The sequence below is a fragment of the Brachypodium distachyon genome, chromosome 4 (genome assembly GCF_000005505.3).
Source record: "Brachypodium distachyon strain Bd21 chromosome 4, Brachypodium_distachyon_v3.0, whole genome shotgun sequence".
NCBI classification, from domain to species: Eukaryota; Viridiplantae; Streptophyta; class Magnoliopsida; order Poales; family Poaceae; genus Brachypodium; species Brachypodium distachyon.
The window spans coordinates 12,089,193-12,229,666 of NC_016134.3; the positions used below are offsets into that span (position 1 = coordinate 12,089,193).

General features: G+C 46.6%; 7 protein-coding genes, 3 long non-coding RNA genes and 1 pseudogene across 16 annotated transcripts; 4 read left to right on the forward strand and 7 right to left on the reverse strand.

Annotated features, from left to right (window-relative positions):
* Window positions 1-22,628: 22,628 nt before the first annotated feature.
* On the forward strand, window positions 22,629-23,890 carry LOC104584919. Its single transcript, XM_014902202.2, has one exon. The coding sequence runs from the start codon at window positions 22,736-22,738 to the stop codon at window positions 23,450-23,452; it is 717 nt and encodes a 238-aa protein (XP_014757688.1). The 5' UTR covers window positions 22,629-22,735; the 3' UTR covers window positions 23,453-23,890.
* A 4,150-nt stretch (window positions 23,891-28,040) lies between these two features.
* On the reverse strand, window positions 28,041-37,584 carry LOC112268558 (annotated as a pseudogene).
* Window positions 37,585-49,955: 12,371 nt separating this feature from the next.
* Window positions 49,956-54,470, forward strand: LOC100842670 (UPF0481 protein At3g47200). 2 transcript variants are annotated; one of them, XM_003575732.4, is made up of 3 exons: window positions 49,956-50,090; window positions 52,297-52,368; window positions 52,779-54,470. In XM_003575732.4, exons 1-3 carry the CDS (start codon window positions 50,066-50,068, stop codon window positions 54,251-54,253), a joined length of 1,572 nt encoding a protein of 523 aa, XP_003575780.2. In that variant the 5' UTR covers window positions 49,956-50,065; the 3' UTR covers window positions 54,254-54,470. The 2 variants fall into 2 exon arrangements, with proteins under 2 accessions (XP_003575780.2, XP_024311091.1); XM_024455323.1 differs by having other exon boundaries at window positions 52,802-54,470.
* A 1,045-nt stretch (window positions 54,471-55,515) lies between these two features.
* On the forward strand, window positions 55,516-60,189 carry LOC106866828. The gene is made up of 2 exons (XR_001407767.2): window positions 55,516-55,916; window positions 59,817-60,189. It is a non-coding gene; the product is annotated as an uncharacterized LOC106866828 (long non-coding RNA).
* A 1,013-nt stretch (window positions 60,190-61,202) lies between these two features.
* On the reverse strand, window positions 61,203-62,552 carry LOC104584468 (aspartic proteinase nepenthesin-1). Its single transcript, XM_010239199.2, has one exon. The coding sequence runs from the start codon at window positions 62,550-62,552 to the stop codon at window positions 61,203-61,205; it is 1,350 nt and encodes a 449-aa protein (XP_010237501.2).
* Window positions 62,553-69,813: 7,261 nt separating this feature from the next.
* Window positions 69,814-72,777, reverse strand: LOC104584920. Its single transcript, XM_010240742.1, has 6 exons — window positions 72,292-72,777; window positions 72,064-72,201; window positions 71,913-71,921; window positions 71,311-71,599; window positions 70,658-70,742; window positions 69,814-70,030 (listed from the first exon to the last, which is right to left on the reverse strand). Exons 1-6 carry the CDS (start codon window positions 72,775-72,777, stop codon window positions 69,814-69,816), a joined length of 1,224 nt encoding a protein of 407 aa, XP_010239044.1.
* Window positions 72,778-96,486: 23,709 nt separating this feature from the next.
* LOC100842058 lies at window positions 96,487-102,513 on the reverse strand. Its single transcript, XR_002960531.1, has 6 exons — window positions 102,335-102,513; window positions 101,879-101,977; window positions 99,942-99,978; window positions 98,322-98,458; window positions 97,139-98,251; window positions 96,487-96,933 (listed from the first exon to the last, which is right to left on the reverse strand). It is a non-coding gene; the product is annotated as an uncharacterized LOC100842058 (long non-coding RNA).
* Window positions 102,514-110,911: 8,398 nt separating this feature from the next.
* Window positions 110,912-113,741, reverse strand: LOC104584469. Of its 3 annotated transcripts, none has more exons than XR_002965947.1 (3): window positions 113,095-113,741; window positions 112,570-112,654; window positions 110,912-111,315 (listed from the first exon to the last, which is right to left on the reverse strand). It is a non-coding gene; the product is annotated as an uncharacterized LOC104584469 (long non-coding RNA). The 3 variants fall into 3 exon arrangements; XR_002965948.1 differs by having other exon boundaries at window positions 110,912-111,321; XR_732176.2 differs by lacking the exon at window positions 110,912-111,315 and having other exon boundaries at window positions 111,830-112,654.
* A 1,945-nt stretch (window positions 113,742-115,686) lies between these two features.
* LOC100845933 (GTPase Der) lies at window positions 115,687-120,487 on the reverse strand. Of its 2 annotated transcripts, none has more exons than XM_010239200.3 (11): window positions 120,104-120,487; window positions 119,147-119,205; window positions 118,950-119,033; window positions 118,541-118,834; window positions 118,059-118,198; window positions 117,500-117,587; window positions 117,220-117,420; window positions 116,867-117,028; window positions 116,566-116,759; window positions 116,215-116,365; window positions 115,687-116,101 (listed from the first exon to the last, which is right to left on the reverse strand). In XM_010239200.3, the coding sequence occupies exons 1-11, from the start codon at window positions 120,456-120,458 to the stop codon at window positions 115,883-115,885; spliced, it is 1,947 nt and encodes a 648-aa protein (XP_010237502.1). In that variant the 5' UTR covers window positions 120,459-120,487; the 3' UTR covers window positions 115,687-115,882. The 2 variants fall into 2 exon arrangements, with proteins under 2 accessions (XP_010237502.1, XP_010237503.1); XM_010239201.3 differs by having other exon boundaries at window positions 117,220-117,411; window positions 120,104-120,484.
* A 1,788-nt stretch (window positions 120,488-122,275) lies between these two features.
* LOC100846237 (1-acyl-sn-glycerol-3-phosphate acyltransferase PLS1) lies at window positions 122,276-128,434 on the forward strand. Of its 2 annotated transcripts, none has more exons than XM_010239203.3 (11): window positions 122,276-122,633; window positions 123,177-123,299; window positions 123,968-124,007; window positions 124,117-124,190; window positions 124,334-124,393; window positions 125,203-125,280; window positions 125,359-125,517; window positions 126,347-126,472; window positions 126,817-126,909; window positions 127,016-127,099; window positions 127,231-127,721. In XM_010239203.3, exons 1-11 carry the CDS (start codon window positions 122,553-122,555, stop codon window positions 127,243-127,245), a joined length of 933 nt encoding a protein of 310 aa, XP_010237505.1. In that variant the 5' UTR covers window positions 122,276-122,552; the 3' UTR covers window positions 127,246-127,721. The 2 variants fall into 2 exon arrangements, with proteins under 2 accessions (XP_010237505.1, XP_003577308.1); XM_003577260.4 differs by lacking the exon at window positions 127,231-127,721 and adding an exon at window positions 127,830-128,434 and having other exon boundaries at window positions 122,280-122,633.
* A 1,678-nt stretch (window positions 128,435-130,112) lies between these two features.
* On the reverse strand, window positions 130,113-134,373 carry LOC100846541 (heterogeneous nuclear ribonucleoprotein 1). 2 transcript variants are annotated; one of them, XM_010239204.3, is made up of 4 exons: window positions 134,193-134,373; window positions 133,653-133,900; window positions 132,343-133,521; window positions 130,113-130,716 (listed from the first exon to the last, which is right to left on the reverse strand). In XM_010239204.3, exons 2-3 carry the CDS (start codon window positions 133,872-133,874, stop codon window positions 132,352-132,354), a joined length of 1,392 nt encoding a protein of 463 aa, XP_010237506.1. In that variant the 5' UTR covers window positions 133,875-133,900; window positions 134,193-134,373; the 3' UTR covers window positions 130,113-130,716; window positions 132,343-132,351. The 2 variants fall into 2 exon arrangements, with proteins under 2 accessions (XP_010237506.1, XP_003577309.1); XM_003577261.4 differs by having other exon boundaries at window positions 134,073-134,373.
* Window positions 134,374-140,474: the final 6,101 nt, after the last annotated feature.

Below are 140,474 nucleotides of genomic sequence, written 5' to 3' on the forward strand. Positions count from 1 at the left end.
GTCCGGACAAAATCATAATATGCAAATGGTTCCAAATAAAATACTTTGAACTTATATAAATCTCCCAACCATGTTGTATAATTTGGATAGTCATATTAATCCACTCTTTTATTGAATTTTCAAACACCATGTGGAAAAATTTAAATAAATCCTAAAAATTTCAAATCCTTCAGAAATTCACAACCAAAATAATTCCAAAGCCAATATTTTAATTAAAATAATTATTTTATTTAACATTCCAGAATTGGAAAATTCGAGGATGTTACAAATAGGTCTGGACCAAGCAAAGGGGCGTTGAAGAGAAGGGGGTCGGCGACGGCCATCCCATATTGCTTCACCGTATAAGCCTCCCTCATGTAGTGTACACACCACAGTCTTAATATGGCATTGTCGAGGCACTTGCGGTTGAAGAGGTGAAACAAGTCGAGGAAGTCAATGCCGAAGCTAACGTCATTTCCCTTCTGGATTTCCCCCGTATTGGAGTCGAAGAAGACATAATGCTTTGGCACTCGAACCCTGATTTCCAGATTTGTTAGGTCTGCGCCTGATGATGCCACATTCATGTATTTTTCTTGGAGCTCTTGCATCTCCCGTGGCAGGCGATACAGGTAATCCTGGGACACCATCGGTTGTCCGGGGTGGAACAACAAAAATTGGGAGAATTGCCTGTCCATGAAATAAGACCCATCAGGCAATCTATCTCCAACACGGGGGTGCGTGGGCATCTTCAGAATGTCTGATCGCTCTTCCCAAATCCCTTTTATCTGGGGCGCTCTCTTTGGTTGTCTTCCCGTAGAAGATGACTCTTTCCCCTCCTTGGAGGAGCCCTTGCTTGCCTTGCCGCCTGTCCCCCTTTTGTTTTTCCTGCGTCTCAGGAAATCGGAACTGTCCGGTTTCTGGGGGACCTGCACCCCAGCAGGGGCACTTGGACGGCGCTCCGATGGGGCGATTGTGCTGCGGCTCTCCGAGGGACGGGTCTTGGTGCGGATGGCTTCGGGGCTTCGGGTTTGGGCGGCTACAGTGGCACCCGGGGTACCACCGCTGCATGACGCGTGGGCCACCTCGCTTGCTCCCCGAAAGGATCGCACCCCGGGCAGCGCCGCACAAGCTGCCCGGCAAGTCACCAGCCTGGCCGGGCTAGCCGGGCTGCGGGGGTTGCCTTGTAGGGCAGCAAGAGAAATCCCGCCTGGGCGCTTTCCGGGAAGGTTACTTGCCGGGAAGGGCGTTCCTGGGTGCAGGTGTCCGTTACAGGAGCGGGAGCGACAGCGGCGCCACGTGGCCGCTCGGCGGGCACCCTATGTGCAGGGTCCGTCAGCACAAGGAGTGAAGCACACGCCAGCATTAAATGCCCTGACAGAAAGGGGATTCCTCGTCCAGTCAGCCTGCAGTGACTGGCTTGGTGTAAATTTTAGGCACCTAGGGCCCTAGTTGCAGGGCTACCCAACCTACATGCAAACCAACGCAGCGGGGCCGAGCTGCCCTAGCTCTTTGTTCGCCATGTGTCACCCATGCATCGAGGCACCTGTGCTATCCCCTTAGGTATAAAAGGAGGATCCCCGCCAACGGTCAAAGGGTTCGGTTCGGCCCGGCTTAGTTAGAGGATCGGGTTTCCAGTTCACTGCTAGTAGTAGTCAGAAGTAGCAACCTGTAAACCCTAGTTCACTGGCTAATAACAAACTCGGAGGCAGGACGTAGGGTTTCACACCTCAGTGTGGCCCGAACCTGGGTAAAAAGCGTTCTCATGTTCATTTTTCTCTTACGCCTCACATTGGCCTCGCCGGCGATCGCCGGAGCGATCCCCGTCACCCACTGCCGAACCTAAAAGGGGCTGCTCGCGCATCCCCGGTGTCTGAGCCCCGTGCTACGACAATGGCCATGCCCACATTTCTCATATCAACCGACACGATGGTCGGGATCACATGCATGTATCAATCTTTGCACCAAGAGCAGCAATAACAACAATATTTAAACAAGAGGCAGCAATATAAAGATTTAAACCCTAAATGAAACCATAAACAACAATATTAAACCCTGAACAACAAGATTTAAATCCTAAACAACAATATTAAACCCTAAACAACAATATTTAAACCATGAATAGCTAGGAAAACCCTAATTAACTACAACTATCCATAAACAGCAAGATTAAACCCTAATTGCATGCTAAGCAGCAAGATTCAACTTCGAAATTCAAAAATTCTACCCTAACCCTAACCTAACAGCAAGGGAGAGAGAGAAAGAGATAGCGTACCGGGGTCGGGGCCGGGGCCGCGACGGCGAGGGTTGTCGGGGCCAAGGCCGGGGTTGGGGTCGGGGCCGGGGTCGTGGACGGGGTTGGGGCGGAGGCGGCCGATGGAGGTGGCAGCGTCGAGGCAGCTCGGCCGCTCCCCCGGTGATGCGGCTGGGTGGCGGCAAGGCGGGGCCGCCGGATCCGGATCCGGCGGCAGGCGAGGGGGCCTGCGAGGCAAGGTGCTTCCCGCTCCTCGTCGTCCGTTGCGACCCCCCGGTCTTCTTGTTCTGCAACATGGCAGCGGCGGCGGGGAGGGGCTGCGGCGGCGGCGGAGTCGGGCACGGCTTCGCCGTAGGGTTTGAGGCGTGAGTGCTGCTGGTCTAGGAAAGACGCCCGTCTCGAATACGAAAATTTCGTATGAAGTCTCGGGGGAGGGTCTCCAGTGGCGGGTATTTCACGGATACCCGCTACTGGAGACCCTTCCTAGGGTTACTGGTACAGGAGACTACCGGTGGCAGGTATTTCCAGATACCCGCAATTGTTGACCCACCAGTGGCGGGTATATGAAAACCCCGGCACTGGTAATTGGAACAGGACTGAGGGTTAACCACATCCCTGTTCCACGCACCAGTGGCGGTGATATTGTATATACCCGCCACTGGTTAGTATTTTGGTTCTAGTATTATATCTATACCAATATATTAAATTGGAGTTGGTGGTGATGGTACGGTCGCGGCGGTACGTCACTTCACCGAAATTACGAATCTGCCACCGATGTCTCCACGTGTCTTTTAATCCCGGCTCCTACAGTCCTCAAGCGCAAAAAAAACACGTACCGCCCAAAAAAAAAACAACAGAGCCCTCCTCGCTCCTCCTCCTCTCCTATGAATCTCACCCCCACCCCCTGCTCGATCCGGATCTCCCCCACGCCCGCCGCCGCTCTTGTCCCCTCCACCAGCTCGTGCGCGTCGGCGGTGTCCGTGTGCGGAAGGCGGCTGCGGACCCGCGGCTCCGTCACGTGCTCTGACCGCCGCCTCCCCCGGCTGGTGTCGTTGGCTCCCCGCGGGACTTGGACGGCGATGGGATGAGCCTGAGGCCAGGATGCCGGTGGCCTTGCGCAAGGCAGCAGGGACCGCGTCGACGTGAGCCATCGGTGGCCCTCCGGACGGGCAGTGGCGCGTGGCGATCAGGGGCCGGATGCGATGTGTGGGCGGCACACAGGTGTACCTGGCGGCAAGTGGGAGCAGATGGCACGCAGGAGTGGACGGGTGGCCGGAATCTACAAGCGGGCGGCCGCGCATGGCAGCGTGATGTTCGGTGGCGGGATGAATCGGGACGGGGAGAGGAGGAGTTTGCACTCAGGGTGGAAGGAGAGGATAGTCAAAGGGAGAGCAAGAAATTGGGAGAAGAGATTTGAGAAATAATGTACGGAGTAGGAGTAACAGGAGAACAGGGCAAGGAGAAATATAGAAATAAGACATCTGAAAAAAAGAAAGAGACCAAAGTATAGCCCACGAAAATAAACATATCATAGACACATCAACATTTAATTTGACGTTTTGATACAATTTTCCGTTGTTCCGTAGCAACGCACGGGTTCTTTTGCTAGTTCTTATTATATTCTGTGTCTCTCTGAAAATTATGTCACCTGTACTTTCAAGTGTATAATAATTATTTCTTGTCTCACTAAAGATTTCAATGCTAAATACATTGCTGAAATTGAAATATTTATGCTTTTGTAGTGTTTACTGTGGTTAAAAATTGTTATAAATTATAAAATTGCTCAGAATGGTCTGATATTTGGCATGGAGGCTTCTCACACAACAATATGCCTGTATATGAAGTTTGGTGTCAAAATTCCAAATGAAGCCCATAAGAATACCATATTGGGATCATCTAGGTAGATATCTCTCATACCTTCTAAGCCAACATCCAAATTGTAACATTATAACAACTTTGGGCTCTATTTTTCCATGTGTTCATTAGACTGAGAGGTGTTCCCATGCCAAGTTTTAGCCCATTTTGATGAAAATTGAATTTTATGGAATTAAATTAGCACCAAAGCCACACATAATCACAGAAATTTGTATGAAATACTATGAATTAATATCTAAAACTTGTATTGGGAACAAACAATATTACTATACACCCAAAAGTACAACTGCTATATTTTTTTGGAACGCGTAGAATATAATAAGATTATAATAATGCATTATGAAATCATTACCAGTGACGCGTTTAAGGAAAATCACCGCCATTGGTGAGTTGGACAAGATTTGGGAAATCCCAAGTCCTGTAGCATTCACCAGTGGTGGGTTTCAGCGAAATCACCGCCACGGGTGCCAGCTTCCGGTGGCGGTTTTACCTGTAATCACCGCCACTAGTACCCCTTCTGCGGGCTGCCGCGCGAGGCCCACCTCGCTAGTTTACGAGTGGTTCGACCAGCATAAATAGCTTCCTCCCCCTCCCTTTGCAGATTCTGAATAAAATCAAATGCCGCTCTCTCCTCTACTCCCGTTCGCCTGGCGTGTGGGCCCGGTACCCTATGTGTGTACTGGTGGGCTCGGATTATAGCCCTGTGGGCCCGTGCTCTTCTGGCCTAGTAGGTAGTAGGCAGCTCCCGAGTTCTCGCCTGGCTGGGCCCGAACCCGAAACAGCCTAGTTGACCAGGCGGGCTAAAAAAACTTTTTTGCCTCCTTTTCTGGTAGCACGCAACAGTGGCGGGTTTCACGGAAATCACCGCCACTGGTGTTCCTTCCAGTGGCGGGTTTCCTTGTAATAGCCGCCACTGGTACCCCTTCCAGTGGCGGGTTCCAGGAAATCACCGCCACTGGTGTCCTTCTGTGGGCTCCGCGCGAGGCGAGGTGGGAGTTTAGTCCAACCTCGCTAGTTTACAAGCGATTCGACCAGCCTATAAGGCTTTCCTCCCTTCTCCCATCAGCTTCCGAATATTCCTCTCGCCTGTCTCCTATGCTCCTCGCCTGGCCCGTGGGCCCGATGCCTGTACTTTTTTTTGTGGGCTCGGATAACAGCCCCGTGGGCCCGGGTCCGCTCTGGCCTAGTAGGTAGTAGGCTGCTCTCGGGTTCGCCTGGCTGGGCCCGAACCCGAAACGCTCAGTTGACCCAGGCGGGCTTAAAAAAAAATTCTCCTTTATAATGAAACAAGCAAATAAAATATGCATTCACAGTAGAAAAATATTGCGAACAAATTTACGGCATTTGTTTTCAAATTTGAACAAGTTAAGATTCGAACCTCGTTAGAATTCAAATTACATTGAAAATCATCAACGAGCATAGCGAACAAATTTACGGCATTTGTTTTCAAATTTGAACAAGTTAAGATTCGAACCTCGTTAGAATTCAAATTACATTGAACATCATCAACGGGCATAATTGATCAAAATTACACAAATAGTGAACTATTGGACAATCTTGTCTTTCTTCTTTATTGTCTTCTCTTTCCTCTTATACGTTTGGACCTCATCGTGGCTGCTTCTGGCGTAGGCCCCATCTTGTGTGGATAATGTTGACTTCTTTCTTGTCTGGATCGTCTGTCTTGCCACCTCTTCTTCTTGCCTGGTCGTGGGATCGGGGACACCTTCATAGTCTTGTTGTGAAGTTACTCCGTCGACCCCAAAAATGCTCCTTTTACATCTCCTCATGACTACGCGGTTTTTCGCTATCGGGTCTTCTACGAAGAAGACTTGTTTGCATTTGGAAGAAAACTGCCATGGTTCAAGCGGTGCCGAGATTCTTTTGACGTTCACCTGATGACGGGGAACCTCTTTTGGCAGAATCATTGTTGTGAACCTATGATCTTCATGCCTGACATTGCGTGCTCATCTGATGCGAAACATGGCGATGGTTTTGAAGGTGTAGTCAAGCTCCCAGATCTCTTTGACCACGCCGTAGTACACTTCAGTCTGGCCTTCACTGTCGGTTCCCATCTCAGCTATGAGCACTATACCGCTGTTTTGGTACGTACTCTTACGGTCTTGAGCCTTGGTGTAGTACGTATACCCATTCATTGCGTACGGCTGGTATGTCACGATGTTGCGGTCAGGAAGCCGTGACAACTTCTGGACAATCTTCTCATCTTTATTCGCCGTAGCCCTCAGATACCAAAGATCCTTGAGCCACATGGCGAATGTAGAATTGTGTTTTCACTCGATCCAATCATCATTCCTGTTAGGGTTGAGGTTTCGAAGTTCTTCGATGTGCATGTCGATGAACGGCTCGACCTCTGGCGTGAGTTGCAGCACCATTGTGTGTGCTCTTATAAAGTCGTCCATTCTTTGGCGGGCATGCACATCAAGCTCCTTCCGGCCAAGCCCACCTTCACCTTCTAGCTTCCCCTTATGTCGTGATTCGGGGACCCCTATGGGTTTGCGATCCGCCAACCAATCAGTGCAGAACTCAATGCACTCTTCTGCATGATAGCCTTCCATGATGCTTCTGTTGGGAATATGCCCTAGAGGCAATCATGTATGATGTAATTCCCAATGTATTCATAAATATTATTAAGTTGTCCTTATTTGAACATCTGATATGTATCATTGAATATGTGATTTGATTGTGGAACTATGTATTCATGTTGTTCATACTAAATTGTCCTTAGTCATTGAGGTTGTGCTGGACACATAACCTAGACTAATGTGAAAGTTGGCTGATGACTCGGTTCCACTTGTCATGGGCATGGTGATGTCATTCCAGCTTACACGGACTCGGCTAAAGAGTTTAGCGAGTCGGACTGACCCATATTGAGATGCAACGAGTAGGTCGTCATTTGCATGTCTCAATCAATGTAATCCTTAGACCTGAGGTTATCGCACAATCCGAGTTGTGGATCACCAACTTAGGTTCTGTCAAACGTTGTTCCGTAACAGGGCAGTTATAAAGGCAGAGTTCGGGTTGACTGAGAATCAAGCTGTGTGATGTGGATAACCAAGATGGGATTTTGCCCCTCCGACTGGAGAGATATTCTCGGGCCCTCTCGAGTGATATGATTCGGGAAGCATGGCCATGCGCGACTTGGTTAACTGTTAACCGGGTCGATCGACTAAGAGTTAGTCGGATGAATCGTATATCACAGATCGAGAAGAGAGTTGAACTATTAAAGGGATGACGATTAATCGCCTATAGTTCGACAAGGTATATCGTGAGGCAAAAGGGACTAAGACGTATGTCATATTGGAAGGTACGTCGTCATGACTCGATGGTACTTGGGAGTCGGCACGTTCTGCTAGGAGCCGCTACCGATTGATCGATTGTGAGTCGGACTCCAATCGTGTCCAAGTCGCCATGAGCCTGCGGGGTCACACACTTAAGAGCGGGAGCAAGTATTTGGTCGGGTTGGACCCGAACTGGAATTGGGCTGACAATGCGAGTTGGACTCGCAAGGTGGATGGGCCACAAGGCTTGGAGCCCACTTCCACTCGGTATATAAGCAGGGGCGTGGGATGCCTAAGGGGCACGGTTTTTCCACTCTCATGCGTTGAGAACCCTAGCCCGATTCAGTTCAACCGTCGCACCGGACCTAGCAGTCCGCCGCCGGAGCTCCTCCTCGCACGTGTGGATACCGGCAGAGGTGCTGTATGTTCAGCACTTCGACGATCGCGGGATTGGATCGGCTGGATCGGATCGAGGGACTGCACTGCATCAAGGTGCCGCATCGATAATCCGCAACTGCGCGTCTAGTGGTAATCCTCGTGGCCTTCTACCTCGGCTAGATCTTGGGAGTTCGCGTAGGAAAAGTTTTTGTTTATCTCTACGCGCCCCTTCAGCTTCCTTCGGGACGCCCTCTGTTACGAACATATCGCTTCAGCACCTCGTTGTATCGTTCGGGCCCAAACATGTTGTGCAGGAACGATGGCCCTGACAACAAGATCTCAGCGGCGACCTGGACCATCAGATGAACCATAATGACGAAGAACGTTGGGGGAAAGAACATCTCACATTTGCACAATATCTGTGTCATGGCGTCCCTCAGTTGCAGGCAACGATCCACCGTGATGGACATCTGGCCGATTGTGTCGAAGAAGTCACGGAGCTTCATGACCGTCTCTCTCACCCATGGCTCCATGCAGCCTCTTATTGCAACTGGAAGTAGCTGCGTGAGAATCACGTGGCAGTCATGAGACTTCATGCCAACCAGCTTGTGGCTCTTCATGTCAACGAGTTTCTTGATGCTGGATGAGTAGTTCGATGGAACTTTGTCGCACCAATGGCACCCGGGGTACCACCGCTGCGCGACGCGTGGGCCCTGTCTCCGAGTTCCCGGGCAGCAGCCATGAGCAGCCCGGCAAGCTACCAGCCCGGAAGGGCTAGCGGGGCTTCGGGGAATATTCTCGCCTAGACACCTCCTGGGAAGCCGCTTCCCGGGAGGGGGGTTCCCGGGTGTGTTGGACCTGGGCGCTACCCGGGGAGCGACTTGCCGGGAGGAGCAGTTCCCGGGCGCAGGCTCCCGCCACAAGGGTGGGGCCCAGCGGACAGAGCAACAGCGCCACACAGGCGCGTGCGGGCGTCGGGTGCACGGTCTCGCCAGGGCGAGGAGTGAGGCGCACGGCGCATTAAATGAGCCGACAGGAGGGGCGTTACCCGTCCAAATCAGCTGAACAGTGGGTGTCCAATCCTACCTTTAGGGTTTTAGAGCCCTAGCAGCGGAGGTGGCGTCCATGCGTGCCACCAGCTCACCGAGGGGGAGTTGTATGCCTCCCTGTTCGACACTTGTAATGCATGTGCCGCGGCACCTGTGGTATCCCCTTGAGTATAAAAGGAGGACCAGCGCCAGCGGTCAAGGGTGAGGAGCATTCAGTCCGTTGAGTTCGATTCACGCTGGTTCCAGGGGCGCCGCAGAGACACGGTGGTGGTGCATGCCATCGGTGCTCCGCGCCGACGGGTGCACTGCCACCGTGCCCTTGCCGCGCCTCCTCAAGGATGCGGCTCTTGGGCGAGGGCTGTCGCGGAGGCACTGTGGTGGTGCATTCCATCGGCGCCCGGTGCCGACGGGTGCACTACCGCAGTGCCCCTGCCGCATCCCTCCAGAGGACACCTCCGCAAGGAGCAGGGGCTGCTGCGGAGACACTATGGTGGTGCATACCATCAGCGCCTCGCACCGACGGGTGCACCATCGTAGTGCCCCTGCCGCATCCCCTTAAGAGAGCCTCACTTTAGGCGCGGGTCGTTGCGAGGACGCTGTGATGGCGCCGGTGCCGGCGTTCGCCGCCCGTTCTGGCCCATCACCGCGTCCCTGCCACGACCCTCGAGCAGTTTTGCTCCCAGGTAGCGAGGGCTGCTGCGGGAACATCGTGGCATCCTTGCCCCCCGCTTTCAGCGGTGGTGGCGAGAAAGCCATGGTGTTCCTGCCGCGGTCCTCAGGCGGGTTGTTCCAAGCAACGAGGGTTGCCGCAGCGTCCCCGCTGCTTCCCTTTGTCAGGCACTTTGCAGGGATAACGAACCAGGAGTGCTCCCGCGGTGAACGCTTCGGGCGCAAGACTGAACGGAAAGCTAAGTACTGACATCTAAATGGCGAACCCACTAAGAACTGAACGTATTCGAGCGCTGACTCGCCGGGTGTGGCCCCGGATCCTGTGCGTAGCCGGAGAGTTAGGAGGACGCTTGCGGGGGGAGTACGCTCCCTGTGTGGCTTCCCGGGTCCGTCCCGGAAGGACACGGCTTGGAGTAGTTACCCCGCAAGTGGAGTGGCTCCCCGCTACCGCTTGACCCCAGGTCGGCACTGCGGATCCGTCCCGGGTCCCTGGTCTGGTCAAGGGTGAGGCGTGCGAGTCCCCGGTAACACAAGGTAAAACACGCAAAGGCCAGGGGGGTCGCCCCGCGAGGCAGCACCGGGAATAAAGAACAAGAATTTAAACAAGTTAAAGAGCTTGATTGTCTAAGTGTTGAACGATTACATAAGCTAATGGGAAAATAATTGTTCAAACGGCGCCAAGCGCCACACTTGCAGGGAAGAACAAACAAAAGAAGATACATCGTAAAGCAGCAGGGACGGCTGGGGGCTGCGGCAACTAGTTGCCGGCGTCCTCGGCCGGGGGCTCGACGGACGACTCGGGCTCCGGCTTCCGCTGCATCCGTTCGACCACCTCGTCGACGAACCCGCGCACCGCTTGGGTAGGCGTGGGCTCGTCCTCGCTGTCTGACCAAGTGTCCAACAGGGATTCGAAAACTCCGGGTCCCGGAGATGTATCCTCGGAAGGATTGTCCCGGCAACCTCTCGGGCGCAGTTGGCGACCTCGTTGGTGCCGTACTGGGCGATCCAGACGTCGAGCGCCCCAAGCTTCCCCACCAAGTCAGAGAAGAAGGGGATGAACGTCGAGACATCCGTGCCGTCCACCTCCACCGCCTGCAGCTCGAACTTGGGCAACAGATCGCGCAGCGCCTGGGCAATCTTGAGCAGCTTATCGGTCTCGATCTTCCGCTGCCCAATCAGCGTGCTGTGGTGAAGCCGAGCATTGACGGTAGCCTCCTTGGCCTTGCTAAGGCGGCCCGCCAGCTCCGCGAGCTCTGCGGCCTGGGCCGCGTTGTCCTCGCCGGCCTTGACAAGCTCTTCTCGGCCAGTGGCCAGCTCGGTCTCAAGCTTGGCCACCGTGTCCTCGGTGGCCTTGACTTGCACTTCCAGCTTGACGCGAAGGCCCTGAATCTCGCCGCGGTAATTGGCGATCAGGTCGCTCTTCTCATCCAGTCGTGCCTGGGCCGCCGCAAGCACCCCGGCGTGCTCCTTCCTGGTCGCCTCGAGGGTTTCCGCCATTGAGTCCAGCTCCCCCTGAAGCTTCGTGCGCTGGGCCTCCAGCTGCTGGTGGAGTTCGGCCTCCGGGACCACCGGCTCCTCAGCGTCCTCCAAGGCTTGCCGGGCGAGGCGGGCCTCCTCCCTGGCGAGGCGCGTCTCCTCGCGCAGCCGGGAGAGCTCTTGCCGTTCCCGCTCCACGGCTTCCCGCACCTCGCCAAGTTGGTTCTTGGCAACGGCGTGGTGCTCCCTCACCTCGTCAAAAGAGATGACGAAGGCTTGTTGTTGGTCCCTGACGGCGTCCAGGAACCGGTGCCCCCGCTCGAAGATGCTCGGATCCCAGGTGATGGGATTCCAAGCTAGCCCAGCAAGGGTGTCGAGGTCGTTGTTGGGAAGGGCAGTTGAGGACGATGAAGCCTCCGCTGTCGAGGTAGGGCTATGCGGGGGGGGGGGGGGGGGCGCCCGCCTGCTTCGGAAGATCCTGTTGTCCTACCCTGGCAGCTTCCCCTGCACCTGCGCCCGGGGACCCCGGGGCTGGAGAAGCCTCCCTACCCCCGGTAGGAGCCGTTCCCTGCTGGGCGGCAGGCGAGTCCGCGCCAGTCGCGTCCGCGGCTGCAGGCGCGTTGCCAAGCGCCCCCCCAGTGGTGATGGTGGCCGCCACTGCCGCTGTCGCCGGCGCGGCAGGGCTTGGTGCGAGAGCCGGTTCCGGCTCTTCCGCCGCCCCCGTGATCTCGACAACAGAGTCGAGATCAATCACGGTGGCGCCCGCTCCCGGTGTGGGCACACTCGTGCCTACAGCAATAAGAAGCCTGAGGATTGACGAGTAAGAGAGCGACCGGGAACGGACAAGGGTGGCCAGGGTGGTTACCTTGCACGGCAGATGGACTTGCGAGGGGGGCCTCCCCCGCCTCGCCTGTGCCGGCGGGACCCTCCGGAAGGCTTGCCGCGGGCGAGCTGCTGCTTGCTGACAAAGAAGGTACGTTTATGTGATTAACTAACAACTGAATAAATGGAGCAAAAGAGAAGCAAAGGAGCCGTACCAGTTGCCTGCCCCGCCCCCATAGGGGCTGGGTTGTCGGCGGGCACGATGACGGCACCCCTGACCCCTGTGCCGGTCGGGTCAGCGGCACCGCCGGCGTCCGCGCGCACCCTCTTGCTCGGCGTGGCGGGCGGGGAGTCGCTCCTCCCCCTTTTGCTGGCACACGCCGGCGAATTGGACTTTGGGGGGTTGCGTCGGAGCACGAAGCCCCAGAAGACCCCCCCGAGCGGGCGGCACCGTAGGTGCCCGCTGGGTCACCGCGTCCCGAGCCGTCGCGGGGGACGGTGGCGAAGCCACTGAGGGGTCAGGGGCGGACCCCGAGGACGTTGCCGGGTCGCTCATGGCCCCCGCCAAGGCGTCGGCGGGTGCTACCGGAGCAACGGCTGACGCGGTGCCGGCGGCCGCTGCTAGGGCGGATGTCGCTGTTGTGACTCCGGCGATCCCCACAAACGCGGACGCTGCCGAAGTACCGACGGGCGTCCCAGGAGCGGCTACCGCCGCGGGGTTGGCGGCCGCTGCCGGGGCGAATGTCGCCGCCGAGGAGGCAGCCGCGGCCGCTGCGAACGCCTTCGATCTCCGCACGATCAGGGGCGCGTTGTCACTGTCCTCGTCGTCGTCCACAGGGATGACTTCCGGGGACGCTGCAGCCTGGCCCGCCTCGTCATCCAACGACTGGAGGGATGGCCAGCTGGTCTCGGATTCGCCCCCGCTCTCCCGGAGCACCTGTTTCTCGCGGGGTGCCGGCAGGGGAGCGCGCGGGACCCAAATGGGGGTGTCGTCCATCAATCCATGCCGTCTTGCTGGAGGTGTGTCCTGTCTCCGGGACCCGTGTATATCCACGCAGGCCGGGAACGTAGTTGAAGCGGCGCTATACGCCGGTGGATGAAGGTGCACGCCGCGTCCACGTCAGTGAGCCCCGCTAGCCGCAGCGCCTTGATCTTCTCCACGAAGGGGAGGAGATCAGCGTCGCGGTGGTACCTGTCTTGCCAGCCGTTTTGGGGTTGCGGCAGCTCCGTGGGCGAGAGGATGAACTCCTGTGGGTCTTCCACTCGGACCCAACACCAATCGCCCCGCCACTCCTTTTCAATCTTCTTCCCCGACCAGACGATGAACTCGGACTTCATCTGGTCGTGGGCGCGGAACACCACCCCCAACGACATCGCCTTCGCGTTGTCAATACGGGGGTAGAAGTAGTGGCGGAAGAGCCCCACCGACAGCATCACCCCCAGGAATGCTTCGGAGAGGAATTGGAAGGTGGCGAGGAGAAATAGCGAGGTTGGGTGGAGCTGCGCCACCCGCAGCTGGTACGACTCCATCCGTGCATGGAGGAACAGCGAGAATGGAAGCACCAGACCGGTGAGGAGGAAGCGCGTGAACACCCGGAAGTCATTGTCCTGGTGCTCGGCGCCCGGCTGGAAAGATCAGCGTCTCCCCGTGCTCATTGAAATTGGAGGCGACGGCATGCCGGACCTTGTCCAGCGCCTCGCCGTTGTAACTAGGGCGGTAGAAGGCGAGCGTGGCCCGCATCTCCCATTTCTTCTGGTCTTTGGCGGCGGCTTCCTTGGTTGCCGCCTCGCTCTTGCTAGCCGCTGCTTTTTTCGAGACCTGCACCTCCTTTCCCTTCCTGGTAGTGGGGGGCGCCATGGGGGATGAAGGTGGAAGCTAGCAAGAACACTTGGGTGCTATGCGAAGGAGGGTGAAGACGAAGGCTGTGGGGGGCAGAGTGTTTTCCCCTTTTTGGCAACAGTAAGAACTTTATAACATCCGGCCATTTGGTAACGGCCATTTCCGGACCCTACGGGTGCGCGGGGATAACTCCTAATCATGAGGAGTAATGCGCGAAGTGTCCTTAACTTCCCTGTTTAAGGGGGGAGTTAGGGCGGAAATCATGCGCCCACTACTCCTTCTGTAGCGGCGTGGTACTAGGGACAACGAAGGCACGCGGGCCCGAGGCGAATCGGGACCCACGCGTCGGTTGCCGGGTGTTCCTGGGAAAGGCTCGTCCGGGAACAGGTGATGCCGGCCCACGCCCGGGGGCTACTGTCGCACCAGTGGCACCCGGGGTACCACCGCTGCGCGACACGTGGGCCCCGTCTCCGAGTTCCCGGGAGGATTTCATCCCAGGCAGCAGCCACGAGCAGCCCGGCAAGCTACCAGCCCGGAAGGGCTAGCGGGGCTTCGGGGAATATTCCCTCCTGGACACCTCTCGGGAAGCCGCTTCCCGGGAGGGGGGTTCCCGGATGTGTTGGACCTGGGCGCTACCTGGGGAGCGACTTGCCGAGAGGAGGAGTTCCCGGGCGCAAGCTCCCGCCACAAGGGTGGGGCCTAGCGGATAGAGCAACAGCGCCACGCGGGCGCGTGGCGGGCGTCGGGTGCGCGGTGTCGCCAGGGCGAGGAGTGGGGCGCACGGGGCATTAAATGAGCCGACAGGAGGGGCGTTACCCGTCCAAATCAGGTGAACAGTGGGTGTCCAATCCTACCTTTAGGGTTTGAGAGCCCTAGCAGCGGAGGTGGCGTCCATGCGTGCCACCAGCTCACCGAGGGGGAGTTGTATGCCTCCCTGTTCGACACTTGTAATGCATGCGCCACGACACCTGTGGTATCCCCTTGAGTATAAAAGGAGGACCAGCGCCAGCGGTCAAGGGTGAGGAGCATTCAGTCTGTTGAGTTTGATTCACACTGGTTCCAGCCCAAGGGTAGAAGGTAGTACTTGGCAAAACGTAGAGAACGGGAACCCTCCCCCGGCAACGTGTAAACACTTGATCTATTGTCAATATCAGTTCAGACAGGCAGGACGTAGGGTTTTGCACCTCCGGGTGGCCCGAACCTGGGTAAAAACGTGCGTGCATGCGTTCTTGGTTTGTGCGCACCTCGGGTATATCACTTCGCAGGTTACGTAGGTCCATCGGCCACGCCGGCGATCGCCGGAGCGATCCCCGACGCCCCTGCCGAACCTAAAAAGGGGGCGTGCGTGCGACGACAAACTTTGATGCCATGGAGACACTAGCACATTCTATGCAGCTCGGCTTTGCTCAGACTGTAACACGCAGTTTTGCATCGCGTATATATCATGCGTTCACCATCCTTGTTTTCCTACGGCGCCTCTTCCTCTATCGGCCACAGCTTCTCCCTTATCCCCATCCATTGCAGGTCCTTTCGTGCCTTTGGTCCATCTTTTGACTTGTCTGCGTGGTGCATCATCAAGCCCAACAGGCTGTCGCACACATTCTTCTCGACATGCATGACGTCTATGGTGTGACAGCTCTGTAAGAACCTCCAGTAAGGCAGGTCCCAGAACACGGACCTCCTCTTGTACGTAAGGCCGCCATCTGGACCTGCAGCTGGCTGTGCTTTCCCAGCCACGACTTCGAGGTCCCTGACAATTTCGTATACTTCGTGTCCAGTTAGTTCCCTCGGTTTGTGCCGCCTCTCTGCCCTCTCGTTGAAGTTTTTCTTATCATCCCTCCACGGGTCCTTCATCTCCAGCCACTTACGGTGTCCCATGTACACAATATTTTTTGATTCTGGCAGGAACAACCCTTCTGTCTCGTCCCCGCACTTTGTGCACGCTTTGTACCCATGTGTTGACTGGCATGATGAGTTCCCGTTCGCCGGGTAGTCATGCACACATGTCAGGAGAGCTGCTCGAAGGGTGAACTCCTCGTTCTTATGAGCGTCCCAAACCTTTCGACCCTTCTCCCAAAGCTCCTTGAGCTCATCCTTCAGCAGCTCTAGATACACGTTCAGATCAGCTGCAGGCTGCTTAGGGCCCTGTATGAGCATTGATAGGTGGATGTACTTCCTCTTCATGACCCCGGGACCAGAATTATACAATTTAGCCCCAAATTGCTAACCTTTGCATAATTCAAGCCTCAGGTTCTTAACCTGCAATAAACACCTCAATACATACACGCATTAATGTGTTCATCGCAGGATTTTGCAACATGAATATCATTTCCAAAACTCTACAGAAGAGAGTAATTACAAAGCTCATACAAGGAGCAGAATAACAATTATTATAAAGAGAGGACACATGTCCCAACATTACATCATTACATCAGCGGAAGTCGAATTATGCCCGAGTACGGACAAGAATACAGCATGGCCTGAAGAGGCTGGAAGCTGGAAGGAAACCCGCCACGAGTCTCAGAACCCTGATCTGGATGTCCTGGCTAAACATCAAATCCAACGTCGTGTTCCACGAAGAAGCTAGCGGCTCACCTGCTCTGTTAGAACCTCTGAAGAAAACAACGTTGCAAACCAACTGAGTACAAAGTACTCGCAAGACTTATGGGGAGATCTATGCTAGTATGCAACATGTCTCAAAGGAGGGTAAATATGGTGGGGCTATGCAGCAGCAAAAATATCTGGAGAGACACTCTAATAACAACGTCTAAGTAGAGGATGAGAAGCGTCTACTAACTGAGGTGATTAACCTATTTACTAAACACCAAACAACACAATCCTCATATCACCCCCTCAACACCCTGTGAGGAAGCAATCCAAAGGACACTCACACTTAAGCAGTTTTAAGCATATCCATGATTAAAGGCTAATTACTACTCAAGTTTAAGAGATTAAGTTAATTAAAATGATTGAGTTCTCTATGATCAAGTAATGACCAACCAAGTCGTCCATAACCGCGGACACGGCTTTCCGAAAGATTTATCCCTGCAGGGTGTGCCAATTTACCCGTACACGTTCATCCAACCCTTGTTGCCACTCGAGTAGGAAGACACAAGAATGTGTGTGGGCAGGATTGGGCGACACGACGTTTCCAAGCCCCACAACTAATCCAGGAGACCACCCAATTGAGTCTAATCCGAAACGAGAGCCCGGCCGAAGCGTCGTACGGACTAAAGAGTTGCGTGGACAGCTAGTAGTGGTTCCGTGTCCGCAGAATGACCAACTCTAGACTAGTGCCGCAATCCTATATGTATGCAAAGTACCAACAAATCTCCACAAATCTCTGTGTGCATGCAATGCAAATGCCAAATGGAACGCCCGAACTATGTGGCTCCTGGAAGAGCTATGAAACGAGTACTAAGCCGAGGGGGAACCCATATATTCTCCCACGAGCGGTTAGCGCGAACTTTCTTGGATCGGCGAAAACGAGAACTCAGTCCTTAGATCGGCGCAAATGGAACAAATCACCAATGCGTTAGAGCACGGCCTCCCATCGTTGCCTTGTTACAGTTTAATATCATATCACAGTTTAATAATTGCAATTTAAATACAGGAAGTAGCATGTGGATGTAGCAATTGTGGAACCACAGAATAAGGACACTAGACTCGCAACTAAGCATGACATCTAATGACCAAGATGTAGGGCATCAACAAACATGTGACATGGTAACAAGACAAGTAACAAGACATGGGGCAATAAGTAGAGATGACTAACAAGCTATGCAACCTAGAGGCATCGTGACAAGACTGAGATCGTAATTTAATGCAAGATTGAGGGAGAAGCAATAGGTATAATCAACATCGTCAAGGAATGGCTGCTTGCCTGGAGTACTCAATTGCCCGGAATTGAGTAAGAATCCTGGAACAAGAACACAAGCGTAGTCGTCGTCGTAGGAATCCAAGACTAGCAAGGAAGAAGCAAATACACCACATAAAAGGAAAGTATAAGCATACAAGATACATAAGGTAATTGATATGCGCAATCAAAGAATGATGCGTGACATATAGGGATGATGCATGTCATATTAAGGATTAATTTACCAAGTTAAATGGAGTCCGAAAATACTACACATAACATCTATACAACTCCATATGCAAGGAATAGAGTTTAATGGATTAACTACACTCAACATTATAGTTGTATTATCGTGCATGAGAATGACATGGATAGGTGCAATGCATGATTTAACAACAACACAAATAACCGACAAGATCGGAGTTGCAAACACCGATGGCAAGGAGGTACCTGCATCTATCGATACTATCGGTACATACACGGCATCTCATACAACACATGCATTTCATATATCGCAATCTACGAGTCTACACCACGGGACGGTCGCTCGTCTTGACGCGGAGCACTGGCAACACAGCAAGCGGCTGACAGACAGGGCCCACAAATAAGGGACACATTTTAAGGAAAACCAGAAGAGAGAAAGGAAAAAGGGCAACGGGCCTAGGCTTGGAGATGGGCTGCGGCCTGGTCTTGGGCAAGCGGGGCCTGCAGGCTGGAGAGGATGGGCCAGCAGGGGGCTCGGCTGGGCCTGGCGAGCAGCAAGCGGCAGCCAGAGGCGAGGCGAGCGGCGAGGCGCAGGTGCGGGTGGAGCAGAAGCAGCGCGCGAGGGAGGCAGTGACGAGGCGGCCGGAGCAGAGGGCGGACTCCGGCAAAGCTTGGGCCAGAGGAGACGCGCGGCGAGGTGGGGCGCACGTGGGGCTCGCGGCAGGGAGCAGCAGCCGGCGGGGGGGAAGTAGAGGCGGCAAGGATGCGCGTGGGGGCGGAGCAAGGGAGCGAGGGGGCGCTCGGGAAGGGGAGGTGCAGGCAGTAGGCGGCGCGGCCAGGACAGAGAGCGGCGCCGGGGAGGTGGAGAGGCGCGGGCGACGGCGTGGAGGCGAGCTCGGCGACGGGGGCGCGCGAGGAGAGACGCGCGGCGAGGCGGCCGGAGCAGAGGAGGGCGCACGAGGAGAGACGCGTGGCGAGGCGGCCGGATCAGAGGAGGGCGCGGGGAGCGGCGCGCGCGAGGGAGCTCGGGAGAGAGCGGCGCTGGGGAGCTTGGCCATGGAAGGAGCTTGGCCATGGAGGAGGAGGTGCCTAGGGATTTCTTCGGGAGGAAGAAGAAAGAAGGAAGAAGAAGAGCGGCGGCGGCCAGGGAAAATAGGGAGAAAAGAAAAGAAAGGAAGGGGCCAGCGTTTTATAGGCAAAGCAAAAGTTAGGATTTGGTTTAATGGGATTTTGGGTCAACAAAAGACTCAAACAAAAATACTGGTTTTACCAATTTATAATTTTGTAACAAATTAAGAGACGAGAGGTTAGGTCTAATTAAACCCGGAAGTAATTTACCAAACCCAAAATAGATTTTCTATAAAATAATTTTAGGCTTTTAAAAACACAACAAAAAGACAAGCACACGACAACACAAAAGATGTGACATTTCATGCAAACGAATAATTATTTCATGCGACATGATGCTAATGACATGGCAAAATAATTATGATGACATGAGCATGACAACATGATGACAATAATTAAATTACAAAACAGTCCAAAAGAGCTAAAAAGGAAAAGGGTTGCTCTCGGGCTGTTACATGTGTTTGCTGCTCAAGTTTCCGAACGGAGTGATCCTGTTCGTACTCATCCCGAACCTAATGTTCCTGGGCTCTGCGCCGAACTCGGGGAATTCGTCGTCCAGAGTCCTCCATTGAGCCGCATCTGCAGGGTGTCTGAGGACTCCATCATCATTGCAGTACACGCCCTCAGGATCGATATCCGCCTGAGTCGCGTCGTGGTAGATGAACCACCTGGCCTCCTTCTTGTTCTGGAACCAACGCTCTAGCCTGGTGCCACACGGGAGATACCAGACCGTCTTTGCCGCTGCACCACGCTTCAATTCTTCCTCCTCACCGCCGTCAGGATTGGGGTCTTTCTTCCTGTATCGGGATGTTTTGCATGCTGGACAGCTGTGCATGTCTTTGTAGTCGCCCTTATATAGGATGCAGTCCGGCGGACAAGCATGGTATCTGATGACCTCTAACCCGAGGGGGCATGTAACTTTTTTCGCCTCATATGTGCTCTTAGGCAACTTGTTGCCCGGAGGAAGTACCGTACGTAGGTAACTCAGAATCTCCGTGAATCCCGAGTCCACGATGTTGTATTTTGCTTTTATACGCAAAAGCTCGAGCGTTACTTCTAGCACACTGTTATCCACGCCGGCATTTTCATATAACGGTGTCTTGACATCCTTCCTCAGCTTCTCGAACTTACGGGACACCCTTTCATCCTCGGGGTCATCTAACTGATTCTGTAGATGCTGATCGTCCAGCATTTCAACCATCCTACCGGTTGGAACGTCTTATACTGGATCCTCGCCACGGTATGCTTCTTCACCAGGCTGGTCGTCAGACTCCATGTTTTTCATCTCAATGCCGTCATCGACTTCAATGTCACCCTCCCCGTGAGAAGTCCACCTTGAATAACCTGACACAAATACCCGCATGAGCAAACACATCTCGACATCCTCTGACTCGTACAACTTGCTGTTCCAACATCTCACACAGGGACAACACATCTTATCACCCCCTTTACTATGCATATCTTCCACGCCGGCATCGACAAAAGTCTTCAGCCGCTCTATCCACTCAACACGCAACCTGCCCTCGTACATCCAAGCACGGCCCATCGAGCTACAACACAATTTAAAAAAAAAACAAATCAGCTTGATCGACAAAAATGAAAAATTTCGGCATGACCTTTGCTAAAAAAATAGCATTTTGCACTAAGAAATTCAATGCATGCATCAAAAACAAATTACCCCCACCCACATCGGCATGACGGCCGGTATCACATCACATAAGAAATACACGGCATGAAGCCCGGTGTCAACACACATTTAATATGCTTAACATGCACGAACACCGGTCCCTTTTATGCAGGTCGGAACTCCTATAAACTAGCGAGGTGGGACTAAAGAGGGGAAACTGGTGGGAGAGCACCAGTGGCAGGCCTAATGTTACCCGCCACTGGTGATGCCTCTAGTGGCGGTTTATTTTTCTGCCCGCCGCTGGAGGTCGCCAGGGGCGGTTTATCCGTACACTCTGTGCTCAGTGCGTTTCCCGTTCCGGTTGAGTTCTAAACGAGTGATCGGGCGGTGCTTAAGGGGTTCAGGGAAGGACACTGAGACTGAGTAGTACCATCATTTATCGGGTGGTCTACCAGTGACGGGTCTTTTTTACGGCCGCCATTGGTGGTTGTTAGGGTTTCCATGGCCATTTCCAGTGGCGGTAACAAACACCGCCACTGGTGACGGACCACCAGTGGCGGTGACTTGTTTCGGGACAGTATTCACCGCCACTGGTGGTGGGGCAGCAGTGGCGGTGATTATCACCGCCACTGGTGGGGCTCGTGGATGCCTCGAGAGGCCTCCAGTGACGGTGTGTTTTTTGGTCCGTTTTAACCGCCACTGGAGGGGGTCACGGATGGGGTTTTCTGTAGTAGTGTTTAGGAAATGAAATTCTGGTTATTGTATTGTTGTTGTAATTCCAGATTATGAACTGACAATGTAATCCTGATCGTGACGGTGTGAATGATTCACAATACTATGTCTTGTTTGCACGCGACTACAAAAATGCATGATTTCTTCCTGCTATGCATGGGCCATACCATCAAAAATCTTATGGTTTCAGACCTGGAGCCTAGCAAGGCCAACCATTTCATTTTCAAAGCTAGGAGTCCTTTATGTGTACCTGTATGGCATTAAGTCTTTGTTCTTGAGATACGAACAAATTTGAAACTGGTCAGATGCAAATGGGAAACTGAAACAAGATATGGTTAATGAGGAATGCATGTGACGATAAACTGATGAAAGGAAAGGAGAGAAGCAGAAGTTTTCAGATTTCACCATTTGCCCTGATTGATTGAGTGAGAAAAATGACACAATTGAGTAGACCAAAGTAACCAACTTATTCTCCAGCAATTCAAGTAATTGTCCAGCAAAAAAAAAAAAAACATACCCATCGAGTGCATTGTAAGACCAAAGTGACAAAATATTTAGTACCACATACCGAACCTTTTCACCTATTGCCTAGCAAAAGAAGATAAACCATATTCCAAGACAAAGAGAGTACTGCATCTCTAAAGATCAGATGGTGCATTTTGCAGGGTAAAAAAGTAGTGTTTATATCTTCAGCATTGTTTTGACTCTGTGCACCATCCTCTCCAAAGAGAAGGTAATATGCACTCCCAGGTCCAGAATTGTATCTTCCCCTTGACCTTCCTTATCTTTCCCTGGTCCTGCCAGCATCAGCTCTTCCTCTTCCTCTTGTTGATCTGCCTGCAGCATTCTCATCAGTGCGTCTGCCTCTTGCTCTTCCTCTCCCCCTTGACATATCGTTGTAGTAACCCTGCTAGCTGGCATGCATGCTTTCTCTATTTTGAACAACAAACTGAGATTCCTCTGGCAGTGGCCGCTCTGATATCCTCACTGATCTTTCTTGTAGTAAGTGAAATTAGAGGCTTACACTTTACAGAGAGATAATCAGATCGTACAAGGATAAAATGAGACAATTTTAGGAATCTTCATGCACAACAGATAATTTCTCTGCTCAGATGGATCAGATTGTACACCATTGTATTTCGCTGCTCAGATGGATCAAGAGAAGGGTTCATATTTTGAGGCATATTACTTGCTGCAGTGCAATTATTCTGTCAAACAGATAAAATCAGTCCGGCCGTAACCGTCTAGAAAGAGAAAATAACCGTCTACACCGTGGGGCCCACAAAATCAGTCCGTAATCGACTCGCCGTTTCCAAGTTCAAATGCTCCCAGGTCCCAGCAGCTGAACCGTGGGTCCTCGCCAGAAGCATCGATCCCCACATGTCAGTGCGCCGATCTAACGTCGGTTCTTCTGTACACCCCCAGGGCAGAGAAATACGCTTGCCAGGCTGGCGCTCCCTGGCAACCACGCGGCCCTTCCAAGTATAGAGCGCGCGGCAGCGCAACGGCTGCAGTGAGCCAGAGGAGGCCAAAACGCGCGCGGCACGGCGAGGATGGAGATGGAGACGGAGTGGGTCGTTGTGGAGATGGAGAACCAGGCGGCGGAGGAGGAGGGGATGGGGATGAGCTGGAAGGCGCTCTTCCTGCGGCGGGTGGTGATGGCGGACGCCAACTGCCGCGCCGCCCACGGCCTCCTCGAGGACCTCGCGGCGGCCTTCGGCGAGCAGGGCCCGCTCAACACGGCCGCGGCCAGCGACGGCCCGGGGGAGGAGGAGACCCGCGGCGCCCTCGAGGCCGCCTCCGCGGAGCTCGGCCTCGCCGCCGCCCACATCGGGGCCGCCCGCCACCTCGCCCTCCGCTACCGCGCCCGCCCGATCCCCACGGATCCGGCGCCGCCGCTCTCCGCCTCCGCCCCCGCCAGCGCCGCCGCCGGAGATGAATACCTCCTCGCCGACCCCGAGGTGCGGCGCGCGCTGGGCCTGCTCCGGGACGCGGCGAGGCTCGTCCGCGCCGTGCACGACCTGGTGGAGAGCGCCCGCGGCCACCTGGGCGCCGCCGAGCACCTGCGGCTGGCGCTGGGCAAGGACTACGACGACGACGACCGCGACGTTGCTGCTGGTGCCGCTCCCTGCCCCTGGCTGCACGGCCCCTGCGCCAGCGAGCGGCTTGGCGGCGTCTTGGACGTCGCCCAGGCGTGGGCGCACGCCACGGAGCTCGCCGAGACCACCGGAGAGGCGCGCGACACGGCCTTCGCCTTCAGCGACGTCTGAGGAGGAGGCCTCGGTCGATCCATGGCTCCGTGCGCTCCGGTCTCCTAAATCTGCAGGGTTGAGTCCATTCGCTTGCTCGATTTCGTTTTGCTTTCCGCCGTAGCCACTCGCTTTGGTTCTCAACTTTTGAGCCATGTCTCCTGACCGCGTGGATGATCCGAGACTACAATTCAGTACGTACGTCGGTTAGTAGGTTGATTATCTTGCTCGAATCCTAGGATTGATAGATCGTCCAGTGCTGTTTTTGTTGATCAAATATCCATGTTGCTCTGTTGGTTGCTATATTCTCCCTTTTAGTCACTTGAGAGTTCAGGCTGCAAGTTTGCAGACCCGGGGCAGGAAATTATATGTAGCTGTAACTGCATCATTCTTCTAATCAGGTCATTGATCGAAAACTGCAGCGAATTGAGCGATCACTTGGGTTTGCCATATAGCTCAGCACTCTATTTTACTGATTGCAAATCAATTTATTCAGCGCATACATGTCTCTGCTTTGCCAGATAACCTCAGTTCAAGAAACACTGTCATCCACCCTGTATTCCTGTGTCGTAAAGTCCCCTTGTTTTATTTCAGCAGGATCTGTACAGTCCTCAGTTACCTCCTAGACTACATGCTTGTGGAAAATACAGTGCATTAAGCCACTAATAGAATCCGAGATGGACCCTGTGTTGTTTTTGTTCTCAAGTTCTGATCCTTGTCTTCTTACCGTGTTGATGATCTGAGACTATTCGTCCGTTAGTAGGTTGCGTATGTTGCTCGAATCATTGGAATGATAGATCATCTAATGCTGTTTTTTGTTGATAAAAAAATGATGGATTCCTTTGTTGATCAGTTGGTTTCTATTCTTTGTACAGCATGCATTCTCCCTTTTAATGACTTCAGAGTTCAGACTGCAGTTTGCAAACCCGTCAAATATAACAGCAACTTGCATTCTCTTTTTGTTTGTTGATGATCTCAGACTTATATGGTTGTAGAAAACACATTACTCTAGGCTTGGACATATCGATGGGTAAATTGTATATCTGACATATTTTACAGCCAACATATCACAACTAGTCGCTGGAAGCAATCTGCAGAGCAACAAACAGAGAATTAAGTCCAGGAGTATCTGCAAGCAGGATCGTGGTCCAATAATCCAATACAAACAGATGATACCCACAGGCCACAGCTATAGTACAACTGGTCACATAATTGACCTAATTAACATAATGTGAAAGAAAGGATAAGCTTAATCTGTGTGCTGTATGTCCTCCCTCCGTTCCTAATTCTTGTCGTTGTTTTAGTTCAAATTTGTACTAAAACAGCGACAAGAATTTAGAAACAGAGGTAGTAATTATTATTATCATGAAACCGATTAAGCCATAATTTCTCTCTTTCAGTACCATAGAGCTTGATTTGGAGGTACAATGTTAAACATAAACAAAAACTAGATTTTTGTAGAAGTCTTACTTCGTTAATGCATTAGAGTAACTGCATAGTCGTAGAAAGAAACAAAAAGACCACTGCGCATCATCCCTGCCCCTGTTGTCGGGTAACAATGTGCCGATGGATTACGAACTCCTTGTATCAGTGGAACAAGATTACAAGCGATAACCATTATATGATAAAAGCATTATATATGCTTTGCAAAATTAGTCCAGCACAATAATAGCTACAAATCCACGAAACTCTTGACGATCTACCTTCAGCTTGCTCAATCAGACCACATATATAATAATAACCTCAAAAACGCTTCCTCTTCTTCTCCTTCGCCTTGGCCAGGGTACCTTTCACTAGTACAAAACATGCTATACGCGACCCCCATCAGTGACGGGCCTTAAAACCCCGTCACTGATGACCTCCTATCAGTGGTGTGTTTAGAAAATCCGCCATTGATGGCTTTCTTGAGAAACCCCCCCCACCCCCCCCACCACAAAAAAAACGACCCATCAGTAGCGGCTCCTCAAAAACCCGCCACTGATGACCCCCTATCAGTGGCCAGTCTATCAGTGGCGGGTTTTCAAATAAAACCTGCCACTGATGACCCACCTATCAGTGGCGGGTGTAGTTAAAAACCCGCCACTAATACCGTCCCGGAGAGTGCTGAAATTTGAAAAAATCATAACTAATTCATAAAAAACAGAAAAAATATGATTCTTTTTTCTGAAGTTACATCTTGCCATGCCAAACAATATATCTAAAGAGAGTTACAACATGTTGGTTTTAAAAAGTGATTTTGCATTTTCTAAATCCAAAAAATGAAGTATTTTATGAAGCAGGTACAATTAGTATGTTTCAAAATGATTCTTATCCAATTTTCACATGAAGTAGACCGTATTTCATTGCTAGTGTCCAAAACTTTGGAACTTTCTAGCTTTATAGCTACTTTATTCCATTTAAATGAAATTTTAGCTATCTCTCAAAAGTAAATCAAATTTGAACTACAAATGTGTGATAGTTCGTTCTAAAAAAAATTCCCAAAATCATTTTAAGATATCCAAGTAAGTATATGCAAGATTGAAAAAGGATGTCAAAATATTCAACACCTTGCTATGATAAGATGTGTCCACAATTTTCATCGCATCTTTCAAAAAGTCAAACAATATTAAGAAAATATAAAAGAAAAGTAAGTTATTTTGGCACGGAGTCCTTGTATGTGTACTAGTTGCCATGAAAAATGATAAAATTGAATTTTGACAAAAGTTAAAAGAAGAACTTCACAAAATAGCTTATGAGGTATGAATGTTTATGTCTTTCAAGTCGAATGGCCAAAGTACTAGTCATTTCTATGTTATAGTTTATTATAATGTACTTCTTTTTTGCATAGAGGTGCGTCTTGCAATGCCAAACAATTTTATTTCTCTCAATCTCTCTCTCGGTTTTTTTCTCTCACCGTCTCTTTCTCTCATTCTTCTGTAGATCCCCGTCGCCGGAGAGGATGCCGAGCGCCGCCGCTGGCCCCAAAGAGCGCCTACTCCGTCGATCTACTCGAGGCGTCGCAAGCAGTGGGTTCGGGCGGGCTGCAGTGGCAATTTTTTTCTAACGAAAATACAAATTTGTTCTGTGATTTGTTCTATGTGCTTCGTCCATTAATTCATCGATTTGTGAATTTTTTGATTCATTGCGTGCGGGCCTGTGGGCTGCTTTTTTTTAATCGGCAAAAATGCTATATGTATATGAAATTATGAACCCGCCATGGGGACGTGTATCAGTGGCGTGTTTTGCACCCGCCACTGATGAAAAACCCATCAGTGGCTCCGCATCAATTGAAGTAACTGATCGCAAATTTCACCCGACACCCGACACTGATGGCTTGTTTTGTAGTAGCGTTTGTCATCCCACGAGAACATGCCGCCACAGATATCGGGAACATGAGGGTCAAACCCTGCACCAGGTGTTCGTTCCTCGGGCTCTTTGTCACGGGACTCGTATAGACCGCTGTTGAGAGGTAGATGGCTACGTACATGAAACCAGAGCCTTGCGGCGCATGTCAACGGTGACCAAGAACTCTTCTCGGCACAGCATGTCCCCACGGCTATTGTAGTAGTAATCGCCGAGCAGGAAGACGAACAAGCCATCTTGGCTAGCGCATAGGGCAGGGTTCTTGGGCACTGCACGCCGCGACAACCTCTCCCGCTTGAAGGTCTCGCACTTCCAGAGCTTGCGCAGAGAGAGTGTCATGTCATGGTCTTTCTCCCACTCCCACCGGCCTCGATTACCATCCATCGATAAAGTACCGGGGCTGGTCGTCGCAGCCGTGGAAGGCGTGGACGGAGACCACGATGAGGCCGTCCTGCACGGTGAGGACTTCGCCCACGATGTCCCTGTTTTTCAGCTCGGCGAAGTTCGCACGGAGAGATATGGTGGAGATCTCTGGGGGGGACGAGGTGCGCGTCGAGCCAATGGTTTGCAAATGCAGGGATGTCATTATGGCAATTGGCTTGCGTCGAGCCAATGGAGGAACTCAAATGCAAATGAATCGTCCTTCTCATCAGATGCAGGGATGTCATTATGGCAATTGGCTTGCATCAGCTCCAAGTGTCGCACCAGGGCACTAAAAAGAAATGTATCAAAACAAATCAACAACATGTCAACATTGCATTCTAGCATTCAACAGAAACCTTTCATTGCCCAACTCAGATCAAAGAGCTCCATTCAGCTTCAAGATACAATGAATGATTCTGATGAATTCACCGAGCAGGTGGTCCTGCAAAGGCCATGTGTGCGTGATCAATCTGATCTTTCCGAGTAGCCTGCGAAAAAGGGTATAATCTTTCAGTGTTATCATCTCTTTAATAAGCCCCGTTTTTGTGCTGTAAGAAGGTAACAAGTTGAGGATCAGCTCGGTTAGCAAAAATGGAAATTGGTTTTAAGTGGATGTGGAACGTCACCAGTTTCGGAACCAAAAATTAAGAATAACAAATCGCAGCACAAATGGATTAAGTACTTCATAGTTACTACTTTTATGTCAAAATACGTTTCCAATAGAAACTTTGTTGGTAAAATTTCTTTATGTTTGCCCATCAATTCGGATAGAACTATCAACATTGACAACATCAAACTGATACTACTAAATCTATCATGAATATACTATCACAATGCACAATTACTTCTTTTTTTCAAAACACATATTTCCAAAGAAATTGATGGTCAAAATATAACATCAGAGACCATGCCAATATCTCATAACAAGTATTTTGGTGGAGAAAGTATTTCGCTCACTCAACTCCTATCTAATTATAGAGATTCATCCGGGATATTATGGCCATCTGTTACAACATGGACTAGGGCACCTTGTTCATCCCCCTGGACCACACACGCCTTGAACTCTTGCGCGTGCTGGCAGTCAACCATGTACACACGTCTTAGCGAGCACAGGTTCTCTGCCTGAACCAGTTCTGGGTAGTTCTGCACAAACAGGTCTTGCAGATTGCGGAGATTGGAGATCTTCTCCAAACACGCATTGTCCTTCAGCTTGAGCCACAAAACTGCAGGAAGGTCGACAACTTCTTGCAGCTTGTGAGCACCTTCAATGTGGATTCTCTTCAGGTTTATCAAGAAGCTTGGAGGGAGAGTTTTCAGCTTTGGGCAGTCAAGAAGCAGCAGACGCTCAAGGTTGGGATCAGGGAGAGCTGTTGAGAGTTGCTCTCAATGTTATCACAGGGATTCCCAGTGTCGAGGGACCAATGTTCCAATTTGCACATGCCAATGCCAATAATGCGAAGCATTATCAGTTCTGGGAAAAAGACTGCTGGACTTCCGACTCCTTTCCCGAGGAGACCTATGCCAATGGTCTCTATGGCATCTGCACCTTTAATCTGAAGAACTTTTAGTTGTGGCATCTGACCTACGGGTGAAAGCTCTAAACATGATATGCACTCATTGAGGTGCATATGTTGCAAACGTGACATTGTAGCCTCCGGTTTTGAACCTAGCCATTCTGGGAATGTCGTACCTGGGAACCCAACAACAAAGATGTATTGTAGGCTTGGTGTTGGAATGAGCATGTCAAAGACTTGCTGAATTAGCTCAACCACTTCGTGCTCATAGCGAGTCCTATCATGAGTCTCTGTGTTCATGGTGCAGCAGAGTCCCAGTTCTTTAAGACTATGACTGTTCTTCAGTACAATTCACCCCCTGGCGTCACTTTCTCTAGCTTAGCAATCCAGAGACGATGAATATTGGTAAGGCGTTGCAATTCATTTAATCTGAATCCAGTCTCGCTCTCAAGAACTCTTCTTAGGTTGTAGAGCTGCTGAAAATTGTCTATTCCTCTGGGAACATGATCTAGTGCAGTATCTTCTAGCTCAAGACAACTTATGTTGCACAATGTCATTAAACTAGCTGGCAGGCTATGCAGCTGGTGGCAACCACGCAAGCAAAGGTATTGGAGGCAGATAAGATTTCCTGTGGACTCTGGAAGTTTCTTAATTTCTGTATGGCTTAGATCCAGTAACTTCAATAGCACCAAGTCGCCCACTGATTCTGGTACATTTTGGATGCTTGTTCCACTGAAAATTTAGACACGGATATGCTTGAGCTTTCTGAAAATGTCATCAGGAACTGACCCAAAGTTCTGGTTATAAAAAACTAGGAGGGTCCTCAAACTCTTGTTCTCTTCAGCAAGTAAATCTTTTACATCAGTGCCGATCCCTAAGCGGCGCACATTTGCTAGGGCACCATATCTTTCAACATCAATGAATGTGGAGAGATCATCTTCCACATTCATGTATAAGGAGTGAACCTTTATCAGATATTGTCCAAGTGACCTTAATACATCATGCATAGTTGACACACCTTTGTCCTGAAACTCTGGTTTTGGTTGTAGAAGATTCCTCCTAATTAGTTCGTAGTAGCATCCTTCAGCAGTCAGATGAATTGAGCGGCCAACCTCTTTCCTCACAAAACCTTCGGCAACCCACGAGTAAGAGACAGCATCACGATGTATTCCAAAATTTGGAGGCAACAAAGAACACCAGAGAAAGCACTACTTGAGGTCAGGGGGTAAGTTCCTGTAACTTACATACAGTGGGGCTCCTATCCCTTCGGGGAGTCCATCTATAGACCATTGGCTATCTCAGATCTCCTCCCATTCCTCCTCAGTTTTTCTCGTGGATAGGGCACCTGCAATAACTTCGATGGCAAGAGGAAGGCCAACACATTTTCCTACAATGTACTACGAGATGGTGGGAAGGATTCCTTCATAAGCAGCATCAGGCCATCATCCTCACTCATCTTCTTACATAATGAGTGTATGTTGTGTGCATTCTTTGCAAAACTTCCTCGCTTCTTGTGGTGACAAGAATGCAGGCATTTGAGGCTCCATCGAAAGGCGACTGAAGAAGATTGATCCAAACATCAGTCGCATCAGGCTGTGACATATTATCCAATACAAGAAAAACACTCTTTCCTTCGATAGTGTCCTTTAGAATTGGTAGAACCTCTGTATTGCTCTCTTCCTTATCATAGGTACCCCCTGCCATTCGTATTGCCTGCTTTAGCAACCTAGTTTTGTTGCAGTTCTCAGAAATCCACAACCATATATGAATCTGGAAGCTCCCTCGTACCCTCCGGTCATTACATATCTTCTTACCTAATGTTGTCTTGCCAATGCCTCCCATGCCTTCAATCCCTAAAACATTTGGCTCCTTATTATGGAACCCCTGGGCAATCTTGTCTACCATGGTATCAACATCACGTCCAACAACTGCACCAAAAATCCATCGTTCAACTATAGAAGATGTCTGGCTTGTATCCCTAGTTGTTGTCTCGGGCTGTGGAGATCTGACTATCCATGGGGTGAACATCTCTGCTGTCTGTCTAATATCATGAAGCTCTACGTTTATGTTCTTTATTCTTGTAGCAACCCTATAGTCATCAAAACGATTTGCAAAACAAGTGTACATGAAGCAACATGGCAACAATCTATGTCGCTCATGTGAATTAACGATGGAAAGATCTATGACATCATCAACATCGAACATAACATCATTGATGTGCTTCCACCATACCTTGATTAATTCATCTGTCACGAGCCTCATGGCCCGAGCTTCCGCATCCTGACGAACTGCCTTGAAGCATTCCAGATTTTGCTTCAGCTTCCTGATATCCCTTCTCACATATAATGTCATCAAGATCTCTTCCTTGAGAAGCTGAGTCAGCTTTCCCAAGGAGCTCGAAACAAGACCATCCAAAACTGTTGCCACAGTGTCTTAAACCTGCAGATTCTTACTCAGTGGCAAGACAAGCATAGGTCACTCTGCTTTGCAGCTCACAACTCCCACGACAGGATGCCCTTCTCTGCACAAGTTATCAAGACACAAAAGTTTTATATCCAAATCCTTACTGCATGGTACATACAATTCACTTCATCAGTTTCAGAAAATACAATTCACTTGATCAGCTGCTCTAGAGAAAAAAGTAACTTTGGACAAAAATTTCGGTATGGCAAAAGTACCGGAAAAAAGGAGGAATTTCTTTAAAATTCTAACAGGCTCACAGCTCAGAATAACTAGAGGTAAAAGGTGGAAATTACTCTGGAAAACAACATCAGAAGCAACTAAATGGAAGGTCACAACGACAGAAACGAAGCAAACCAAAAGCAATTACTCCCTTTGATCCATATTAATTGTCGAAATATTACACGTATCTATATGCTTTTTAGGCATAGATATATCCATATTTGGGTAAATTTGAGACAATTAATATGGATCAGAGGGAGTAGCCCCTGAATCCTGGCGGGCCTGAAGAAAGTTTCGGGTCTGTTGAGGCCAAGCTGCTGGAGGAAAGAGGCCCAACCCTGCAAGAAAAAAAAGTAAAAGAGAAACGCTAATTGGGCTCAGCTCATCAAGAGGGGAGACAGAAAAATAAAAGAAAAGAAGAGGCCCAGGCCAGCTGCCGGAAGCCCGGAATGAAAAACAAACAGGCGAATCAGGTCGGATCAGGTCGGTCCGGCCTGGTGGGCTCAAGGTAGAGACCTAGACATGCAGGGCGCCCCAGCCCAAGTCTGGCCTGAACAGCCAGGCTTCTGGGTTTTTTGGGCCCAGGCCCGATGACCAATTATGGTTCAGAACCAAAAAAGGGAAGGCAAAAAAATATCGATTGTGTATGTTGCGGACAGATTATGCAAACGCAGTAATGGCATCGAGAGTGAAGAGAAAAATTAGGGTTTGATCTAAATCACATCGTTTTGGTTGGGATTCACCGGTTCCCCTCATCTCCTGCCGCCATCTTGGCGCTGCGAGGTGGGGGAAACGTTGTTTCCTTCTAGATGCACTCAGTTTTTAGAATTATGAGTCTTGTGGTCTTCGTCGGCAACATGTGTTGTTCTACGATCAACCTTGGTACTGTAGTTCCTGCACCACCATCATTCTTCCTAAATGCACTCAGTTTTTAGAATTATATGTAACAACATGTACAGTTCTTATTTTCATGTAGGGAGAATGTGAATTACAAGGTCGATTGCTTCATGTACCAACAAGAGAATGACGGTGGTGTAGAAACTACAGTACCAATGGATAATGCTTACAAGGAATTCAATGCCTACACTAGTTTCATAGAATTGTTGACGGTAGTATTTCAATGCTGCACTCTTGTAATTTCTCTGAACTAGTTTTGGAAATGCCATGTTTCAAATTTTCCTTTGTGTTTGCAGGGTCCTGGTTTAATTGATGATATGTATGTTAAACATCTTCTTTAGGGCCCTGTTCTGAAAATACCATGTTTCAAATTTTCCTTTGTCTCTGCTTTAGAACACTAGAGAATTTGTGCAAATTTCCTGGCCCCCACTTTGTTTGAACCCCCCTCTAGAACCTTTGCTAATAAATAAGTCCTCAGCTATGTGGTAGATTAGAGCTCTAAAACTTGATTTGGACCAAACGTAATCATGCTCACAAAGTTTAGAAGGGACGAATTAATGCACGATTTATAAGTTGATGGATTAAATTGCTCCCACATGGCAAGTTAATTAATGGACCTCCTATGTGATCTGCTCATGAATTGATGTTTTTAGCTAGACCGCAGTTAGAGCTCCTTTGCTGGATAGATTTAGACATGACAGAAGGATCGTACTATTTTAGTTTGGCTTTTCTTTTATTACTACTATAGGCTATATGCAACTTGTATACGTACAGAGCTCGATCGAGCTAGGGTAATAAAAGCTTTCTTTCAAAAAAAATGCGAGATATATAAAATAGACGAGTGCCTGAAAACCACAGAAAGTGACAGACGGAAGGTGCATTTTTTTTTTGGAAAATCACTTGCTACCAGTAAGATGTCCATCCGTTGCCACCGATTGATAAACTTATCCAAAAAACATTGGTGAGCATGTGGATCGTTTGCGATTCTTGATGGCGTACAACTCACCATTGTAGGCTATTCTAAGAAAACATGTACGTAATATAAATTAGGACTCGCCCATTTCTATCATGTTAGATGGTAGCAAGTTTTGAGAGAAAAACCAGGCTACATAATAAGCATTGGTATTCCGATTGATAAAACCAGGCTACAAAATAAACATTGGATTTTTTTTGAAGATACGGCTGGAAAGTTTTCCTGTTGGCAAGGAAAAGTTCTCTCCATTTGGGGTATGACTGTGTTGTTGAGTTTCCGTATATATGTCTCCCATTCCTTCTATGCTGATAAAAGGGTTCTTGCTGCTTCGGCCTGAAGGCTTTTGCTATCTAATTCCTCCGTCCCATATTAAATGAGCTGTTGTCTTTCATACTTTATCGGAGTGGCCTGTTTGATTATATGGTTTAGTAAATGAAGCCGGAAAAAACCCTTTTATCAGAAGGAAAAAAAAGAGAGAAAGGACAGAGCAAAAGAAAGGTGCAGATGTGGACGGTGGTAGGCATGTTTCGGGGATCGAGCCAGCAAGCTTGGCGATTGTTTTTGACAGTGTTTTTTCAGAATAATTATTTTTGAAATTTTTTTAGAACAACGATCTGGTTTTATTTATTCAGATCGTATTACAACTGATCGAAAAAACTAAAACGACAACAAAGATTTCGGATAAACCGAAAATTACATCAAAACTCTTTGAAGGCAACTTCTCTAGCTGCGCCAATCGCATCTTGATATTTTTCCAAATCTCTAGTGATGAAACATTAGAATATCAAATCTGCATTAGCTGGACTAACCTTGTAGGTTTTACTGAGCTGCATGAGCCGCCCACCCCAGCGAGTGAGAAAGGTGACCAAAATCACGAAATTACGAGTCGTGAGATCCCCAAACTCCATGGAGTAGACCACGATAGCCACGCCAGAACTGAGCATAAAGTTGGGAGACCAAAAATCCGCACGTCGTCGCCTCCACCGTCAGGCCGCCGCCGCCAAAGGCACTGAAAACCTTACAAAAAATATACAAAACGATGCCAGATGTTGATCCGTGGTTTCTCTCGACTCCTGATGGCTAATAGCGATCGGAGGCGTTGGGGACCGACGAAGATCGAAGCGGGATTTTTCTCTGTCTGGCAGCTAGGGTTTCTCCGTCTCGGGTAATTGTTTTTGACAGCTAGTTTGTCAGCCACCGAGACCAGTACTGTTGGGCCGATGACACATTAGGGCAAGAACATAAACCAATTTATTGGGCCGGCCTACTTAGGCACAGTTCAAGGCGAACGTGGGCTTAGGTTCCGTAGCCCAGGCTATAAGCGCGGGGTATTGTATCTAGCTGGCCTTCGCTTGGGATCATCACAGTAAGGCTCTCAGCCTCTCGGATCGAACTACATCCCACGACCATGGCTTTTGCATTCCTTTTCTATTCGTGTGGGCTTAATTTCTTAACCATTTGCTCCGTTGCCCATGAGGTTCCACGTACGATAATTTTTTTTTGAACGGGTTCCACGTACGATAACTTTCCTGCTATTTTGCAACCAGTTACACAATAGCTGTGTACCCAATTGTGAAAACCAAGGGGAACTATTTTGCAACAGGCAGCTATTTTGTACCCGCGTAGGCAGTTCATTTGTACGACGCGTCGGCAGCTATTTTGCAACCAGTTACTCCCTCCGTCCTAGTTTACTAGGCGTACTATTCAGAACCTCTTGTCCCGTTTTTGTAGGCGTACAACTTCTTGAAGCTCCAAGCTACCTAGAATACTGTCGGAGCACGGGTTTTCGGCACCGGGGATGTTGGACACCCCCTTGTTGTTCGGTGGAGGGCGAGGAGATCGCTCCGGCGATCGCCGGCGTGACGAAAGACACGTAGTGTTGCCGACTAGATTTACTCAGGTTCGGACCACCCGGAGGTGTAACACCCTACGTCCTGCTCTTGGTTGTATTCACGAAAAAGTATGCTTTGTAGATTTTGCCGGGGGGTTTCCGGATTGGCTACTTGTCCCTCCAAGGAACTCTGCTATGGATGAACACAATATTGCTTGTTGCTGACTAGGGTAGGAACCCTTTGATCGGTGGCATTGGTCTTTCTTTTATAGACAAGGGGATACCACAGGTGTCGATGCATGCAATGGGACACGTTAGCTATCCACGTGTCATTGCCACAAAACTTACACTATTGTTGATCCATGCTAGGCGCCATGCAGCGCCCATGCCACTGTACACGGTAAATAAAATGAATTATATGGTAGCCGCTCTAGCCTTGCTGAGCAAGACTAGCCCTGCCGATGTGACTCATGTCGGTGCATTAAATGCCCTGCGTCCGCTGTTCCGTCCTGTCTTCACTGTTTCGTGGGCCCCATTTGCATGTGCGAGTGCGGGTTGCTGGGATCCCCTTCCCGGCAAGCGCACCCAGCTCGTTGCCGGGGCAGCATGCCTTCCACTTCCCGGGACCAGAGTTCCCGGGTACCCACCAAAGCGGGCGCTTCTTCTTGGCTTTGTCTTTCCCAATCACTATCTCCTTGGGGCGGGCTCCCGGGTCTATCCTTCCCGGGAGGCCAACCTGGCGGGGCTTCATTAGTCACGACCCACGTGTCCCGTATCAGTGGGAACCCGTGGGCCACTTGTACGACAGTAGCCCCTGGGCGTGGGCCGGCAGCCTTGAGGCCCCGGTTAGTGCTATCCTTGGTCGGTTGCCGGGCTACGCCCTATCCACGCGTGTGTTCCAGGAGAGCATCCCAATCTCCGGCCCCATGGGCCGCATCTCTAGTTCCACTCTTTCGAGCGAAACAGCCAGGCGCACGATCTCTTACCTTACCCCCCATAATCACCAGAGAATTAAGGCCACGTCGCGCACCCCCATCTTAATTCCCGATTCTTTAGGGCACTTTATTGTTGATCGTGGGGGTGTCCGTTGCAGCCCGCCAGCCTCGATAAATACCCAAGGCTGGCGACGAGCACCCCCCACTGTTCCCTGCTTCCGCCATTACCTCCCAAGCTCTCCGCGCCGCAACTCTAGCCAAACTCACTCCCCACTCCCGCCGATGTCTTCCAAGGGCCCGAATCGTCCCAAGGGGAGCACCAGCAAAGGAGAGAAGCGCGAGAAGGCCAGCAATAAGGAGCTGTCGGAGCGAGCACGGAAGGATGAAGAGATGCGGGCCAAGTTCGCCTTCTTCTCCCCCGGGTACAACGACGAGGGGGTGGAGAAGCTGGTCTTGGCACTCGCCACCAAGCACAATGAGCACGGGCCGACGCGAGTTCTCCCCGTCGGCGCGGAGCGCGACCCAGAGTACTTCCGGATATTCGGGAGGTTCATCCTAGCTGGGTTCGTGCCGCCGCATTCTTTCTTTCTTTCTGCCATCATGGAGTCGTATGGGCTCATCATGGCTCAGGTTCACCCCACGTTGTTCTTCACATTGGCTGTCTTCTAACACCGCTGTGAAGCATTCGTGGGGGTGATGCCGTCGGTGGCTCTGTCTTCTAACAGAGGCGTAGGCTCCTCTGTCCTCGGGTGTAGTGTTCCGATTCCGCGACAAGCTCAAGTCGGAGTTCATCCAGCTTGGGAAGAAGAAGATCGAGAACGAATGGCGCCGCGACTGGTGCTGCCCTTGCAAAAGTTGCAAGCATTCGTCTCCACACCAGCAGAGGTGCTGGCATCATGACCTTTTCCTTTATGAGCCTTTTGAGCATTTTTCTAGACAAATGGTTTCCTTTGGGTCCTGAAAGATCCCTGACCACCTTCATGCTTCCTCTTCGAAGAGGCAACAAAGAAGGCTTGGTCCTTTCCTTGCTTCATAATTTTCTCTTCTTCCTCGACAACCCTGGGAGTCAGTTCCGCGAGTGTCCATTTTTCTTTTAAATAATTATAATTGATCTTAAACTGATCAAATTCTCGAGCAACGGACTCCAATATCTAGAGAATTAGGATATTTTCATTAAGGACAAACTGCAAAGCCTTAAGCTTCGAAGTTGCATTCACCATCCTCAAGATGTGACCCCTCACATTACCTTCAATCACATACTTCTCAAGAAGCTTGCTCAAAAGCTCTCGAGAATAGACCTTTTCAGAACTTTTGAATTGGTCTTCCATTGCTTTAAGAAATTCTTTAGCAGTGTCCTTTACAGGAATTGCCCTGATAATATCAGGGGAGATTGAAGTTTTCATTAGAAGGAAAGCCACATGGTTTGAATTATCCCACTTTTCCAGTTTTATTTCATAAGTTTTCATCGGGTCATCATACCCTACGACACCTTCAACTGGAGGTGTAGGTTTATCCTCCCTGAGGGCATAATTGAGTCCTTTGACTCCTAAACTCATTTCCAAGTGGGACTTCCAACTTTGAAAGTTGCTCCCCGTCAATACTTCAATGTTGTCATAACCCAATGAGGCAGCGGCTGTGATTATAACATAATAAAAACATAAGTCAAAATTGCATGACAAAAAATTACTTTGGTAAATTAATAAACATACAAGAGTATACAATTCTAAGTCATATCACCATTGGGCGGAAATGACGAAAATTGCAATGACATAATGGGGAATGGCTCATAAATTAAAACAACGTTGGTCGGAATTAATTTTAGAGCCAAAAATTCCCAATGTAGACATCAAGTTTAAACATTAGCATTTAATCATTAATTGATGTCTAAAAAGGTAAACAACATAGAGCAAATAAAATATTCTACACACAATATCTCGTTGGTTCAACTTTGTGCAGAAAAATTACATGTCCAATTTCCGTCAACAAGAAAAATTGTTGGGCCATTTTCCATTAATTAACAATGCAAAATTAATTTAAATGAACATTTATAAGGTAAATGCACTGAAATTAAAGAACAAAAACGTTAAAACATAATTTGGGCCGAAACTGGGCCGGCCCACATCATTTCCCGCGCAGGCGCAGCGGAAAAAGGAAAAATTCCGCGCGGGCCTACCTAACCTGGGCCGAAGCCCTTCGGCCAATTCGGCCGAGCTTCATCCTGAGGCCCCGCCCCAGCTACTCCAAGTGCTCAGCTGTCGGATCAAATCCGACGGCCCAGCCTTTCTGCGGCCTGGCCAAAACGGGTGGCCGAAACCCTAGCTGCCCATTATCTCCTCTTTCCCCGATAATCCCGGATCGAGCGAGGACGGCGCCCCCCCCCCCCAGACGACTCGCGCTCCTGGACGGCGTCCATGGCGGCGCGGCGCCCGGCGACCCGCCGCCCCAGTCCCTTCTGCTCCCCCCTTTTTCTTTCGGATCCCAGCACAAGGGCGATTCACCCTTGCCGGCATTCACGATGGCGCAGCGGCTTCCCTCGCCGGAGCAGCGTGCATCGGGCCATGCCCAGCTCGATCCTCCGTCGAGGGTTGCCCCGGCGTCGGTTTTCTTTCGGACGGCGAGGCGGCGGGGAGGAGGCCGGCGGCCGCCGGCTTTCCACACGCCGGCGAGGGCAGGGTCTTTCCCACGTGCCGGAGCGACGAGGTGGCAGCGGCGGCGCCCTCGCATGCTGGGGTTGCCATGCGGCTCCTCCCCGAGGGGAGGATAGGCGCCGCCATGGCCCGTTCATGGAGGCCGGCGGCTGCGACATTTGGGGCGACGGCGGCGTCCTAGGTCCAAGACCTAGTACGCCGTCATCCATGATGAACGCATCCGCCAACATTAGGTACATATTCAATCCGAAATTCTTTTGATTTAACATTCTAGGGTTCGGGAATCTTTTGGGGAAAATTTCTTTAGGGTTTTGTCATCTGAATCCCCTCCTAATTTCTTGCTAACAGAACGAGCATGAGTCCATAATCCCACGGCAACACTAATCTGATTATCATTAGCATGAAAAATTAATTAACAGTGCTAATTCATCATTAACAGAAAAGTAATTTGACATCATTAGCACTAATCCCAGTATCAACAGATTCTAATTAGGCATAAACTCCTAATCAAAAACATTAGACTCTAAATCAACCAGTGTATGCTCTGATACCATTGCTAGAAGTTAACAATCTTTCGATTGAACATGATATGCACTGGTCATCATTAGAGTACTGAGAGATTAGGGGAGAGATTCATACGTCCGTTCGAGGAGGAAGCCATCGTTGTAGCTGTTGCCGTAGGACGGAGGTAGCGGCGCCTTCTGGCCGGTACCGGCACTGATCGGTTACTGGCGTCGTGGTTGACGACCTTCCTGCAGCTTCAACGCTCCCTAGATCGGTAGGGCTTGTGTTTGGTCTCACGTGAATCAGGATATCGAGTGAGGGCCAAGCCTTTCTTTATATGACGCTGCGCTACAGGGGCCGAAACCGAAGTTGGTAAGTGCCCCCGATCAGGGCATGATTTGTGGGGTTAAATGCCAGAACGTTGGTTCTGGGCATCTAGCCCATCAAATCCCTAAATCAACGCCCTTAACCGTGGGCGTGATTTAGGAGCCTTAATTCTGGTAATAAACCAGATCAACCAAGAAGACGATGCTTGTACACCGTTGTTTCCAGGCATGAGCCATCGTCGCGACGGCGGCCTTCACTTGGGGGCGACGAGTTGGGAGGGGATCGGCCGTGGTGCCGCGGGAGGCGGGACGGAGGGCCAGAGACAGATGCCGTAGATCGGTCCTTTGAAAAAATGCTATCGAAGACCGAACTTACCGATAGATTGACAGACCGAACTTACCGATAGATTGAGTGTAGATTGACATGATGCATCACACAGAAAAATCTAATGTCAATCTATCAGTAAGTTCGGTCTAAGACCGAACCGATTAGCATCGGTCTCTCAGTTGGTTTTTCTCTCCCTCGGCTGGTTCTCTGTTTTGTTTTTTTCTCGTAGCGGAGTGGATCCATGTGCTGCGTGTGTCCGGCCGGGCGGGTGCAGGTGGGCGGGCTACTGGGCCCGTATCAAGAAGGCCTAGCAAGGCCGAATTGGCAGGCGTAGATCGGCCAGTGTGTGATAGCAACGAACCGAAGCTTAATGGAGACGAGACAATCACTGTCGCAGTCTTTCGCTTCAGATCGCTTGACAGATGGATGTACCATCGAACTTTAGCTCTCTCGCGAACTTTAACTGGAAGTCGTCGTTGCGTATATATCATTGTACATGTAGATCATCTGCTAACTACTACCTCCGTTCATAAATTCTTATCGAAATATTACATGTATTTAGATACTTTTTAACAGTAGATACATCTGTATTTTGATAAATTTGAGACAAGAATTTAGGAACGGAGCTAGTATTTTTTTAACGATTTTTTTCCGGCGAGTACGAGGAATACAGGTAACCTGTATGCATCGCGATCACACCACCACACAAATAACCTCGTCAAACACAGTAGCATGTGAGTGAATCAGTGAATGCTCCTACCACACTCCCTGTCTAAAACGCCACCAAATGCCGCACACGTGAACTGAAGCCGCATTTTTTTTTCAGTGTTAATGAGTGATTTGATGAGTTTCCAGAACCTACCTCGAACACCCTTCTTCGGAAGTAGTGAATCGAAGTAGTACACGCGGACCGAGACAAACAAATGAGTATTGTCACCCAATGGTCTCTGTTTTCAAAAGAAACAAATTTTAGTATCTAAGGGTGTATAAGAAAAACTGAATTAGAAAAAACAAACGGGTCCATATATAAAATTGAACTTACTCCAAATTAAGCAAGAAGAGGAAGAAGTAGTCGTCCGCGTATTTCTTGAGACATGCCACCAAGTATTCAGATGACATGGTTCTTGAGACATCTTTTTCTGGCTCAAGACCGATGTCACCGTAGTTGAACATCGCGGGGTCTAGAATGGCTACTTTTTTGACCTTCAATCGCCGCAGTTCTCTTATTTTGTAGGCAGACCACAGCCTTAAGAGGTTGATATCAAGCTTTTGACGGTTGAAGAGGTGGAACAGTTCGTTGAACTCCACACCAAAGGTGATAGGACATTCCTGAATCTTCTCGGTTTCTTGGTCAAAGAAGGCATAGTTTTTTGGAATTCTAACATTGATCTGTTGGGCACGCTGTTGAGAACCAGCTGATGCTTGCATGTAGAACTGATGAAGCTCTTGCATCTCTCTGGACACGGCACGCAGGGAATCTTCGGTGACCATCGGTCTTCCAGGATAATAAAGAAGCACCCAGTCGAACTCCCTAGCCACGAAATAGGATCCGTTTTCGAATCTCTTGCCTTGATATGGGTTCTTGATGAGAATGTCAGGCCTATTGTCCTTCCAAACTCCAGTTATGTCAGGCACATGGTGCATCTCATCTTGAGTGACATTGGAGGACTCCTTGATGGTCTTGCCGCCGCGCACCCTCTTTTTATGCCCCCTCTTACTGTCCCATGCCTTCTGCTCCTCTGCCTTGTACTTGTCATCGATCTTGTGGCCACCCATGGACTCAGCGGCACCCAAGAGAGAGAAGGTGGGAGGGACGCTTCCAGCCTGTGCCGACCCTGTGGTCTGGCTATCTTTGAGTTGTGCAGGCATCGACGTTGCCCGCTCTTCATCTCCGTCGGCATCGACAGGAGGAGTATCCTAGGGGAAAGGCCGAGCGGTGAATGAGAAGTACCTTTGTGGACGGAGGGAGATGGAGTCATAGAGGGCCGATGCTCGTTGTAGAGAGATACCAAACTCCTAGGCCACATAATCCGGTAGTTTGGACAACCGCCTAGGATTTCCACGCCTTCCTTCGGAGGTAGCGGGATAGCATAATCCCGATGCTCCTCGATGACGGAGTCCACCATCACACTCACTTGTCCGTTGTTCATGAGAATGCCGTGCACCAGTCGCGGTGATTGTCTGGGCATCAGGCGGCCAATGGCGTCTACAGGCTTCCCAGGCTTGTCAACGTGGATACGACACTTCACCGGTGCCTGCGCGTAACAAGAAGAAGGCATATGTGTGTAAGATCTTTATTTATGAAGGTAAGGAGTGAAAAAGAGTTTGAAAATATTGCTTACAAGGATGTTGTCGCTTGGGCGTTATCCTGGATGCCCTCGCTTGGGGAAGGTTGGCTAGCGGGGGGGTTGTCCATGCTAAGAGCCGGGCTGTAACCTGGGGTGTAGGTGTTATCTTCGTCCATACGTGTGTCGGAGGCGGCGCTGCTCTTCAGCGGGGTGCTCTTTCGCGGAGGAAGAGGAGGAAGAGGAGGAAGGAGGTTTCTCAAAGCTTCCACTCCTCCCCCGAGTATGGCGTCAAGGGCAGGGTGGTCTTTGGACAATGCCGACACCAAATGATGGATGGCTTGCACTGCATATTCCCGCGACACCTCTTGAGACACAATAGATGCCTGCTCTCGTGCCTCCGCCTTAGCTTGTTCTATGATCTCAGAAGAAGCAGGAAGCTTTTTCTGGACCCTGCTTCGCTTCGGAGCAGGCGGAAAATAATCATCCCAGCAGGCCCCTTCCCCTTCTCCTAGAACACGGCCCGTGTGCTCCGCCTTTTGCAAGCCGACGGTCACAGCCGACTCCCACCTCTTGCTCTGCACGGAGTTGTCGGAGATTTCTGACCTCTTGCGCTCCTCCCATTTGTGGGCATTTTCCTGTTATCATATAAGACATGACGTGAGTCTATATGGTTCAGGAGTGTCATAATTAACGCCGAAAACAACTAAATGCACGTGAGTTCTTACCGTAAAATTTTTAACAGGCGGCCGCATTGGCTCAATGCCCGCCCACTCCTCGGGTGTCATGTGCTGACGTGCATATTCTCTAGCACGTTGGTCGTCCAGCATGTCATGCACTGGAGGCACCCTGCCTGCCGCCTCGAGAATTCGGTCCTGCTTGCGCCAGACCTTCTTCTTCCCCTCTTTCCCTGCACTCTCTAGCCTGTGGTTCAAGGGCTTCCTCGCGCACAACGCTCTCATGTGTTCACTTTTCGCAATGAAGGCAGGGTCAGACGATTCCTTCTTGAACTTTTCACATTCGGCCTCATCAGTTACCGACGGCCATTTCTTCTTGATGATCTCGTAGGATTTGTCCATCCACTGTCTAGCGATGGTTTTCCAATTAGCAAGTCCATTGCGGACTGCTATGTTCACGGCCGCTAGGAATCGCTCGCGCCACTCGTCAGTGACTTGAAACCTCCTTGCAACGTCCGCGATGCACGTGTCTCAAACGACTTGGGAGACTCGTCGGTGATCTTGCAATACTTGCGTGCAACGGCTCCACAGGTCGTTGCGAAGGCCTTCTGTGCCCTCTCAGGCGACTCCGGGCGGCCTCTCTCAAAGTGCCGGGTGACCACGTAACAGAACTCCTTCAAGTTGTGGCTCCCCCTCGGCGTCTTCTTCCTTGGCTTCTTAGCGGGAGTTTCGGAAGGCTGCGGGTTACTCTCTTCCATCCGTCGCTCATTGTCACACTCTTCTAAACGAGAGCTACCTGAGCCAGAGCTGGCAATTAGCTCTCCCGATGAAGACTCTTCATCGACACGATCTACCTCCTCCCGATCAAGAACTGGTTTCTGGCTACTCTTGCCCATTTCGTACCTATGCCATCAAAACCATCAAATATATATCGGCCGAAAATTTCGGCATGACCTATACTAAAAACTAGCAAATTTTGTCTACTAGGAGCTCGAAACCTGCATAAAAAACCCACCCGCATATGTACCCCCTCGGCACGATGGCCGGCCCCTTCTCCAATGACCCGACACGATGGTCGGGCCCACAATTCACATAAGTAAACAGCATGTATATCCCAACATGTATATCCCAGCATGTATATCCCAACTTATATAGCAACCGAACCAATTAACAGCAACTCATTTGCTAACCAACAGCATGTATATATCATATAAAACACCTAATTTGGTAAGCAAGAAATATTCAGTTAAGCCCTAATACCTAACCAACAACATGTATATATCATATAAAACACCTAATTTGCTAATCCTAACCCTAACAATCATCTAATTTGCTAGCATGTATATATGACAGCATCTAATAATCATCTAATATATGACAGCATATAAACAGCAACTAATTTGCTAACCCTAACCCTAACAACAACTAATTTGCTAACTTAACAGCAACTAATTTGCTAATCCTAACAACAGCAATTTAGGGTTAACCCTAACCCTAATTTAGTTAACACTAATTCAGTTAACCCTAACCCTAATTTGGCGGCAAGAAATCGAACCGGTCGTCGGAGGCAGAGGAGGCGGCGGCGGGCTTGTCGGGCTCGGAGGACGGCGGGGAAGAGGAGGCAGCCGGAGGGCGTCGGGCTCGGGGCCGGGGCACTCGTCGGGGCTTGGCGGCGGGCGCGTTGGGCTCGGGCGCTCAGGCCTCGGAGGCAGAGGAGGTGGCGGCGCTCCGGCTCGGGGACGAGGACGCGGGCTCGGGCTCGGGGTCGACGGCGGCGGGGTGGCGGGGAAGAGGCGGCCGAAGGGCGGCGGGCTCGGGCGCTCGACGCGGGGCGGCGGGCTCGGGGTCGACGGCGAGGCGAGGACGTCGGGGTGGCGGCGCTCAACGTGGGGTGACGGGCTCAGGGACGACGGCGGCGGCGGCGAAAAAATCGGCCAGGGCTTCGCCGAAGCTAGGGTTAGTCCACTGCTGGTCGCTCGGTGTTCTGAGGACGCGCGGGCGGTATAACCCTAATAAATTTCTAAGTCTTCCTTTATATACCCAAGTATCATCAGTAACGGGCGGATAAGGGTGGCGACCGTTACTGATGTTCCGTCACTCATCAGTAACGTTCGGGTTACAACGCGACCGCCACTGATGTGCTCAAGTGAGCAATGCCCAACAAACATCAGTAACGGTCGCCATGTTATCCACCCGTTACTGATGTGTGCATATACTCATCAGTAACGGGCGAGTAACCATGCGACCGTTACTGATGAGTGACCATCCTTGTTGAGCTTTGTACCAATTTTAATTACAGGAACGTTTAAAAAATTTAAAACCTGTCCTTTTGAGTGTTTTGTTTTGCTAAATTTGAATTTTTGGGAGTGACAAAGCCATGTACTAACATGCATACACAAAAGTACATCGATCACACATTTCTCTAGTATTGGAACATCATGAAATTCATGTATTTAAAGTTTGATGAATAAATTCATGCATTTCTCAAGTATTTGTGCTAAATTAAATTCAAAAAATTCATCACATGCATACACAAAAGTATATGGATCACACATAATTTCACTTAGTACAAAGTTTGCATTAAGATTCAGTACGAGTATATTTTTATAATGTGACTACTAGTGCTTCTCTTTCCTTCGGTAAGTCATAACTTGATTCCTCGCAGGACTGATTCTGAGGTAGGGTTTTTGTGGTATTTTCTCGCTCTCACTCTCATCACTTCTTCTTTTCCCTCTCCTTTTCCTCGTTAATATCGTGCGTTCCGCTTCTTCGTCATCTGCGGCGGTCGTTGGATCATGAAAACCTTCGTAGTCTTCTTGTGAAGTAACTCCGTCCACTCCAACAATGCTTCTTTTCCCTCTTCTTACTACGACGCGGCCTTTATTTGCCGGGTCGTTTATGTAGAAAACCTGCTTGCATTGTTTAGCAAAGACCCATGGTTCCTCTCTTGCCGGGATTTTTCTCACGTCAACTTGTTCACGAGGGATCTTAGGAGGTAGCACCATCGTCGAGAACCTGTGACTTTCTTCTTTGTCACCTTTGGTCCATCTTACACGGAACATTGGGATCTTTGTGATCGAGTACTCTTATTCACAGATCTCCTCGATAACGCCAAAGAACGCTTTAATTTTTCTGTTGTCGTCGGTCGCGGTCTCAGAAGTCATGACTACACCACTATTTTGATACGTGCTTTTACGGTCCCGAGACGCAGTGTAGAAGTTATAGCCGTTGATCGCATATGATTGCCAAGTAGAGACGTGGTAAGCAGGTTCCCGTGACAAACATGCAACCGTCTTTTCTGATACATTGGTCGTCTCCCTGCCGTGCTAATAATTCTTCAGCCATGCTGCGAATGTTTTATTGTGCTCCCAGTGGATCCAGACTTCTCCTCTTTTAGGGTTTTCATTTCGCAGTTGTTCCATGTGCATTTCCTGATAAGGTCGGCAGCAATCGACAGTTTGCAACACAACCAAATGTGCTCTTTCAAAGTCAGCTTCCCTTCCTCTTCCATAGACATTAAGGTATGTATGTCCAAGGTCACATTCGCCATCGAGCTTGCCCTTGTGCCGTGATTCGAGAACACCTATTGATTTCTGATCAGTCAAACAATCCGTGCAGAACTCGATGCACTCTTCTGCCCTAAAGCCTTCCCCGATGCTACCTTCCGAACGTGATCTGTTACGAACGTACCGCTTCAGAACCTCATTGTATCGTTCAGGGCCATACATACCGCTTCAGAACCTCATTGCCACCATGCCATCGCCCGTCGTCTTGAAAGGACCGTCGGTTCTACATGGTCACCACCATCTTCGCCGGCAGGGGAGCGGAGAGGACCGTCGGCTGCAGGAGACCGCCGCCGCCACCCGCCAGGGTGAAGGGAAGGGGTATAGGCCGCCTGCCACACTACACCACGTTCTATATTCCAAAGCATTTTAAAAAGCCACAAAATGATGATATATTGCCTCAAAAAATATTTAAAGGCTTTTTCAAAAATGACAAGGAAGTTGGGGGAGGGGAATGCCATTTTAGGCATTTTGGAAAAAAGCCTTCAAAGATAACAACCGAGGCTTTCTTTCAAAAAGCCTTCAATTGGCTATTTGTGGCAATTTTCAAAAGGACTTGAATTGCCAAAGTGAGGTTTTTTATGAAAATATTCTTATTTAATCCAATCATTCTTCCCTCTGTATCCCTATTCCCTGATTCATTCTTATTATCTTTTTCCAGATATATGATTTTTTTAATTAGCAGCGTTGTTAAAGAATGTTTAAGGACATGTCTTTCTAATTTTTGCTCTTGCCTTACGTTGATCTTCTGCACTTATAAATCAGTGGAATTTTCTGTTAATTGGCGACGTGGGACTAAAATAAGCTGTACTCCACGATACATCGAGCAGCCGCGGGCCGGCGGATGGCAGAGCCGCAGAGGAGTAGCGGCGGCTACTTGACAGGCAGGCGGCACAGATCGCCGCGGGGAAGGCATGGCCCCAGATCCATCCAGTTGCGATGTGCGAGGCGGTTCAGGTCGGTCGGTCGGAGCAGGCGGCAGAGGTCGCAGGCGGCGGAGCAGATCGGTCGGCCGGATCGCAGGCGGCCGGCCTCGCGCGTGTTCGGGATCGAGGACGGGGTCGAAGCGGAGCACTGGTGGCCTACTACTGGAGGAGAGAGTTAGGACGAAGGTCGCCGACGCTCGTGACGCTAGCTGCAGCTATGGAGGATGCATGTACTCCAGGAGCTCAAGGTCGCCGGCGCCCGCGCGTGATGCTGTTGAGGATGCGACCTAGGAGAGAAGGAAGTGAAAGGAGGACGAGAGGCTGCATCGGTCTGAGGCGACGTACGGCCGCCGGCGCGCGCTGGTCCTAATCAGGGTCCAGTCATGGGTGCTGGGTGGCCGGTGGCGTGCTGCTTTCCTCCATGGCTCCATGGAAAGGGGAACAGGATCAATGGATCTGAATACACTGGCTATGTTTGGTAGCTCAGTTTTCCTCAGTATTTTGAGAATACCACAATTTTTAGATATACTCTAGTTCTGGTATTAAACTACAGTTTTAATACCAGAGTATTCCCAAAACTGAGGTATTTCCTCTATATAAAATAAAAAGGTCCGGACCTCTTTGTTTTTTACAGAGCACCGGAGAAAAAAGGATCCCCATCGTCGCCGCATCTGGCTTCGACGCCGAGCAGCGCGCATCCTCGCAGATGGCCATCGGATGGTTGCCGCTGCAGATCCATGATCCATGCGTGGCCACCGCTGCAGATCCATGATCCATGCGTGGCCACCGCTGCAGCTCGCCGCGCCGCCGTCGCCACTGCAGATCGAGGCATGTCCTCTTCTGCTCTGGCGGCCATCCTCCGCCGCTGCTGGCCGTCGCGCCTCCGCCACCGCAGGCCGTCTCCCTCTGCCGGTCGCCTCGCCGCCCCCCACTGCGGGTCGCCGTGCCGCCGCCACCCTCTGCCTGTCGCCGCGCCGCCCCTCGCTGCAGGTCGCTGTTTGAGAAGAGGAGCAGGGGAAATAGAAGAGAGAGCTCGGTAGAATGGAGGGGGACGGGAGAAGAGGAGGAAGGGGGGACAAGGCGTGCGGATTGGAAGATAAGCAGGAGCAGCGATGGGGTAAAGGAGTAAGGGGCAGCAAGGGACCGAGGGGTCACAGCTGCTGTTGCAAGAGAGGAAGAAGAAGTGCTCGAGTGAAGTTTTTTTTTACAGCACCACCAAACACATCAATGTATTATGAATACTCCAAAATACTTGAGTTTATCAAAACTGCAGTATTTTAGATCTATAGTCTAAAAAACTGTAGTATTGCAAAACTATTGTTTTTAAAATACTCTACTACCAAACATCAAGGACTCATTTGCATATTGCTTAGTTTTTGAGGCATTTCTCTAAAAAAGCCTCGGATGTTGATAGTTTTTAAGGCTTTTTTTTCTAAATAGCCTCAGATATTAACAGTTTTTAGGCTTTCTTTTGACATGCCTTTAATATTAATTTTTTTGGAGGCATTTTCTAAAAATTGCCTTGATATATCTTTTTTCGGAGGCATTTCATAAAATTGCCTCACATAATGATTATTTAAGGCTATTTAAGAAAATGCCTCCACCAAAAAGCTCCCAATACCCGTACGTGGTATAGTGCCAGGGGGAGAAAATTAACAGAGCCGACGCACTGGCAAGGAGTGGAGAACGGGAGGCTGCATACTGGAGAACGAAGGGACTCCCGGGATTATCGATGTTGGGCCATGGGCTGTTCGGCTGCCTAGAGCTGCATCTCAAATTTTTATGCTAATTAAAGGCCAAGTCGCAATTTTACACATTATAGCTTCTTTTTTCGGAATTTATAATGAGTGAACGTTTGGTCCTTTGTCTCCGTGGAGCGAACGCTTTAAGTTGTTGATCAACTGTCCGATCGAGAAGAGCGTGGCTGCGATCGTGTCACATGTTTTGTCGCAACTTGTCCAACGGAAGTGGCAACTTTAGTTTTGTGGAGGTGACACTTTAATTTTGTGAGGGTAATAACTTTGCCCATCATGTCGAAGACTAGGGAGCGAACTGCTCCCTCTATCTCATATTAAGTATCGAAATATTACATGTATTTAGACACGTTTTAGGCATAAATACATTTATATTCGGACCACTTTAAACACTTAATATGAGACGGATGGAGTGCAAAACAGTGTAGGGTAAAGCTGGAAACCTAGGTTGTCCGAACTCTGTTGTTAATTAGCTACACATTTACGCAGCAGCCGTGGACCGTAGTGGGGTACGTGCAGTACTAATCCTGGGGGTGTTGGCCACTGAAACCTCACAATCCTCGGCTCACTTCAAACCTTCAACTCGGAGAACCATTCTACATTGGAAACAAAGAACGCATACAAATCTTGGTGTTCACTTGTTATCTTTATCAATTCTTTTTTCTGGTTTTGTCTCGGACACCTTTGTTTTGTCTCATCAAACAAAGATGTACGCACCTTTCGTGTCAACGGGGTTAATAATATTCTACATGGTCTTTAGCATGTGCGCGCTTTATAACCAGCCAGGGCAATAATCTATTCTACGGCCTTTTGCAGGTATGGACTTTAGTAGATCAGCAAGGAAAGAATTTATTCTACGCGAGCTCGTCACCTCTAGCTATATATATGTGCATGCATGCATCCCTTAATTAGCTTCACCAATGATATACTGCAACAGAGATTCGCTTGCCTGTTCTAGGTAGTTGTTAATTTTAGGGGGTGAATATAAGTTGTTCTCTGTGCTAATATATACCAAGATCAACGAAAATGTCGTCTGATGATGAAGAGGAAGGTAATTATCACTCTACTCAGTTCGACACTCAAAAGGCAAAGCAAAGTACGTGTTTGTTTGAGGGGCGGTGTTCCAGCAAATTTGAAGGCATAGCTCCCCTTGCGCAGGCATGCATGCCCTAATAGCCTCTTTTATATTATGGCTACTGCATGCCTACTTGTGCATTGTACTGTGCTTGCCGAATTAATTACACTGCCAACAACACCAATTGCTCTTGGGCATGCACAATCGCATGCTGCTTTTATGCAAACGTAGACATCCATCAATGACACCATATTCACTCTGATTACGAAGAATTACTGTAGTAATCGGGAAGTCTCCCATATATCCAGAAAATAAAAACCGAAGTGTCTACACAACTTTTTTTTGTATTGCTACATTGTGCACCCTGCTTTTCCCAATATACACGAGGTATTAGGTTTTCTTAAGACAAGGTTTTCTGGCCAATAATTGTTTTGTTAATATGTGGTTTTAAATTGTAACATGAAATTTATATCTGCAATTGTACTTACTGATAATGTATATCATTAGGTTCTTCTTCAATTTAATAGAGTAATTTGAATTGAATATTTTGTGTTAGCAAAATCTAACACGCCATGTATTGAGGAAAGGCAGGAGTAAATAGTAAGAAAGTTATAAGGTAAAATCATGGCGGCTGACTCACTGTTTACACAAACGAATGCAATGGCATGCACAAGTGGTTTTTGTGCAATATACTTGATATCTCATCTACCACTAATTGAATTACACCAGTAAAGGAGCTAGCCAAATTTCAAGCACAACTACACACGACTAGTCACTACAACGTATACGTCTATGTTGCAAGTTTTGTATTCCCTCCATCCCTAAACGAGGGCAATTCGGTTTTTTCTAAGTCAGTTTGATTGAGTATCAACATCTATACAATACCAAGTAAAAAACATTTCAGGAATATATTTATTGTTCAACATATTGCTGATGCTGATATTTTTATCAATAAACATGGTCAAGCTTCAAAATTCTGTCAGAACAAAACTAAGATGCCCCATCTTAGGAAATGGAAGCTAGGAGTACTATGATAAAACTTGAAGCTAATGATTGAAATAGGGATCTCATTGAAATATAGTTGTATTACTTAATTTTTTGAAATAGGGATCTCATTGAAACAGCTCCAATACACATAATTTTTTGATGAGTGAATTCCATTTTTACCCTCTATTTTCCATTTCATGACACAAATTACCCCATTTAGTAAAATTTCTCTAATTTTACCCCATTTAGTGAAACCTTTGCCACTTTTTGCCACATCTAATTTTTTGCCCATTTCCCCCATCTAATATTTTTGCCATATGGTCTGTCGGAGTGCCTTCGAACACGAGGAATCCCCCTGCCGCCGTGTCCCCTCTGCATGCACACACAAGCAAAACGAACACCACATCAGTGCATCATCACTAGCAAGCTATATACGCATACTAACCAGCTGTGACCTGCGCATACTTGTACATGAAGATTTCGCGGTTGTGGGAGATGGTGTTCTTGCCGATCAAGGAAGAGGGACTCGAGGTAACGTAGTGGTGGTGGCGGCAGGGACGGGCGGGCCTCCTACCGGCCATCGGCTTCACCCGGAAGAACCTCGACGCCACCTTCATGTACCACTCCTCCACCTCAGTCACGCTGCTGTTGCGGTGGAGGCGACCTGCTGCATGGTCCATTGCCCGATCGATCATGGGAAGATCACGGGCTGCTGCATGCCCCGCCCAGTTCCCTTCCACTAGCTAACCTTGGTGTTTTCTTTCTTTATTCTCGGGGTGGGGTGGAGATCAGGGAAGATGGAAAGGATTTGATGGAAAGTGATCAATGGGTGCTTGTTCCCAGCCACGCTTGTTTGGTAGATGATGGCAGTTAGCTAACGGACCAACCCTGCGTTATATACAAGGATTAATTTAGGCGAAACCACTTGTCATGTTTAGGAAAAAATGAGAAAAAAATTAGATGTTGTAAAAAGTGGCAAAGGTTTCACTAAATGGGGTAAATTGAGAAAAAATCACTAAATGGGGTAACTTGCATCAAAAGACGGAAAGTACGGGGTAAAAAATGGAATTCACTCTTTTTTTATTTATGTGCACACAATTATAATATGAAACAACAATACTCCATGTTCTAAGAAATTCAGATGTGCACACAATTACGCACTCACAATCAATTAGCTCGGGTTATTATTTTTCAGGGCAACAACTTTGGTCCATGGATGATGATGAAGGACCAATGCCAGAACCAGGCGCTCCTACTGCACCACAAGGTAGGAAGGGTAATAATATATACCAAGAGTAATAATTGATTCCCAATTTGTCTTTGGATTAAGTACTACGTAATTTTTTATTTCTTGAAAGCATATTTCTCCGTACTTTAATTATATAGTTAGTGTACTCCCTTATCCCATAATATGAGGCACGCACGCATTCCTATATTTTCAATTTGATTAATTAAATATGTATGTTTCTTAACAAAAAGTCACAATTATGTTTCGTTATCGAAAGAACTTTCTAATGATATAATTTTTTAATTTTTTTAATTTATATTTAGTTAGCTAAATTGATGATTTAGTGATGTGCGCGTGCCTCATGTTATGGGACGGAGGGAGTAACATTAATTTGCAACCATTTAATGATCAAGCTTGACTGGCAATATGAATGGATCTGTAATCATCAGCTGATGAAGAGATCAACAACCAGGAGAAGAAACCCGACGTGCTATCAACAAAAAAGGAGGAGACACCCCTGGCGCAGCCAAAACAAAAGGACCAGGAGATACCCCAGGATTTCACAACGATGAAGACGAAGGTGAGCAAAGCGATTGCTCACTGGCCCGCAGAGCTGCCAACCATCTGCGAGGTCCCCGGGGACCTCGCCGAGGGAAACAAGGGCGCGTACACCCCCAAAGTGGTCTGCATCGGTCCGCTCTTTGACAGCCAGCGCGGCACGGCCCGCATGCTCAGGATGGAGGACTACAAGTGGTGTTGCGTCCGCAAGCTCATCGTGGGGCGCCAGCGGCCGGTCGCCGCCTGGTCGCCGGAGGTTCATGAGCCGTTGCTTCTCAACTGCTTCAACATGATGATGGGCCTCGCACCGCGAGTTCGTGCCGCCTACAGCACAATTTCTTCTTCCTCCAATGTCTTGGGCAGCATGACCAATGAGGATCTGGCTATGAAGATGCTTATGGACGGTTGCTTCGTGCTCCGACGACTGCTCAAGTACAATCGGACGGCCGAAGATGATGAGGACGAGTGGACCCAACGGTTAGGCCGGTGTTGGGTGTGGGGAACCGTGAAGCGTGATCTGCTGCTGCTCAGCAACCAGGTCCCCTTCTTCGTCCTCCAAGAGCTCTACAAGCAGATCAATACTAGCGGCGACAGTTGCGACCTTGTCAACGGCGGCCTCCAGCTGTTGAGCTCGCTCCACCCTCGCCGTCTGCACTCCGCACCCATCGCCTGCAAGGATGTGCACCACCTCCTCCACCTATTCTACCTCTCCATCGACTTCCCGTTGGGCCAGGAGCCCACTGCTCCTCTTGATCCCAACGAGTCATCCATACTATTGGAGGCGGAGGCTGAGCTCACCCACTGGCTACCGTGCGCCAAGGAGCTAGAGGAGGCCGGCGTTGAGTTCAAACCACGGACAAGGAAGCATGGCGCCACCACCAGCTTTCTGGACATCAGGTTTCGGAAGGGCAAGCTAGAGATCCCGCCGCTGCAGCTATTCGACTACAGCGAGCCCTTGTTCCGGAACCTGATCGCGTTCGAGCAGACCTACCTGGGTACGCCGGGCCGCATTACAGCTTACTTCATCTTCATGGACTGCCTCCTGAAGACCGCCCAAGACGTGCGGCTCCTCCACCGGTGTGGGGTGCTGGTCAACCACATGAACGGCAATAGGGCAGATACTGCCATGGAGTTCTTCAGCCGTCTCTGTGCGGAGGTGCACACCTCTGCAAGCCGCAACTACCTCGCTGGCGTCATGGAGGAAGTAGCCAGGTACCAAAGCAGGCGCTTGCCCACCTGGCGTGCCGCTCTGGTGAGCGGCTACTTCACCAACCCGTGGGTGACTACCTCCGTCATTGCCTCTGCTATCTTGCTCGTCCTCACCGTGCTGCAGTCCTACTACTCTGTCGCCGCCTACTACAAATAATTAATAACATCAGCAAAGCACCACCCATCCATGCACAAATAAATAAATAATTCGAGCCTGAGAGGCTGCGTAGCACAATTGTTTCACACGCTAATTAATTCCTTTTGTGTGCACTGTCATGTCCGTCGAAAACTGTTACTTCTACTTGTTATGTATCTGACGTTAAATTACATAAACAGTTATCTACTCTACGTAATAAAATTGTGACTTTCTTGTATATGTTGCCTTTGACTTCTATCAATCTATATGGAGTACAATAAAAATGTACTTTTGCCTCCACGAAGTTTCGTTTTATTTTTCATGTAACGGCCCAAAATTTCCTGACTTTAGAACGTTTTTTTAAAGCCTTTCGTTAAGGTTCTGTATTTGTTTCAATTTTCCTTGCCCATGTTTGAGTTTTAATAAAAGAGTGCATTAAAATGGCTATCCAAATTATATCACATGGTTGAGAGATTTATATAAGTTCAAGATATTTCATTTGGACCCTTTTGCATTTTTTATTTTGAAGTTTTAAATCAATTTAAATTATTACAAAAAACTCAGTTAATGAGTTAAGAGAGAGAATAAAATGACTTTCCCAATTATGAAGTTGGAAACGTCAATAATGGTTCAAAACAGCTTGACTTGGTGATCGATGCTGTTTTTTTAATTTATTGGACCCTAATGGTGTTTTCGGAAATTTATTTGGATTTTATTGAAGGCTCATTTGAATTAAAAAAAATTATAAAAAAAATTTGTCGGTGGAAAAAACCTTTCCTAAACCCTAACCGAGTAATGATATTTTTAGAATTGTCTATAATTTTTCAGAGCTCATTTGATATTTTAGTGGTTTTATTTTTTTCTGTCTTTTATTAAGCAAGAAAATATTCGTATTTTTTTTTAGAAAAGTGGGCCTAGCTCACTTGGTTGGAGGAGTGGATGTACAATCCCAACACATGGATTCAAGTTCTCACGGATGCGAATTTAGGTTCCTATTTATACCATAGGGGTCTCTCTTACAGTTTTCTTTAAAAAAAAACTATTTTTTTCTTTTTCCGGCTGAGAATGCGTTTTCCTTGTTGGAAATCGTGTTTCGAGGAATGGAGTTTCCCTGTTGGAAAGCGTATTTCCACTATGAAATAAAAAGCGTATTTCCACTGAATGCCCTTTTACTTAAACCCTGAATCTGTATCTTTCCTTTCGGGCCGTCCGATCTTCATCCAGCGCCCCAGGTCTTGCCCACCTCTTTCTCTCTCTTTTCACCCTCAGACACCGACACGTCGGGCCCACCTGTCGGCGCCATCTTCTACCTGCCGCGCCTTGCCCTACCCTCTCGCTGCAACGGCCGCCACGATTTCCCCCCGCCGCCCCGCCCTGGTGCATCATCCCGCACCCGCGCGCCCATCCTTATCCAGCCCGCACCCGGCCGGCCTTATCCCCTCACGCGCAGAGCTCCACCGCATCCGTTTCAACCCCACACCGGCCCTTTACCCCGGCGAGCAATTGCTCTGCCGAAGCGCCCCAATCGGCGACTAAGACGCCACCAATGGACTCACCTCGACTCGGCGAACACGCTGCGATATCCCCTGGGCGAGCGCATCGCCCGGAGCCGCCTGTCGCCGTCGACCTTACGCCGCCGCCGCTTCTTCTTCGACACCGGCCACATCCTTCGCCCGCCGACGAGGTAACACGCCGCCTCCCATGATTTCGTTCGCATCCCTTCTACCTCCTCCGCCTCTCGCCGGCGACCGCCGTGCGTCAGAGCCGTTTTCAGGCGAGAGCCGAAGGCCCCTGTTACGCCCGTGCCACGTGGCGTGAGGCGATTGGTTCACGTCACAGTCAAAGCCCGGTCAGCTTGCCATGTCACCCGGTCAACAAGTCAGCGGGGTCAAACCTTGGTTAAAAGCTAGATCCAATCCTAGTTTAGATCCAACGGTTCGGTTTGAACGTAGCCCTCTCTGCCGATTTCCTACAGCGGCAGAAACCTTCAGCAAAACAGCATTGTAACTTTTGAACCACATGCTCCTATTTACGTGAATCTCTTTTAGTACTGTAGTAAATCTTGGATCAAACTGTACACAGTAGAACATTCTACACACTTTTTTCTAATTCATCTAGAGTGTTCTATAATTAATTCGAGATTGACCCTATTTAAACCAATCTTCAACCATATAAATTCCTTTTGAACCCTAACCTTTTTCTAGTCTTTAGATATATACAGGGTTGTTACCTCGGTCGGGTATCATGGCATGTTTTTAATGTTTCGCCTTATATATAAAACCTATGGGAATACTCCTCCGATGCTAAATTGTTGTCAAAATATTACATGTATCTAAACGCTTTTTAATAATAGATACATCCATATTTGGGTAAATTTGAGTTAAGAATTTAGAATCAGATGAGCAGTAAACAGCTAACGTCAGCGCGGTAGTCTCACGGCACGATGCAATCTCCAGCGCTGATCTTAATTAGCCTTCCTTGTATGCTCATCTGGCCTGTCAGGTGCATGATGCATACACTGCACTTCACCGGGCAGTTGCGCTACATGCCTAGCGCGCGGCGTCGCCCGTTGGTTCAATCCTAAAACCTATCCCCTTGCCATTCATGGCTGAGTAAGGGAAGTGCCATGAGGCAATCCATTATGTAGCCTGAATGCCTGATTAAGAATAGTTTCTTTAAATAGGGACGGTCCACGAGTCCTCCTCCTGCATGCTCGAGGAGCTTGTAGAGTCTGCAGGAGGGTACAAGTCGTACTGGAGTAACACAAGTCGGCAAAAAAATGAAGGATCAGAATTAGATGGCGCCACAGTTGTTTGCGATTGCTCGCCGAAAGAAGATATCTGTCAGCCAAGCTCTGGACAAGGGAAAGTGGATGAGGGGTTTGCAAAGGATGAACACCAAAAATTTGGAAGGTCTATCCTCCGGCATCCAATTCTGCCAAAGCCAACGGAGCCTGAGCGCACGACTGAAAATCTGAATTTCCTTTATGCCGAGATCTCCCTTATTTTTCGGAGGACACACAGCTCTCCAGTTTACCATACATTCCCCCCCCCCCCCCCCCCCCACATGGGCTTCTTCATTCCCATTCCACAGAAAATTCCTTCGCAATTTATCGATCCTTTTGATGGTCCACTTGCTTGCCTGAAAAGCTGTCAAATAGTAAGTGGCAGATGCAGTTAGCACGGAATTTATCAGTACCAATCTCCCAACACACGAAAGCATCCGGCCCTTCCAAGCTTTTAGTCTCCCTGCGATCTTGTCAATCAGCGGCTGTACTTTGACTCTTCAGCTGCCCTCTGATGCCGACAAAATTCATTAGAATGTCTTGCATATCCAGGCCTTCACATTTAACTCCATATGCGATGCATTTTCCCAGACTAGTTTTCAATCCTGAAATTTCCCCAAACGTGGTAAGCAACTGCCGCACAGCCGAGATTTCTTCTTTTACCGGATTAATAAAGAGAGCATCATCATCTGCATAGAAACTCATGCGCAATCGAGCGGATCTCGAACTCAGCAGGGACAGAATGCTGGCCTCAGTTGCTTTGTCAAACAGACATCGGAGAAGCTCCATAGCAAGTATAAATAACATCGGCGATAAGGGATCTCCCTGCCTCAGCCCCCTTCTGTGAATAAAAGAATCTCCCGGAATTCCGTTCAACATCACTTTGGATGAGGAGGACGCGAATAGAAGCGAAATCATGTCACGCCACCGCTGCCCAAAACCCATCTGTTGCATAACCTCAATGATATATCCCCAATTGACCGAATCAAAGGCCTTTGCAATATCTAATTTCATGAAAACCAAAGGCTGCTTCTTGCAATGAGCTTCTTTAATCACACTTCTCACATCCAGGAAATTATCGTGTATACATCTTCCTTTTATAAAAGCGCTCTGGTTCGGCGAAACAAGAGCATTGAGCTCAGGAGCCAGCCGCATCACCAACATTTTGCACAAAATCTTCGATGTGCTGTGCATCAAGCTTACAGGTCTGTAATCAGATGCAAGCAGAGCATCCCCCTTCTTTGGCAAGAGCACAATGTTTGCAGAGTTGAGTAATTTCCAATGCCAAGCTCGTAAGTCATGAAACTGATTGCAAGCCAAAAGCAGGTCCTCCTTGATGAAATTCCAACATTTTTTTTATAGAATGCTCCTGTCAAACCATCCAGCCCCGGGGCTTTTTGAGCATGTAATTCCTTAATTGATCTTTCCAACTCTTCCATTGAGAAAGCGATGTCCAGGTGCTCCAGCTCGGTGTATTAATTCCAAGCTCTTGCCAATTGAAACTCAAATTTCTCCTGGGGCAAGCACCCAGCAGTCCAGCGAAATGCTCAAACAGAACCTTCCCCTTCTGTTGTTGTTCTAAACCTGCCCCATCGGCCCTTGCAAAACTGGAATATGATTTTTTTTTTCTCCTGCCATTTGCCCGCAGATGGAAAAGTCTTGTGTTAGCATCACCAGCTCTAATGCAAGTGATACGAGAACGCTGTCTCTATTTTACTCTATCGATTGCAGCCAAACCAAGCAGCCTAGCTTAGCAATTTTCTGAGTTCTCGCTACGCCTCCGACAACTCCCTATCCTCTTGGGCCAAGTCTAATTCAGATGCAATAGCCGCCATCAAACCATTTTTCCTTTTGATTGTATTTCCCCATTTCTTTAATGCCCTGCAAGTCCTGGACACGTTAATGTGGAGCCTCTTTATTCTGTCTTCTGACTGAACCGGCTGCAGCCATGCATCTTTTACCACATCCTCAAAGCCCTGTAACTCGGTCCAAAACTGCTCCATACGGAAGCCTCTGAAGTGTTGAGTCTGCATCTTTTTAAGAATTATTGGGCAATGGTCCGAGACTGCCGTTGATGCCGGCCGCAACTGATATTGAGGATACGACAATTCCCATTCTTTAGACACCAGAACTCTATCAATAAGAATGTGGTCAGTGTTCTGCTTTTCGCTGGACCATGTAAAGTTCCATGCAGTGGAATTTCCAACAATTCGAGATCATCAATTGTGTTCCTAAAACAGCCCATCATACGTAGATTGAGATTTGAGCTGCGTTTTTCATTTGCTCTTCGGATCAGATTGAAATCGCCAATTAACATCCATTTTTGCTGCGCCATAGTGTGAGTCTGTCTCATCTCCTGTAAGAATTGAATTTTATCCCCGTCCTCTTGTGGTCCGTAAACCCCAGTTATAGCCCATTCGTCATTGTTTGATCTGTCCCGCACAATTCCCGTAATAGAGAAATTACCAACTGCCAACTGATCCGCGGAAATCTCGAAATCTCTGTTGCAAGCAATCAGAATTCGCCCTTTTGTCCTATCTGCAGGCAACCAAATAAAACTGTCCCCAAAATTTCAGTTACCAGCGCTTGACTTAAAATGCTGATCTTCGTCTCCTGAAGGCACACAATATTGCACTTTTGCTCCTGCACAGCAGACATCACCGCTCTTCATTTTGCTGGATTATTGAGGCCCTGAACATTCCAAGAAAAGATGCCTGTTTCCGACAACAGATGCCTAGTGATCCTACAGCACTGATTTTCTCCCTTTGTAACATTCTCCTGTCGTGGAACATTCTGCAGAAAGAGTCAAGACGAAGAATACTTGAGGCCGGGGTGTGCAAGATCAGGAAGGTGGTGCAGGAGGCATACTCGCGAAGCCATGGCTGGCAGCTGCTACGACGACGACTGGGTGGTTGATTTGGCAGTGTATCAGTTCTGGTTTATGTGTGTGTGTTGGGTGTCTGTACTGAGGTATCACTTTTGCTGAGTTTTGCTTTTGCTCAACTGTATGCCAGATCAGGGGATCTTTGGCCGTTTATCTGTATTTCTCTTTGTAGCTGGTTTTAGTTTTGCCCTGTGCAAAAACTGGAACGCTGTAATAACTGTTGAGCGGTTTCTCTAATGGAAATCGGTGGGGAGGCCCACTAGTTCAAAAAAAAAAATTCCAAGAAAAGATGGCTAACTCCATTTGAAAACATTGTACAACTCAGAACTGACACTTTCAGTAGCCACACACTCACTGAAAAACGAGCAGAAGAACCTACTCCGACCAGTACTGAGAGCAGACCAACACACTGGGATTATAAATTTCCCACACACACACATCCGGACAAGAGAATCACACCATGGGAAGCCGGCAGTTCCCCCTAAACCCATAATAATCTTAACCTGATACATTGGATAACCAAACTACACACCACCCGACAGGAGCACAAAAGAACAACTCAGACAGCGGTAAGCGGCTCGGACACCACCTTTTCCGGCGCCGGCGCCGACTGGGACGAAGCCACCAGCTCCGACATCGCTTCCACGAAAGCATCCAGAAGCGGGGACGCGGATAGCTGTCTGTACTGGAGCAATTCGTCGGCTGAAGGGGTCACCCCGTCGCACGGGATCCCCCACTTCTTCATGAGCACCATGCGCGCCGTCTATGACCAAAGGTTAATGCTAGTACCGGGGTGTTACTCATAGCTTGCTTCAACTTATGAAAATTAAGCTTCCTGAGCCTGTGGTGTCCAACTGGATGCTTTGTGTTTCTTTTTTTTTTTTTGAACTGAGGATGCTTTCTGTTTCTGTAAAAGATTTGTCAATGGTTTAGCTAGTTCCATAACATTGCACAAATTTTCTGTAGATATAATAAAGCTGAAAGCAGGAATCAAATGCAGGGCTATTTCCCTTCGAGGGGTCCTGAACCTGCTGGATATATCTATTATACATAAGTAGAGAGGTACATAGCACAGATGCTGATTTATATTTTTAAAGAGCATACAAGCGCACATACACAATAGTCCCACTCATTCACTGACGCACATACACACGCGGGCAGGTATAAACATTTATGTGTACTGAATGACTTTAGGCGATCGATCCCTCTCGGCTCTCACTTGTATATGATCGATGCCCGCTTTATTTAAGTTGCATAGTTATTCGTGCATATATATAGCTAGGCATTAATATTTTTGTGGATCACAGGTTACTGCAGTCCTTGTGCAGAGCAAACTGCAGCTTGTTGTGAGCGAGGTCGAAGAGCATGTGCATGTTCTGCTGCTGGAAATTGCCCAGGACCGAATGCTCCTTGTGCTCACCGATTTTCAAGCAGAACAACCCTGACCCAAGCTCGCTCTCGACCATATAGTTGGCCCAGGGAAGATGCATCTTGGCTTCGTGGAAGTGGAGCACCAGTTGTGGCCCCTCGCTCACTCCATGAGCTAGCCGGTAACAATATTTCTTCTTATTATTATTATTATTATCATTTTCGTTACCATCGGCTACCAGCTTGAACTTTTCCATGTTTAGCAGCTTGAGGAGTCGCTCAAAAACACTCTTCTCAAGGTACGTGATGGAGGCGCCCGAATCTACGAACATCACCCCCTTGTTCCCATCCTTATCGCTCTTCAGTTTGAAGCTCTCCTTTGGGACCGACTCGTGCATCTCATCTGTGCCAATGGAGATGCCATCCAGCTGCACGTGGTACTTCAAATTTCCCACGCGATTCTGCTTAGCGTCCGAGGCGTGGACCAGCGGCGTGGTCGCCACGGAGGACGACATGCTGTCGGCAGCGCTGAGCTTAAGTTCATCGCCGAACAAGAGCCAGCTTCTCGGCGCGGTTTTACCATCAAGCGGCCGTTTGCTGAGGCAGTATGCGAACTTTTTGACATCCAGCTGCCTCACGAGCGAGTCTTTGCCGCTGTTAAGCCCGACGACCCCGTCGGCGGATGGCGGCAGCAACATTTTGTTGCCCCTGTCGATGGCGCAGCCCAAGCGGGCGCGGATGGGATCCTTGCCCGGCAAGGCCAGATTCTCAGTAGCCATGAACCCCGAGGCGCTGCCGCTGCCGTAGCTCTTCTTGAACATGCACGGCCCGTCCTTGCTGCAGCAGCTGCCTGCTGCTGTGCTCGCCTCGCACCCGCACGGTACTTGTTTGGGATTAGCCTCTGAAATGACGTCGGGGTGGGAGCAGGACCAGCGGGTGAAGGTGTGCGAGGCGTCGCAACGGCAGTTCTCCAGCTTCTTCGTCCACACCATTTCGCTGCCGGTGTCGGCCACGGCCTTGAAGCGCTGCCGCGACTCGCCGATCTCAAGTTCCATCAGGTACTCGTAGGTGCTATATTCGGCACTGGTTGTGTATTTGGCGTCTGTGTTTGATAGCATGGCTGCTTTCAGCTCTGCCCTGTCCTCGGCGCGCTGGAGGAGCTCCTCCCTGGTGAAGCCACCATTGGCGTCCACGTGGGTGAGCTCGATGCGGTAGGTCGGCGTCGACACCGAGCCGGCCGGCACCAGAGTGGAAGCAAGGAGGAGGATGCTTATTAGGGACATGTGCATGCAATATGCACGAGTTCTGCATGCCATGACTGACTAAATCTGTCGATATTGATCGATGCTAATTGGGCTTGAGGAAACCATAAGAGCTAGGTTTGCCTATTTATATTGGAGGTTTCAGTGCGCCCAGCACCTGCACGCATGCATGTCAGTACGTTGTTTTATTCGCGTGTCACCGTCATAAGAGGGAACAATATGCATGCCTTCTTTTTGTTTCGAGACGCCACAAGAGATATGTAGCGCTCACACCACAGCTAAGGAAGAATTTGGAAGTCCCAAATGATCTCACGTGGAAGATTTTTACCGAGTACACTTTGGTGTGTGACAACGAGAGCGGATTTTTTGCTCTGGGTGGCAATCACATCCGAAATCAGAGCCGTCCACCTTGTTTTTGGGATCTGTGCCCCTGATTTTTGGTTTCCAAAATACATTTGCAATACATGGCAGTGGCATACGTGGGAACCACGCACGTGGGATTCCAACCCCCTTTCTTCTTTCTTCTGTCTGCCCTCTCCACAGCAATGTCGCCTCCCTCCCCCCCCCCCTCTCTCTCACCCAACAGCCCATGGCGGCCGGAACAGGGACCTCAACCGGTGCGGGACGGCGGCGTAGCAGGAGATGGAGGCGGCCATGGGCATGTCCAGTTCGACATCGAACGCGCCCTGCCTGGGTATTCTCTCCCCCCCGGCCATCATGTTCGAGCAAGAACTCGAGGGCGGCGGGACGGGGCAATAAACCGAGCTACAAATCGTCGGAGCAGGGGGAGGGCCGCCGGAGTTCCGAGCTCGGCCACGACGTGGCCATGATCCATTGTCGCAGTTCGGAGCTCGTCCACGGCGTGGCCACGGTCAGCAGGACGCGAACGCGTGGTGCCACCGCCCCCCTGCCCGGGCACGAAAAAGCCGCCGGGGTGCCGCCACCCCCACGCCCGGGCCCGGCCGCGCCGCACCGCCGCCGCTCGCCAGCACCAGCCGCCCCCTCTCTCTCTCATGGCGGAGCTCGTCCATGGCGCCACCAACATCTTCACCGAGTTCGTCTTCGCGGGGTCCGGCTCCGACAACGTCCAACCGCAGCGTCTTCCCCAACTCCGGCATCCAGCCGCGGAATCTCGAGAACGGCGGCTCGTTCTGGAGCCGGCCGAACCCCGACAACATCCATGGCGCAGGAGGAGCAGGCGGACGGGTTCTTCTAGTCGAAATGGACAAGGACGGAGTGGACAAGGGCAGAGCTGGCAGCGAACGGGAGCAGCAATCGGCGGTCGCCACCGTCGGACGGGAGCAGGGGAGAGAAAAGTGAGAGAGAAAGGCGGAGGAGGAAGATAGCGTGGGGGGAGGTGGGGGCAGAGAAATCGGGTGATGGTGGAAGGGAAACAAAACACATGGTGGGCCCAACACTGTTGAAGAATACAAAATTAAAATGGGCATGCGGATCCAAATACATATAGGAGAAAGATAGCGTTTACGAATCTCAACGTGCTATGTAAGGTGCAGATTGAGGGTGCGGTCGCACCCAGGTGCAAGAGGACATTTCCCGTGTGACAACAGAAGATTGAAAATCAGTGTCCTCAATCATATGCAAAATCATAGACTTTTCAGTACCTTGGTTGAGTGTTCGGACATGCAGGTCACGTATGCGTCAACAAACTCCTCATGGGAAGGCAAGACATAAACTCATCTTGTACATTGTGTTAAGGCCAATACAACATATCATTAATTGTTTGGGACATTTTGATTAAACCATACAACAGAGAACTCTCTTGAGGTGCATCGGGCACATGCACATGGTTGTGAGCCTGAATAGCTACCTAGGTTGAAAAAAAAGTCAGGGGATGTCTTCCACCTGATTGAGTTTTTTTTTAATTACACCATGCAAGACACTCTACAAAAATAATTAATTATTATTTGAATATTGGTGACTGTTATTAGTTAACAACGAAAGTAATCATTTAACTTTGTCTATAATTAATCTATAAAATGCATTTTGTTTTGAAGCAAGCTCAAAAATAGAATGTGTAACCTAGAAAATCTTTATAGACGGTTCTATAGATGCTCCATCTATGATGACTATAGTATCAGACACGGATGTTATCTGAAACCGTCTGTGATATATTCACTTATGGTTGTGATTTACCACTCAGCACAGACCGTTTCGACCAGCTAGCACATGTTATTTGTGACTGTTTTTCAACTTTATCCATCTGCAAAGCTTGTCGTATCAGAGACGGTAATTTGTGGGGTCAATTATGCCCCCCCTGTGTAGTACTATTATAGTGTGGAGATGATAGACTGGCCGTAGGGGTTCTGTTGTTATTGTCATTGCTAGGTAGCTACAGCTATATTCCTTTGTTGATGAAAACTAGGAATGCTCCTATAGATCGGAGAGAAAGCAACCGATAGGTATGCACAAGGTTTAAAGTTTCATTTTGGGGAAGTTTTGGTACCTACTGAAAATACCAAAATTTCAGGATTTTCAGATTTTTGGTGTTTGAAATTCCACCGAAAATTTACCAAAATTTATGAAATTGTACTTAGATCTGACTGGTACGGGTTACACAAGTTCATTACTCGGTTCTCATTAAAAAAAGAAAAACGACATAGTGAATTTCAGGATAAAGCAAGTTTATACAAGCTATTTTGCGTTGGGCTCTAATTATAGCCAAATCAAAATATTTGACAGGAAGGATCGTCGAAATTTCGGACACACACCGTAATTTCCTGGAAATTTTGAACCTTCAAACCAAAGGTATGCATCACATCTGTGGATCAGGACATCAAGGGCTGGCTTTGCTGAAGAGATGGAAGATTCTATGCTCGGTGGATAGGAAGGTGGAGATGGACACATTTCCACTAGGAAAATTTGAGAACAATCAAGAAAATCCATTGGGCTATTTTAAGATATGGACGTGTGTGGTGTGCGTATAATGCGTGGACACAAAAAAGCTTCTCAACTTCAAAAAAATTGTGCTTGAAATCCGATGCTGATTTCTGACACAATTAACCTATTAGTTCTATACACTTAGTCTAGAAAATGTTCTGTACGCAGGTGCCAGTTATATCAGTAGTAAGGAGAAAGATTATATATTCGTTATTAAGGATGATGTGAACGTATGCTATACGAATGCTGTTCACGTTTTGCAGAACTGTATGCTATACCCATACCCAATAGAAGTGTTGTGCTATTCCCTCTGACAGGTGTGCAGGTGATGATTGGCTGCTCTTGGAATCATATTTATTCGACAGTGAGGCGGCTAGCTGGACCATTGTCTTCCTCTTAAGGTTGTGTATGGCTCACTACTGAAAACTAGGTGTAGAACCGATGCGTTGCTTCGGGCATGTAAATCATGTTTGTGTATCCTTAAATACGTTGTATAAATGTATGATGAATTGGATAATTCGTTTTAAATTTTCTTTTTAAAATTGGGTCACAGTTACCTGAAGTGTAAGACTAATATAGTGCCCATATGTTATTTTCAAAAAAAAAAGAGTGCCCATATATTGCTACAGACTACTATCCCTATGCCCTGTGAAGATACCTTGAAATTATGGACTCTTAGGGTGTGTTCGGATGTCCTCTAGTTTCCAGCTTCTCAAAACTCCACCGTGGATCAGCGCCGAACACTCTTAACTCCAAGAAGCGAGATCCGGGAAGCCAACCCAATTTGCTATACAAAACTCAGAGCACCTTTTTTCGAGATTCCTGGAGTAGCAAAACACGGAGCAGTGTGAAATTACGGAATACTGCCACAGCTTAAGTGAAAAACGGTTCAGAGCACCTCCTTTCCTCGAGCCGACTGCAATTGGATGCCATAGACTTGTTGCTGGCAGGGTCGCCTCCATTAGTCCTCTGGTAGTCCACTTCCTCCTCCCTCCGTCCAATCCTCCATTACCCTCGCCCAATCCTCCTCTCCGTCGCAGCCACATCTGCCGAGTCGCCCGCCGGAGGAGCAGCTGCCGCGACCAAGGAACAACGCCCACCTGCCCTAGCCGCCTCCCCTGACTCATCCCCTCCAGATTGACACGCGAGCGACGAGCTCGCCGACGGCGTCCTAGTCAGCGAGATCGGCCCGTACAGTCCCGCGGTCTCCCTCGAATCCTCGATCTCCCTCGACGGCTCGATCGCCACTCCTCCGCAGGCTCGATCTCCCTTGTTGGCCAGAACAGGCTGAATTGGGTGCTCCAATTCTGGGCTCGGTTGGTTGCAACTTGTACTAATGGGCTTCTGGCCCAGCAGCCAATGGAAGCAGCACCGAACATTTTTCGCTCCACCAACGACACTAGAATCGGGATTGGGAGCTGGATTAGTGGATTTCGTGAAGTGGGAGGACTTCCGAACACTCCCTTAGTTTATATCGGCGAGTATCTGGACTCTAGTCTAGGGTGGACCTGACCGGTGGTTCCATTTGTCATATTCCGTGTCAAAATGCATCCAACTATGAGATTAGTGGTCAGAGCAACAAGTAGCGCCAAAATGGTGGCTTTTTGGAGAAATTAACAATAGAATGGTTATATTAGAATGTATTTTTAAATGTAATGGTTTTGAGTAATTTACTCAAGTGAATCGCATCCAACAGTCCATATACGAGGCACGGTACAGCTCCTCGTGTCCGGACGTGTTGCTAAACTGTGGCTCCTTTAGAGCATCTCCAACAGCATACCCATATTTTGGATACCCAAAACTAATATGGATAGGGGAGAGAGAAAATATGGGTACTCAAATTGTGTCCAACTTTTGCAGCATACCCAAAACTGGATACCCATACCTATATTCTTTTTCTTTTCATTTTTCTTTTTTCACAATTCTCCGTCTTCCCCAAATCAGCCCCAAATCAAATCCTAATTGCCCAAATCGAACCCCAAATTGGAGAGGCAGAGGATCCGCGGGGACACAGGGGAGGTCGGGCGCAGCGACGCTGGCGCGGAGACGTCGCCGGAGCTTCCTCCTTGTCTGCCGGAGCGGGGGCGTTCTTGTCTGCCGCAGGGACGATGCGAGGAGGAGGGGGGCGCTACGACGGCGGAGGCCGGAGTCGAGGAGGAGGGGGCCGCGACAACGACGGCGGCCGGAGTCGAGGAGGACGGGGAAGCGGGGGAGGCAGCCCAGGTGGCCGGATTCGACGGGGGAGGTCGCCGGCGGTCTCCATCTCGCCGGACGGGGCATGGGAGGCGGCGCGGTCGGGCGGCAGACGACGCGGAATCGCTCGGAAGTGGGCAGTTGGCTTCGCGCGTGCCTTTCGGGATGGATGGGTGGCTATCCATATTTTAGCTTTCAATACCCATATTTTGGGTATTGGGGGCTAAAATATGGGTAGCTGTCCAAAAAAATTTGGGTATCCAACTTTTCTGAGTATGCTGCAGGAGCCAGTTTTTGGGGCAAAATATTCATATTAGTAGTTTTTGGGTTTTGTAGAGAAATATGGGTATGCCGTTGAAGATGCTCTTGACTAGAGAAAACCGATAAAACATACAGGCAACAAGCTAGGAGTACCTCCTAGCTAGAATAGCTTTGGAGAGCCACCAGATATACAAGTACGGGAGCAGAAGCCAACAAAGCCAACAACACTTCAGCTCCCTGCAACCGAACGGCGGCCTCTTCTTCTCCGCTGCCGCTGCAGCAGACTTGGATTTGGAGGCGAGGTCGTGTTCGTCTTCCTCCTCTTCCTCGATGATCCCCGCCTTGGCCAAGATGTCCAACAGGTCGAACATGTCGGAGCTTCTCTCCATGGCAGGCTCCGCCGCGGAGACCTTGGGCTTGGGCTCCTCCATTGGTATTTTCGGCGTCGGTGGGGAAACCGAACTCTTGAATCTTGAGATAGATCTCGATGGGAGGGAGTCTTGGGCTTCCATCCATGTGGACTTGTTGTTCGCGGACGGCCGAAAATACCAAAGGTTTCGGCCTATTGGGCTTTTGGTCCATGCCTTGTAATATGTGGGGGTGCACTACTCTTGGGCCACTCCAATGGACGTGTTGTTCGAGGACGGCCGGCCGCACTACTATTGGGCCTCTAATTCTCAGATTCTGATCCAGCGTGTGTACTCTAGCTAGGTTCCAGCCCAAGCCCAGCTCTGCACATATCCGCACGGTCGTGCAAAGTCCAGGACATTCCTTCCCTCCAGAAAACATAACATAACCATGGCCGAGAGTTCTAAAAAAAAAAAAGAAAAACATGGCCGAGTGGTGGTTCTTAACAAAACATTACCAGACCCCTAAAAAACACATTACCAGAGGTAAAAAAAATATGGCTATTTCTGAGTTGTATGATTTTTAACCAAAATATCGCTATTTCTGAGTCCGCGGCTTTACATAAACATAACCATGGCCGAGTGGTGGTTCTTAACAAAACATTACCAGAGGTAAAAAAATATGGCTATTTTTGAGTCGTCTCATTTTTAAGCATGTTTTACGTCTTAGATGATGCATTAGACCAGTTGGATTAAGATCCCAGTGTCGTTCTCACTATTCCATCTCTCACGTGCTATCGTCGTGTTAAGATCCAACGGTCAAGCACGTCGACTATATCTAACTAAAAAACATATGACTTATCAATATCAAAACCAAAAATAATTTGGATACGTTCGATATTTAAATAAAATTCAAACTGAAGCCGTAAACTTTGGAACAAAACTATATTCTCAAAGAAGCAAGCAGGAAGTGTCCAATAATGTACTTTTATATTTTTAAAAATTATGAAAGCATATATTATTGCATCTCAAAAATTTGGTACAAAAACTTGATTATATATGTATCTCACGAATGGAAAGGAAAAACTCATGTTGAGGACGAATCTACTCATACAGATGTGATGTTATACATATAAATCAAGTAACAAAACGAGTCATTTTTGATCAAATTTTTGTCTCAACACAACCTGAACCTAATACTACCCCTTTGGCAGCATGCATCTCGATGTTTAGAGGTGAAGAGGCCCAAAAAAAGCGTGAAGGACGTACGTATACAGAACTGATCACACATGGATTATGTACGTAATTTCGAAATCATTGCAGAAGAACAGTAGAAGTTTACAGGAACTGGCCGATGCGACCAGTTAACATTAAAATCACCCCGAACATAGTTAAGAATCGATCGGCAAACTAAGACAAAAGCACACCACACCACGCACCAACGCAGCCAATTACGCGAATCTTCCCACGACGATCTAGCCAAACTAATTAACACGACCATCAATCACAATTGAGCACTGCTATATGCGTACGACGAAAATTTGTAGTAACACGATTTCCATACGACACTGTTTGACCATCAATCACAATTTACATCGGGTCTCAATGCCTGTACGTAGAATCGGGGAGGAACCAGGGGCCGCACCACGTTCCTCTTCTGGCACCCCGCCGGATGCTTCCTCTGCACCACGGTCCACGGCGGCCGCCGCCGGGAGGTGGTGGTCGCCGAAATCCATGCCTTCATCGGAAAGCGTGTCCAGGACGTCGAAGAAGCCCACGGGCTCGTACTCCGCCAGCCACCTGGACGAGGAGATGCGTTTGTTGGACGGAGCGCAGGCCAAAGAAGCCTTTTTATTTGTGCTGTTGGATTTGGGTTATGGGCGTGACTAGTGGGCGGCCCTTGGCTGGTTAAGCCAGGCCAGCCAACGGCCATATATGGTAAGCCCCCGACCAGTCCCCATCCTGCACGGATGAAAAGAGAAACGCATCCCCGATCGCGCCCCTCCTGGTCCCCGCGCGCCCCACGCCCCATGCTAGCTGCCTCCCCGCACGACCCACGCCCCACGCTAGCTGGGCCCCCGCGCCATCCTTTCTCACGCGGCCCCTTCCTGCTATCTCTTCCCCCGGTTCTCTTTTTTTCGGGTTCTTTCTTCTTCCCTACGAAAGCAACAACCTATGTGAGATCTGGCAATGGCGGCCAACCTCCAGCGCTAAAAAACCGGCAAGCCTCTAAAAAAGGTGTGTCTATTCTTCTGTCCTACCCAAAGCAGCGCGATCCTATTTTCTCCCCTCTTGTTTGCCATCTTTTTAGTCCGTTTCGTGCCTACAATTTGTAAAGTTGCAGGAAGTTGCATGTCTGGTCTTGTGGGTTGCTAACTCTGTTCTGATTAGTTGTTTGGATGAGAAAAAATCAAGTTGCCCTCTGACTTTTTTTCATCATCCCTCTTCAGTTCACTTGCTGCAACCTCATCGAATGCCTTCTTCTGTACATTCTCTTCAAAGCTCAAAAAGTCTGGCAGCTGCGGGTTGAACAAAAAGATGCAAAAAAAAAAGATGTTGGAATCGTTGAATAAAACTTGCAACTGGTACCACTTGTTTGTGTGCCTACAGATACTACACATATTGCTTCTGGAAAAAAAAAGGGACGGGAAGTGATAGGTCGTTACCTCAAATGTAGCCACTTGGTGGTGCTCCGGTTCGAGGCTTACTAAGATGAGATTTATCTCGGTGTTGCTGTCCATGATTTTGTCGGCTGCTACTCCCGAAGAATTGCCCCTTTTCTTTCGATAGTATTGGAATCTCATCCTTAAATTTTCATCCTTATCTTTCGATAGAATTGCCCCCTAATGTGCTGCCGTCATCTGGACTTTTATCCCTAGAAGTTTCCTTGGGTGCTGCCTCGCCCCCAGCGGCACCTCCGGAACCGCTTTGTTCATCGTCGTCATCTTTGCCGCTGCTGTTGCCTTCTTCGCCTGACCCATCTTCATCTTCTTTGTCTTCTTCTTCTTCATCTTCTTCGTCGTCGTCATCTTCACCGTTGCTGTTGCCTTCGTCATTCCTTGGCGCCGCCTGTTCTGTACCTTTGCTGGCACCGTCACCGTCGCTGCCAGACTCATCGGAGCTGGTGAGATTGTCATCGTCACCCGTTGCCCCTTCTTCATCTTCTTCTACGCTGTCTTCGCCGTCTTCAAACTCGCTTTCGTCATCGTCCGTGCGAGGCCTCTTCCTTGTAGGGTTACTGCTGCTTGCTCCATCAGATTCCTCATATATCTTTGCTATGCCTTGCACGAACGCACTCATCTTCATTGATATGTGCTTTGAGATATCAGTGCAAAAGCTGCTGACAAGATCGGCAATTTTCCTCTTCTTCTGTATATTCACAACACAAAAAAAAACACAAAACCTATATTATGTTTTGCTGCTATGCCAAAAGACAGAAGATGCAATGTTGGTGCTGTTATAAAAAACAGGCTGCAGGCATATGAGTGCACAAAGTTGCTGCACATCAACAAGGAGTTGCTGACAGAAGCAGAAAAAGTTGCTCTTTTTGGGAAAAGGAAAAAAGTGGTACTTACATTTGCACTTGTGTTCGTTGGTAGTTTAGATGCGACAAACTTTCAACAGCAGCTGGTCCCCCATACAAAACATTTGTTTCTTCGACCTGAGCTGCTCCCGCATATACATCCTTTAGCTGCCAGAAAAAAGAAGATGAAGTAATTATAATTCTACTGCCAAATGAGCAATTCTCCTGCAAATTTGTTAACAAAAAAAGCAAAAAATGGCTTGTCTTTGGCAATTATTTGCAACTGCTGAGAAAAAACTGACACACTCACCGGCAACTTGCCGAACTGCCCATCCTCCTTTGTGTCTTTCTTAATGACTTTCTTAATAAGAGCTGGGGTCCATGCTTGAACCCTCATCCCGCAGCCACTGATGCGCTCGCCGTGGTCAAGGGAGTCCAGGTATAACATCTGCCGAAAAAACACATAAAAAGACAAAAACACATAAAACAAAGATGCCGCAAAGTGACAAAGAAAAAAATGTGGACTGAATAAACATACCAGAAGATGGAATACACAGCACGACACCGAATTTTTCTTGTCGCCAAGATCAAGGAACGCGTGTTGGATAGAATCTGCCACAAATTGACAGAAATCCAAATCTGGCAACTTTGTTAGGTCGAGCACCGCCAGAAAGCTTTTTGGGCTCACTTTTGTGCTGGTGCTGGGGCGGAGGAACCCACTGATCGCTGCGATGAGCCACGCTCTAAAAAAGTTGTCATCTGCTGTCCCGTTCATGTCCTTTATCATATTGACCCAGGTGGACAGCTGTGCTAATTTGGCATTCTCCAGGCCATACATTTCAACGATGGTGTGGTTGGCGTCATGATCTACCACGTATGGCACCGGCTGCCCCCTGTTTGGAAGATCCCAGATCCTCTTCACACTATTTGCATCCACGGCGATCTTGCCCCTCTCTGGGAATACCATCTCGCAGCAGTCGGCGTGGTAGCACGACATGAGATACTTGGTCATTTTATCAGACATGGTTGCTAGGACGTATGTTAGCCCCCCAAAACCATAGTCCTCAATGACTTTGATTTGATCATCGTTGAGCAACTCATTCAGCTTGAAGAGCCTGGAGGGCGAGGCCAATTCCTACCACGCTGTGGAGATGTAAAGAAAAAAAATGGTTGTTGTTAGAACATTCTAATAAACAGCATATAAAAGTGCATTTTGTGTTTGGAAGAAAAAGCTCTATTGAGTTGGTTGCAGGGTCTGCTATATTAGTTGCTAGCTGTAGTGCAGCAGTTGCTATAACTTTTGTATTAGTTGGCTGGTTCTAAGCAACCTAAAGTTGCCAGTCCTACTATCAAAAATGTTGCCAGCTCTTGTTTGATTAGTTGTTATCTCTGGTATATTAGTTGCTAGCTCTTACAAAAAAATGCAGTAGTAGCTAAGGCTAGTTGGCTGGTTGCTAAGCAACTAATATTAGTTGCGTGTTCCTGCTATGAAAAATAAAATAAAATAAAAGTTGCCAGTTCTATTTTCAAAATGTTGTTATCTCTTGTTTGATTGGTTTGCTATCTCTGGATATTAGTTGCTAGCTCATGCATGTTCCCCCCAAGTAAAAAAACAAAAACATGCTAGTGCTAAGAAAAAGGTTGCTACGTCTAGATTGATTAGTTGCTAGGGGGTGGACTTGTGGTTTGCATAAGAAATCATCAGCTCTATTTACTATTGAAAGAACATTGCATATGTGTCGTTGCAAAAAAAAAAAACTCAGTGAAAAGCTTAAAAAAATAGAGAAAAAATAGGAGTCTTAGGTTGCTTTTCAGTTCTTACATTCTTAGGATCAAGGGCTCTAGCTTTGGGTCCCTTCCCTTTTCTTGCAATCTTTTGCGCGGCTCCTTCTTCAACTTGTGGATCTTGTCCTTCAACTTGCACAGCTTGTTCTTCACCTTGCGGGGCTTGTTCTTCGACTTGCGTATCTTCTTCTTCACTTTCCTCTGCTCCACCGGGTGGCTTTGCACGCTTTGCTGCCCGTTTGTAGAATCTGCGTCTTTTTGCCTGAAAAAAATGACATTAAATTAGGTAATTTAGGACTGCCAGTAATTAAGGTGCTGGGTTTGCAGCAAATAGAAATGTTTTGTATATACACTTGTGGAGATTGCTACCCGCGCTTACCGGAATTCGAGCATGAGCACGTGTTGTCTGCACAGGCAGCTTGCTTCTGCTGCCTCCGGCGTCACCTTCACCGCCGAGGTGTCCATATTATCGTCCCCGTGAGTCATGGGCTGTAAAAAAGACAAAAAAAAAAGAGAGCATTAGCATTTGCATATAGGATTGTCGGAAAACAATCTACCTATTAAAGTTGCTGGCTCAAAAAACACAAAAAAAATGTACCAGTGCAGTCTCAATAGCTAGTTGAGTGCGGCTCCCTCCGCCATCGTCTTCGCCAACAGTGCCCGTGTTGTCGTTGCCGGAAGCCATTGGCTGTAGCGAAAAAAATAACCTATGCCCCCCCCCCTCCACAATGCAGAACAGATCATTGTCGTTGATGGGAAAAAAATAAGCAGGATAAATGTGCGATTCACATGTCAAATGATGAAAGAGAAAACCATATAGCAACTCTGGTATTTTGCAACTAACCCACATATGTCATCTTATGATTGGGTGTTTTGCAACCCCATACAGAACTGTTTGCAACTAACCCACATGACTAGGCAACTTTTTGTTTCATCTCAGCAACTATGTATATCATCTTATGGCTGGGGATTTTGCAAACCATGCAGAACTATTTTGCAACTAAACTACAAAACTCGGCAACCCCCCATGATCCATCTGAGCAACCCACATATATCATCTTATGATTGGGTGTTTTGCAACCATATACAGAACTATTTTGCAACAAACCCTACAAAATTAGGCAACTCTATGTTTCATCTGAGCAAATATGTACATCATCTTATGGCTGGGGATTTTGCAAACCATGCAGACCTATTTTGCAACTAAACTACAAAACTAGCCAAGTCTATGTTCAATCTGAGCAGCCACATATATCATCTTATGATTGAGTGTTTTGCAACCATATACAGAACTATTTTGCAACAAACCCTGCAAAACTAGGCAACTCTATGTTTCATCTGAGCAACTATGTACATCATCTTATGGCTGGGGATTTTGCAAACCATGCAGAACTATTTTGCAACTAAACTACAAAACTAGGCAAGTCTATGTTCAATCTAAGCAGCCACATATATCATCTTATGATTGGGTGTTTTGCAACCATATACAGAACTATTTTGCAACAAACCCTACAAAACTTTTCGGGTGTTTGTCATGCGCAGAAGGGCATCAAATGCCGGCTACACATGCCGACGGTGGGGAACCCTCTGGGTGCGCGCCGGTTACTGATGCCGCGTACGGCCGTGGTGCACCACGTGACCCTGCGAGACGACATGGTCAGGGTGCAGGTGGACTCCGTGCTCAGGGGCTTCGAGGACGAACCGGTCCCTTTTATCCTCCGCACGAAGAGGCGACGACCCTAAGGGATTGCGTCAACTCCTACCTCATCTGGCCTAGGATGTTGGTGGTCCTCGCTACGGAGCCGTCTCCATCTCCGTCCCCCCGCCTCGGTCCGTCTCCACCCGCCCGACACATGATGTCGCCGTCGCCGCTTGGTGCCTCACCTGGTCCTTTCGACTACGAGCCCACGGAACGAGACTTCTCACCTACGGCGGAGTGCAGTGACGACAATGCAGGCGAAAATCCTCCGTCGCCGCCCAAAGTCATCCGCACCAAGACCCGTTCCTCGGAGAGCCGCAGCACAATCGGCCCCGTTGGAGAGCCGTCCAAGTGCCCCTGCTGGGATGCATATCCCCCAGAAACCGGACAGTTCCGATTTCCTGAGACGCAGGAAAAACAAAAGAGGGACAGGCGGCAAGGCAAGCAAGGGCTCCTCCAAGGAGGCGAAAGAGTCGTCTTCTACGGGAAGACAACCGAAGACTGCGCCGCAGATAGAAGGGATTTGGGAAGAGCGGCCAGACATTCTAAAGATGCCCACCCACCCCCGTGTTGGAGATAGATTGCCTGATGGGCCTTATTTCGTGGACAGGCGATTCTCCCAATTTTTGTTGTTCCAGCCCGGACAACTGATGGTGACCTAGGATGACCTGTATCGCCTGCCACGGGAGATGCAAGAGCTCCATGATAAATACATGAATGTGGCATCATCAGGCGTAGACCTCCTGAATCTGGAAATCAGGGTTCGAGTGCCAAAGCATTATGGCTTGTTCGACTCCAATACGGGGGAAATCCAGAAGGAAAACGACGTTACCTTTGGCATTGACTTCCTCCACTTGTTTCACCTCTTCAACCGCAAGTGCCTCGACAACGCCATATTAAGACTGTGGTGTGTACACTACATGAGGGAGGCCTATAGGGTGAAGCAATATGAGATGGCCGTCGCCGACCCCCTACTCTTCAACGCCACTTTGCTTGGTCCAGACCCATTGTTGGCCGAAAGTAGAAGGTTGGCGATTGAATACCTCACTCAATTCATCTTGAAGCACAGAGACCGCCATTTCGTAATGATATTGTACCATCTACAGTAAATTGTTTTCAATTCGTGTGAATACATAAATCTTTTTCCGTCGGAAGACTTGCTTGTTATATTATTTGGCTAATACAATGTGCATCTTTTTGTGAAACAGCGGCCATTGGGTGACAATCGCCATCTGCCTCGATATGAGAGGGGTCACATATTTTGATCCACTAAGACGCAAGGGAAATGAACCACAACGCGACTTTGGGCCCATCAAATATGTCATCGACTCAGCCTATCGCGACGCGGTGAAATGGTACGGGATGACTGGCTTCAGGCGCAATCCTGACGCTCCCCTCAGGCACAATTTCAACTTCCCCTGCGAGCAACAACCTCAAGGATCCGTCTACTGCGGATACTATTGCGCGCACACTATTCAGCAGTTCATCAACGACTTCCAGCCAAAGGGGAAGAAGACCTTTGAAGAAGTGAGGAATTGGTTTCTGGCCAACGCCGAGTTAGGGCACAACTCTGAAATTCTCGTGTACGAGATCCAGAAGGACATCGGCGAAATCCTCAACAAGGAGGTCCTCAAATCGAGCGGGGATTACTACGGCGGCGGGATTGTCACCAAAAGTGGCTAAATTGTGTGGAATACTTTTATTTGTGGCTCATTCTTTCAAACACTTTGTATACACATGCATGTGACTTGAATGTTTAACTCGTGTGGAACTTTGTAATATATTTGCTGCTACTTCTGTTTCTTTGGTGTTGTATATTGTGCTGCTGTTATTATCTGTGCTGTGATGTATTCCTGCTATTTCTGTGCTACAGGAATATTTATTTTTATAAATAACTCATTTATTTTTTTCGGGAAAAAATAGTTCCAGTGGCGGTTAAGAACCACCACCACTGAACACATAGCAGTGGCGGTTAGGATAGACCGCCACTGGAAAATGTCCAATGACGGGTACTTCGCCCGCCACTGATGTACTCCACGCACTTTTCGGGTGGTGCCGGAGGAATTTACAGTGGCAGTTTGTGGGTATTCGGTGGAGGGTATTTTACCCGCCAATGTTGATCTCGGAGCGGCAGTGGCGGGTATTTTACCCCCCACCGGTGCCGAAATCTCTAGTGACGCAGAGTTGGTGACGGGCGTGATCACCGCCACCAACCCCATTTTTTGACCGCCACTGGAGGGGTTTTCAGGAGTAGTGTTCTTGTTGTTCTTAATCCTGTCCCTCAACTTGCTGGACAAATTTACAAGATAACTTAAATATCAAGATCAAGTAATGGAGTGAACTGTGCTAGAAAATGTGGTACGATGTACTCATGTAGAAGAGAGAGTCTCATCGCATAGAAAAGTCGGCATATATGTAGCTTACATGAAGGGGCCAAAATTTTATATTCCAACACTCTGAGATTTAAACAATCAAGAGGAATTCCTTTGGGATAAAGGAATGTCAATTATCCATTCATTGTCACCTCCTGAATAATTCAAAGGCCTTGGAAGAAAATAACCCCATTCAATCATTCACTAACTATATGCGAACAAAACTACGAATAGCATTTTCGAATGTATTTAGTTATTGCCTGTGACTTCTTTTCATGACAGAAAGCAGATTCATGTGAAGCTCAACAATAAGTGAATCCACCACTCGAAGTTCACGGCATAGCTAGACATAGTGAACTTCAGGTGGTGGACTCACTTATTGCGGACCTTCATCTACAGTTAGAAGAAGTAAATACATTCCAAAATGCTATTCATTTGGTTCTTCACATGTAGAAAATGGATGAGTAAATAGGGTTCATTTCTTCATAGGACTTTAAATTATTCAAAGAGATGGGGATAATTGACATTGAAATATATAGTGAGTGAACCTTTTTTTTTTAAAGGCATCCCCTCTTGACTGCTTAAAGCCGAGAGTCTTGGGATACAAAAATTTGAGCCCCTCTTGTAAGCTACATATATGCTGACTTTTCTACGCGATGAGACACTCTCTTCCACATGAGTACAACCTACCATATTTGCTACCACAGTTCACTCCATTACTTGATCTTTTTATTTTACCTATCTTGTATATTTGTTCAGAAAGTTGAGGTACTGGATTAAGAAACAAGATCAAAGGAGGGAAACTGATAGAAAGAGTCTTGACAGGGGGAAATTTCTGTGCTGCAAATAAAAAGGTATTGCCCTTGGCAAGCCTTTTTTTACCAAGTAATTTGACTTTGGAGCAATGAACAACATCTCTTCTTGTTTAATAGGAAAATAATCTAAAAGAAAAACTAAGATACATGGCCAAAAATCCTCTTTTGAGAGATGGTGGAGACATTCCTAGCATTGTTGATATTAATAATCTCATTTCTCAAATAAAGGAGACGAAATAAGCTAAGCAGGAAGCCACAAAAAGGTCTGATGTCTTATGCCATCTTTAGGTGTTAATTCCGCTGACGTGTCTAAGATAGTTTTACGGGTTAAGAAAATTTTCATGAGTTGTTGGAGAAAGAGCATGGGGAAGGGCGATCCAAAAACCTTGTTTTGGGGAGGAGCATTGGGTTGGTAATACTTGCACCTATGCTCACTGCTTTACCGCTGGGCAAAGATGTTGTCTGTCAAAACAGGGATGTGGCTTTGGGATTTGGGATCTTTTCGGTGCCAAAACATGTGCCCGCTGCTCGGCTTCGTTCATAAACTTCACCGGCATGAGGAACTGCCTCGGAATATTTGGTACCGGAGGCAACTTTGCAGCGACCTGGGTGACACAAATGCATCGGCGTTCTTAATTGACAGCTTCGTTCATATCTGCCTCCCGACGTACAGAGCAAACACCAAGGGATTTCCTCCCCTTTTCGAAAAAAAAGTTGGCGACAGGCTGAGTTTTGGCACTGCTTTCTTGTCGCACTGCTTGTGTCCTAACCGTACAGTTCACACTGCCCTCTCCGTCGGGATCTTCCTGCGCCCTCGCCTCTCAACGGATGCTACAACTTAACTGGAGCTGCTTCGCCGGGAGACTAATTAAGGGCTTTACGCTCTCTGCCGAAGAACACTCAACACTCGGGCCAACCTATCCTACAAGAACTGCTCTCCAACGGATCTTTGTGCGAGATGCGATGCTACGGAAACGGGAGATACATTTTCTTACGCTGCCCTCTGGCGGTTCACGTCTGTGGCGCGCTCTGCACCTACTGCTCTACATGCCCTCATGCATTTCACACTGAGCATATTGAATTTTTTTCCCTAATGCTTTTCACACTGATGCATATTGAATTTTATACAAATGTATGCTCCACTTTTTGGGCAGTTGTGTGTAGCACATTTATATAGTAGTGCATTAATTTGCAATGCAAGTGTTATTTTCTTCTTTATTTTTTGCAACGAGTTCCGGGAGCTTGTTTATTCATGAACCAGGTTTCAAGTACAATCAGCTCGCAAGATGCTTACAAGAGGAAATTAACAAAGATTTATCATTTTGATTGAATTTTTCAGAGCTTTTCCAATTAACCAAGATTTAGGAGAGCATTTCCGACTGAATTTTCTGTTGATCTGCCTCCTCACGCCTTGGCGCTGGCTAGCAAAATTCTGGATGGATGCAGCCGTGAATTCTGTTTTTTTTTTTCCTTAACAGGTCGTATAGAATTTTTGGCCAAAGCAATATTTTGGTTATAGTATCTTCTAACTTTTAGGGTCTCGTATGGGATTTTTCCATCCGTCCAGGGGCTGACACATCTGGTCGTTGTAGGACGCGGCGTCTAGGCCTGAACATCTGTTGTTTTGACATCTTTATCGAAACAATTGACAATCGTCCAATCCAGAGACTCGCCCCGTACTTCAGCTCATCGAGGCCCGATCATCGCCTCTCGCACCCTACTAGCGTTCTGTCACCGGCTCACCGCCTGCCCGTTGACCAATATAGAAAATACTGAAATGCATAGATTCATGCACGCCATCAGGGATTACCCCCACCCGCCACGTCTTCTACAAAAAAATAGGGTTATATGTGGATAGAGCCTTCGTTTTTGTAGGACTGTAAGAGATGAAACTAGGGATATATGTGGATAGAGTTAATACAAATTTGCAGGACCTCCATTAATTTTTCTCACTAAATCGCCACTACTTTCCAGCTACGAACTTTTTGTGACTAAAACAGATCGTCAAATGCAGCATGTGAAGTGTGCAAAAAGAGGTATAGAAGGGATGAGGGTGGGTTTACCATAGTTGGCAGCGTAGATGCGAAGGAATGCGGCAGGGTGGATGCGGGGGCCATACGGCCATCGAGCGAAGCGTAGCTGGGAGTAGCAGGTCGACCGAATCTGGGGACGCTGAGGGCTGCTTGGAGAAGGCATTTGGTGCACCTTAGGAAAGAGATGGCCAACGAGTTCCCTTGGGGCCAGATCCGACGGCAGCAAGGTAGAGGGGTCAGTTCATCATTCAGGAATTGATGGAAGGAGGGAAGACAAAGGGACTTACCGTGGATGGATTGGCGGGTGATCACGGGTGATGGTGAAATGCTCGTAATAGCAGTAGTGCTCCATCGTCGATGTGGAGATGCTAGGGATGGCCAGATCCCGCCACTGTTGTTGCTCTCCCTCGTTGGAGAAGGAAGTTTCCTCGGGGAGCAGGTGGATGCCCAAGGCAAGAATGCGGCGTCATGGCGCGCCTCATTGGATGGCCACTGAGGGATGCGCGTCATGGTAGGGGTAGGAGCGTGTGACGGAGGCGATGTTGAGAGGAGATCGGGAGGGAAATAGGGTGGGATCTCGGTTGCGAGAGAGAGGGGAGGAGATCGATAGGATATGGGCGGGGAGAGAGAGAGGGTGGAAAGACGGTGGCAAGTGAGAAGGAGACGAGGGACTCGATAGGGTTAGATTTAGGATTGATCTATTATATATGCTAGGGTGTGGTTGGTGTTGGGCCTCCTGTTTTTTTTCAATAAACACCATAGTAGTTTTCATTATAAAATAATTGGGCCTCAAACCGCACCAATTGACCCACACATAAAGGGAAAAAAAGGAATGGACATGATGTAACTTTTATACGCAATAAGAAATATATTTTTAATAAAATAGGAGATATTTTATTTTTTCTCATGAAGGATTAGAAAGGAAGGTCCGAAAAATCTCTAATTTGCCTTGAGGCATGTGGTAGAATTTCCAAAAAATTATATTAAATTAGCAAAGTAGGAATGTGTGGAATATCAATACGGATGTTGAAAATGTCAAGACATTTCTATATATGCAAAGGGCTGCCATGTCTGAACTTTCAGGGTTTTCCACCTATGAACTCTTAGGGTGTTTGGAACACAAATGACCATGTTTATGCAACTTTTAATTTTGGAGCTTTTGATTTAACCACTTTTTAATTTTAATTTTAATTTCAAAACTTTTAATTTTAATTTTTTATTTCAAAACTTTTAATTTTATCTTTTATTTGAACTCTTAATTGTTTGCATAAAAAAGTACTCCCTCCGGCCGGAATTACTTGTCGAAATATTAATGTATTTAGACGCTTTTTAAACATAGATACATTCATATTTGGGCATATCTGAGACAAGTAATATGGGTCGGAGGGAGTAAAAAAAACTCATCGCCTTGGCGCGGCACACGAAGGGACAAAAACAAGGGGGAGCAACCAGGAGCATTGCCCGTGCTAAAATAAAAAATATATTTGAAGAAGAGATTAGGCATTATTTGTGAAGAAAATTCAAAATGTATTAATTTCCCCCCTCCGACAACAAAAGTCCTATATTTCCCCCCTCTACAAATGAATCATGCCTCCGTCCCTGGGCTCACGGGGCAAGGGCGACGACGGATCCGGGCCGGCGCTCCTCTATTCCTCCGGGGCAGCAGGCTACCCGGCGGCGGATCTGGGTCGGCGCGCGGGAGGCCTTCTGGATGGCGGCGAACTCTCCATGGCAGTATGGCACGGATCTGGGCCAATCCGGGCACGTAGGAGCAGCGGCGGCACGTGATGAGGAGCTTGATCGGCCAGCGGTGACATGCGGTAGTAGGTCTCGGTGGGGAGTAGCTGCGGGCAATTGTATGCTCCACATTTCGCACTACTGCATATTTTGAATTTTATACCAATGTATGCTCCACTTTTTGATACTAATGTATGCACCACTTTTTGGACAGTTGTGTGTAGCACATTTATATACTAGTGCATTAATTTGCAATGCAAGTGTTATTTTTATTTTTTGCAACGAATTCCGGGAGCTTGTTTCAAGTACAATCAGCTCACAAGATGCTTACATGGAAATTAACAAAGATTTGTAATATTGATTGAATTTTTCAGAGCTTTTCCAATTAACCAAGATTTAGGAGAGCGTTTCCGACTGAATTTTCTGTTGACCTGCCTCTCACGCCTTGGCGCTGGTTAGCAAAATTCTGGATGGATGCAGCGGTGAATTCTGTTTTTTTATTTAATCTAGAGTAACACTTGCCTCCTTTTTTTTTGCTGGGTACACTTTCCTCCTTACCAGGCTTACCAGGTCGTATAGAATTTTTGCCAAAACAATATTTTGGTTATTACCTCCTGCATTCCATACTAATTGACTTGTACGAAACCCGTGTCAATAAATATGAAACGCAGGGGTAGCATCTTCTAACTTTAAGATCCCGTACGAGATTTTGCACTAGTGCCTTTGAATTGGTAGATACCAATCAACAATGGCACTGGTGCCCCGCATGGGATTTTGGCGTCCGTCAGGGGGCTGACTACACATCTGGTCGTTGTAGGACAGGCGTCTAGGCCTGAACATCTGCCGTTCTCACATCTGAATCAAACCAATTGACAATCGTCCAATCTAGAGACTCGCCCCGTTCCACAGTTCAACGAGGCTGCGAGGCCTCCTCGCCTCTCACACACTCTACTTTTTCGCCAGAACGCGCCTCCCCGTTCCACAATTGTGGCATCTGGAGTACTAGCGTTCTGTCACCGGCTCACCGCCTGTCCGTTGACCAATCTAGAAATGCATAGATTCATGCACGCCATCAGGGCATCAGAAAGACCAGAAGGCCTGTCCGGAGTCCTGACTCCTGTGATCACGTAAGTCAAAGCTCCATTGATCAATTCATTAATCAGGTCTTAAGCACGAAAGGGTGCAAGAAAAATAAACCAAATGTAATTCAAAAAGATATGTACAGCCTTGTGTAAGAGATTTCGATCAGACATATGGAGTGAGAAAAATGCACAAATTTGATTCAGAAAGATGTAGATATATATCAAGACAACTCATACTGTTCGGACCATCTGTGCCTGCCTGGTTGACTTCCTTTACATGCCTCCTTTATTTGAGAAATGAGATTATTAGTTTCAACAATGCTAGGAGTGTCTCCTTCATCTCTCAAAAACGGATATTTTGCCATGTCTCTCTGTTTTTCTTTTAGATTGTTTTCCTATTGAAGCAGAAGAAGAGTTGTTGATTGTTGTAAAATCAAGTTACTAGATAGAAAAAGGAGGTTTTCCAATGTTACCTGGTTTTTGCAGTACATACTATTTCCCTTGGCATCACTATTATATCTCCTAGTTGCCCTTTCTTGTTTTTTCTTAATCCACCCCCTCAACTTTCTGAACAAATTTACAAGACAACTATAAAATATGAAGATCAAGGAATGGGCAACGGTGCTAGAAAATATGGTAGGCTGTACTCATGTAGAAGGGAGAGTCTCATCACGTAGAAAAGTCGGCATATATATGTAGCTTACAAGATGGGCCCAAATTTTTATATCCCAATACTCTGAGATTTAAACACTCGAGAGGAATTCCTTTAGGACTTGTAAGAAAAATTACCCCATTTTGCCATCCCAAATGTTGACTCACCAGTATATTTGTCGAATGTCAATTACCATTCATTGTCACCTCCTGAATAATTCAAAGGACTTGGAAGAAAAATAACCCCATTTTGTCATCCACTAACTATATGTGAGAAAAACTATGAATACCTAGTATTTTGGTATGTATTTAGTTACCGCCTGTGACTTCTTTTGATCACAGAAAGCAGATTCATGTGAAGATCAACAATAAGTGAATCCACCACTCAAAGTTCACGACATAGCTAGTGAACTTCAGGTGGTGGATTCACTTATTGCGGACCTCCATATAAAAAAAAATTCTTTCATCAAAGAAGACATAGGGGAGATGTAAATACATTCAGAAATACTATTCATATGATTGTTCACATGTAGAAAATGGGGGACTAAATAGGGTTGTTTTCTTCATAGGACTTTAAATTATTCAAGAGATGGGGATAATTGACATTGAAATATATAGTGAGTAAACCTTTTTCTTCAAAGGCATCCCCTCTTGACAGTTTAAAGCTGGGAGTATCAGGATACAAAAATTTGAGCCCGTCTTGTAAGCTACATATATGCTGAATTTTCTACGCGATGAGACTCTCTCTTCTACGTGAGTACTACCTACTGTATTTCTAGCACAGTTCACTCCATTACTTGATCTTTATACTTTGATTATCTTGTAAATTTGTTCAGAAACTTGAGGTGCTGGATTAAGAAACAAGATCAAAGGAGGGCAACTGATAGAAAGAGTGTTGCCAGGGGAAATTTTTGTGCTTGGCAAGCCTTTTTTTACAAAGTAACTTGACTTCAGAGCAATGAACAACACCTCTTCTTGTTTAATAGGAAAAGAAGCTAAAAGAAAAACTAAGAGACATGGCTAAAAATCCTATTTGAGAGATGGTGCAGACACTCCTAGCATTGTTGAGATTAATAATATCATTTCTCAAATAAAGGAGGCGAAATATGTCAAGAAGGCAGACACAAAAGGTCTGATGTCTTATGTCATCTTTAGGTGCTAATTCCGTGGACGTGTGATAGTTTTACCGGTTAAGAAAAATTTCATGAGCTGCTGTAGAAAGAGCATGGGGAAGGGCGATCAAAAAAACTTGTTTTTGGAAGGAGCATTGGTAATATTCCTTTATGTCAAGAGACTCCTAGCTAGGTTATATGGTTTATTATGTAAACAGTTTGTTTTTGTTGCTAATGCTGTTAGATAAGACTGGAACTTTATGTGCTCTTTTATTATTCCCCATGGTGTGGTAGGTTATTTACGTGGTCATCACCGTTCTTTCTTTTGGACGGGAAAGGATATAGATGCACCGGTGCTCGCTGCTTTACCGCTTGGCAAAGATCTTCGATGCCAGAACATGTGCCTTCGGCTCGGCTTAGTTCATAAACTTTTTGACGTAAACTTCGTTCATAAACTTCGCCAGGAAGAGGAACTGCCTTGGAATATTTGGTACCGGAGTCAGCTTTGCAACGACCTGGGTGACACAAATACATCGACGTCCTTCATCGACAACTTCCTTCATATCTGCCTCCTGACGTACAGAGCGAACACCAAGTGTGCAGTTGGCGATGGGCTGAGTTTTGGCACGACTGGTGGATTGGCTCAGGTGTTCTTCGAGATAGGTTCTCGCTCTCTTGTCACACTGCTTGCGCCCTAACCTTACCGTTCACGCACACTGCCCTCTCCGTCAGGCTCTTCCTCCGCCGGCCCTCGCCTCTCAACGGCTGCTACAACTCAACTAGACTGACGGCTTTATGGCCTGGCGCGGTTCACGTTCAACCTCCAGATGGCACAAAGGAACCGTCCCCTTGAAGGGAGGTGTTGGAAATATTTTCTTGTTCCTGATAAATGTTTATTATCCATGTTATAATTGTATTGACAGAAAACTAAATACACGTGTGGATAAATAAACAAATATCGTGTCCCTAATACGCCTCTACTAGATTAGCTCGTTGATTAAAAGATGGTTAAGGTTTCCTAACCATAGACATGTGTTGTCATTTATTAACGAGGTCATATCATTAGGAGAATGATGTGATGGACAGACCCAAACCTAAGCATAGCTTTTGATCGTGTCACTTAAGTTTAAATTGCTAATGTTTTCATTATGTCAAGTATCATTTCCTTAGACCATGAGATCATGTGACTCCCTAGTACCGGAAGAATACTTTGTGGACATCAACCGTCATCTCGTAACTGGGTGATCATAAAGGTGTTCTTCAGGTATCTCGGAAGGTGCTTGTTGGGTTGTATGGATCAAGACTGGGATTTGTCACTCCATGTGACGGAGAGATATCTCTGAGCCCTCTCGGTAATATAACATCCTAATGAGCTTGCAAGCATGTGACTAATGTGTTTAGTCACGGGGATATTATATTGCGGTACGAGTAAAGAGAACTTGCCGGTAACGAGATTGAACTAGGTATAGTGATACCGACAATCAAATCTCGGGCAAGTAATATATCGCGAGACAAAGGGAATTGGATACCGGATTAATTGAATCCTCGACATCGTGCTTCAACCGATGAGATCTTCGTAGAATATGTGGGAACCATTATGGACATCCAGGTCCCCTTTTTGGTTATTGATTAGAGAGGTGTCTCGGTCATGTCCGCATGTTCTCGAACCCGTAGGGTCACACACTTAACGCTTAATGTCGTCAGGATACGATGAGATAATAGATGGTGATATTGAATATTGATTTGAAGTCCGGGATGGGATTCAGGACATCACGAGGAGCTTCGGAATGGTCCGGAGATAAAGAATTATATATGGGAAAGTTGTTTCGGAAAAGTTCGGGATATTTTCCGGTATGGACCAGGAATGTTCTAGAAGGTTCCGAAAGTTCTCAAAAGGTTATGAAATGTTTCAGAATATTTCTGAGAATTTAATTGGGCCTTTATAGTAATTAATTAGAGCAATCTAATTAGTTATCCCCCCATTAGGGGGAAAGGGGAGGAACAACTCCACCGTACGGTGGAGAACCGTACGTGGGGAGGGGAGCTCGTGGGGAGGGAGTTCTCCTGGGACTCCTTTCCGGGATCCCCTGGCCGGCCACCTCTAGGAAAGAAAAGGGAAAAACTGAATTAGGGAATTGATCCCTATGTGATCAAATTTCTATTTCTTAAGAGGCAAGATGAGATTGTCTCTCTTACCTGCCTTGCCGTCGGCCTCCTCCCCTATATAAGGAGGGGAGGGGCTGCCCCTTGGATGCCCCTGCTCTCCCTGACCTCCTCCTCTCACGCGTACGGTGAAGCCCTGCCCGTGGAGAACTCCACCATAGCCTACACCACGCCGTCGTGCTGCTGGAATCTCATCGACCTCTTCCCCTCGCTTGCTGGATTAAGGAGGAGACGACGTGAAGCTGAACGTGTGGATACCAAGGAGGTGCCGTCGTTTTCTGCACTGAGATTGATCTCGTCGAAAGTTCCACTACTCCAAAAACGATCCCGTGATCGTAACGCTTTGTGGTCTACGAGGGTATGATGCTCATTATCCCTCTCGTTACTTACATCTACTAGATATGTTCTTGGGTTTCTTCCACACATTTCGTAGGAAATTTTTTGTTTTCCATGCAACGAACCCTTCAGGAGGATGGCCTCACCACCACTCTTTGGCACAAATGAAGACTCTATCACTCAGGCGATCCTTCAACGTTGTAACTCCCCCTACCCCTTGTTTCTCCCTGTACTTTTGGCTGCCAAGCCTCTTTCAAGTATAACAACCGGTGTGTACCTCTCAACCATCCCCCCCCCCCAATCTTCCTCGGAAAAAAAGGCAAGAACAACCTACGTTTTCGTACGACTGTAAGGCTGTGTTTGGTTCAAGAGCGGGGTGGAATGGAATGGAACCGTTCCATTCCATTCCATTCCACTTCTACGGATTCCAGTTTGGTGTTTGGTTGAGAAAATGGAATAGATATGAATTTTATTTGGTTGAGGAGATGGAATGGAATTTGTAATGAGTACCAATGATGTGCTCACCTTTTGGTGAAGTTACCTCTAGATAAATCAACATTTTATTTGTATAAGCAATAGTTTTCTATACATGAGTTGAAATGTTAGGGAAAAAATCTGCAACATATTATTTGTATGTATCAGCATCAACGATTTTTTTACCACTAAAGAATCATCCTGTAATTAGAGGAACAAGGAACACACACGGAAACACACTGCAGCAGCAACGGCCATGGAGATTGATACAAAGAGACTGGGACGAGAGAGGCAATACACACAGAGATTTGATTTGACTACTCATCAATTTAGCAAAAGCTAGGGATATGTGGGTAGAGCTAATACAAATTTGCGGGGACACACTACTAGAAAAATGCTAATTTGTAAACGTCCACAAATTTTGTTCACTAAATCGCCACTACTTTCCTTTTACGAACTTTTTGTGACCAAAAGCAGATCGTCAAATGCAGCATGTGAAGTGTGCAAAAGAGGTACAGAAGGGACAAGGACGGGCATACCACAGTCGGCAGCATAGGAGCGAAGGAAAGAGGCGGGGTGGATGCGGCCATCGAGCTAAACGTAGCAGGTTGACCGAATCCGGGGATGCTGTGGGCTCTTGGAGAAGGTATTTGGTGCACCTTAGGAAAGAGATGGCCGACGAGTTCCAGTGTGGCCAGATCTGGCGGCATGGAAGCAGGGGATGCTTAGATCCGATGGCAGCGAGGTAGAGTGGTCGGTTCATCACTTGGGAATTAAAGGAAGGAGGGAAGTCAAAGGGACTTGCCGTGGATATATTGGCGGGGGAGCACGGGCGATGTCGACACGCTCATAGCAGCAGCAGTGCTCCGCCGTCTGTGCAGAGATGCTGGGGATGGCCAGATCCCGCCGCTGGTGTCACTACTACAGAAACGGTTATCAGTAACGGTCGAAAAATCATATTAGTAACGGTCGGGGCCGCCGTTACTAACTTCGTGTTACTGATACTGATGTATATATACATCAGTGGCGGTCGCTCCTCCCCGGTGTCGGTCGAGCGACCGACACTGATACATTTTTTGTATTTAAAAAATAATTAAAACCACAGTAAATACAGAGGAAATACACAGCAAATTATATACAAAATGTATCTCATCACAGAAAAATGCATCTCATCACAGAAAAATACATATAAAGCCGCATCACATCACATCACATCATTTAAAGCATACAAATGTATATAAGCCGCATCATATAAAGCATATAAAAAATACAAATGTATCTCACTTCACGAAATTGATTACCAAGTGTCAAAATTCCATAGAAGCATAATTACAAAGTGTCAAAATTTCATGAAAGAATATAAAGAATACAAATGTATCTCATTTCAAGCTTGAATCTATTGTCGTGGGTGAACCCTAGACACGACTTGTTCCACGCGTTCGAAGAAGTCCCCACTAGGCTTGATGACCTCATTGTTTATGAGATGGGTGAACTCCCTTTGAATGCTATAGACGACCCATTTAGGTCGGTGTCCCATTGTCATTCGGAGCCGCCAGTACTCTTCCATCGCCGCGACTGAATCCTTCCACTCAGGCTTGAACATGCAGGCACTCTCCATAAGGATGTGACAGCAGTAGTAGCCACAGAACACACTGCCGGACGGCTGTTGCTGGCAAGGGAACCTGTGGTTGTGGTGAGGCTCGTCTTTATAGCCTTTACCAGCTAGTTTTCTCTTGGTCGCCACTTTTCATGCAGTGTTAATGAGTGATTTGATGGGTTTCCAGAACCTACCTCGAACACCCTTCTTCAGAAGTAGTGAATCGAAGTAGTACACCGCGAACCAAGGCAAACAAATGAGTATTGTCACCCAATGGTCTCTGTTTTCAAAAGAAACAAACTTTAGTATCTAAGGACGTATAAGAAAGACTGAATTAGAAAAAACAAACGGTTCCATGTATAAAATTGAACTTACTCCAAATTAAGGAAGAAGAGGACGAAGTCGTCGTCCGCGTATTTCTCGAGACATGCCTCCAAGTATTTAGATGCCATGGTTCTTGAGGCATCTTTTTCTGGCTCAAGACCGATGTCACCGTAGTTGAACATCGCGGGGTCTAGAATGGCTACTTCTTTGTACCTCCAATCGCCGCAGTTCTCTTATTTGGTAGGCAGACCACAGCCTTAATAGGTTGATATCAAGCTTTTGACGGTTGAAGAGGTGGAACAGTTCGTTCAACTCCACACCAAAGGTGATAGGACGTTCCTGAATGTTCCCGGTTTCTTGGTCAAAGAAGCCATAGTCTCGTGGGATTCTAACATTGATTTGTTGGACATGCTGTTGAGAACCAGCTGATGCTTGCATGTAGAACTGATGAAGCTCTTGCATCTCTCTGGACACGGCACGGAGGGAATCTTCGGTGAGCATCGGTCTTCCAGGATAGTAAAGAAGCACCCGGTCGAACTCCCTAGCCACGAAATAGGATCCGTCTTCGAATCTCTGGCCTTGATATGAGTTTTTGATGAGAATGTCAGGCCTATTGTCCTCCCAGACTCCAGTTATGTCAGGCACATGGTGCATCTCATCTTGAGTAACATTGGAGGACTCCTTGATGGTCTTGCCGCCGCGCACCCTCTTTTTATGCCCCCTCTTACTGTCCCATGCCTTCTGCTCCTCTGCCTTGTACTTGTCATCGATCTTGTGGCCACCCATGGACTCACCGGCACCCAAGACAGAGAAGGTGGGAGGGACGCTTCCAGCCTGTGCCGACCCTGTGGTCTGGCTATCTTTGAGCTATGCAGGTATCGACATTGCCCGCTCTTCATCTTCACCGGCATCGACAGGAGGAAGTATCCTAGGGGAAAGGCCGAGCGGCGAATGAGAAGTACCTTTGTGGGCGGAGGGAGATGGAGTCATAGAGGGCCGGCGCTGGTTGTAGAAAGATACCAAGCTCCTAGGCCACATAATTCGGTAGTTTGGACAACCGCCTAGGATATCCACGCCTTCCTCCGAAGGTAGCGGGATAGCATAATCCCGATGCTCCTCGACGACGGAGTCCACCATCACACTCACTTGTGCGTTGTTCATAAGAATGCCGTGCACCAGTCGCGGTGATTGTCTGGGCATCAGGCGGCCAATGGCGCCTACAGGCTTTCCATGCTTGTCAACGTGGATACGACACTTCACCGGTGCCTGCACGTAACAAGAAGAAGGCATATGTGTGTAAGATCTTTATTCATGAAGGTAAGGAGTGAAAAAGAGTTTGAAAAGATTGCTTACAAGGATGTTGTCGCTCGGACCCGGATCGTTATCCCGGCTGCCCTCGCTTGGGGAAGGTTGGCTAGTGGGGGGGTTGTCCATGCTAGGAGCTGGGCCGTAACCTGAGGTGTAGGTGTCTTCGTCGTCCATACGTGTGTCGGAGGCGGCGCTGCTCTTCAGCGGGGTGCTCTTTCGCGGGGGAAGAGGAGGAAGGAGGTTTCTCAAAGCTTCCACTCCTCCCCCGAGTATGGCGCCAAGGGCGGGGTGGTCTTTGGACAATGCCGACACCAAATGATGGATGGCTTGCACTGCATATTCCCGCGACACCTCTTGAGACACGATAGATGCCTGCTCTCGTGCCTCCGCCTTAGCTTGTTCTATGATCTCAGAAGAAGCAGGAAGCTTTTTCTGGACCCTGCTTCGCTTCGGAGCAGGCGGAAAATAATCATCCCAGCAGGCCCCTTCCCCTTCTCCTAGAACACGGCCCGTGTGCTCCGCCTTTTGCAAGCCGACGGTCACAGCCGACTCCCACCTCTTGCTCTGCACGGAGTTGTCGGAGTTTTCTGACCTCTTGCTCTCCTCCCATTTGTGGGCATTTTCCTGTTATCATATAAGACAGGACGTGAGTCTATATGGATCAGGAGTGTCATAATTAACCGCGAAAACAACTAAATGCACGTGAACCCTTATCGTAAAAATTTTAACAGGCGGCTGCATTGGCTCCATGCCCTCCCACTCCTCAGGTGTCATGTGCCGACGTGCATATTCTCTAGCACGTTGGTCCTCTAGCATGTCTTGCACTGGAGGCACCCTGCCTGCCGACTCGAGAATCCGGTTCTGCTTGCGCCAGACCTTCTTCTTCCCCTCTTTCCCTGCACTCCCTAGCATGTGGTTCAAGGGCTTGCGCCAGACCTTCTTCTTCCCCTCTTTCCCTGCACTCCCTAGCATGTGGTTCAAGGGCTTGCTCAAGCGCAGCGCTCTCATGCGTTCACTCTTCGCAATGAAGGCAGGGTCAAACGATTCCTTCTTGAACTTTTCCCATTCGGCCTCATCAGTTACCGACGGCCATTTATTCTTGATGATCTCGTACGGTTTGTCTGTCCACTTTCTAGCGGTGGTTTTCCAATTAGCAAGTCCATTGCGGACTGCTATGTTGACGGCCGCTAGGAATCGCTCGCGCCACTCGTCGGTGACTTGGAACCTCCTTGCAACGTCCGCGATGCACGTGTCTCTAACGACTTGGAAAGGTAAACGGGCTAGGGTTTCAGCCTCTCCTTTTATACGCCGAAGCACATCAGTGGCGGTCGCGTAGCCACGCGACCGTTACTGATGTACGCGATCTTTGTAATCGAGTACTCCAATTCCCAAATCTCCTCGATAACGCAAAAGAACGCTTTGGTTTTGTTGTTGTCGTCGGTCGCGGTCTCAGAAGTCATGACTACACCACTATTTTGATACGTGCTTTTACGGTCCTGAGACGCAGTGTAGAAGTTATAGCCATTGATCGCATATGATTGCCAGGTAGAGACGTGGAACGCAGGTTGCCGTGACAAACATGCAACCGTCTTTTCTGATATATTGGTCGTCTCCTGCCGTACCAATAATTCTTCAGCCACGCTGCGAATGTTTTATTGTGCTCCCGGTGGATCCAGACTTCTCCTCTTTTAGGGTTTTCATTTCGCAGTTGTTCCATGTGCATCTCCTGATAAGGCCGGCAGCAATCGACAGTTTGCAACACAACCAAATGTGGTCTTTCAAAGTCAGCTTGCCTTCCTCTTCCATAGACATTAAGGTATGTATGTCCAAGGCCACCTTCGCCATCGAGCTTGCCCTTGTGCCGTGATTCGGAAACACCTATTGATTTCTGATCGGCCAACCAATCCGTGCAGAACTCGATGCACTCTTCTGCCCTAAAGCCTTCCATGATGCTACCTTCCGGACGCGATCTGTTACGAACGTACCGTTTCAGAACCCCGTTATATCGTTCAGGGCCATACATGTTATGCAGGAACGAGGGCCCTAGGGACAAGATCTCATCGCATATGTGGATCATTAGATGGACCATGATATCGAAGAATGATGGAGGGAAGAACATCTCGAGCTCGCACATAATCTGTATCATACTATCTTTCAGTATCTGGCATCGTCTAACGGTGATTGACTTCTGCGAGATGCTGTCAAAGAAGTCAGAAAGCTTCATGATTGTCTCCCTTACGTGCGGCTCCATGATACCTTTGATTGCGACTGGAAGTAACTGAGTGAGTATGACATGGTTGTCGTGAGACTTCATGCCAGATAGCTTGTGACTCTTCATGTCAACTAGATGCTTCATGCTCGACGAGTAGTTCGATGGGACTTTAATGCCATGCAGGCACTGGCACATCCTATGCAACTCGTCTTTGTACAGGTTGTAACTGTCAAGACGACACCACGTGGTCACCGTCACGAAACCATTCTTGTCGGCTGCCGACACTTGATCTTTGCCCCACAACTCTTTCCTGATAGACAAGAGTTCCAAGTCCTTCCGTGCGTTGGGTCCATCTTTCGTCTTCTCTGCAATGTTCATCAGCAACCCCAGCACGTTGTCGCATACATTTTTCTCCACGTGCATGACATCTATGATGTGGAGGCATTCTAAATTTGCCCACTACTCCAGGTCCCAGAATACGGACCTCCTTTCCACATGACGCCTTTAGGTTCCTTATATTTCTTCGCAGCAATCTTTCCGAGGACAACCTCAAGATCGTTCACAATTTCGAGAATTTGCATATCAGACTTCTCCTTCGGCGTTGTCCCGTGCTCCGTCTTCCCATTGAACCTTTCCTTGTCATCCCTCCAAGGGTCTTTAGCATCCAACCACTTTCGGTGACCCATGTAAACAATTTTGGATGAAGCGGGCAACTTCTTCGATGTCGTGTTTTCCCCACACTTTGTACAGGCCTTGTAGCCATGTGTCACCTGGCATGAAGTATTTCCATTCGCGGGGTAGTCATGCACGCAGGTCAGAACCACTGCTCTCATCGTGAAGTACTCCCTCCTGTTTGCGTCCCAAGCAACTCTACCAGGGTTCCAAAGCTGCTTCAGCTCATCCTTCACTAGCTGCAGATACACATTTAGGTCAGCTCCCGGCTGCTTTGGACCCTGTATGAGCATGCACATGTGGATGTACTTTCTCTTCATGATTAACCATGGAGGAAGATTGTAGACAAACAAGATCACTGGCCATGTGTTGTGCTTGTTGCTCCTGTTTCCGAAATGATTTATCCCGTCAGTGCTGAGACCGAGCCTCAGGTTTCTAGGCTCTGCCCAGAAATCCGGAAATGCCGTGTCAAAGTTCCTCCACTGAGTCCCATCGGCAGGGTGTCTTAGGACCCCAGGTTCCTCCACAGGGTAGTGCCCGTCAGGATCGAATGCAGCCTGCGCCGGATCGTGATGGACGAGATACCTCGCGTCCTTAACGTTCTGCATCCAACGTTCAACTCAGCCACCTGCGGTAAGATATCAGACAGTCTTTGCCGGCCTGCCCTTCATCACTTTTTCCCCATCGTCTTCACCAGCTCTGGCGTTTTTCTTCTTGTATCTCGATGCACCGCATGTGACAGCTCTCATGGTTCTCATACTCTCCAATGTATACCATGAATGATGTTTCACGCAATCTAATCCGAGCGGGCATGTAATCTTCTTCACCTCGTATGTGCTCTTGGGCAACTTGTTTGGCCGTGGAAAAACCGAAGCAAGTTAACTCAACAAGTTCGTGAAACCCTTGTCTAACCAGCATGATGCTCCCTTCAGTCTCAAAAGTTCGAGCGTCACTTCGAGCACGTTGTTTTCTTCGCCAGCTCCATCCTACAAGGGTGTGTTTGCGTCCTCCAACAACTTTTTGAACTGAGCAGACTCTGCCTCATCTTCGGGATCCTCCAGCTGGTCCCGTAGCTACGGGTCATCTAGCATTTCGGCAATCCTGTCACGTGGAGCTCCTTCACCTTCCACATTAGCCTCCTCATCAACCCTTATTTCATCCTCGGAATCATTCGCCAGATCGTACTGCAAGACATCATCATCTTCGCTACCGCTACCGACATCAACCGCATCCTCCTCGTGACAAGTCCAGCGAGAATAACCTTCCACAAAACCCAATGCCAGCACGTGCATCTAAACATCTCCAGGCTTCATCATGCATGTGTTTCCACATTTGCGACATGGACAACGCATCATCAAAAGTCCTTTTCGTTCCATATCACCTTTCGCGACTCCAAAAAAGACCGTCCATTCGATTATCCAACACTGATGTTCTTCATCAGTAACGGTCGCGCCGGACTCGTTACTGATGTGCCATTGCATATAGGCCGTTTTGTAGTAGTGTGTCGTCGCGTCGCTTGTTGGGGAAGGAAGTTTCCTCGAGGTTGGGGAGGGGGGGGCACCTTGGCCTCGCTCCCGCTGATGACAACGCCCACAAGGAGAAGGTGGATGCCCGGCGGCAACCAGGTGGGGCGTCATGGTGCGCCTCTTTGGATGGCCACCAAGGGATGCGCGGCATGGTACCGTAGGGGCAGGAGCGTGCGGCGTAGGCGATGTTGACAGGAGATGGGGAGGGAAATAGGGTGGGATCTAGGTTGCGAGAGAGAGGATGGGAAGACGACGGCGGGTGAGCGAGAGAGGAGGGACTCAATAGGGTTAGATTTAGGATTGATCTGTTATATATATGCTAGGGTGTGGGTTAGTGTTAGGCCTCAAATTTGTTGGGCCTTCCCTTTTCTTCATTAAACTCCATAGTAGTTTTAATTATCTCTAAAAATAATTGGGCCTAAAACCGCACCAATTGACCCGCATGTAAAGGGCAAAAGAGGAATGAAAAATTATATATTTTTTTACACACAATAGGAAATATATTTTTAATAAGATAGGAGATATTTCTATTTTTCTCTTGAAGGAGAAGAAAGGACTGTCCGAAAAATCTCTAACTTGCCTACAGGCATGTGATAGAATTTTCCAAAAAATATCATATTAAATTAGCAAAGTAGGAATGTGTGGAATATCCATACGAAGTGTTGAAAATATGAAAGACATTTCTATGCAGACCAAAAAGTCAAAAACCGGGGGGGGGGGGGGGGGGGGGACGAGGGGAATCAGGGTCGGATTCCGGAACAGGATCCGATCCCAATTAAGTCCGTGATCTAAGGCTCCCTGTCCTCCGGTTCAACGACATAACTGCCATTGTCACTGATGAAAAGCTCGAGCTCACCCAAGAATATTTTGAAGGCATATATCCCCCTGTAGATATTGCCGTCTCAACCTTGATGAAATTGAGATCCCCTCGGTGCCTGCTTTTCATGCCAATGCTCTGGAAGCTCCTTTTTCCCATGACGGAGTAAAGAATGCTATTTCGGTGATGCCTTCTGGTCGTGCCCCAGGACCAAACAGCTTCTCCAGGCTTTTGTTTAAACTATGTTGGGAGGTCATTGCTGAAGATGTCTTGGCGGCCCTGAACCTTCTTCACCAAGGAAATTTTCAGAATTTCAGGCGACTTAATGGTTCCATGCTAATTCTGCTCCCTACGAAAGAGAACCCCCCTTGACACTTAGGAATTTTGACCGATCAGCTTGATCCACGGGTTCTCCAAGATCTTCGACAAGATTCTTGCCTTGCGTCTATCCCCGCAGCTCCCCTCCTTAATATAGAGTCATAGATGTTAGTAGAATTTTCTATAAAATTGGTCAAATTTTAAGACTTTGACTTAGGACAAAGGTAAAACATCTTACATTTAGGAACGGACGGAGTACCAATTGTACTTAAAGTTTACAAGCATACAAAAACAGTAATAATCCTACTGAAATTTGTACCAAAAAGAGTACCAAGAGTGGTCGCAAGCTCACCATTGTGTGGCTGAAGACAAGTATCCGTGGCACCGAGGAAGGGCAGCTGGAGAGGATGCCGCCAGAACGAGCCACCACGACGAGGGGAGAGAGGGGAGTGAGAGCAGCCTGAGTAACCAAAACAGAGGAAGGGCAGCAGTATGCACAATAGGATAGACAGCAGTATTGTTATTGTTTCAGTTTCACTACTACTGTGCTACAGCTACAGGTGAACGTGCAGCTGCAGTAGGCCTCCTACAAATGTGAAAACACATCCAATGAAGTTTCCCCCCAATAACAAAAAGCTTCAGGTCATCTTTTACCTTCTGTACACGGACAGATAAAATCTAAAAGGTAAAATGTAAATACCTACCTTCCATTCAACTACTTTTTCTTACCTGGATGATAAAAAGTAATCTAAGACGTGCATCATAAGCACACAAAAAAAGAGGTGTCAACCACTGCTAGACTTTATCTACATGATAAAAAGTAAAAAAAAAAACATAAATCTCATTGTAATATACTCCCTCCGTCCAGCAAAGGATGTCTCAACTTTGACCAAATTTGAATGCATCTATACACTAAGTCATGTCTAGATACATCCAAATTTTGACAAACTTGAGACATCCTTTGTTGGACGGAGGGAGTACCTGTTATAATATCTAAGTTGGGTCACTCTTGTGTAGGTACCAAAAAATTGCACCACATTCCTGAGCATGTTTCATAAACTCAAATTTTGGATTATCTGCACCAGGAAAACATTGAAAGAAATAGGTACAGCATTATTTTTTTAGTTCAAGGCACAATATATACAACATTGTAGAATGAGCTTTTGCTTATTGCACAGCGTATCAAAATATCAGCTTAAGTTAGCAAGAGCAATATATCAGCTGTTCAATGTAAGTGTTCAAAAAGTATAGCTCAATATCAATTGGTGATCAGCAGATGTCAAGACTAAAGAGTAAATGGAACATCAAAATTCTTTTAAACTAATTATGCACAAAGATCACTTTTCAGAGACAAATTGTACAATCCGGTCTTATATGGGCTGGACCCTAGGGCTTCCAAAAGTCAAGAAGTGGAACAGGACGTGTGTTCACGCTAACAGCTCCTGGCCTAGTCATATCTGCGGCCCTGTAGTAGAATAAAATATTTGGTATTGCAGGTTATAACCATGGGGATATTTAAATCAGATGAGACCCACCTGAGGTCATGCTCTCCTTGAAGTAGAAATGGAGCTAGTAGTTAGTGCTCTCCTTAGCATTGGAGCTAGTAGTTTGCTAAGGCCACAAAAAAAAATGAACAGAGGGAAGTGCATTTTTCAAGATGGTCCAAATTGCACTGCAGCAAATAAAATATTAGACAGGAAACATGTTACACGAGAAAAGAAGCAAAACAGAGTGGATTCAGAAGCAGGTGCGTTGATAACCAAACAAGGAAGTCTGAACTTTATATTCGGCAGCAGGCAGCACAACTTTCTGATAACACTCATCCATTTCAGATTTAATGTGCAAAAACACCAAGTGGAAAAAAAAAGTTATATTCTTGAGCAACATGCTAAACCATATGTTGGATTGTTGCTCATAAAAAAAGAATAAGCTCGGACATTTAATGTACAAAAACATCCTGTCTTATTCTATAACAGGTAGGCAGAGATTGATCCTGCCCAATATCTATAATATATTACTTTCAGCAGCAGCTATCAATCATACCAAAACAGATGGATAGGAGGTAACATACTGAAAGTGGACTAAAACCTCATGAATGTGGATTCCATTGTTTAAAGAAGAAAGTAGAAATTACGGAATAAATAATGGGGCACAACAATTAACTGAACTTGGAAAATAGTTGGCACCCAAACCAAAAAGGCCATGTTCATGTTCTCTAGCATTTCATTTTGAATGAGATACAAATATCTAATACAGGGGCATCAGAGAGAGAGAGAGAGAGAGAGGGAGGGAGGGAGGGAGGGAGGGGGAGGGGGAGGGGGAGGGGGAGAGAGAGCAAGAGAGAGAGAGAGAGAGGAATCTTCCACGGCCAGTGCAAGGGGTTGTGAGGAGGACAATCCTACTAGTCCATGGTTGATGGAGAGCAGATGGTTGCCAAGCTTGGCACCCGGGGAACTGTGGTTCTCACCGCTTGTTCACGGCCAATCGGCCATGACCACCCCCCGCCCCCAAGTCGCCATCCGACCCATTACCCAAGGCAGAGGTGCCTCCATCATGCATGGCCCGCCATCGGATAAGCTGCCACCCGGGTGATACCCCGGATGAAGGCGACGAACCGTCAAGCACGGACGAAGGTGGCAGGGACTGACGTAGAGATAGAAGAGGAAAACAGGTGACTATGTCATTTAAATTAATCAATAGAGTACAGATCATCCTCTTTATTATCTTAACCTTTCTTAACTCATATTTTTGCGTACGCAGGTCATACAGAGTTTCAGACTCAACAGATTTCTTGATTAGCATGCTTGTTTTGCATGAACACATTTAGGAAGGAGGGCAACAATTTAGTTACAGATTAAGAAATTGACCACTGCAATAAAACATTTATATTTTAATAGAGTAAATGGTTCATCCAGAAGATTAAGGAGCTATTTCAATGCTACTGTATATAAATCAAGTGATCAATCAATATCGGTATGGAAACACAATCATGAAAAAAAGGAACAGAAGACATTTATCTAATTGATGTCAAAATAAAAAAACTATGCAGCAATAAGCTATGCCCAGAGTATGAGCACCTCGTGGTGAGTATATGCTGACTGCTTAGGCTAAGATGAATCAAAATCAGAGATATCAGGTTTATCTTTGCTGCTAACCTGTCAGTTCCATCTTGGATTTCCTTTAGCGCAAAAGCTGAAAAAACAAACATCAGCAACATGTATGTAATAACTATTTGTCAGAAACTTACGTAACAGTCATTTCCATGTACTGAAAATACTGAATCCGCCATTTTTTCAACAATATTATGTCTGCTACTTTTTTATACATGTTGCAATACGCACAACGGCACAATATTCTGCCATGTTTTCAATAATGACGGGTCCCCTATTTGAACTCACACCACTAACATGGGGACAGGAAACTGGTCGATGCCATCAGTGCTGGTGAAATAAAAATCGGCTCCCTGATGGCAGTATGCTAACCATGTAAGGAAGTTGATCAATTGTATAATTCAGTCTGAGCTACAACCATAGAGTAGATAATCTTTACAAAGCTTTATCTAGGTGTATGAAAATTACAATGCAGCGCTGTCTGTTTGGCAACTTCAGACCACAAGTATTCAGAGATGAAATTTACAGCATGGTACTGTTTATTGCGTCTTTGATTGAAGATGGATGCATAAAGTTTGATTAAATATCAATACTTTGCATAAAGTAAAAGTAAACAGAACAATGTAATCATTCATCGGATAACCTGAAAGGATCTGCTAACATGAAAGGATCGTTCCTCCAACCATGATTGCAAACCTTTTGGCTGCTGACTGTACTCCTATTCCTTAAGCAATAAGATTCCGGTCATCTTCGCCAAAACAAAAACATGAAAGTATCGTTTTTCTTATATAAAATGAGGACATAGCAATGGTCAAGGCATCTATCAACGTACTTCTATTTACATTTTACTCTAAGCATCCCAGTTGCTGGTCCACTGGTCTATCTGCCCTTCCATTCCTCCTACACTGACATGCAGAGCCAGTTGGCCAGAGGAGCAGCCCCAGCTCGTTCGTTCATGCAGAGCCCTGTCATGCTCGCCCCAACTCGCTCATAACAGCTAACACCAACACCATCCTCCCCAAACCTTCCTTGAGGTCCTTCCAGTTTATTTTTCACTCTTATAAAGATTTGAGTTGGTGGTGGTTGGTGGTCTGTTCAACCACACCTACATACCTCTTAAGTTGCCAAGAAATTAGTACCACAATTATCATACATTTTTCATGTAGTACACATATGTATCACGATCTTTCAATAGTTGATTCGGTTGATGTTTATTTTGAGATAATTTTTTATTTTGCACAAAGTTAGGGACGATGATGACACGACCACTTAAACAACCCATGCAATATAAAAGACTTCCGTAGCAATGCACGGACATTAATCTAGTTTGTACTACAATCACAATGTCCTCCTCCGTGTTTCCTGCAGCCCCTGCTAAAGTGCTAATACCTACTCGGCCGCTGCCCGCTTCCCACATGGCTGATTGCCACCAAGGAACATCCCCGCCGATTTGGATGGAGGAAAAAGGGGCCTGCTGAGCTACTGATATGCATCACACCTTGTCCCTCTTTCATTAGTGCTGCAGCCAGAGGTCTGCAGACCACAGGGCTCTATTTTATCTGCGGACCACATTGCTCTATTTACACAACATTACCAGCAATCCTATTTGCATTATCAAGCACCACAGACTCATCCAATTGCGACATTTCATTATTTTTACACAGCTACTTACAACATTTGAGTAAAGTTGTGTTCATTAGGGAAATTTGCGACATGGCCGATCAATAAAGTTATGGGTATTGGTCATATTAGTTTCAGGACTGCAAGACAGTAGAATTTGCAGTTTTTGCAGAAGAGTTGGTTCCCTGAGAGAGAAGGGCAATGGAGAGAAGCAAAGGTACCTAGTCACATTTACATTTGGAATCAAGACACAATCAGCACTGACCACCAAGTCATACTATTTATAAAATAGTAAAGAAAAGCAGCAGCAATATTTTCCTTCAAATAAAATAAAAAACTAAGCAGCACCAGGGTATGCATACCTTGCAGACAGTATCGCTAACATGAAATGGAAACAGAGATACTTGCTTTCTTCCTCATGAACCTGTCAGTTCCATCTTGAATTTCCTTCGGCAATAAAGCTGCAGAAATAAAATATCAGCAGCTGTTTGTAATAACTATATCTGTCAGGCAACCTAAACTACATTCATTTCTAACTTCTAAGTACTGAAAAATACTGAAACCATTTCTTCATTGCAGCCAATCCTCTCTCTTTTAAAAAAACCCGGCATATACGCTATTCTTTTATGCATGTTGCAACATGCACAGTAGTTTGACCACAAACATGTCATATTTGAAACTGAAGCCATTATAACCTAACCCAATACCACCTGTATTGGTCAAATAAAAATCATCTTGATCCTCCCAAGCCCTAGAAGTGGTGCCAACAGCAGCATCAACACCAAAAAAGGATTGATTCCTAATGGCAGTATACTAACCATTTAAGGAAGTTGATAAATCGTGCGATGCAATCTGAGTTGTCCCTATGGAGTCGTGGATCTTGGTGAAACTTTAGCTAGCAGGTGTATGAAAATTATGATGTGCTTCTTTCTGTTTGGGGCCTTGAGCGAATACATATAACATATGGATTGAATGTTAGTATTTACAATGTACTTATGTCCTTACTATAAGCATTCCAGTTGCTGGTCCACTGGAAGTCTGTCCCCTGTGTTCCTCCTATACTCACACGTGGGGCCAATTGGCCAGCAGGAGCCCCCAGCCCCAAACTTGGTCGCTCGGCTCTTGATCCACATCCACTCGTTGCCTCCCGTCATCATCCTCAGGTTCAGCCTAACAAACATGGGCTCGCCACTTTGTGTTGAATAATCATCGAAATGGGAATAGCAGCTCGGGTTGTTCAGAAATTTCCTTACTGTGCTGGAGAAACAGGCAATTCGACGGAAACGGCAACCGCGACTCCGCCATGTCCCAACCCACACCCGTCGCCTCGAGCTCCAATCGGAGAAGCGGAGCCAGTTTAGGGCAGAAAAAATTGTGCCAGTAACGGAGATGATCGGCAGTTGGCGACGTACCTCGGTGTCTAATGCCGAAAATCGACCGGGATGGACGGTCAGAAAAGGCGCCGCGCTGCTCGCCGGAGGCGGCCATGGACCCGAGGGATGAGTTATTGAGTTGGAGACGAACGGTCTTCTTTTCCCTTCTTTTTTTTTCTATTGAGAACCCATGGCCGGAGACGAGAGATAGTCTGGACTCTGGCGAGGAGAGGAGGCGATGAGTTGGGCTTGGCCCAGTTAGCGCTTGGCCCATATATATGCACCCGGACCTGGGCTCAATTGTCCACGGAACGCTTGTGCAGCCGCCGCCACCACAAGTCGAGATCTAGGGTTTAGGTCGAGAGCAACCAAAAGGAGGGGAAGGAAGGAAGGAGGCGAATCAGGCGATGTCGGGTGCGGTGGCGAGTCACTCCGACGTGACCGAGCCGCCCACGGAGACAGTGTTGGGCAGGGTTGATGTGGCGGCGCTGGACCGGGAGGCCGCGGCGGCGGCGTACGCGAGGTGCTGGGAGGCGGCGGCCAAGAGCCAGTCCCCTGAGATGAGGGCGGCAGCGGCGCGCTACTTCGCCAGGGAAGCCGAGAGGAAGGCGAAACCCCCTGTGCAGAGGAGGAAGGAGCGGCTGAGCGAGGAGGACGTGGAAGCCCTGCTTGCCAGTTGGAGGAGGCCGCGCCCCGCCCTCTGCGCATCGACCACGAGTTCATCGACGGGCTCACGCACCGGACCCCCGAGGAGCGCGAGGAGATCCGGGCCGCCGCCACCATGGCCGTGCTGACAACCAAGGAGAACCGCGACCGAGTGGATGACCTCGTCAGGATGTACTATGAAAAGGGGTATGTGGAGTTGGAGGTCGACGACGAGGTCGAGGAGGACAACTACACCAAGATGCTGGGTGAAGCCTTGGCGCCGACGACTCATCTCTAGACTGTCGCGTCGATCTCAGAACGCAGGGAATGCTGGCTGGTCTGGAACTTCAGTTATAATTATTACTATTAGCTAATCATCACTCTGTGCTCAACTATTATGTTTCGATCGACTTAAATCATTAGACATGGCCTGTGATTTATCTTATCTATATATATGTGGATAATATTTATATCATGGATGTCCTGACTGATCTATCTATGTTGACTCGCATTTGATATATGGGGGAAACTATGTTTGTGCATATGCATATATGCATCTCGTTGCTTCTTACCATGTGATCAATCATCCAGTACTGTGGTAGTGTGGTTTTTACATTGCTCACTTTTTTGTTTTATATGTACTCCACTGATTACTCACGATGCTTATTCTAGGTGAATGTATTCTTTTGTGTGGTTTGAACAGTAGGTCCAGTCGGAAGTTCGCGAATTCGAGAAAAATGATTCCAAATACTTGTTTAAACCATGTGGTGTTGTTATGTTGATAAACTTTGCATTGCAGCGTCCCTTGGTGTATGTCAAATGAACAGCTTACTGTTTACAGTTTATACCAATTGAAACAAATCATGCTGGTTGATATACAGTAGTTAGTCAGGCAGAATCCTCTGAAATCCAAGTTTGCGATGCGAAAATGTTAACCTATCATGTCAATTTAAAAAGACTGAAGTTCTAATTAAAATCGAGCCCTATCTGCTTGATGTAGCATCCATAGGTCGGACTAAAGCGAATTTGTTGCCTGGCATAATGGTATGTACTTGTCTATCAACTCTTTTTTGTTTGAAACTGAATCAACTACTCCAACACAGTAAAAAAAAAACTGAAGTATTTTTTTTGAAACTAGCATATCCAGTTGCTGAAATTGATTCACTTCATGGGACACAGTTTCAGTTCATTTGTGGACTTGCATATATTCTCCAACACAGTAAATTCTGCACATTTACTACTATCGAGACCAATCATTCAGGGAAATAAAGCCTGAAATCTCTTGATAAGCAAACAGGAATATTACATGGTAGATTCCAAAGTATTACTTGCACATCTTAAATCAGGAGGAAAAAGAACAAAGATATGAATTGCTGCTGCTGCTTCTTCTTCTTAAGATAAATTATTGCTTTAACAGTTAAACCGTGACAGGCCAATCACTCACTAATTCGAAAACAGTCTTGGTATGATTACAGAAGAATGTCAAATAAAAGACATACGAGTTTCGAGTGAGCTGCAGCACTGCGAAGGAAAATTGGTGTTCTTCAAACTTGCAGAACATTTTTCATCTTACCATCGTCCTTTCTTCATTTTACCTTCAGTAGCTCAACAATAAACACAAGATAGTTGAGTTTGGCCGTATCATCACGGCATTCTGGTTTCTGTAGCTACAAACATGGCTACAAAGAAGGTAAAAATCATCAGAACTGAAACCAGCGCGCACTCGTGTATGCATGCCAACAGCAAAAATGGCCATTCCCATAATCCCATTGTCAAACCACAGCTGCATGCTCGCAAGTGCTCTAACCGCAGGATTCTGTGCAGTTCATCCTAGTTGCAGCCAGGGAGGAGAATCGTCTGATGTTCGTTACCTGCTGTTGTGGTGACTGACACATGGGGCCGGCCCGCACGTCAGCCACCACCACAGCATCAGCCACACGCGCGCTTAATCAGTTATTCCGGCCGGTTCTTCTTTTTTTTTGAGGGGGACAATTCCCGGCTCTTCTGTATTGTCCATAACAACCTGCGGTGAACCAGAATTTGAAGCGTAAAATTTGAATTTTCTTTGATTTTTGATGCAGTGTGATGATGTGTGTACTAGTTTATAGCTAACCCCCTCTCGCGTCTCGAAAATTCGCCCAGGAGACAAGTATCAGGGTTTTTTTATGGGCTTGGACTAATCGATACTGTCCATGCTGCCAAATGAAGGGTAGAGTGGATCTGACAATAAAACTCTGGGCCGATAAAAAACACTGGTATTCTTAAAATTCCCAGACTGCCAAACGAGGCCCCAAAGGAACCTTTTTGTTTAGAGTATTACCCCGGTCATGGTGCAATAATCTTAAGTACTTCCCATTATAAGTGGGCGGCGCATGCGGCTTTTCAAAACCTTTGAGGTTAATTCAGATTGTGCAAGCATAGTATTCTACAATTTTGTCGACGAATACGTGAAAAGTTATCAAGATGCGAAGGATTGATCAAGAGAAGATTACTTCGAAGGACTACAATTAATAAAACTTTTAGTTTTGTTGAGTTTCTTTGTTCGTGTATTGATCTTTTGTACTTTGTCTCTTGAATCAATAATAAAGCCATATTGGTGCTTAAAAAAAACCTTTTTGTTTAAAAAGATCAAAGATGCTGAAAGGAACTACGACTATTAATTGGAATCGGGTAACCGGTCTACTAGGACTCTGAACCGACCTGATGCGCGAAAAACTGGAGTTGGAGTCCTGAGTCGATCGGTTCAGGCGATCCACTATAAATATGCCTGGCCTCGATCCTCTAGGCAAGCCAAACCCAACACGTCCTGCCATCGAGATCCATCGAGCGGCTCCTGAAAACAAGGATCTAGAGATCGATGGGGGCGTCGTTGGAGGAGCCGGCGACCACAGATGAGCCAACAAAGAACACCAGGGTAGATACGGTGGGGCTGGACCTGGAGGCCGTGGCGGCGGTGTACGCGAGGTGCTGGGAGTCGGCGGCCAAGAGCAAGTCCCCAGCCGTGAGGGCGGCAGCGGCGCGCCACTTCGCCAGGAAGGCGGCGAATCCCCCGGCCGCGGCGGCGACGACGACGAGGTCGAGGAAGAAGGAGCGGCTGAGCAATGAGGCCTTGGAAGCCCTGCTGGCCAGCTACATGAAGCCGCGCCCCCCGCTGCGCATCGACCACGACTTCATCGACGGGCTCAAGCACTGGACGACCCCCGAGGAGCGCGAGGAGATCCGGGCCGCCGCCACCATTGCCGTGCTGAGAACCCAGGTCAACCGCGACCGGGAGGATCACCTCGTCAGGATGTACCGTGAGAAGGGGTACGTCGAGGTCGAGGTCGACCAAGAGGCCGACAGCTACACCATGGCGATGCGTGAAGCCTTGTATGGCGCCCACTGCATCGATCTGATCTAGATACTAACTCGATCGATCTTGCTTGGAAAACATGCAATGTTTGTGTGCATCTACTAGCTAGTATATATGCATCTTGTTGCTTTCTAGTTTCTACCACCTCCTTTTCTAAATATATAGCAAGTCCTAGTTTTGTTTTAAGTCAAATTTGATAAAGTTTATATTTATGTAAAAAAATATATATTAACATTAGTATATATATTATCTCTTTTTGACAAATATTCACCACACGCTTGCTCCCTCACACTTCCCCACTCCTTTATTCCTCTCCCGGTCTCCCCACGCCCCCCTCCCCCCTCCGACCCGCCCCACCAACTCCCTCTCTCCCCCAACCCTCACTGGAAAATAATCCTAAGAGACCCGGTCTCTCTCTCAGCCGAAAGACCACGCTCACTATAATTTTATCGTAATTATTGTTTTCCTTTTCTGTCTCTTGATACTTTGAGAGCTAATCTAGCCACGTGTCATATGATGCACAGGGTCTTTGGAGAGACCAGGTCTCTTAGGATTTTTTTTTCCCCCACCCCCCTCTACTCATACCCCTCTCTCTCTTTTTCCTCCGACAGTCCTGTTGCGAACCGACGCAGGGTACTCCACAATGAGTTTTTTTCTACAAATTAAAATAAAAAGCTAAAAATAAAAAAACTCGGAAACAAATCTTCGAACAATTTAAAGCCTGAAAGTTAAAAGATCGAGATCAAAAGGTACAAAAGGGCGAGAAAGTGGCTTTCAATTTAGCAGCAAATGAAATGGGTTTGAGTTGACACGTGCCACTGGGCCATATCTGTCTGAAATCATATCATAATGCTTAATCTGTCAAATTAGGGTTTTCTGTGAAGGTCTTCCTTGAAAGTTGTGGTTCCTTGAAATAATCAACCATAACTATGGTTTTGTGAGAAACACGACGCAAAAAGTGTGCTTTCTTCAAATTTACTCTTTCGTACCAGATACAAATCAACCAAGCAAGAAACTTGCGAAGAACACCCTGGTCATCCAAGCGAAGAAAACATCACCGCCACAACCCGCATGGATGTTCTTCGCACTTGCACTGTCTGCGATATGGAATCTAAAGATGGATTTCACGTGTCGATGGCATGCACCAAAGCCAAGGCACTCCGTGGTAGCGTTAGGTCCAGATGGACAGTGCTAGTTTGGCTTGGGTTGGGCTGGTTGGGTCCCGATGCGCGTGTTGGCCCAGTCCGATTACGAGAAGGCTTGTAGAACTCAAGAAGAAAATGAAGAAGGCTTGATCGGTAGGAATTCTCAAAAAGAAAACAATCTATGATCGGTAGGAAACAATAAGGAAGGGCGAGAAAAGAAAAGAGACCAGGCGCGATGGCTAGATGAATCGTTGTCGGACTCGGGGCTCATGCCCGATAAAGCCCCACGAACACTCGCGCCACTGCCTCCGCAACGAATCAAGATCGAGATCAATCGATCATCATCATGTGTCAAAAAGAAGAACAAGAAGATCCAGATCGCCAATTATATCAATGGAGGGCGGCGGCGCAATCTCAGAGAATCACCATCCCGGCGCCATCTCCCAGGCGGCTACGGTGGCCACTACGAAACAGGGTATATCCAAAGGCTCTGCAAATTGCCTTAAAGTAATTTGAAAAATGCCTTAAAATGTTTTTTAGGCTTATAAAAAGTGTTGGAACTAATGGGGTTGGGAAAGGTCTTTTGAGGCACTTTTTTTAATGTTTAATGCCTTTATTAAACCTTAATTAGCGTCATTAATGGAAAGAATGACTTCTAACGTAAATTAATTTTGGAGGCAGTTCTAAATGATGCCTGAGCAAAATGCCTTTAATATTCGACCATGACGTAATGCATATTTAGTACTGTAGTTGTACTAAATTAAAGACAATTATTACGGATCAGAGGGAGTACACGATTGGGGCAGGCAAAACACAAATTTCAGAAGCACAAATAATGCTTACAATCTCTCTCTCTCTCTCAATTTACCATACACACATTTATGGAATACTTTGTGTTTACTTGCTTCAATTTCAGGTTACTCTATGTTCCTGTTTACTTATTTACGGTTTTCAGGCTTTATTTCCATGAATAATCGGCCTCAACAACGGTCTAGATAATGCTGGACTGCTGGTAAATGTCCAGAACTAACTGTGTTGGAGAATATCTGTAACTGGAAGTGTGCACTGATAAACTGAAACTGTACATGCATGCCCTGTTAGGCCATAAAGTGGAAACTATGTGATCGATTTCAGCAACTGAATATGACAGTTTTCAAAAAGGACTTGAATAGACTTCTTCAGTACATAGCATTATGCTAGACACTAGGCACTAAAATTCGCTTTAGTCGAACCGATGCTACATCAAGCAGTTAGGGCTCGATTATAACATGAACTTTGGCCTTTTTCGGTTGACATGGTAGCTCGTTGTCACCAGAATCCATTGGGGCTTTACAGGTTAACATTTTCTCATTGATAACTCAGATTTCAGCAGAGGATTCCCCATGCCCGACTAATTAAGCACCGTATCTTATCAACCAGCATCATTAATCTGTTCATTTAGTATAAACTGTAAACACTGACAGTAAATTTCACAAAACTAATCCACTATCAGGACTAGGGCTTCACTTTTGCACAACTATTAATTGAAGCTCGCAACACAAAACTACTAGCTACTCTATGCGTAATCTTTTTCAGTTTACCCAAACGGACAGGAAACCCATCAACGATCGATCTGTACACACTTGACAATGATCTAGAGACCGGCTAATAAATGCTTCCGCAGGCAGGCTCTAGTTTGTGTCGTCGTCGTCGACCTCGACCTCAGCATACCCCTTCTCATGGTACATCCTGAGGAGCTCATCTTCCTGGTCCAAGTAGGCCTGGAAGTTGAGCACGTCAATGGTGTTGACGGCCATGAACTCCTCGCGCTCCTCGGGAGTCCGGTTCCTGAGGAGCCTGTCGACGAGCTCGAGGCCGAGGGGCCGCAGAGGGCGGTGGCGCGGGTCCGCAGATCCTGCCAGCAGCGTGTCGATGGCCTCCTGGGTCAGCCGCTTCTTCCTTCTCACCGCCTTCCTCCTGGCTTCCCTGGCGTAGTGGCGCGCCGTCATCTCCCTCGTCTCCGGGGACTGGCTCTTGGCCGCCACCGCCAGGCATCTCTAATACGACGTTTTGCACTGTCCAAACCCTCTCTTTGATGATACTAAATTGAACATGAGCATCACAACTGGTCCTTGTAATATCCTTTTGTGATGACTCATTTTCTCGATATCCTTGGCTACTACAAACTAGATGTCTTCGTCTTGCTCTTTCTAACACTGAACCCAACATGTCCAGCATAGATGTTGTACATCTCATAAGCCTTTTCCTCAGATTCAAAAATCATTCCAATTTTAGGTGTGATCAAATTTTGTCCAGATTTATCAACCACCTCCTGTACATATGAATTGTCAATTAAAAATGTACTATAACAATATATATATATATATATATGGTCACGCCCGCGCCTCGCGACCCCGCCCCGCGGCGTGCAGTTTTTGTGCATGTAGCGCAAGAAAATTACGTTGGCTTCTTGCATCGAGCGCACGCCCGTGCGGTCTGCATGTGACGTAATATTACGTCCATGGCTCCATGCGGATTCACACCTGGATTCCTCTTGAACCGCACGCGCACGATTGGGATTAGAGAAATGGCTGCCGTAAGAAAACAGGTTGAACATACGCCCGACATAACATTATGTTGCATGCACAGAGCTGCAGAACTAGCATGAACTATGTCCACAAGCTCTGCCTCGTAAGATACTTATATTTTCTGTGGCCCCACGAACCTTTTTCAGCCTTCATCCTAGTAGTTGTACGGTAAAAATTCTCATCAAGTGCTACCGTAAAAAAACCATCTAATTGTTGTTCATATAGGATTTTTGTGTGTTTTATCCTTACTTTTCTAACTTTGTATAAGTACAAGAAAATTTAGCACAAGAAACATAAAATTATGCGCCAAGCAAGACAAAAAAGTTATGCAGCAATTAATTTCTGTTTGCGCTTTCATAGTACAATATTTCAACGAATAGGACTATTAACGATGGAACAAAATCAGATAAACTACATGCTTTACGCTATGCGCTCTGCATGAAGGCATACATATTCTAAACAATTGCTTAAAATTTGGACAATCTATCACTAACTTCTGGAACAGTACTAGCAGCTGTAAAAAAAACAGAGCTCTGGAAAGAGAAGCTGAAGCACAAAGCATCTACGGGCTTTCCAAAATTTGCATTCGCCCACCGGCCGCCATCCATTTAGTTGTCTCGCACTAGGCCTCCATCCTCAAGTATTGCTGAAGACATCACTTACTATTTGCTCAAACAATCTTACTACCCACTCAAAGAGTCAGGAAGAACGTTGTACCTGCCACTTGAAAAAACAACATAATCAACTTATCCATAGAAGCACCTACCAGTATCATAAATTGATCTAGATCAACTAGCATTGCAACATCCGGCTAGATGTATAAGAAAAGTTGAAACTAGAGACCTCAGACTTTAACCCGAGCTTTGTCCCAAACTGAAGTTCATTATACAATAATAATCGAAACTTGTCCCGAATTGAATCCGAACCATTGTACGAAAATAACTAGACCTCCTTGTACAAAATAACGAGAGACCTCAAACTTAATTTAATCAGTCAATAAATCTAATGTCCCAAATTTCAGAACCAAAACCTGTTGTTTCCCTCAATAAACCTCATTATAAAAACTAACTAGAGACCACAAACTTAACCAATTTATAAAATCCAAGGTCCCAAATTTTAGAATCAGAACCTGATGTTCCCCAAAATAGACAACAAGCAAGCCTCCGAAGGTCGGAGCCTTCCTATGTCATTGAGACCCTTTCTCACAGTTATATACCATTGAGAATCATGAAAAATAAATTTGAAACACAGTAAGCATTGCATTCTTAATAATCTAAACTTGATCCAACATGATATTTCTCATGGCTGATACACTTAATCGCAAGACAAGTCAAAACACGAGCATACAGAAAACAAGGTCCATCGTCATCCAGCAAGCATTCAGGGGCAGCATGAACGACGTAGAAATAAACTACAACTTTGCTCTGTAGAAATCTAGAAAAACAAAATCCTTCCAGGAATGCAAAACAGGAAAATAGTGTAATGATAGCACCAGATTTCAAATTAATGCTAAAACTGAACAAGAAAGTAGTTTCAAATTTTTGCTAAAACTGAACAAGAAAGTAGTAATTCTCTTGTTCATTCTGGCACTATTGTGAACTATAGAAACTTAAAGTAGGAATAGCCTGTCCTTTAAAAAAAATGTGATTAGTCAATAAGGTAGCTCTTAATAGTTCTGATTTTAATTTCTGACAAAGTATTAAGTGATTCTTTCACACATCACTTTTTATACTCTTGCTAATCCAGAAGTGATCAGTGCGCAACACCTACATTACCTGGTAATTACTTAAATACCTGTCAAAGCTCGTTAGATTGCAACGACTTTTGAGTCTAAAATCTAAATTTGGCTACCTGTCTACTGCACTAAGACAGTGAAGAAATAATAGGTGATACAACTCACATTATCTTAATAATGCAACAAGTTCAGGTATATCATAAAATATATCTCTATAGATTGCACATTGCACATACCTAGAGCTGTACACCACAGTCCCGCAAGAGCATCTATATACTTTTTCCCATTTATATCATAAGCATAAGCACCCTGTAATGTGTTCTGCATAATGTAAAGGTAAAACATACGATCATATCCTGACAAGCCAAACCGGCTCGCTGCGCATGTGGGAGTATTTTTCTTTCATGTAAACATGTCCATGACAGTAGAAACTCCCCAGATTTGTGCGTGTATGGGAGTATGTTTCTTTCATGTAAACATGTCCATGAGCAGCAGAAGAAACTCCCCAGATTTCAAGTGTTTTGTTGTTTCTACTTGTGAGACGACGATTAGATCATGGAAAAGCAATCTTCTCAGGGCGTCGTAGAACAAATGCTAAATCAGCAAATTTATACTAACAGTGAGTGCCATAGTCAGCAGAATAATAACTACACGAATCACACAAAGGAAGTTGGCGTTAGCAAAAAAAAGTAGGAACGATGAACACATCTCTCATAGGCATTCTGCTGAACAGGTGACATACATGAACATGAGTTTCTCACCTTAACAGTAGATGAGTGCGGGCGGTCGTGCAGCTCGTCGAACACGTCGGTGAAGGGAAGATGAGGACCTGCGGCTGTGCAAATCGTTGCAAAATTAGCTAGCAGTGCAGTAAAATTAATCTCAGAAAATTAATCATGGAGCTCTTACTCGGCGGCAGGGCAGCAGCTCGGGGGGTCGGAGGTCGTGCTGCAGGTGCAGGAAGGCCCCTCGACGGTCGAGCCGTACGAAGCCGCTGCCGACCGGAGTGAAGTGGAGGGAGAGTCGGCTTCGCCGGAGGAGATTTAACCACTGGGACGAGCTTCTTCACCTGAGGAGAGAGAATCACCTGTATGCTCTTGGCCTGAGGGAGGGAGAGAGAGAAACGGCTGCTGCCGCCGATGGATATCAAGGGCTCGGGTCTGCTCCTCTGTGGACAGCCGCGCCGTCAAAATCAGAACCGAGCTCGCGGTAAGCTGCTTGTCGCCCCTTCCGTTGTCGACGAACGCAGCACAGCTGCCGCCGACCACTCGCCGCCGGAAATCCGACAGAAGCCGCTGCCGCCTACGCTCGTCCCACTCACCGCTCGCCAACGAGACCCCGAATCGACTGGAACCGCAACTATGAGTGGATGGGTGGGCACGCGAGAGTAGCTCGGGAGAAACCGTTGCCCGTCTCACGTCATAATTTATTTAAAAAATTACATCGCCTAGGGCGTCTGCCTCGGTGCCTCGGTCGAATGGCCAGGGTTGGTCCGGTTGTCCGGCTGGTTAGACCGACCAGGGTGCCTAGGGTACCTAACAGAGTTTCTATATATTCTGTCAAGTTCGTTACTTATATTTTTTTACCTCATTAGGTACTTCATTTTTCACTGATCCAACATGTTTTATTTGTTGTTCCTCTTCTCCACGATCGCCACCAACGGCATCATTCAAAGGTGGAACATGTAATCTACATCAAGAAGCGATCGGTGACTAATTGGCCGGCCGGGCCTTGATATGGTGATGATCATGATCAAGCGAGGAGCAGCAGCAGCAGTTACCTGAGGACCGACGGCGACGGAGCAGCGTGCGTGCGATCCAGCAGTAGGGGTTCCACTGACGTTGCCATGTAGGTCTTCGCCGTGCCGCCTTCGAAGTGAACTGCTGCTCGTTCACCTCCACTGACGTTGCCATGGCCGTCGCCGGGTAGGGCTTCGTCGCGCCGCCCTTCCTCCATGGCCGGTGATAGGAACTGGGAGATGAGTCGACGGAAAGGGATCGGGTCGGGATAGGCGGGCGCTACGAAGGAAACGACGCGGGAGGCGGAGCCGATCCAATCTGTGCTGCGCTCGATCAACGGCGAGGTGGTGATCCGATCTATGCTGCGCCCGATCATGAAGCTCGATCGACAGGGCAAATGATCGATGGGGCAGCGAACGCGGGTGAGCCGACGGAGGAGATCGCGAGCCGAAGTGGGCAATGGGCGAGCCACGAAGAAAATCCCTTCGTAAACGAGCCATGGCGCGCGAGAGCATCCGATCTGAAGCCTGCGGCATCGGAGGCGTGGAGCGCACAAGGGCGAAGGTGCGCCAGGCGCCCACCCAATTTTTTGCCACAAAGACGGTTCCGACGTGGACACAAAGACGCGGACTCGTCGAGCGATGCACGTGCTGATGGATCTGTCAACACGTGCATCGAGCGAGAGAGCGCCTGGGCTTCCGTGGCGTGGGCCGTATGGGCTGTAACATGTTGGGCTGGGGGGATAGGGGAGCTATGCTGGGCCTGGTTAGAGGGGCTATGGTGCCAGAAACACTCACATGGGCTAAAGAAGTACCTTGTGTCATCTAGCTGGAATGCGCAGGCCCGCCCTCCTCATCAAAAGCGAATAATGGAGGAAAAGCGGAGAGTTAGTGAGTTGGGCTGGGCAGCGAGCCCATTGCTTGGGCTGATTGGGCCCCGATGCGCGCGGGCGTCGGCATAGTCCTAGAAAAGTCCAGGCGCAGGCGGCGGCCAGGCTAGTCGTGGTCGGACTCGGGGATCCGAAGGTCTCAAATAGCCCGATAAATCCCCAGAAACACTCGCGCCACCGCCTCAAGATCGAGATCGTCAAAAAAGAAGAAGAAGATCGAGATCGATCAAGCCTTCGGTCTCGCCCTTGACAACGCTCTGCAGACTCCAGAGCCCGATCGATCCATGGAGGGCGCCACAATCCCCCATGCAGCGACAGCCGCACTCACAGTGCAGGAGGCCCTGGCCCTGATCGCCCCGGGCTTCACGTCGAGGATGATGGCGGAAGAAGGAACCAGACCCTGCGACAAGTCCAGAGAAGCCGGGACCAAGTGCATGAAGCGGCTGGAGCCGCTGGACGAGGACGACATCGACTTGCTCAAGACGATGCAGCCGGCGCGGCCCGTGCTGCCGCGGTTCCAGGCCAGGGCCGCCAGGAAGACGCAGACGCAGCTTGACCGCGACTGCATCCGGGCCGTGCAGGACATCGGGGACCTGGACTGGGACCTCCTCACGCAGTAAAGCGTCTACGGCCGCGCCTACGGCTGGGTCTGCGATTGCTACACCGACGAGGAAATCATGGCGCTATGCCGTTAGTTACTTGCTGTGTTAATCGCTCTGTATCCATGGTGTTAGTATTGACTTATATTACTATGAGATATGAATATGATCTCTAGACCGGAAAATCTGGTTGAAACCAAAGTTCAAAGCTTCAAAGCTCTATAGCCTTGTGACGGTCCTAATAACTCGCTAGTACATTTCTTCTCTTTTTCTTTCGCGACATAGAGGCATGCATTCCTTTTCTGGCATTCCTTTTCACGTGCTACGAACTGGCTCCTACGAGCGAGCCACGAGCCTCCGTGTTGTTGGACTTCCGCCGCTGCTTGTCCGCCCGCTTCCTGCTGCGCCACAGCAGCCGGATGGGCGTGCCCGGGAACCCGGCGTCAGACCGGAGCTGCTTGTGCATGTACCGCCGGTACGGCTCCGGGAAGAGCTTCGCGTCGTTCACGAAGAGCACGAACGTCGGCGGCCGGACAGCGGCCTGCAGTGAGCAGATCAAGATTTTTTTTCGTCAGCACCTAATGTGTAAACTCTAGCTACGATTGAGATTTTCTTTCTTTTTCTTTGAGAACAAGGTTATATGAGTTACTCTACCTGTGTTGTGTAGTAGACACGGCCTCTTTTGCCGCCTCTTGTCCGCGGCGGTGCTTTGAATGCTACGGCTTCTCTTACCACTTGATTAAGAATAGAGGTGCCAAGTCTTCTGGACCTTTCCTTTTCGACCAAAGAAGCGGCCGAAATAATCCTGAAAACCAAATTCATGCACCATGTTAGAGAATTGTCAGCAAATGAAAATATTCTGTATGCAATCAAAGTATGATGTATTATCAGTCAGTGAAAATGGACATATACTAAAATCTGCAAGGTTGTAGAATACAGTTAATAATAACTAAAGGAAGCATTAAGACGCTTTTGGGATTCAGAAACTAAGATAAGGGATTTTACTTTTCAACGCTGTTCCCATTGATTGCCGAGCAATAAACAATAGGTGCCCAGTCAAGTACTCGGAGCTTCTCTCTTACATCTAGTTCATAATGCGTAGTGCTCTCATTGTTCTTGTTTGGAATTGTATCCCATTTGTTCACAACAATGACACACGCCTTTCCCTCTTTCTCGATCCTTTCTGCGATTTTATAATCCTTGACACCACAAAAAAATGTTTAAAATAAAATATCAGTAAAAGAACACCTATATATCTGCATGAATTTCTTGTGTGCACGCGTGAATGGGATTGTGACATAAATACCTGCTCTGTAACGCAGGCCATCGCTTCAACAACAAGGGCAACCACATCAGACCGACGAATGGCACTAAATGCACGTTTTACTGAAAGCGTTTCAGTTGTGCTGCCAGCAGAAGCAACTGCTGCTCTTCGCCGGATGCCTGCGGTATCAATGAGTTTGAATTTCTGCAGCATTTGATTTGAAATATCAGCATATTAGTGTTGCATTGCAAATGACGTCTAATTCATATTTCTTACATATCGAATTTTAATCTTGTTATACAGATGAAGTGCATTTAAATGGATATAGTTTGGCAGTGTACTGCACTAACGAAACAGCTGTGAGATTCAAATGTTCAATAGTATTATGAACAAACCTGCCCATCCTCTGTGGTGAACTCAGTGTCAATGGCATCACGGGTGGTCCCACTAACTGGGCTTACAATAGTTCTATCTTCTCCAACCAAAGCATTTAGAATACTACTTTTCCCAACATTTGGTCTTCCAACGATGGAAATTGCAGGAACACGGTTTTCGTCTTCTTCAACATCATCCAACCCTTCTAGTCCCTGTAACACCTAATCTTTATATCAAAAAGAACTTCATGGATGTTCCCAATCATTAAGAGAAAATCTTATCTGAACAAATATTCAGTACCTCGAAATTTTTCAGTTCTGAACAGACCATGTCAAGGAGCTCTCCAGTTCCAGTGCCAGTAATAGCAGATATTGATACAGGTGTAAACCTGGCAGGAACCATGGCAATATGATCTTAGCAGCAAATCAATATAGATATGGCTGCCTGCTGCATAACTAAATAAAATACAGATCATCATGCTTTATGGTAAGAGCACAACCAAAGTGTTGAGAGACAATTCATCCTGGCAGAATAACTAACAAACATACATGAGTTTTTGAATCTTGCATGTGGAAGCATTAGGATATATACTTTATGTTATCATAGCCTATATACAGTTCAAACCAGGCTAATGTTTTGTTTGTCCTTAGTATTTTGAAGCACAATCACAAAAATGTCAGCTCTTAGTGTCAAGTTTTCAGTAATTGCTATTGTTGAAATTCCAGAACATAACGGAAAAAATCAATCCAACGCTGTTAAATGTTTTCGAAATGTGAATGAACAGAATGCTATGGTGAATGAACAGAATGCTATGTAATCACGGTGTGCCTATAGCATAAGTTTACTTTTGTAGGCTTACCCTAGTGACCAAAATTCTAATGCTTGCATTTGCCCTTTCTTTGGGGATTCACACTTGTTTACAGCAAGTATGATGCACTTGTGTGAGAAGTTCCGACGTAACCAATCAGCAATTTCTATGTCAGCTGCCACAAGACCAGCCTGAAGGAATTTGAGACCATCGTGTTGGTAAGTACAAGCTTTGGAAGTTTATAATAATAATTTAAAGCTAAGAATAGGTAGCAAAAAAGTGAGGAAACTACTGCAGCAAGTTATGCATTTCATGTCATAACTCATAAAGAACTTTCTCAAGAGAATGAATAGATAATGGCACCAAAGGAACAGATCAAGACAATGATCAAGAACGGCGCCAGAGAAACTTGAGTAATCGGGAGGTAAAAAATTAGAGTATAGAGTATTTCTAGGATTAGAAGAACTAAATGTTACCCAAGAAAATGATAAAGCAGTTGTTCAAAGTAAAAGATAGTAATTTCCTAAACCTGCCTGACCATCCACAAGGAATAGAAGTACAGTTGCTTCTTCAACAGCAGCAACAGCTTGTTTTTCAATCATTGATGGCATCCTGGCAATAGCAGCTTCTCTAGAGGCCAGAGGAATCCCATCCATACCAACAGTAGTTGTGATGGCAAGCTCTTCCATTACACCTGCTTGAGACTTTGAAAGAGTAATCACACCCCCAGTATCAATAACCATAAACTCTTGATCACCCCAGTAAGATCGTCCATACAAACGATCTCTGGTCACACCAGGTTCATCGACAACGATAGCCCTGTTGCTCTGTGAAATATCAGAATTCGATACCATATCAATTTTTTGCATTCAGATCAGAAAACATAAAGGTCTGCATTGCAGAAACTAACTGAAGTCAGGCTGGCATCAGTGAATGGCATACCCCGACAAGACGATTGAACAGTGCAGATTTACCAACATTTGGCCTGCCAATAATTGCCACCTTCGGAAGATTATTGTCTGGGATCTGAATTATGAATTGAAAAGTAGACCAAATAACTTTATTTTCCACATTACAACAACTTCTTCATTGGCATGTCAACTAGAAGGCTGATTATTAGAGCATGAAGATACACTGACATGTTTAGATGTCGATGTCTTATCCCTCATGGTTCTTCTTTTCTCCCGAACATCACCATCTGAAAAAGGTCCATTTGTAGTATATAAACAAGTGGATGAAGCAACCTTTTAAAGACAAACACTCTATTCCATCCTATACTTGGAAACAGCAGTTCTACGAGCAGTCAACAACAACCATAAACACAAAACATAACAGTGGATTGTTACAATGCTAGAAACTAAAGGCTAAACTGTCGACATGGTCTTGCTACTTACCAGCATCTAGTTTACTAGGGCCCATAATATCTTCTTATCGGTTTAAGTATAGCCAAAAGAAACTGAACTAAATGCCATGCAGTTGATATTTGATACAGTATGCAAACACCTCTCCAGTGGTCCGGTTCTTCAACTAAGCCCTACAGCACAGCAGCCAGCAAAAGTGCAAAACTAACTACCATAGTTTCCCAGTGTGTACCAGTCACATGCAAGACCTCTACATCTCAAACATGATTGTTTCAGTCTTTCTCAACTTGAACTCAGAAGAGCAATACTCCGTGCATTGAAATTTATGAATACAGGAAACCAGAAGACTAACATGCTCAACATTTAAAGATCAGCTGAACAATTGGACTGCAACCTGTCTTTGCGAACCCACCCATATGACTAACAAATTGACCCAAAATTCCTCACGGGGATGTTCCACGACACTGGATCCAAACTAGAGCTCCCGCGACACGCCCACGCAGTCAGTAGTACTCTAGAATTGCAAATTCTCAACGGTGGGGTAAAACATTGTTCCTACAGGCTTCGACGCTAGCTGTCACTGTAAATACCAAGTGAATGATTTAGCAAAGCAGAGGCACCAGTAAGTAAACTCCGGACTGGCGACCACAACCACAACACAATCCAGATTAAAATGTCCGTAGGAGACAAGTGGAGATCAAGGGAGGAACCCGGATAGATAACACAACTACTCACCGACGCGGAGCTCGCGGTCGAGGCGCGCGGCGAGGTCGGCGGCGGCGGCCCGCGCCTCCTCCTCCATCGCCTCCACGTCCATCTCCTCCCCTTCCTCCACCTCCTCCTCCTCTCTGTAATACTCCTCTTCCACCTCCCCATCCCATTCCTCCTCCCCGTCTTCGAAGTCGGATTGCTGCACAGCGGCGGCGCGGAACCGCCCGCGCGCGGGCGGAGCGAAGGAGAGGAGGAGCGGGCGGGGAGAGGAGGAGGCCCTGGAGACGAGCGGCGGGAGGCGGGAGGGGTTCGGGGTTCTGGAGGCCGGGTGGAGGAGCGGCGGCCGCGAGGAGCAGGAGGAGGTGGAGGCCATGGCCATGGCGGGCGAGCTTTGGTTGGGGGAGAGCGGGAGACGCAAGGGGATAAGGAGAGGGTTGATGCCGTTGTGACTGTTGGAGGCTGACTCGCGGGGCCCGCCGGTCAGGATGGGACTGGCGGCGGTGACTGGATGACGTGGCACGTCTAGTTGGCAGATCGACAGTGGAGTAGTTAAGAACCGTAGGATATTTTCTTTTGTGAGTTTATTATAGCCGTTGGATCATGATGCAGTTGTAATCACTTCTTTTTTTTTGTTTCGAAAGTCAATTGTCGTATATCCAACTTCACATTTGATATTCCTAAAAAAATCATAGTTGATGATGACATTTCGTAGTCTCATTTGGCTTTAAAGTAGTCTGAGGTTATGGCATTCCCTCAACTCGATCTACAAGCAAAAGATGAAAGTTTGGCGAATTATAACGTGTGTTAACAAACAACGGTTCAGTAAACCACAATTTGAGCGCAGACTATAAATTTTGAGCGGATGCATATCGGTATGCACAACGGAGCAGATGCATAGCTGGTCATCTTTTGTGTGGGCAGCGTTTGATGGTCGGTTATGATAACTGTGGTAACCGTTGGTTCAGTATGACACAAAAACGACATTTTTTGGTCTCTGTTGTTTAATGTAGCGTATTTGAGGACTAGAAATCATTGGATCATCACCATTACGATTGGGAAAGAAGTTTTTTCTAGATTGATTACATTCAAAAAGGGTCGATAGATAAATTTTGTAGGGCTCACCTACTGTGATGTAGGTGTACACTTCTGCCTCTTCTCCTCTGTACAAAGACTGCTAATTAATGGCCAATGTAATGCTGCAATGCTCGCCTGTTGTGTGCATATTGATTAATCATTTTTCTCCATCTATCTCATCTTAGTGATCATGGAAATAATTGTCTATTGTTTTCTCTTTTCTTGTTGTGGTGTGAAAAATGCATGCCAAAGCCTATGATAAGCAGACAATACAGCCACACATCATCCGAGTATAAGATTTATCTCTCAAATACAACCACACTAATCAGTAAATTATCTCTCAAATACAACCATATTAATCGTAAAGAAACCACTACTCCCTCCGTCACATATTAAGTGATTCAAATTGGTTCAAATATGGATGTATCTATGTCCAAAAACCGTCTAGATAATGTAATATTTCGTAGGAAGTAGATCCTTACTGGCATGCAACCGAACCCCTCGTGGAATTTCACATATTTACATCAATTTATTTATTCTAATAAATTAAATTGAATCTACGTGTCCTTTAATTCCGAGCTAGAAATGACAAAGGCTTCAAGCAATTCTCTCTCTCGCTCCGTTCATGCAACATGACTTTGGACTCTTCTAGAGCAGCTAGTGCTGTTGTTCCTCCACTACAAACTACTAACTAAATACTCCCACTAAATTGACTCAAATAAACTATATCAAAGTTTACTATATGAGAATGATATCAAGGTTTGTTTAATTAAGGAAGTGGTGCCGTAAAGCGCATGTCTCTAGCTTAATATTGCTAGCTTCTTCTTTCTGTCAACGTCGTTTTCACCTTTTGCACAACGGCGTACACGTCACTCCCAACTCAAAGATCGATTAACGAACCCACAAATACTATACCAGACGTCCAGACGAGAGCACACCGTTATGGGTCAGTCTATTTCATTTCGTGAGAGCATTTTTAGAGTTCCACACGTCTCATCATCCAACAATTAATCCTCTCACGCAAACACCAAATTAGTAAAGTGATTTTTCATAGCGAAATTAGTAAAGTGATGAGCATCCCTATCCCTAATAATACAAAAATAAAATTAAGTGAAATTCCAGATGACCTGATGGGCTTGTTCGCCTTCACTCCACTCCTTCATCCGCCGCGCCCATCTCTAGTCTATTCCAATCCGGCCTCCTATAAAACCTCCAACCAAATTCGCCCCGCCGTGGCTCGCGTCGCGTCTGCCGGGTCCTCGCCGGCGGAGTCCAAACGCGAAACCACCCGAGGAACCACTGCCACAGGAGGAGAGGAGAAGAGTGGCGGCGGCGAGGCCCTTCTTCTTCTTCTTCCCTTGCTGCTCGCCGCCGCGAGATTGGAACCAATCATCCACCCATGGCCGTGCCGCTTGTGCTCGTCCTGCTCCCCCTCGGCCTCCTCTTCCTCCTCTCCGGCCTCATCGTCAACGCCGTCCAGGTAAGGCCCTGAGTAACCTCGGCCGTTCGATTGACGCTAGTTACATTTCGCTTCTTGTCCAACGTGTTTTCGGGGGGTTTCTGTTGACGTGATCTGATTTTGGTGTTACTGCCCAAAGATTTGTCCTTTTACCCTGTTCGGAGTACCATTATTGCGGCATGAGTGCTTCGTTTTCTTGGATTATTACTGAATGGTAGCAGCTGCAGGTTGTAGGCTAATTTTGTGGTCTGGAGCGTATTTTAGTTGAAGATTTGATCTTCTCTGTACCAGTTTCTGAATTCTGATGTCCTGGCGATCCCGGGCGTCTTTTGGGCCTAGATATGCCTATTCTGTAGAAAAGCAAAGGCTTCTTCTAGTTTGTATAAACTTTTGGTAACTTTCCAGTTGTGTAAGAAAATCTAAAATTTCTATGTTATGGCAAATTGTAACGATTTTTTTAAAACTTTGGCTCTTCTGGTATGCTAATTTGACAAACAACTATGCATCAGAACCACCAGTGCGCCAACATTTATTGATTTGTTCACTTGTACCTGAAAATTGCAGGCCGTCCTGTTTGTGTCAATAAGGCCCTTCTCGAAGAGCTTTTACCGGCGGATCAACAGGTTCTTAGCTGAGCTTCTGTGGCTTCAGCTGGTATGGCTTGTAGACTGGTGGGCAGGCGTTAAGGTATGAAGTCCAATGACATGCCTGTTTTGTTTTTCTCATGTTTGTATCCAGTAACCAGTTTTTCCGCTACCGGTGCCATATTTATTCTAGGCATTTAGGACGAGCGTTGTGTTGATTGCAGTCCTTACCAATCTTGTTTCTTCCCACATGTAAAGAATCATCAAATAAAATAAAATATCCAAAACAGTTCAAAGAAATTACTTTTCTGATACAGTAGATACATAAATGCAGCCACATCCTTTTAATAAGACGACAGTATTGCTAGGACCATTGATAGGGATCGATAAGATAACCCATCTTCTTGGTTACAGTTGAATAGGATGCCCTGGCGCTTGACAGGTTTTAATAACAAGCGTGAGACACTTTGGTAGTTTGATAGAAATGAATGTTTGAGTGCGCTGGGGTTGGGTCGTTGGCCACCATCAATTCCAAGTCTGGATGTACGTACACGATTATGCTGAATGAACAATTGCTACTACAACCTCCCAATTGGTCCCATCCATAAGCTGTTGCAAAACTTTTCAGCAGTTAGTATGAATGAACAACTGCTTAAGTGCTTAAATGCTCATTATGGAAACTTGCATATTAGATTTTATGTTTATGCAGCAAACTGTTTTATCCTTTGTTTTATGTCCTTCACCAAAATAATTTTACCTCATGTTCTGCAGATACAACTACATGCCGATGAGGAAAGTTATCAGTCAATGGGTAAGGAATCAACTTGTGTCATTTCTTACATGAGATGTTGGTGCTTACATTATTCGTCATATTAGATTAAGAAAAGAAAGGTCTTGATTATGTGAAAACTTACTTCTAGGTAAAGAGCATGCACTTGTTATATCGAATCATCGTAGTGATATTGATTGGCTCATTGGATGGATTTTGGCACAGGTTATAATCTCCTAGACTTTTACCTTTTTGAACATTTGTTACAAACTAATACTCCCTTTTTTGTCAATTAACTACCTCATGATCTGTCTCAAACAACTAATAAATCATCTGTGACTCCCTTTTTTTTGTCAACATTTGGTCAGCGCTCAGGATGCCTTGGAAGTACACTAGCTGTTATGAAGAAATCATCAAAATTCCTTCCAGTGAGTTAGCTAACTCATATATGTATATTATTTGCCTCTTTTCCATACTGCTTTTGACATAAAAGTATCCTGTGAAGTTATTGTTGACAAAAGTAAGCAACATAAAGATTTGCTATGCTGTATGTTCCTTCTCAGTTCTCACCATAATGGTTATGGTTTTAGTTGATGAGTGCAATTAAATTAGCAGACATTGCTAGAAGATTTGCTATCCTTGAGATACACTCTATGAAATACCCGCTATCAACAATAGATGAACTAAAGGTGGAGTAAAATTTGTAATGGTCGTACTTTATATGGACTTAGACTATCGATAAGTGCATCTACCAGTTTGTAGCTGTAAGTAGAGAATTAGGTTGAGAAAATTGATAGCCAAGTGTTCCGAGATCCAAACTGTTACGCGGTAAGTAAACAACTAAGTGTTTGTAATGACATAGCTCTGGACATGTAGTTATACAAGTGCTGTTATATAACAAGGTAAATGCAACCGGGTTATCAAAGAAGTTTCCCAAAATGGAATGCCAGGATCAACCTTGAAGAGAACTGAAGTCTAGTTCCTTGGGCATGGAAAAAAAACTACCTCGGACAATTCTTGATAGAGAATTTGCATAATTATGTGTAGTTCTATGGAAATGATTTGGGACTTATGCCTTAAGGTGCACTAGCCACTAGTGTCTCAATGAAGCAGACATGCAAGCTCTTAAATCCTACTTCAGCATCCAGCAAAACCTGAGTTCACTATTTCATGTCTTCTGCTATCCTATATGGCACATGCTTGACGTCCAGTGAGTTGTTTTGATTACTTATTGCAGGTTATTGGCTGGTCCATGTGGTTTGCAGAATACCTCTTTTTGGAGAGGAGCTGGGCAAAAGATGAGAAGACATTAAAAGTAACTTCACACCTTATGTATGCACACAATTGGAGTGTTTCTTTTTAACGTAGTGGTAATTGTTATTCTTGCTTGTAGTGGGGCCTTCAAAGGTTGAAAGACTTCCCCAGACCATTTTGGCTAGCCCTTTTCGTTGAGGGTACTCGTTTTACTCCAGCAAAGCTTCTAGCAGCTCAGGAGTATGCAGTTTCACAGGGCTTGCCAGCCCCTAGAAATGTACTTATTCCACGCACTAAGGTACTTTGCTATTATCTTTCTAAGTTGTTTTTCTGTCTGATAATTTGTTTATGTTATTTACTTTCTTCATTCAGGTTAGCTTGAGTTAGGAAAGGAGTATTCATTTGTTTGTAGTTACCAGTTTCCTTGTTTCCATCTTGTACATCGTGTTTCCCTTCAAAAATAGGAATTACACGGATAGGGCTGTCAACAAGCTGTGCTTGAGCCAGCCCAAGTAGGTTCATCTCTAGGTTAGCTTGACTTGGCCAAGGTGGGGGTTTGAGCATAGAACTGGGCTTGAGTCAGGTCGCTGGTTGGGGACTTGGATTGTGTTGCTGGTGGCATTTGCGTACGGGAACTTAGTCTACTGAACCGAGAGTCTATTGTCTCAGGTATTGAAGCATATAGTCTGAAGTATGCCCATCAGAATAGCTTGAGTAGCCTTCAAGCAGGCTTGAGCTCGTCGTGTTTTGTGCTCAAGTTGTTGCTGGCTTCAGCCGAGCTCGATTAGCTTGTCGAGTCCGCGTTGTTTTGACAGAGCACAGCAGCAAGGCCTGGTCTTTTTAATGGGAAGCAGCAAGGCCTGCTGATGCACAGAAGGATGGGATATCAGTTATTAAGAATATGTCTGTAATAATTTAGTCAACTATTGAGTACTTGTTGTGTTGTTCTCCCTTTTTGAAAAAGAGTACTTGTTTGTTCTCTCCATTCATGACTTGACAATTTCGAATATCCGTTATTGAGAATAAATGATTGGATTATGCATTTGCCTCTGTACTAATTTAGTATTGTATCTTTTCTTGTTCTGGGACGTTAAATTTATGTACTCACCTCTTCTGAAAAATTCCAGGGATTTGTCTCAGCTGTAACTATTATGCGAGATTTTGTTCCAGCTATTTATGATACAACAGTAATAATTCCAAAAGATTCACCTCAACCAACAATGCTGCGGATTTTGAAAGGGCAATCATCAGTGGTAAGTTTTACAACGCCAGCCGATTAGGGAATTTACATTAACTAAACACTAAACACGCTGAACTCAGTTTATTATTTTTTACCAACACTGAATCATTTGAAATCAAATTTTGATTGAATAATGAATTAGTTCGTTATTTGTCACCAAATCTGAAATACTTCAGATCAAACGAGTTGGTTATCTTTCACCAATACTGAATTACTTCAAATCAGATTAATACTGGAGTACCTAGTAAATGGAGCACCCTTTTTCTGCATGTTCTTTTTTTACTTTTTTTAGATGCAATTGCACACTCCCTGCTTTTGATGTCAAACAAATTGACCACCCCATGATTTTTTATGTAGGTACATGTTCGAATCAAACGTCATGCTATGAGTGAGATGCCAAAGTCAGAGGAAGATGTTTCAAAATGGTGCAAAGACATCTTTGTGGCAAAAGTACTAATCCTAGTCTTTTAGACATGTTCTAATTGAATTTCTCTATGCATTGGTTGATAATTAATTCATAACTAAACACCCTTTGCCCCCCTTCTTTTGCCCACAGGACGCATTACTAGATAAGCATTTGGCAACTGGCACTTTTGACGAGGAGATTAGACCGATTGGCCGTCCAATGAAATCATTGCTGGTAAAACTGGATACAATAGCATTGCATTTAATGTCATGAGCTTTACTCGCCACATAGTTAATACACATACAATTTGCAACAATGGGAGGATAACCTGCACCCTGAGAGTTATTGATGCTTATTTTCTGTAGAACAACTATGGATGAGTGGGCTGTGTGTAAACAAATCAGCTGAAGGTGTTAAGAGTTAACTGTGTTCATATGGGGCGTGTACTATCTTAATGCCATTGGTACATGGTTTTGCTAGACCAAAGAAATGAAGAATTAGCGATGGCCCTTTTGCTCCACAACTGTGTTACATTCGCTGACAGCGGAAAATGGCTAGAGACAATTAGAATGGACAGAAGAGAACTCACGGGTTTTACCATGGAAGAAGGGCAAGTTTAGCTGCTGTCACAATTGACAGTTGTGGTAGTAGAGATACTCTGGGGGATATGAATTTTTGGGTTGGAGCACACAGGAGGTGATCGCCACATGCCTTGTGTAATAAGTAACGACCTATTGTCTATTGATGATAGGAGTTCTAGCTCTACCAAAAGTAAACACAGCAGTTGTTCCGTAACTTGCATTATTACAGGGAATTCTTCTTTGGCAGTCTGCGCTTAAATGCTCAAATTAGTTTAGCTCTACCATAGTGCAATAATTACTTTCTCCAAATGGAAATCTTTTATGTTATTATAGTACTTATATCTACCCTGGCAACTAATTTTCTATTTCTGCTAATGGAACAGGTTACTCTGTTTTGGTCATGCCTCCTTTTATACGGCGTGACCGAGTTCTTCAAGTGGGCCCAACTCCTGTCGACATGGAAAGGAGTAGGGTTCACTGCTGTGGGCCTGGCGCTAGTGACCGGTATCATGCATGTGTTCATCATGTTCTCGCAGTCAGAGCGATCCAGCTCAGCCAGGGCAGCACGGGACCGAGTCAAGAAAGATTGAAAGGGATGCTGATGTTACGCTAGAACCCACCAAGCAAGAACTCTCAAATTGATTCCGCGCTGAATTCGCATAGGGGCCAAAGTGGAGGCCACACTTCTGTGAACCAAACACCAAAAGAATCATTGTTGTTACAAAAATTGGTTTTGCCTCAATAGGGTAGTTAGATTTGATGAGTAGAAACTGTCTGAGCTCCATTCTTCCCGTATTTTGTATGGAGGAACATCTTTAAAAAAAATCATTTTAGCAGAGCAGGAATTTGTTGGGTCCATTTTGCAGCAGCCTAGATTTATCCTGAAGATCTTTAATCTGTTTTTTTTTACTTCCTCCAGTGATTTGATCTGCTCCTCTGTTCCCTAGTGTTAAAACCTGAATTATCTGAATATTTGCTTGTTCTTGCAGTTGGATTTGTAAAACTTATGTGTGGGCCCCCACAGTGAGATGGATGGCACGACTTTGTTATTGCTCCACATGCAGGATATAAGGCTGACTAAGTAGATTAAAAAATATGGCCATCATGGCATACCTACCATTTAATCCTTAGCTAAAGAATGTTATTTTGCTTGTTACAAGTAGGAATTAGTTCGGTAAAGCTCTGCATCCAGATGTGTGGGCCGTTAGATTTCTCAAGTGCTATCTTTAGGAAACCGAAAAGGAACTTTTAAGGTCTCTCTGATTCAAAGTATTTGTATGAATTTTGGAAGATCTTAATCCTACGAATTTCTTCTATTTGGTTTTTCAATTTGCAGTGCTGTATTCCATAGGAAATCTTCCAATGTGACTTTTGTACGCTGTTAAAAACAATGCTCATTGACTTGCACCTTTTGGGGGGAAAAAATCCCATGGCGCAATAAAATCCTACAATACAATTTTAGAAGGGTGCCATCCTAATCCTACTATTTTTCATTTGTGTCCTTGGAATCCTGCAAGTCAAAGATGCCCTTGAGTGGTAAGTGAACATTTTACTCAGTTGCTGATGATCGACAGCATCCGGTTCGCCATTGCGACCTTCAAATTGCTACGAAGTGATAAAACTCTTTTCTTCTTGGTGATAACCGAGGTTCAAATCTCATGGGTTATATTTTCAAGCTTAAGCAAGTGGGGAATAATCATTGTGGTAAAAAAAGAAGAAGCGAGGAATAATCACAGCAAATAAACAAGACCGGTACAATTACTTCATTCCAAGATAGGCCTATGCGAAATAACCCCACAACCCAAACACCAAGTACCATCTGCTGCCACGTAGCAAGAACCCAAAAATGACATGTTTACTATATATTGTTAATTGCTGATTGTGTTCATTTCCTGCCATTCTATAAATGCATAGATGCCTGATTTTTGCCAGAATATAAATGGAAGTCTACTGAAATTTGTGTGTTCCAAACGAGGCCAGTGCCACGCCTCGAGCTAGATTCAGCTTTGTACTCTGCTGACGGTAATGGGAGCAAATGTTTTTATTTTGTTCACACAAATACAACTAGGGTTGATTGCAAAGCAAATGAAAATTGCAGGAATATTAACTGGACAAGGAAACACATGAAGAATGAGTGGAAACAAAGGCTCGGGTCGATTACATTTAGAACAAGTGGAAACAAAGGTTATACTCCCTCCAATCCATATTAGTTTCGCTGATTTAGTACAGAATCTGAGGAAGTAGCAGATTTTGAAATTTCTATGAATAAGATCAAATCTCCTAAGATTTTGTTTCCCTTCTAGTTCCTATGTTCCAAAAGGGTAGGATATGATCAAATTTCATATGTATTTGTTTCCTCTAAAAGCCTATGAAGTTCACTGAATCCAAAGAGGCCCTAAGACAGATTTGCCTCAGACCATTGTGAACTTGCTGTTTACTTGTGCAATCACTCAAGAGATGTGATAATTACAGCCCAAGAATTGATAAACAAACTAAAACAAAAAGCAAAAAGATAGTAATATTACAGGAGAACTATGAAAGGTAGAAGAACCTCAAACCACCCGGACAGACAGAAGAGAGATGATGCAGAAAAAAGGCAGCATGTGCATAGGCAAATTGCAGAGGGAATCAGAATGTACAGATGTTCCAGCAGAACACAAGATATATAGCCTTGGGAAAAAGCCTCAAAATGAATTAGAATATATTGTACCATTATTATTCTTTGGGACCCAGAAGGAGCATCCCTCAAAAGTTGCACTAGGGAAAAACACAGACCAGACCTCTGGTACATACACTTCAGTAAGATAAAAAAGCAAGAAAGGGGAAAATTATCATATCCTGATAACAAGAGCTAGCACACAGTTCGAAGAACGCTAAAGCAGTTTCTAGTACTATACGAACAAAAACCCAAAAAGGGGTGGGTCTATATTGGGGGGGCAACGCCGCCGTACAACTGAACACTCTTCAGACATATATATTCCGCAATCTTACTTCACATCTCAACCAGGAAAAAACCCAGGGTTGCCAAAACCTAACTCGCTGTAGAAATCCGAAACCACAATCTCAAACCTTACACAATGCAGGTACTCTTAAAAGGTCCTCTGAGGATAATCTGATCTCTTTGACCAACTCCCTGGTAAGCTCTATTAACTAACCCATGCCTTTAATCATGTGAAGTTCAAAATTTGCACCTGATGCACCTGCGGTTCTCTCCTCAACCTATTATGACAAATTGCTGTATGTGAAAAAGATTCCTAGGCGGCGTCATTCCTGCACAAAGCCAAGCAGTATGTTAGATACAACAATTATAACCTGAAGCAAGATAAAACACACACAAAGGTTGCTTCAAATGGTAGCTGTTATGTGTCAACAGTGTTGTGCCATCCAGAATGATCAAAACTTTGAATTAACTGAGGGTTATAATATGTGTCTAACAGTGTTGTGTCATCCAGAATGATCAAAACTTTGAATTAACTGAGGGTTATAAATAAGGCTATAGCTTATCAAGATAAATGATATTCTCTACAAATGCAACAAGAGTATGATGGTTGACCAGAAATCATGGAGTAAACGCACAGTATCAGTTCAGTCCTAAAAGAAAGGGTTCAGTAGAATTCAAGTAAAATTTACATTAGAAATTGATTAAGCAACCATTTTATACCCAGAAGAAAGCATTGAACCATATTTTAGCTTAAGTCATAGAGAAGCAAAGTTTATACTATTGAAGAAAGTGACTTCAATAAATTGTAAACTAGCATTGAGGCTAGATTCAACGAAGTATCAGTCTGTAAAGAAGGCAAGAGAAAAAAATGAAGTCCTATACACACCAACAAAAACATAGGAAGAGTTTACTTTTACTAGTTGAAGAAGATGGGCAGGGAACTAAGGTTCGCATGATTAGGGCAAACACCAGTAAAACATAATTTTGAACTCAAGTGCATATCAGACCTGCCAAGTGCATGCTTATGTATAAGTACACCTTATTGGACATGTCAGTGGACTACATGTTTCACACAAGCAAACGCGATATGCATCCAATCTTTCATCACATCAGGCATGCGGTGCAGGTTGTGGTTCATCCATTACAAATGTTTCAACGTGGATAAAATAGGAATCATGTTTCTAGAACTAGCACAAACAAAATTAAGGCAATACTGGATGTAGTCCTCGTTCCAGCAGCAAACTTCAGTAGCATCTTCATGCTCAGAAGGAAACTATGCCTTCTACGGATGGTGAATGTTTAAATCCTATCAAATTTTGTGATTACTTCATAACAGTTTGCAACATCCATAAACGACCATGAATTATTTAAAAGCATTTTAATGTATCAGTTCTGAATTGGAGTACATATCACCTAAGAGCTTCCACGGATAGTAATACAACATTCATTTCACTTTATAGTGATAGCAACTTCTTTATCAGGTGCATGTGCATCTAGGTTCAAATGATCAACGCCTGACTAGATTTCATGGACATGCAAACATCACAAGTTAACAACTACAACAGGAGTACACAGCCACCTAACATCTTTCATGGATGGTAACACAGCATGTTTTACTTCATAGTGACTGTAACTCCATTATCATGGTGCAACAAGGTTTAAATGGTTGATGCCTGTTGGGAATCCATGGACATCCAAATGACACAACTACACGTGTGCATTATCCAGGGAGAACTAAAATCAACACTATTGCTCCCCGTACTGAATATTTTGTACATGAAGGCCTGAATTAGGAATGGCATCATCTAGTATCAGTGCTTCAACACAGGGAATACTAAACATTTCAAGCTACATTGTTTGAACATTGGTACCAACAAATCAGCGGACAGTTTCAACCTTTGATGGTCTTTATATGATGGTAATAGTACATAAACACAAGGAAGAAAAGAACTGACCTCTATCTGTTAATGCCCCATGTAACCCGCTGAGCTCTTTGCTGTAACATCTGAAGCTGCATTCCCAAGCCCATACCCGAATGGGCTGGTTCCATCAAGCTCAGATCCAGATCTCCAAGTTGTGTCTCCATAGATGGAGCCACCACCAGCTCCTGATGAATCTCCAAAGTTCCTTCCATATCCATTGCTTGATTGGTTGAGTGAAGCATTGACGCCGCCTGATCCAGCGTTCCTTCCATAAGCACCAGGACTCAGATTAAAGTTATTTTCGCTGGATCCATAACCGAAATTCCCACTGCCATAGCCTGAGCCAGCACTAGCACCTTGAGCAGGCACAGGAGGGGTTCCCCAATTCACATTGTTGTTACCAATTCCACCAAGGCCCCCATTTGCAGATGACATGAAGGAACTAGAGTTTGCAGAGTTGGAAGAGTAATTAAGACCTGAATTACCCCATAGATTACGAGCCAGCGAGTTAAACACTGACCCAGAATTATCATTGACTCCACCATAGCTAATGTTGCTATTGTATCTACCCGAATTGCCACTGTAGTATGGATTGATCTGACGTCCATACTGGACACTATTGTTGAAGCTTGAGCTTCCACCAATACCAGGGTTCATCCCTGGGTCAAAATTCATACCAATTCCATAACCACCACCAAAAGAAGGATAACTGCTACGGCCGCCTGATAGAAGCCCAAACCTTGCATCCATCCTCATTCCATAGCCACCTACTGGGCTTGGATTGTAACCTTGGGTATACCCATTGAGAAAGCTATTGGCCCTGTTCATGACATAGTTGATTCCACCAGCAGGAGAGCGCATGCTAGGTCCAGGTGATAGCTCCTTAGGAACAGCCCTCTTGACCTCAACCATCTTACCATTTAGTTCATGGAAGGTTTTGAACAATGCCTTGTCCACAGCTTCTTCTGAATCATAAGTTATGAATCCAAACCCTCTAGGACGCTGTGTGTTGTGATCATACATCACGACAACATCAGTGATCGTGCCAAACTGCTCAAAGTATGTCCTGAAGTCTGCCTCATTCACGGTGGACGCAAGACCACCGACAAATATCTTCTTGGTGCGACTGGGCCCTGGTGATCCATGAGTACTGCCACCACTCTTGCTAAGAGCTTGCTGATCGTCCCTAGGAACAGCTTTCTTCGCCTCCACCTGAAGAAACAATCCAAATATTCTGAATTATACACAATGACAACATTTACTGAAAAGCTACAAAGCAGCATATCAGCATGGATCTAGCACATCATGAACCTAACGCACGTCAGCAAACGCCTAGCACTTACCATGCGCCCATCGATCATATGCTTCTCCATTATGACCCGCTCTGCAACTGCCGGGTCGGCAAACACGATGAACCCGAAGCCCCGGGCGCGGCCGGTGGCCCGGTCGCGCATGATGACGGCCTCCACCACCTCGCCGTACTTCTCAAAGTACTCCCTTAGGCGGTCCTCGTTGGTATCCCACGAGATGCCGCCGATGAACAGCTTCCCGGCGTCCGCCTCCATCTCCCACTCCGCCTCCTCCTTCCGCCCTGCAACAAACACAAAGACATAAGCTTTCGCATCAGATCTTACGCCGGCCGATCGAATCAGACACCATCGGATCAAGAAAAACGAGCGCCGGCCCCAGCCGCCGCCGCCAAGATCCGATCTTTAGCGCGCCGGCGATCCGGGCGGCAGATCTAAAGGCGAACGACAACGCACCAGGAATGCCCGGCTCCAAGAACCGATCGAAACACGCAGCAATTGGGCACGGAATGGAGCAGAATTTGGAACGGCGGGGCCGCGGAAGAGCGGTGAACAGGGGGCGGGGCAGGGGCGCACCGGTTTTGATCCGAGGAAGGGTCGCGAGCTGGCTGCCTTAGGATCTTGGGGGAGGCATGGCAACCTCAAAGGCCATACCACGGCACCACCTCCTCCTCCTCCTCTTCTTCCTCTCCTTCCCTTTCTTGTTGTGTGTCTCTCTCTATTCTATCTCTCTCCTTCCTTTTTATTATTTATTTTCCCTTTTGCTATTCTCTCTGTCCATTTTTTTAAAGCCCTGCGAGGTGTTATATATAGGTGTTCTTTGCAGTTTTTTTAATGCCTCCATTTCCTCTCTCGCTTTTTCTTGCATATGTAACGCTCTTGAAATATTATGCACATTTACTCCACCAGGATTTCTCATTGATACATAATCTTGTTACACACACATCTTAGGAAATTTAAACATTAATATATGTTTGTCACGTTTTAAATAAAATTGCAATTTTCTATATTTGATATTTAGGCCATTTCGAATTTCATTCTCACCTATTTTACATGCGGTGAAAAAAATTGTTTCAAGGCATTCTCTTTCTTTTTACGCGTGGTGAAACGCAACACGTTCTCCCACCTTTTGCGTGCGGTAGAAGACAAGACGCCGAATAAGCAATATTATATCACTTTTCAGTTTTTTGTCTTTTACGTAACGGCCGGTGCTCCTCTCGTGGTACATGGTTTTCTGTGTGCGTCGCTCCGCTCGTGGTGCCTGGTTTTCTCGTGGTACCCGGTCTTCTCGTGGTACATGGTTTTCTTTGTGCGTCATCGCTGACGCCACATGAACGTTTACTCCTTCAAATCTGCGCAATTGTTAATTAAACAGTCACATGCTTTACTTCTTGTGCTCTCACATTCTTCGAATGTCACACTCTCCCTTATTTTGCATGCGTCGATAGACAAAGCATTATCTCTCCTTTTTACATGCGATGGAACACAAGGTGTTCTTCCACCTTTTGTGTGCAGTGTAAGACAATGGCGTTTTCAGTTTTTTTTGTTTGTGTTTTACTTAATGGCGGGAGCTCTTGATCTTGTGGTTGATGGCTTGCTTTGTTCTGTCATTGATCATGCCACATTTACGTTCTCTCCTTCGAGTTCCTACAATTGTTAAATAGTCATATGTTTTACCTTGTGCTCTCGCATTCTTGGTGCGCTTCATGTGCTCCCACATTCTTCAAATTTTATTATCTTCATGTATTATATCCCTTTTACTCGTTGTACAACACAAGGCATTCTCTCCCTTTCGAGTGTGATAGAATACAAGTCATTCTCCCACAACTTTGTGTGTCGTGGAAGACAATGTGTCATGTAATCAAATTTGTTTTTTGCTTTTTAGGTTACGTCAGAAGCTCTTCTCGTGGTACATGGCTTTATTTGTATGCCATTGGTCGCGCCACATTTATGTTCTCTCCTAGTCTCCATAATTGCTAAACATTCATATGTTTTACCATGTGCGCTCTGCCGCTCTCACATTCTCTGTGCGCTTTGCCATGTGTTGCCGGATTTTGTGACAGTAATCCCACATTTTTTATTGGTTTCTATCAATAATCATGGGAGCTAGCCACACAATAGTTTTTCACTTTACTTGTGGCACTACAAGACATATAAATGATAATTTATATGTCATCGGTGGCGCGTTTTATAGGAACCGCCACTGATGGGTGATTTTTGGATTTTTTTTGGGTTTCACGAGGAAGTCATCTGCCGCCACTGATAGAGGGTCGCATATAGCCTGGTTCGTACTAGTGTGAACAAAATTTTGTGGGTATATACGATTCAAATGAAACTGCATTTATCTTATTGTTAAGATCTTTAGTATTTCATTATGTTCCTTTTGCCCATTGAAACAACGTGGAGTTGTATAATCAAATTTGGTATTACTTTTCAGCCTTTTTCTCTTCTTCGTAGCAATAGGTGATCTTGACGTGGTATATGACTATTGTTACGTGATACTTTGTGGTTGCCTACTTTTTTGTTTGGCGAATGTGGTTGAACTTGAATTTTTTTTAGTTCTGACGTGGATACCCTTTGTTGGGATGAGTATTAACGTGACATTTTTTTGGATGTGGGGTGTATAGATTTTAGGATGTGTTGTCTATATATATAGATGATCTTTTTCATATTTATCCATCATGATGTTTGACTGTTTGCATAGAGCAATTGCATATATGTACTTCTTTATTTGCCACCATGTTTGAGAGAAGGTAAAATTGGATCCATGAATCCTGATCCTCTTGTGCATATACATGCCTTCTGGATTGATGTTTTGAAATCCAACGCATCTGTTTTGTTAACGAGACACTGCGTTGTAATTTGAACAGGTTAACCCGAAATTTCTAAACTATAGAGCCATGCGTGACAAGTTGAAGACTGTTGGGAATATGCCCTAGAGGCAATCATGTATGATGTAATTCCTAATGTATTCATAAAGATTATTAAGTTGTCCTTGTTTGAACATCTGATATGCATCATTGAATATGTGATTTGATTGTGGAACTATGTATTCATGTTGTTCATACTAAATTGTCCTTAGTCATTGAGGTTGTGCTGGACACATAACCTAGACTAATATGAAAGTTGGCTGATGACTCGGTTCCACTTGTCATGGGCATGGTGATGTCATTCCAGCTTACACGGACTCGGCTAAAGAGTTTAGCGAGTCGGACTGACCCATATTGAGATGCAACGAGTAGGTCGTCATTTGCATGTCTCAATCAATGTAATCCTTAGACCTGAGGTTATCGCACAATCCGAGTTGTGGATCACCAACTTAGGTTCTGTCAAACGTTGTTCCGTAACAGGGCAGTTATAAAGGCAGAGTTCGGGTTGACTGAGAATCAAGCTGTGTGATGTGGATAACCAAGATGAGATTTTGCCCCTCCGACTGGAGAGATATTCTCTGGGCCCTCTCGAGTGATATGATTCGGGAAGCATGGCCATGCGCGACTCGGTTAACTGTTAACCGGGTCAATCGACTAAGAGTTAGTCGGATGAATCGTATATCACAGATCGAGAAGAGAGTTGAACTATTAAAGGGATGACGATTAATCGCCTATAGTTCGACAAGGTATATCGTGAGGCAAAAGGGACTAAGACGTATGTCACATTGGAAGGTACGTCGTCATGACTCGATGGTACTTGGGAGTCGGCACATTCTGCTAGGAGCCGCTACCGATTGATCGATTGAGAGTCGGACTCCAATCGTGTCCAAGTCACCATGAGCCTGCGGGGTCACACACTTAAGAGCGGGAGCAAGTATTTGGTCGGGTTGGACCCGAACCGGAAATGGGCTGACAATGCGAGTTGGACTCGCAGAGTGGATGGGCCACAAGTGCTGGAGCCCACTTCCACTCGGTATATAAGCAGGGGTGTGGGATGCCTAAGGGGCACGGTTCGCCACTCTCATGCGTTGAGAACCCTAGCCCTATTCAGTCCAACCGTCGCACCGGACCTAGCAGTCCGCTGCCGGAGCTCCTCCTTGCACGTGTGGATACCGGTAGAGGTGCTGTACGTTCAACACTTCGACGATCGCGGGATTGGATCGGCTGGATCGGATCGAGGGACTGCACTGCATCAAGGCGCTGCATCGATAATCCGCAACTGCGCATCTAGTGGTAATCCTCGTGGCCTTCTACCTCGGCTAGATCTTGGGAGTTCGCGCAGGAAAAGTTTTGTTTATCTCTACACGCCCCTTCAAAGACATACATCTGTTATCTGTATAGAGGTATATATGGACCTGTTCTTTATTTTCAGAATTGCGGGTGCCTTCTACATTAAAGTTTCAAAACACAAAGTACTCTGCTTAGATAATTAGACTTTCCAATCTTCTTTTATGTTCTACTCCCTCTGTCCCATATTAAGTGTCCAAATATTACATGTATCTAAACATATTTTAGTATATAGATACACTCATATTTTAAACAAATTTGAGTCACTTAATATGGGACGGAGGAAAGAATACGACGGATGGCAAGTCTGGGATTTTCCTTTATTTTCTGTATGGGTGGAAAGTAGGAGTCGTGGCGTTGTATGGAAACCTCAACTCAATGGGCATTGTGGGTATTTTACAGGGCCAAGACACCATCGATCAGCCATGTGGAGGTTAATGATCCAGCCATGCCTACAGCCTAGACACATACCAGCATTCAGCCGTAAATGTCCATGTTCCAAGAGGTATATGCAAAATCTACAAAATATATATATCCTTATTTTGTTTAACAGAGAGCTAGGTCACTTATTAGGTATATGCTAATTAAGTTTTTAGTCATATGATGGCATCCATATGGTAGTTAAGCTAAGACTGAGAAAGGTGAGCTAATCTTTAGGACTTTGACTAATTATGTGATTCATATGCTTCCCCGCCACGCTCACATCATCTGTTTCTACCTCCATCTCCTCCCTTCCCCAAAAAATAATCAATAAATAAAAATATCCATCTCCTCTCTTTTTGTTGCATAACGCTTGTGAAAGTTATGCACCTTTGATCAGTAAATTTTTTATCCATTTTTTGATGAATGAATAATTTAATTCAGAGTTTTCATCGTGGTACGAATAAGACTAGTGTTCTCTTATTTCTGAGGTTTAACCCTGCTTTCGAATACCATTCTCTTTCTTTTGGGAGTCCGTAAAAAGCAAGGTGCCATATAATCAAATTGCTAGTGCGTTTTACGACCGCACATAGTTTCCAATTTGTGCGTAGCAATACAAGATTATATGTAAATTGAATATGTCATCGTGAATTTCCTAAGCAACCATAGAGCCAAGTGTGAACTAGTGAAGTCTAGGACAAGTACATCTTGTTAACTTGGAGAGAATATTTTAGTAGTAATTAACCATTAGCCTTTGGCTGTGATGCTGTCATTTTGTTTCAGCATATATATACTTTGGACCGTTCCACGTCAAGATCTTAGTTCCTCTCGCTCTGTCCTTTGGCGTATGATTAGTTTTCGTTTGAATTTAGTGAATAAAAGGTGTAATATAGTAGCTCATGCTTTAGCTTCTTTTGTTAATGGAGGTGTTGACGATGCGGTTTTGAAGCTGGAGTCGCCTCCGTTCATTGCCGAGCTTCTCGCTCTGGATTGGAAGGTGACAAAAAAAAGTCTTAGCGAGTGGCCTCCGGGTGCATTTGCTCCCTATATTTTTCAAGTCGATTTTTTTGTGTGTTTCAAACATTCTTTAAAAGATGCTCATTACCCCCCCCCCCCCCCCGCGAACTTGGCCTTACATTTTTCCTACTGGAGGGTAAAAAGGAACACTCATGTCTGTGCATGCTTATGCTTTTCCACCGGCTTCTTTGAGAAGTTTATGGTATCACATTCTTGTGGTATAAAGAGCTTTTGATCTAAAGAAAAGCTGCTGCAGGAGATCGATCTAGAGACCACCAAGCACATTTATTAAGTAAAAGGATTTTGCTAGAGCAAACGCTACAATGTACACACAAAATTGTGCTCCTATTAGGCTGGCCTAATTAACCGTCTTTGAGGTTCTGATATGATATTTGTAAAAATGCTGCAACGTCAGCACAAACAGATATATCTGTTATGCTAGTATAAAATTTGGAGCCATAACTAGGTTTGTACACTGAGAAATAGAAAAGGAGAAATCCTGATATTAATTAACATCAGGTGCTGGCCTGGGTACCGCCACAGGAAAACTGAAATTCACATTATTCAAAACAGATTTCTTTGTTTTTGTATTACTAGTTGTACATGCTAATCAAGTTTTAGTTTAAAAATCTGTAGCATGCTATACGTGTATTGTGTCAATCTTATGAATTGTCTTGAGGATTGTTTCTCACAATTTCTAGGTGTGGTCTTCTTGGTTGGGAGTGCCTGGTACTCGTCAAGCCCAAAGAGATTTTATTATTGCCTGGTGTGGATCATGACTCATATTGAACTGGACAATAGACGTATCAGGTAAGTATTTAATGTATGTATCTCAAAACAAATACGTATATCATTCTTAATTTGACATAAATTTCATATTGTTGATAATTTTTTATATTTTTCACTACTTTAATCAATTTAATTTAGAAAAGATAGAACGCCTTATAATCTGAAATGGATAAGCGATTGTTTGCAGCAACAACTGTTGTCTGATCGAACCGGCATGAGTATCTCTGTCTCGTGCGTGACAGCTATAGTTTAGCCTCTGCCTCGCCAAGTTTTTTTTTTGAGAGCATCCTCGCAAAGAATTTCCTTTTAAAGGGAGTGGCTCAGTTTGCTCAATAGTTAACGGGCCACAACATTAATATGGGCCTTGTAATGGGCTCATGGTCTGAAAACAAAATTTATCTTCAAAAGACTGGAC

Coding starts and splice junctions, on each gene's coding strand:
- LOC104584919 (XM_014902202.2), top strand. CDS start 22,736: ATGGAGATGGAGACGGAGTGGGTCGTTGTGGAGATGGAGAACCAGGCG.
- LOC100842670 (XM_003575732.4), top strand. CDS start 50,066: ATGTCGTCTGATGATGAAGAGGAAG. Junction 50,091..52,296: donor GTCTGATGATGAAGAGGAAG/GTAATTATCACT, acceptor ATTATTTTTCAG/GGCAACAACTTTGGTCCATG. Junction 52,369..52,778: donor CGCTCCTACTGCACCACAAG/GTAGGAAGGGTA, acceptor TGTAATCATCAG/CTGATGAAGAGATCAACAAC.
- LOC104584468 (XM_010239199.2), bottom strand. CDS start 62,552: ATGTCCCTAATAAGCATCCTCCTCCTTGCTTCCACTCTGGTGCCGGCC.
- LOC104584920 (XM_010240742.1), bottom strand. CDS start 72,777: ATGTCTGATAAAATGACCAAGTATCTCATGTCGTGCTACCACGCCGAC. Junction 72,202..72,291: donor GCTGTGTATTCCATCTTCTG/GTATGTTTATTC, acceptor TTTTTTCGGCAG/ATGTTATACCTGGACTCCCT. Junction 70,031..70,657: donor AAGAGGGATGATGAAAAAAA/GTCAGAGGGCAA, acceptor CTCCTCGTCCAG/GTGGCTGGCGGAGTACGAGC.
- LOC100845933 (XM_010239200.3), bottom strand. CDS start 120,458: ATGGCCATGGCCTCCACCTCCTCCTGCTCCTCGCGGCCGCCGCTCCTC. Junction 119,034..119,146: donor AGACATCGACATCTAAACAT/GTCAGTGTATCT, acceptor TTCATAATTCAG/ATCCCAGACAATAATCTTCC. Junction 118,199..118,540: donor TATTCCTTGTGGATGGTCAG/GCAGGTTTAGGA, acceptor AAATTCCTTCAG/GCTGGTCTTGTGGCAGCTGA.
- LOC100846237 (XM_003577260.4), top strand. CDS start 122,553: ATGGCCGTGCCGCTTGTGCTCGTCCTGCTCCCCCTCGGCCTCCTCTTC. Junction 124,394..125,202: donor AATCATCAAAATTCCTTCCA/GTGAGTTAGCTA, acceptor TACTTATTGCAG/GTTATTGGCTGGTCCATGTG. Junction 125,281..125,358: donor AAGATGAGAAGACATTAAAA/GTAACTTCACAC, acceptor TCTTGCTTGTAG/TGGGGCCTTCAAAGGTTGAA.
- LOC100846541 (XM_010239204.3), bottom strand. CDS start 133,874: ATGGAGGCGGACGCCGGGAAGCTGTTCATCGGCGGCATCTCGTGGGAT. Junction 133,522..133,652: donor ATATGATCGATGGGCGCATG/GTAAGTGCTAGG, acceptor TTGTTTCTTCAG/GTGGAGGCGAAGAAAGCTGT.